The 141082-nt window shown below is 47.3% G+C and overlaps 4 protein-coding genes and 1 pseudogene across 4 annotated transcripts in view; all 5 read right to left on the bottom strand.

The window, feature by feature from the left end:
- Positions 1 to 6533: 6533 nt before the first annotated feature.
- LOC125944494 (uncharacterized) lies at positions 6534 to 18286 on the bottom strand. The gene is made up of 2 exons (XM_049664996.1): positions 18201 to 18286; positions 6534 to 7046 (listed from the first exon to the last, which is right to left on the bottom strand). The coding sequence occupies exons 1-2, from the start codon at positions 18234 to 18236 to the stop codon at positions 6696 to 6698; spliced, it is 387 nt and encodes a 128-aa protein (XP_049520953.1). The 5' UTR covers positions 18237 to 18286; the 3' UTR covers positions 6534 to 6695.
- A 1136-nt stretch (positions 18287 to 19422) lies between these two features.
- LOC125944254 (uncharacterized) lies at positions 19423 to 83455 on the bottom strand. The gene is made up of 9 exons (XM_049664602.1): positions 83342 to 83455; positions 82440 to 82679; positions 67829 to 68179; positions 64027 to 64192; positions 60171 to 60260; positions 50855 to 51093; positions 45136 to 45214; positions 31102 to 31508; positions 19423 to 19587 (listed from the first exon to the last, which is right to left on the bottom strand). Exons 1-9 carry the CDS (start codon positions 83453 to 83455, stop codon positions 19423 to 19425), a joined length of 1851 nt encoding a protein of 616 aa, XP_049520559.1.
- Positions 64511 to 64678, bottom strand: LOC119446896 (U2 spliceosomal RNA; annotated as a pseudogene).
- A 40916-nt stretch (positions 83456 to 124371) lies between the features above and the next one.
- Positions 124372 to 133316, bottom strand: LOC125944493 (uncharacterized). Its single transcript, XM_049664995.1, has 4 exons — positions 133245 to 133316; positions 130133 to 130310; positions 129280 to 129357; positions 124372 to 124564 (listed from the first exon to the last, which is right to left on the bottom strand). Exons 1-4 carry the CDS (start codon positions 133298 to 133300, stop codon positions 124493 to 124495), a joined length of 384 nt encoding a protein of 127 aa, XP_049520952.1. The 5' UTR covers positions 133301 to 133316; the 3' UTR covers positions 124372 to 124492.
- A 7246-nt stretch (positions 133317 to 140562) lies between these two features.
- LOC119444455 (sulfotransferase 2A8) overlaps positions 140563 to 141082 on the bottom strand; it is a 1156-nt gene continuing 636 nt past the window's right edge. Inside the window, exon 1 of the mRNA XM_037708856.2 lies at positions 140563 to 141082. This exon is cut by the window's right edge and continues 636 nt beyond it. Coding sequence (XP_037564784.1) covers positions 140638 to 141082 — 445 coding nt within the window. The 3' untranslated portion in view covers positions 140563 to 140637.

Below are 141082 nucleotides of genomic sequence, written 5' to 3'. Positions count from 1 at the left end.
TTTGTTAGACGGTGGAAAGCGGCCACCGGTGAAAGATAAACATCTATACGTGTCAATATCAAGGAGGCCTGAGGTTTCGTGAGCAATTTGAGCAACGGTTCACTCCGAGAAGCAGTAAGGTCAGGACTTATCATGGAAGCAAGGGAAGGTGAAGCAGATTTGCCCTGTTGAGGAAGAGCTTGCGAGGCGGCAAGAGGAAGCAGAGAGACTGGTTGGGTGTCCATATAACAGGTCACTGCAGAGCCTTGAGGTAGGACGATTGTCTGGTCGTGTTCAAGGCGATGATTAGTACAGAGCTTTCTTTGTACCGCACCAGGCAGGAAGCGAAGGCAATCCCACGGGCAAGACAGCGGCCGTAAGGAGTGATGAACACGTTGTCATTGGTGATGTCCGTAGAAGAGAGTGTTATGATCGGCTCATGGGCGGGAGGCAGCGCAGAATCGGCAGTAGTGAGGAAACGCAGTCGTGGCTCATCGGCACTCCCGCTGCAATGAACGGTCTCGTTCATATGGACTACACGCTGACAGCAGGAGATTAAAGCGGACGCTGGCGCGAGGAACTCCCAACCTAAAATTAGTTCATGAGCGCACGGGTATAAAATATCGAACTTAATGTGATGACGCATACCATCAATGATGACGCGTGCAGTACATTGGGCTGATAGCCGAATGATTGCTCCATTAGCCCCCATCAATTATGATCCAACATAAGGCGTCCTCACTTTCTGCAGACGAGAGCACAGGTCCACACGCATAACATAAATAGTAGCTCCCATGTCAATCAGAGCTCACAAACGCACACCCTCCACAGACACCAATAACATATTCGACGGACGTTCAGGAGGACTTGTAGCACTTGGCGGTGATGCAGTTTTACCTCCAAAAGCTGCACTACTTAGTTTTTAGGTCGCTGGACAGGGAGTTGGGAGACAGGCCGAAGTGGTGAAACTGAACGACGGAGCGGCGTCTCGAGACACGTGTGTTGTGGGTGGTGTTGGAGAAGTCCGCCGGAGACAGAGATCAGTGAGCGAGAGGATTATCGTCATATGGGCGGTAGCCGCGAAGGGGAGGTGGCTCGTCGCGTTCAAGGGCAGTGTAACCACGATGTTGCTTTAGCAGGCGGCGTCGGCAAAACCGGGAGATATGGCCTCGAAAGCCGCAGTAATAGCATATAGGCCTTGAAAAACGCCAGACAGAGTTGTAAGGCGGGTTCGTTGCTCGGACGACTAAAGGGACCAGGTGATCGTGAACAGGCGCAGGTGGTGTGATTGGAGACGGTGCGGCTGGCATTGCAGCAACCTGTGCGTAAGAAGCCGGTTGTGGGCAAGGCGAAGCGTTGGCATGGTGGGCGTTCTGCAGGGAGGCCGATTTCTCTTTAATAATGCCGCGCAGGTCAGCAGAAGCAGGGGGAACGTGAGCACTGCTCCAAGGTGGTGAGCCATGCACTTGCAATTCCTTACGAATTATGACTCGAATGATGGACCTGGGCACAATACTGTTTGCCAGGGGGTTGCCGAAAAAGTCCGGTTGCAAGCGGATTGATTTCAGAGCGTTGAGGTGCTGACAGACGGAGACGACGTCCGACGTCGTCGAAGGGTTTTGAGCAGTGAGTGCGTTCAAAGCAGTAGATCTTATACCCTCAAGAAAGTGTGGCACTACACGCCGTGGTTGCTCAGTGGCTATGGTGTTGGGCTGCTGAGCACGAGGTCGCGCGATCGAATCCCGGCCACGGCGGCCGCATTTCGATGCGGGTGAAATGCGAAAACACCCGTGTACTTGAATTTAGGTGCACGTTAAAGAACCCCAGGTGGTCCAAATTTCGGGAGTCTCCCACTACGGCGTGCCTCAAAATCACATCGTGGTTTTGGCACGTAGAACTCCATAATTAAATTATTAATTAGGGCGTCGCACGCGGTCAGTTTATGGCATGGAACTGTCGACACGGCGGCAAAGCGCGAGGATGTCCTGCATGTACGAGGTATACGACTCGCCATAATACTGGATGCGCTCAGACAGCCTATTTTTCGGAACTTCCGAACGAACCGTGGGTGTGCGAAAAATCCGCCGTAGCTGCTCCGTGAAAGAAGGCCTATCATGGAAGTCTTTCTCGTGATTCAGGAACCATGTCTTGGCTACTTGAGAGACGTAAAATGGTACGTTTTTTAACCTCGATGTCTCGTTCCAGTTTTTGTACTCGCTGAAATGATCAGTGTTGTCGAGCCAGTTTTCAGCGTCCTCACCATGCAATCCAGAGAAGATTTCAGGATCGCGATACCGGTTGTTAGGGCTGGGAGGGGGGGTGCATGGAACTTGAACCGAGCTGGTGGACGCTGTGGGCTGGTCTTGCAACATGGCGGCCTCTAGGCGTAAGCGGCGTCCCGAACGTAGCTCCAGGAGAGATCTTGAAGTGGATTAAGGTGGCCGGGATCTTAAAGCACCTCCACCACTTGAAATATCCCGGTCGAGACGACGCTTTATTTCAAGAAGGAAAGATGGCGCCAACGCAAAACGAACACGAGCCGACGATTGATTATGGTTTTCAACAGATTAGGATGAAGCCCGCATAAGTGCTTACAATATATATATATATATATATATATATATATATATATATATATATATATATATATACGTCTGCTCCCCATAGCACACGTTTGTCTTCAATTTGCACAGAGCCGCCCCGAGTTGTTTATTGCCTGGGAAGGAATCTAAGAGATATCCTCGTCAGAGCTAGAACAACCACGGTTCAAAACATTAAAGCAGGCTGCAAACTTTCTGGTAAACAACGCTGCAAGGTCTTCAAGCACATGACTTCAACCTGCCTTGCTAAGACTACTTCGTCTGATTTTACATTCAAAATTAAGGAACCTCTAAATTGTGACAGTAGCAATGTGGTCTGCATGCTCGATTGTGAACTCTGCAACCAACAGTATATAGGCCAGACTGGAACCGCGTTCACACTCTGTCTAAATATCCACAGAGCTCACACCCGCGCACTACCACATCATCTATTTCCAAAACATATCAGTCTGCCAGAGCGTTCATTTGACAAAATAGATGTCTCTTCTCGAGTCAGGCTTCCGCTCTTCTCGTGAACGTGAACAAATAGAGTCATATTTTATCCACAAATTTAGAACAATCACGCACGGCTTCAATGAACACATGGGAAACCTCTCGTTTTTTAGTCAATAAGTTAAATTAGCTAAATGAGAACTGAATCCCCACATAGGCAAACCGAACACCTTTGTGTTGTTGATAGAATGCCCACTACTCAAGTGCGGGAGCGGACCGACCCACCCACATTTTTATGCCTTGCTTTTTATTTCATGCTTATTTTGCCACGCTATTAATGTTATATTTGCAGTTTATTTCTTCTTCTTTCGTGTTTCTCTGTTTTTTTTTTCCCTTTCTTTGTTTGGCACGACCAGCTCTTTGTGCCTTTCCTTCTTCTTTCTTGCACGTACAGCTCTAAATGGCAGGCGTGCCCGTCAATCATATATGTCAAACACGCTTAACAGCGACCTTGTCAATGACATGTTCACTGCCATTGTTGACAAAATGCGCCGTGCATTGTCGTCGATCATGTAAAAGCGCTTGTAACGAGGACAATATGAAAGACCTGTCTGGTGCCAATGATGACTCACGTGTAAAAGCACACATAATGGGGACTGCATCAAACACCTGTCCACTGCCAATCAAGACAGGAACGCGTCGTGAAGAACCCCGTTACAACAACAAAAAGACTATTATTTTACTAATAGTATTCAGTACTAGTAACATAATATTATTTTTGTTGTTAAACGTGTGAGCCATTCTTTCATAATATTTGCACCGCGTTCAGCGTAAACTCCTGATTGACTTCTTATGATATGACTTCATATATATATACATATATATATATATATATATATACTTGGTTATATATATAACCAAGGCGAGCATAGGGGAAATTGCTTGTCGTTCTTATTTGAATTAGATCATGTCTGGCAAAGCACGCGTAAGGGCGAACGTGTCAATGACATGTCAACTGCCACTGTTGACGGGAATGCGCTGTGCATCGTCGTCGATCATGTAAAAGCGCATGTAACGGGGACCGTATCAGACCTGTCCACTGGCAATGATGACAGGAATGCGTCGTGTGGAAAACCCCGTTACCAACAAGTAATCTCTCTGGCCATCCGCTGTCTCCCTCATGTTATTTTTTGTTGCTTTTTTTCCTCTCTCTCTTGTCTCTCTTTTTTTGGCGTGTTCTTTCTCTGCTGCAGATATAAAAAGACTGCTGCATGTCCAACCTTGAAAAAGGTTGTTCCCCTGACCGAAACTGTTGGGTAAATACACCTCAGATAACCACGAAGTAGCACTTCGCATATATATATATATATATATATATATATATATATATACTGAAAGAAATGCTCTGACGTTGCACAACAACAAAAATTCTGTTATTTTACTAATAGTATTTCATCAGCGTCATCAGCCTATATTTTATGTCCACTGCAGGACGAAGGCCTCTCCTTGCGATCTCCAATTACCCCAGTCTTGCGCTAGAGTATTCGAACTTGCGCCTGCAAATTTCCCAACTTCATCATCCCATGTTGTTTTCCGCCGACCTCGACTGCGCTTCCCTTCTCTTGGTATCCATTCTGTAACCCTAATGGTCCACCGGTTATCCATCCTACGCATTACATGGCCTGCCCAGCTCCATTTCTTCCGCTTAATGTAAACTAGAATATCGGCTATCCCCGTTTGTTCTCTCATCCACACCGCTCTCTTCCTGTCTATTAACGTTAGTCCTAAAATTTTTCGTTTTATCGCTCATTGTGCGGTCCTTAACTTGTTCTGGAGCTTCTTTGTTAACCTCCAAGTTTCTGCCCCATATGTTAGCACCGGTAGAATGCAATGATTGTACACTTTTCTTTTCAACGACAGTGGTAAGCTCCCAGTCAGGCTTTGGCAATGCCTGCAGTAAGCACTCTAACATAATTTTATTCTTCCCTAAATTTCTTTCTCGTGATCAGGGTCCCCTGTGATTTATTCACCTAGATAAACGTACTCCTTTACAGACTCTAGAGGCTGACTGGCGATCCTGATTCCTTGTTCCCTTACCAGGCTATTGAACATTATCTTTGTCTTCTGCATATTCATCTTCAACCAACTTCTTACACTTTTTCGATTAAGGTCCTCAACCCTTTGCTGCAATTCGTCTCCATTGTTGCTGAATAAGACAATGTCATCTGCAAACCGAAGGTTGCTGAGATATTCGCCGTTGATCCTAACTCCTAAGCCTTCCCAGTTTAAGAGCTTGAATACTTCTAAGCATGCAGTGAATAGCATTGGAGAGATTGTGTCTCCTTACCTGACCCCTTTCTTGATAGGTAACTTTCTACTTTTCTTGTGGAGAACCAAGGCAGCTGTGGAATCCCTGTAGATGTTCGCTAAGATATTCACGTATGCCTCCTGTACTCCTTGATTACGCAATGCCTCTATGACTGCTGGTATCTCTACTGATTCAAATGCATTTTCATAATGTATGAAAGCTCTATAGAGAGGTTGATTGTACTCCGCAGATTTCTCGAGTACCTGATTGATGACATGGATATGATCCATCGTAGAATATCCCTTCCTGAAGCCAGCCTGTTCTCTTGATTGGCTGAAGTCAAGTGTTGCCCTGATTCTATTGGAAATTATCTTGGTGAATATTTTTTACAACACTGAAAGCAAGCTAATGGGTCTGTAATTCTTCAATTCTTTAACGTCTCCCTTCTTATGGATTAGTTGAATGTTGGCGTTCTTCCAGCTGTCTGGTACACTTGAAGTTGTGAGGCATGGCGTATAAAGGGCCGCAAGCTTTTCAAGCATGTAATCTCCTCCATCTTTGATTAAATCTACTGTTATTCCTTCTTCTCTAGCAGCTTTTCCCCTGGTCATGTCTTTCAATAGTATTGAGTACTAGTAAAATAGTATTCTTGCTGTTGTTAAACTTGTGAGCATTTCGTTCACAATATTTTCACAGGGTTCAGCGTAAACTCCCAATTGCCTATATATATAGTCATATCATAAGAAGTCTACAAACAGTGACAGCAAGGAGAGCATAAGGGAAATTGCTTGTCGTTCTTATTTGAATTAAACAAATGGACATAACGGTGCATGGAAAAACAACTGGCCGCTGGTGGTAGACCCACGTCTACGCATTGCGCGTGATAGTAAAAGGCAGGAAGCGAATGAGCACTTTGAACACACAACATTCTCGAAAGGAATGTAATGGACAAATTTGCGACATTTGAGGCATCGACTGAAAGGCCAGTGAAGTAAGTAAAAAACGAGAGAAATCTTTAGAATGTTCTACCACTTACCATTAGTGAAAGTCAAAAAGAACGTGTACATTAGAGCAGCCCGTCGATAAATGAGAAGCCATAGAAATGACAAAGAAAGAAGCTTTTGCAGCTGAGACGTTTTCCTTTTCCGAAAGTTTATTTTGCCAGTGAAAATGTGATTTTCCACGAGACCTTACGAATTCTTTGTGGATTTTGGTACTTTATCCATCTTGTATATTTTCGTACACCTCCTGTATGTACCACTTCGCATAATAAAATGCATCGTCACGTGTTATTGCTCGAAACGCTGTAAAATTTGCGCAAACTTGATATGTTCAGGTTTTAATGGTACCACGCAGCAAATGTGTACGCAAGCTCCTCAGGCGTACGTGCATGGCCCGAACGCCTGGTCTGTTCCGTGTCCGCACGCCATGGGTGCCAGTCCTCGCGAGTGAACGAAAATCACCATGCAGGATCTATCGGTCGGTTTTTGCGCGTCCGTATCTTCCGGGCTTGTTCGCGTGCAGCTGAAGGCGCAGTGGGCGACCAGAAACAGCTGAGCGGGCGACAGCTGCAGAGAAGGAAGCACCTGGCGCTGCATGGATGGCAGCCCTTGGAAGGTCGTGTACGCGATGCGCGAACCACGGATGTGGTTCACCTGCTCGTCGTCGTCGAAGAGCGCTTCGTCGATGCGATAGTGTGTCCGTTGTTTGCTCAGTTTATTTGGGGTCTGAAAGAGGAACAAGGAAGACAAGAAACGCCAGAGTTTTAAACATAACCTATATAGCGGGCTAGGAGGTTATAAATAGCTTAGAAATATTGATTGATTGAAAGTCCCTTATCAGACAATGGCGAGGGAGGTACTCTGTGGGAATGAACAGGGCGCTGCCAGACTACAACGTCGTTCACATGGTTATGGTTTCCAGTCGTTTGAGTGATAGTCACTAAGCAAAACGAAAATAAACGAAAGAAGTGTTGCCAGCGGACTGAAACTATGACTCAAGCTATAAAAATCATCTGCACGAGCAACGGGTTTCAGAAAACATCATTTAACGCACACCTCGCGCACACTTAGTAAGTCCAAATTTATTTAATATTTTAAAAATATTTTGATTCAGAATCTTACTTGGGTAACTAGCTCCGAACCTCTTGCAATAATTTCTCTTTGCCGACGATAAGAGTTCCTCCTACACCACAAACTTCATTAGGACTTTGAATGAAGTTATTGTTAGACAATCGCCTTATGCCATTGTCCGAGTGCTCCCCCCACAAATATTTTCACGAGACCACCAGCAATTTGACAATGCCGACGTTGGTGGCTATGTGAAAGAGGACGACTATTGTAAGTATTGTCTTTCCGCCACCTTGGCTTTGCAGCTCGTTGTAGAGAGCTTGTAAATGTATTTTTATTTACACATTTCCCTGTGGCATTGTGGTGGAGGCGCTGAGTGCTACACAACATGGAACTCCGCTGCAGACGTGTCCTGGTAAGTTACACCATGTCAACAGGCAGGGACACTGCGTCAATAACATCAGCACCCCAGCCGATGATCTTGATCCAAGCCGAAGACAATGCCTCTTTCTGTGGCACCGACAGCGTCGACGTCTTGGAAATTACGAGCACGTCGCAACGAACAATAGGTGTAACCCCACAGTGATGCTCACCAATGTTTCTTTCTACCTCAGCAGGACAGCGCGTGTGGTTTGACGCTCACGGCGCGAGTTGGCCAGCTGGGACTTATACATGTAGAAGCTTCGTGACCTATTTCGCAAGCCAATTGGCCACCAGCGCGCCGCTTCGAAAGATCTTTCCTGTCGCGCTCAATCTCCCATGTAGTCGTACGTGTCGTAAATTCTTGACATCCTCGCACTTTACCGCTCAGTCCATACGAACATGACGGAGGCGGATAAAGTAAGCCACGTGCTGAAAGGCATCGGTGATGATGCTTTCGATATGCTGATCTTGAAGGACTACTCAACCGCTTAAGACATTATCAAGGAATGCAGGGATTATGAAGAACTGAACACCGAACAATTCATGCGGCTTCCAATCACTCCCACTGCATCGTCCTACGCGGACATTCAGCCGCCCAATCATCAACCGACCACCGATAGCCATGTCCGCATCGTGCGTCAAGAAATTGAGGCGGCGTTTCCACCTTCTTTCTTCACGTGCCTTCCCGACGATTCCCGAACGACAGTCCCTGTAATTCAAGCCGTCGTTAGAAAAAAGCTGGCTAACGTATGACTCCAGTCTTTTGGCTCCCTTCCGCAGCCTCAGGCCAGTTCTGCTGCGCCTTATAGAAAAGCAGAAACGTTTCGCCGCTGTCGCGATCCGGCCCAGTGGAGAACTCAGGGTGACTAGCCCATCTGTTTTCATTACCACGGCGTTAGACATACTTCTCGTCACTGCCGATACCACCCACCTTCCTCCACGATTGTCGCCGCAACAACAATCATCCCCCAGCAGCATTTCGCTCGTACCAGCTCACCGCTCTGAGATGCTCCTGCATCAACTCGACGCTCCAGTAGTCCGCGTTCCGCGCACGATCCTCGTCCAGGGTCACATCTGCCCCACTGCTATACATCGCCGCACTCCTCTCGACACGCTTCTCAGGAAAACTGAACTCCCGGAGTTCAGTTTTACTGAGAAACGCTCAGTTCCTGAGCTCCCGGAGGTGACACTGCATTGAACCCCCGACCTGCAGATTCTTTTTAGTCTTAACTGACGTAAGAGAACCTACTTGCCGCAGAAGCGGATGGCCTACCCGTCACTGCCCTTAGTGACATCGATGCACAAATTTCTATCGTGATTTCTGATCTCTGTGAACGATTAAACAAAGTGCTAACACCTCCCGGGTCCCTCACTGTGCCTGTCGCTGACGGCGGAACTCCGGCCGCGCTCGGAATGGGCACCTCACGCGTGAATCTCGCTGGCCGCCATACTTCCCTTTCGTTTCATGTTATTCTCCACTTGCCTCATGACGTAATTCTTGGACTTGATTTCCTGTTTGACTACTCCGCTGTAATTTAGTGCTCGGCCGGTGTCGTGGAACTTGCACGCTTAACCAAACGTTCCCGACACAGTCCGGAGTCAGCTCTCTTGTGCAGAGTTCGCTCGTTTGCGCCGCAAGCGGTGACCTGTATTGCCGCTGTACCCTACCTAAGTCTATCGGATGGTCTTCCAGTGTCCTTTTGCCGCACAAACGTTTTTCCCCACACCGTTGTGACTATTATGGCCAACGATACTTGTCTGCATCGCTTGAAATTCGGGCTCGAACCTCAGCTTCTTCAACAAGACATAGCTTTGGTGACTCTCTCGCCATCAGATGAATACAAGATTTCATCACCGTCGTCTGACCCACCTTCGGCAATTTTTTTTCCAGTTACGCGCCCACTTCTCCGTTGGCACAGTGCGATACCACAATGATGATTGCCCCTGACATTCTGCTCCCACGAGTGGACAACCTCCATCATTTGCTCGGCACATACTCCGATATTTTCGACTTTGACATCCGTCCCTTAGGTTAAGCCTCTCTCCTGAACCATCCCCTACACCCTGGTGATGCGCCTTCAATTCACCGGCGACCTTACCACGTGTCACTATTAGAGCGCCAAGTTATTCAACCAGCACTTTACAAGACCTTTTCCCGTCGCAATATGTTACCCGAATGGTAATACAGGGCCAATATCTGGCACCTAAGCATTAAAAAAGACAATGCTGATACAACCATTTTTTTCTGACAACAAAGATAGAGCAGGCAAACCCGCTGCAGCTTGTAGATGTATGGTTTATGCATGGCCTCTTTTAGAATAGACATGTCGGGAAAGATTCAAGCAATGGAGAATTTGTTTGCATGTACGTATAAGATCTCTGAAAGTGTTGTACTCTGGTTAAATTGCGCTACACGTTTATACTACTTAATTTGCGTTTTACAACTTGTCTTGCTTTAAAAGCAGTATGACATTTCTTTGCTTAAAGTACTTATTAAAGATGACTAGTGTTACAGATAGGGTATTAGCAATTTACAAAGGCTGTTACGGCAAGCCTCAAAGTATTACTACGTATCTAGCTGAATGAATTATTTGTTGCTCCAACACACCATGATTATTTTACCCGTTGTTGTACTTATGACATTGAATTCGAGAACTTAAAACAGCACAGCCTACCATACAATATTGCTTTCGTATAACACGGCAACAGGTTTTAAGCAGCAGAGACGACGCGTACAAAAAGAAAGGACCCAATAAGAGTCCCAGTCTTTGTGTCCTTCATTTTCATTCTCGCCGTTGTTAGCGCGGAGTGACTGTCAACATGCCTTCCGAACAAAGTCAAACGTCATTACCATGAAGCGCATTTCGCCGCAGCACAATACGCCAGTTCAGGCGTGGAGTACCGGACTTCAATTGTATTACACGATCACAAGGAATATTTTCGACACAGCTTGCTCTGACGACTATGTTTTGATGTTTTTTAGAGGAAGCATGTGCTACAACCTGTGATGGTTGTCTAATAAATTTCAGTTAGGCAACTGGGCTGGGTACAAACTGTAACTAAGTGTTCAGCGCACTTACATGTCAATAAAATGTGGACATCAGTATGAGCATCAGTGCATTACGTACCCCCACCGCGAAAGTGTACGGAGCATGGCTTCCGAGAAAAAGTTAAATGTCATTGCACTCGATGCTCGGTTTGTGAAATACACCAGATAGCGCCTCGTATAATCGATCTCTATCCCATCTAAATTCCGTTCTAAATGGCGAACTAGCAAAGAAAGTTTAAGTTTCCACGAATCGGCGGCTGAGGAAACTTCTGCAATGAGTAGAACATCAATGGGAGCCTTGCAGTTAGGCAGCAGAGCTGGATATTAACTGTTAATATCGTAAATATCGAATATATTGACACGTGTACTTGTTTATCTTTCACCGGTGACTACTTTTCATCGGCTAACAAATGATAAACGTTATCGCTCGGCGCAGGACGCACCTGCAAGTATCGGAAGTTTATCGAACATTATCGATGCTTCTATCCATTGTCTGTTGACGCCGACGCTAACGTAATCTGATTGTATGAGCGCCGTGATTTGTCTAGTACTTTCGGGAAGACACGCGGGCACCAGGGATTATTCGGGGACATTCTATGACTCTTACATAAAAGCCGAAGCGTTTCGTCGCTGATCAGATTTCGACCATCGCCGACTCTGTTCGCCGCTATCGTTGTGCTTCGAGTGCAACTTGCTTTTGTGGGCACAGGTTCGCCCAATAAAAAGTCCATTTCGTCATTCACAGTTTTGCGACTGTTTTCTTCACCATCACTACTACGTGACAATATCGTAACTCTTTTGTAAAAAAAATTCCCGTGTATTAAGGTTGGAAGGATAATTAGCTTGCACATTGTTAGCATTTTCACTCATTCATTGTGGCGAAAAAAAAAACATACTACTCTTCGTGCCAATAAACTTTACAAATATTCATCATCATGAAATGAAAATACAAATCCTTCGCACAGGTTCGATGGGGTGTTAAGGCCAAGATATAGTCCAGCGTTTTCGGCGCGCCAGGCCGCGGCAGGCGAAGTCGGATACGCTACGCCAGCCACACCAGCCTGTGGAAGAAATTTGCCTCCTCTACAGTTCCGCGCGCACGCCGCGCGAGGCTAGCGCCATCTCTGTGTGTGGGAGCGCAACTTCACGGCCGCGCGATCCTTGACGCATGCGCATTCTCACTTTCTGACAGAAAGTGCCCGCGCCGTCCGAGTTGCGCGCGCTTTTTTTTTTTTTTTTTTTGACGAGAGAAGGCACTTTATTTCAGACAACCAACATACATAGATGCCTAGGGGCCAGTCATGCATAAAATAAAAACATCAGTTCGACAAGAAAGCACATCGTGATTTTTTACATACGCAAGCACAAAAAAATACCTTATGCACAGGCCTCGCTCCGTGTGCTGTTTGACTGCCTTCACGGCATGGCGTTAACTTGACCTGACAGCCAGAAGATCGTGCTCCTAGCGCTAGTGCGTCGGCTACGTCAAAAGCGGTAGCGAAACATGTGCATACATCCTCACTTGCGTTGTCATCGTCCACGGACGTTGAGAAAGCCACAGCCGCGCTTTCACTACGAGCGCCGCAAGCCACCATTTTGCCTTCTGCCCGCTGCTCCTACAGCGCGCAGTGAATTCTGGTCTAGCGGCAGCCACATGAAATAGAACATGTTCTATCTCCGCGCCGGCGGCGCTGAGCGCGCCCGACGCAGCTGAGCAGGCCGGCTACGCCGTGACGCCGAACTGTAGATGGTGCACTTTTCACCGGCGTTGCTTAACCGCGCCGCGCGTGGCCGCGCGCGCGCGTTACGCCGAACTATATCTTGCCCTTTAGTTCTTTACGGTCTCGTCTAATTCAGCCTGCCATTTCCGCCACAAGCTCGCGTGTAACCAGGTTTGAAGGTCGGCAGGAGAGGTTTTTTAATGAATAACCGGAAATTATAGAACAAAAGAAATCCATTGCATGCGTTCTCTCAGCAACAAGTTTATCTTTGCTGAAAGCAAATTCTCGTACAGTGGGATCATTGGACACAGTCGCAACTTTGATCTGTGTGCTTTCCCGTAAGACTCAAATAAGTGTTGTTCCTCATATTCGAACAGAAACGAATATTCGACAATTTCGAACAGTGATTGCTCCAACGAAATACAATTTGAATAGCAATAACCATACGGAGTATTCGAAATTTCTAGTATTCGCACGACCCTACTAATGACTCGAACATTTATGTACCTGTCTTGAAACAAACAGCGTGACGGATATCGTAGCCCACTCTCTTCGCTCGGGATAACGTTGTCGTGTTATTTTGCTTCAAATACATACAGTTTTCTATAATTATTGCAAAGCGCAGAAAAAGCGCTAGCACACGGGGCTTTCCCCGTTTAATTGCTATTGCAAACACCTTTCCAAAAACAAAGAAAACGGGCAATAAAAATACAGTCATGCGTATACAGCTTCGCCTTCATTGGTCAATAATGCAAGCCCCTGCAATTAATTATCGTGATTTGTATAGAGTTGTACAGAGCTTAGAAAGATGCCCAGGCTTTCAGGATCATTATTCAGCAGCTTCAGTACACAGCTACGTCCTTTCAGAAATAAAATGTTTTTCCGGCGTAGTCCACAGGCACTCACAGATAACTTGTTAGTATCTGGTAGGCAGAAATGAGATGACAATTATTTAGGGACGTGTGTGTCGTCGCAACAATGTCAGCAGTACGGCATCACTATTGTCATCACTGCATGATTAATTGTCAATACTTCACAACCGGACATGACTTCAAAATGTCTAAACAAGGTCGTGGCTACAAAGGACGTAGAAAAAAAGCTGGCAGACAAAGCGTCAGCATCCAACTCTTGCTTATAGCCGTGCTTCGAAACTATGAGCACCCGAGTGCTTTGCCTAAGGACACAGTTACATTCGAAGATTTCCCCAAGTCAAAATTTGGTGTGCTGGCCAGCGCAAACATCAGGCGCGCGATCATGTACGCGTTCCGAAATATAACAGGGACGAAGAAAAAAAAGCTGACAGACAAAGCGTCAGCATCCAACTCTTGTTTATAGCCGTGCTTCGAAACTATGCGCACCCGAGTGCTTTGCCTAAGGACACAGTTACATTCGAAGATTTCCCCAAGTCAAAATTTGGTGTGCTGGCCAGCGCAAACATCAGGCGCGCGATCATGTACGCGTTCCGAAATACAACAGGGACGAAGAAAAAAAAGCTGACAGACAAAGCGTCAGCATCCAACTCTTGTTTATAGCCGTGCTTCGAAACTATGCGCACCCGAGTGCTTTGCCTAAGGACACAGTTACATTCGAAGATATCCCCAAGTCAAAATTTGGTGTGCTGGCCAGCGCAAACATCAGGCGCGCGATCATGTACGCGTTCCGAAATACAACAGGGACGAAGAAAAAAAAGCTGACAGACAAAGCGTCAGCATCCAACTCTTGTTTATAGCCGTGCTTCGAAACTATGCGCACCCGAGTGCTTTGCCTAAGGACACAGTTACATTCGAAGATTTCCCCAAGTCAAAATTTGGTGTGCTGGCCAGCGCAAACATCAGGCGCGCGATCATGTACGCGTTCCGAAATACAACAGGGACGAAGAAAAAAAAGCTGACAGACAAAGCGTCAGCATCCAACTCTTGTTTATAGCCGTGCTTCGAAACTATGCGCACCCGAGTGCTTTGCCTAAGGACACAGTTACATTCGAAGATTTCCCCAAGTCAAAATTTGGTGTGCTGGCCAGCGCAAACATCAGGCGCGCGATCATGTACGCGTTCCGAAATACAACAGGGACGAAGAAAAAAAAGCTGACAGACAAAGCGTCAGCATCCAACTCTTGTTTATAGCCGTGCTTCGAAACTATGCGCACCCGAGTGCTTTGCCTAAGGACACAGTTACATTCGAAGATATCCCCAAGTCAAAATTTGGTGTGCTGGCCAGCACAAACATCAGGCGCGCGATCTTGTACGCGTTCCGAAATAGAACCGAGGCTGTCCGTTCCACCGAGCCACGCACGATTGGCCAATGTGAGCCGTGACGAACGCCATGACGTTCATTGTCACATTAGCCGTGACGTCTTGCTGCTGTTAGTCATTCCGTGTCGTCTGCTATCTGACGAACGCAACGGAACGGATGTTGAGTCTGTCCTGTCCGATAGAACGGATTAGAACGGCAACCAGACGGCTTGGATTTGATTAAAACGTAAGGTCTTAGGACAGTTAGCCTTTTTCGTATCCGGTTCAATCCAATTCGGCACTCCCAACAGTTGGCTTTCTCTGCCGCGCCCTTTCGTGTCGCCTGTGCGGCTGCTGCAGTCGCGCAGGGAGGATGACGCGAGGTAGATGAGGCATTTGAAGAGTTGACTCAAGAAGAGTTCCGGCACCATTTTCGTCTGTACAAACGAACAGTGCGTAGCTTGTGCGATGAGTTTGACCCTATCATTGGATGCCAGCGTCGCGGCGGGCCTCGTATGCCTGCTACCTCCACCAGTCCTGCCACTGGTTGACCGTTTTCACAAGGTCGCCAATCGACAAGGGTGAAGCCCGGCCCCAGCTCGCTGAATCTTAAAGCCAGCTCGGGATGCTACTCCATAAAAGCGAGCACCGCCTCCTGCTGGCCCTCGGAAAAGCGCGGTCCCTTAACGGGTGAGCTGGCACGTTTTGTGCCATGGCTCTCCGCACGCGACGGCTCGACTGAACCAACCACTTCAAAAGTCGCGCCGTTTGAATTTCAATAGTGGTGGAGACATGCAATAAAAGCATTGCTTAAAACGGGGTGGCCACCACTAAACGTTTCGCTCACCACCTAGCGCCATTTCGAAACATTAACTGCAATACTTTGTTTCAGTCTTTCTGCATTCCAAGTTGAATCTTTGAAAAGTAACACCAACACATTGTGCTGCTTAGTCATAATAGTCAAATATTTCTCAACATGTTAAAAACGCTTCTAAATATATTTTACGGTTCCCAAGCAGACGTCAAAAGCGTGACGCAGGCTTCCACTTCTCTCATTGGCTGTTTGCTTCCTCTCGTTCTCGCGAACATTGCGGACCGCCTAGTTCGTGACGTAAAGAACGAACTGCCTCCGTTCCACTTTGGAACGCATACAATGTCGCACTTCACTTCACACATATTGTGGCGCCCGCTCCAGGTCCTTCGCCGTGTAACGCCGGATCTTTTAAAGACAGTGGGAATGCTCATCCCAAGAAAGCTACAATGCCAAATTGGGCCGAACCATAGGAGAGGTGCTATGTAAAAGTCATCATCATCATGATCAGCCTATCTTTCTGCCCGCTGCAGGACGAAGGCCTGTACCTGCGATCTCCAGTTACCCCCTTTTTGCGCTATCTGATTCCAATTTCTACCTGCAAGTTTCTTAATTTCATCACCCCACCTAGTTTTCTGCCATCCTCGACTGCGCTTCCCTTCTATTGGCACCCATTCTGTAACTCGGTTATCTACCCTACGCATTACATAGCCTGCCCAGCTGTATTTCTTTCTCTTAATGTAGAAAAAAAACTGTACAATCCGCAGCTAAGTATTACCGCTTCGTGGACTGTTGGTTGATATTGGCGAAAGAACAAATTACGATTACGTTAGACCGAATCAAGTGCATCCTTCCCTGCGTTTGTTCGTATTCTGGCCCTGTGTAAAGTTGTCCTATTGATTATATCGCCAATTAGAACTACTTAGTCCAGAAACACATACAATGAAATTACAAATTGTCGCCCGCGCAAGCTGCACTTCAACAAGAATAACGCTAGAAAAGAGCGCCTTTTAATAATGTGCGCATAATCTAGCTCCGTTATTACGCTCGTCCTTTAGAACGTTATCATCATCACCATGCTTGTTGTCTCCATCTTGTTTGCAACATACTTAAGACACTGATCGCACAACAAAGCCTTGGACAAATGTCCTTAATTCTCTATAAAAAGAACTTCCTCTGTGGCTGAAATTTGCTGTTCAGTTTGTCTTAAAGGAGATTACTGATTTCATTCCGCTGAGAATATTTAGAATATATATATCATAGTAGCTGCACATGACAAGCAATGACGTAACATGAGTTTCACTTACCAAGGCCGTAATGATTGTTTGACACCTTAATGGTCGTCTAATATAGTTCCTGGCTAAATATGAAGTCAAAAATTAGTCACCAATACTTGTTTCATGCAATAGTTGCAATACGTTTTCAATAAGAAATGGTTCATCTGAATATTTATAACCTTTATATAAGCATGTATATACTTCGTTACAAGGCGTAGTATTACCTGACCCGTGCAAATAAATAAATGAGCCTCACTTAACAAAAGCGTTGAGAGCCCAAGCACTTGGCACGGTCGTGGAAGTTTGCTTCTGAACTCACTGCATTAAGGTATTTGAGTTCAGTTGGCATTTTACCATAGTTTTCTCCACAAACGAATTAAACCGAGTGACACGTTGCTCGAGTGTGGCGCAACTCAGAGAGGATACGATGTCCCCAGTTGTGCCACTTAAACAGCTTCTAAACCCGTTCTTGCGCAACTTGCAATACAAAACTCTTGCTGCGCGAATCAAAAGAGAGCATCAGCGCGCGTTGTGATTTGCAAGTGTGCGTTCAGCAAAGGAGTAAATTTTGAAAGCAACTTAAATGGTACATCAAGTGGTGCGTTGTATGAGCAAGCCATCAGCCGGGGAACCCGTGTACGCCGACACACTATGGTGTGAGCAACGCACGGTAGTAGGTATTTCGAATACTTGATTGTCTATCCTGCTTATAGCAAGCTATTATGCAGTACCAAATCCGAGCTTCCAATTCTTCTCTATTTTCGCTCTCTCTTTTTTCGCTCATGTCTTTACTGGCTTACACCGCAAGAGTTTCACACGGTAAAGCTGTGAACACCGTGGTTCGCCTTGTGGTGCGAAATTGCCACCTGGTAAGAGCCTAGCAGCTAAAAAAGCGTGCATTTGTGAATTGGTAGTTTCTACAAAACGTTAAGAACGCAGCTCTTTGCCGTGCTAGTACCCGGACAATCCGGCGACGATATCAGGGAAATGTATAATCAAGCGTACACTATTTCCCGTTTTGATGGCGACCGTTATTACTGGAGTATCTTTGTCATCAATTCGACGTTCGGCGAAAGACGCGCCTACCATGCTGTCACATTTCTTGTTTACGCTTCTTCACAAAGTGCTAGTACCAGACGATCGCAGCCACGAGGACGCCAATTCAAATCATCTCTACCGAAGTTCTGTGAATAAAAAAAAACTGTCGATACATTTGTCGAATTTCGCTGCATGTTGGTTATACCTTTATTTTTGGCTCATGAAGATTAGGCTTTAATGAGGATGAGTTCATGAAACTTACGGAGGAATCCGTGTTATTACTTGTGACTGCAGGCATACTGCGCGACTTCCCGGTGCTTTCAGTCTTGTTTACTGAAGGAGCAGGGCGTGTCTGTTTTAAGAAAGAGAAAGAAGTGTTTGAGTACTCACTGCTACAAAGGGAATAGATCGTCATTCTGCTGGCCTGGTAGACAGGCTTCGTGCAAAAGGCCATGAAGGTGCTATTGATATTCTAACGCTCAAACCACTTGTGGTCACATCTCTAACATAGGCTGGCATTAAAAATGTTGATGCTGCTGCTCACTTAACATTAAGTAGTGCTTGCGCTCATGTACGACAGTGTGCTGCAGAACTCTGAATCCATTCCGCCCCTTTGTGTCCAGTTTACAAGCACTGCGAATCTTCAGAGCAACCTAGTGGAATACTGCTGAGTACAGTAGCTAGTTTGCAGACTGTACAATGAACGCACACCACGACACGTGGCTGAGTGTGTTGCATCATTTTGTGCTGTATGTAAGTTTGGACGGTACGCTACAGTAATTATGAGCCTACCTACTAAGCCGAAACTCCAACCTGGTCAGTTTGTCCTCAAGAATCCAATGCTGCGTCAGGTGATGCCGAGCCTGGCATGCACTCTTCTGCCTCACTTCGTTGAAAGACTTCTCAATACTACACACGAGCATCATTGCTTTTACTGCCTGCATCTGAGTGGCAGGTGGTTAAGCCGCAGAGGATGGTAAGAATCCATCCAGTGCTGAAGCATGACGGCACAACTTAAACCACCAATGCACATTCGTGATGCCAACAAGCAACCCCAGAAAGTTAAACATTTTTCGTGCGGTTTCTTTACTTTCTGAATGATAGCAAGTGACAACAATTAAATATAGGGTTTTCAAGGCCAATCTCCAGTGTTCAGAAACACAAGACGAAGATATTGGTTATGAGAAAAGCTAGGTAATAAATTATGACCACATAACTATTTAGTTGACCTATAAAAAAATTTAAAATTAAATTATGGGGTTTTACGTGCCAATATATACTTTGACATGGGTAAGGGGGCGCACAATGATGAGAGTTAGCCCTTTGATTAGTCATATCAGGGGAATAGAATTGCTATTTATAAAGCAGCTCTATTTGGGCGACAGTGGACCCAAGCAGGAAATATTGTAGCATTTGGATTCGCGCCATGCATACAAAATTATGCCGTGCATTCATCTGAAATTTTCAGCGAGAAATGCGAGGAATCATAGGTCTATGCGCACCTCGTTGCTGGCGTCCTTGCTATAGAAGAGGCAGTAGACGCTCTTGTAGTCCAGATCGTCGTAGTGTTCCCAATACGTTTTCCAGCTCGCTTTTTCGTCTTCGGTTGTCTTGGCCTTAATGTATTCCGCTATATCTTGAGAGATGAGCTACAAAAAAAGAAGCAATAAAGCTCTAACGACGTATCGGATCGCAGAAAATATTTGCACCATTTGCTTGAAAGACAGAAATGTGTTACGTGGAGATGACTGCACCAAAAAGAGGCGCTTGAGCAAACGCTAGATACTCAAACTTATATGTTAGTGGGAAAGTAGCAAACTGTGTGACGTTTTGTTCATTGGGAATTTTTTCCAATAATGTTGGTAGGCAGAGCAATAACATGGTAGGCCTTTCTGTGAAAAAGATTTTGATGTGGCTGTGTGTCGATGGCTGCATCTAAATGCGATAAACAACATAAGCAAAGGTTTCATTCAGTTTGGATTACACTTTCAGATGAAAGCTGCAATTAAGACCAGGTCGTTTTACAAGTATCACAAGTTCGCAACACTGCTGGTGAAAATGTGAAAAGCTGGAAAGCAAAATCCGTTTGCGAAAATAAAACTGCAGCAAATGATGGCTTATGAAGTCATCTGAGTAAGCAGTGTAAATTAACAAATGACTGTCATTGTCTGAAAAGTCCGTTGCCTAGCTGCGAGTGGCTCGGATCTTAGGGTTAGAGCTGCTGGCTACACACGATATGATAGAAATGCTTGTCAGCTTGCCTAACATCAACGAAGCCCACATCTATATAGACAGCCTCGGCACAAGTAAGTCTATTTGCCTCGTTTTGACGAGGACGAGATGAACTGTCCGCCCGGCGTCGACGGAGAGCTACGGCTTGTAATGCTCTCTGCGCAGCAGTCTGCTGAGCCCTATGATGCCTGGTTGTAGCCGCGCACGTAGTTCTACGATTCGCTTCTTCAGCAGTGGTACGTACCTTGCGAGAAGACGCCATAACGTGTAACGAAGAGGTACCCAGAATACGTGGCGCACATCTCACATCGGGATCGCGTAGATTGCGCGCCTTGTCTGAATAGCATCTCGTCGTTTGTGCCTGCGCACATAGCGTTTGCAGGCACCTTAACTAGATGGCGCCACCATACTGGTGGAGGCTGGAATCGCGTTGATTGCGCGCTTCGTCTGAATCGTATCTCGTCGACTGCGCCTGCGCACGCGGCGTTTGCAGGTGCCTTAACTAGATGGCGCCACCATACTGGCGGAGGCTCGGGTCATCTGCGCCCGAGCGCCTGCCTTGGGCGCGTTTATAGGGTATTTTTCTGCAGCATGACAACAAGCCCTTGTGTGACTCAGTGGTAAAGTATCCGACTGCCGCGCAGAGGACTTGGGTTAGATCCCGGCGGAGACCGGGTACTTTTTACAGCGTAAGCTGTTATAGGCTCATTCCAACAGCTCTTTCGGTTTGCGATGATGCCGGCGTCCGGCGAAGGTGTAGCCGCTATCGCTCGAAATGCGAAAAAAGTGTCCGATTCCCGCCGGGATCGAACCCGCGCCCGCTGCGTGGGCGTCAGATACTCTACCACTGAGCAACGCAAGCGCTTGCTATCGGGCGCCGGAAAAATGACCTTTAAAGCAGGCGCACACGATCCGAGCCTCCGCCAGTGCGGTGGCGCCATCAAATTAAGGCGCCTGCGAACCTATCGTTAAGGCACCTGCAAACTTATCGCCGACGACGAGATGCCACTCAGACGAGGCGCGCAATCAAAAACAAAAAACCACAAACACACGATTCCCAGCCTCCGCCAGTCTGGTGGCGCAATCTGGTTATGATGCCTGCAACCATCAATTACTAACGCGGCGTGCCCGACATGTAAGTTGCAGTTGTAAGGCTTGATCGGGCTCAGCAGACGGCTGTGCAGAGGGCATTATAAGCCGCAGCTCGCCGTCGATGCTGAGCGGACAGTTCAGATCGTTCTCGTCAAAACGAGACGAACAGACTGCCGCGAAGACCCTGTTGTGCGTGGTGCCCAAATTGTAGCTACTCTTGAGCCGCTCCACCAGCTTACGCTGTGACTGTGCTGCGTGTGCCTCGCAGGCTTGTGACTTTTTTTCGCATTTCCAGCGATAGCGGTTACGCGGCGGTGGCACCATCGCGAACCGAAACGGCTATTGAAATGAGCACATAACAGATTACGCTGTAAAAACACGCGGATGGGCTCGCCCAACAAGCTAGCGCTCACATGCGCAGTCGGCCTCGCTCACTGGGCTCACTTTGGTACTTCGGTGGCGTGTCTGGCGCATGACGCATGCATCTGGTGCGCCTGTGGTTAGGTAACCCAAGAAAAGTAAATCGCAAAGTATAAGTTGATCTTTACGCAAAACTTTTTAGTTTTAGCGGCAAACAATCAAAATAAAAAATAAAACACTCTCTCTAAACTTAATTTCACATTCTTTTTTTCCGATGCCCGCAGCAGCTAACGGACGGCATCAATACTAGCGTGACGTATTTCCTGTTGCCAGTTTTCGCCGAGTGTCCCCTTCGTTTAATTTCTTTCTGTATTGCTTACTCTGGAAGCTTCGTCGAGTCGCTTATACAAGACGATGCGCTTGACCTGCAGATCCGACTTCGGCGATCACCGACCGTGTTTGCCGCTGTCGCTGTGCTTTGAGTGTAACTTGCTTTCGTGGGCACAAGTTCGCCCAATAAAAAGTTAGTTTCGTCATTCGCAGTTTTGCTGCTGTATTATTCACCACCACTACTACATGACAATATTCACAATTCTACATATGTGAACATTACTGTGCACTGGGTGCAGGCACATGGTCATGACCTCAACGATTACCTTGCGCACCGCAGTGCTTACTCTTAGTCGACACCCGTTACTCATATTTCCCTTCCCTGTGACACCCGCTCTGTTCTCATTGCCCGAACACCTACCCTCCGGCGTGACACGTGTGTTCCATGCCCCTGCGTGCCTGCTCCCTTCCCCCCAATCTTTCCCTGAAGGAAGTCTCTCTCCAGAGACTTAGGGCCTGGCGGCCCTTTCACGCTTGAGGTCAACCATACGACCACATTGCCCAGTGTACGATGTGCTCCGCTCCTGAGTCTGCAGCGGATGTCCGCCATCTACTTTGCACGTGTCCTGGGGCAAAGACAATACGCGAAAGTGTACTTAAAGGTTTGCAATTGAACAGTAATCAAGATGAGGAATACGAACGATGAATCATGGACAACACATTTTATAGGTCGCTATTAGTGTATTTCTATGAACAACATCCTTATATTTATTTTCATAATGAGGTTATGCCACGTGGAAACATCAGAAAATAATAATAGAATGCACTGTCATGGACTCAACACGCGTCGCTTCTGTGCTGTCTTGGTTGAGTAAACGGCATTTGCATTACTTTATCTCATGTATAGGTGATACTGATACAAGGGTGATTAAAGTCATATCGGCAGAATTTACAGCCACGCCAGAAAACAGTTAGCAAAATGCCAGTGATTCAACTAAGTCTCAAAAGACCAATACGTTGTGCAACATCTAATGCCACATGGAAGGCCCAGAGTGGCAAAAGTGAAATGGAAAGAACAATGCAACAGCCCTAGAAACAAACCATGCCTGATTGTGGGACCTCTCAGTCCTGAAAATTCCAGAAATGTATTATGTTCTCTATTAACTGAATAACATTTACATAAATGCGCATAAATACATAAATTTACATAAATTCTCCAGTCATCATCACTGCGGAATTGAGCGCCTTGCATTTTTAGCAAGCCTTTAGGCAATGTTCCAATCAATGTTGTCATTACTTTATTATTCTGTAAAACCATGGGAGATCCGCGTTCAGACCGATAGCAGGAGCTTATATTGTGACTGCTTGAGCTTTCATTTACCCCATAACACTTGAACATTCGGATAGTCTAATATTTGGACATTCTAAAGAAGTGTTACAGTGTCCCTATAGAAATAGCTTTTCAAAAATTAACCTTTAGGCCGGTCATTTTCCTTATTATGCTGTTTTTGTCCGTGAGAAATGTGATCATGCTTTCTCTTTTTCCTTCATTTCTTGACCTGCTAGCCCTTGAGCCTAAAACACAATTATATCACCAACGGAATACCTGCGCCTTCATTATACGGCATTACGTTTTTAAATTTGGTTCTGTTTCACACTAAATAAACATCACCTCATTGTCTCTGCAAAACGTCGTGTGCTTTTTTTGCCTTTCTGTTTACAACGCGGAGTCTTGGCATGTGGTTTATGCTTACTGTATTTAATTTTTTCTGTAAAGGGTTTCTGTCATTCCCTTATGTGCCTTTCCTAACGCATCAGTGAGCCCGAACGTGCGTACTGCAGCAGCACTGCCCTAATGTGAAGCGAAATCCTTACTTTTTTCAGGGCACTATAGACCTCACTGGAGCTGCACACATTGCCATAGCCGTGCTATCGGTGATTGCAGCCCCAACAGAAGGGTTTACTCTTGCTATAAACAGAGCTCATGCGTGAACAAGAAATTTATTTATTTGTTCATTCATTCACTCACCATAATGCAAAAATATTGTGGAAGGGGACAAAACAGAAAAGCCATTACTCAACGACTTCAAGGAATCCTGGTCCCCCTATTAGTCAATGGCGGTGGCTTAGCAACAGTAGAGCTAAAAGTGCTTGATACAAGCATCAAAGGTGACTTAGAAATAACGACGACGTTGAGCGCGCGTTGAACTTGGTACACCTAATACACACTGCTCGATTTTGACATTACGAGTTTTATTAAAAACAACACAATACTAGACCGGGGCGAAGTCTCCTTAAAACGAATGGGAACGAGAAGTAATCCCTAATAAAAGTCGCAGTTTCGCCCGAAAGATGAAGCATCGATTGCGATAGCAAATTAGTAGACAGCTATACGAAGCATTCATAGTAGTTTTATCGGCCATATAAAGTTGTAAATATTAGGTTACTAACCAAATAATCAAGCACGGTGTCATGCGCGCACAGATAAACATGAACACATCTCGCTAGATGACCACGGAAACTAGTGGAAACGCTGGATGAGAAAGCGCGCCAGCGAGCAAATTGACCTTCGCGCTGGCTCTCGCTTCAACGCGAACTAAATGTCGAAAGCGCAGCGCATACGAAGCTACCGGCACTCGGCGAATGCACTTTGCCCATCGCAGATCGCTTTGAAGAGCGCACACTTTCAAGATAGCTCCGTGAGCAGCAGCCGCCGCAGCAGAACGCACCCCCCCTCCTGTCTCCGTCGCCTTCTGCCCGTGCCTCGCTCGTGAACGAAGACAGTGCGCTTTCGTCCGTCTTCCTTTCTCGCGTGCGCGAGTTTAAGCTGCGGCTGCCGGCTCAACCTCGCACGCTTCCTCTCGCACACAGCGCACGGCGCGCGGCGACGATTTTATCGCCGTTGGACTTTATACGGGGCCTCACGGCGACGACGACAGCGATAGTGCGCTTGGAGTGTCCATATAATTGCTATCGCAATAATAATAATAATAATAATAATAATAATAATAATAATAATAATAATAGTAATAATAATAATAATGTTTATTCACCAAAAAAATACAGAGCAACACAAAAAGGCCGGTCTAAGCCTCAATTGGCTTGTAGGACCGTGCCATGAACATGATACAAACGGTAAATAAAAAGATGTTGATGAGACAGAAAGACAAAGAAAAAAATGACCAGAAAAAAATAAGATAATCATTTGGTTATCCTACGTGAAACAGAAGTTGAAGCAGTGAAAATTATGAAGCCAAAGTGTTGTGGAAGTTAGTTTCACAATGACTCCTTCAATAGTTCTTTCAGCATGCTTTTTGAAGTAGCGTTAAAAATTTCATGCGGTAACTTGTTAAACATGTCCGGCACATATGCACAGCGTCTGGCCGCACCATACTTTGTGGATGAACGAGGAACCATATAGCGGACGTGTTTACGAAGTTCCCTTGTGGAGGTATTTTTTTGTTTGAAAGCGGAAGTCCAAACGTGTTTTATGACAACTGTTTCAACGAGCAAAGAATGAAAATTAGGCAGACCAAGTTCACGGAAGATATTTGCAGCTGTTACTGTTTGGGAATTGTAGGCAACATTTATAAGGATATTTTTATAATCCTGTCTACCCTGCATCTCCAACGATCCGAACAGAATCCGAAGACCGTAATACCATATCTCAATACACTATAACCCAATGCATGCACAATCAATTTTTTTACAGAGAGAGGCGCAATACTTTTCATATTAAACATCAGCCAAGCGACTGACCTCAGTTTTGAACAAATGAGTGATAAGTGATGTTGCCATGATAAGTTGCTATCGAAAAATATTCCAAGATATTTAACACAATCTACGTATGGAATAGGAGTACACTTACAAGGAATACAGTTAGACTTATGTAAGTAGAGAGGCAAGTTAATCACAGTAGTCTTGAGTGGAGAGCGAAAACATACCAGTTGTGTTTTTTGGGCATTGACAGCCATTTCATTGTTACTGAACCAAAGCATCGCATTGTACACGTCATTTTGCAACATTTCAGTTGACATTTTGTAAGATAGATGTCTTGCTAGTAACACAGTGTCGTCAGCATACTGGAACACAGAACATTTGGAAATCGCCAAAGGAAAGTCATTAACGAAGATGTTAAACAACAATGGCGATAAAATTGACCCCTGCGGTACACCCGCATTCAGCGACAACTTAGAACTGAAAACGCCCTTATCATCAGTAGCGACCACTTGAAATCGGTTGCTCAAGTAATTTTTCAGAATGTTGTAAAAGGGTCCACGAAATCCCAAAAAATACAGTTTACTTAACAAGATTTGGTGGTTTAGGGTGTCAAACGCTTTCGCTACGTCTAAGAAGAGAGCACACGTGAAAAGATTCTGATTGAATGCCGAGAACAGGTCGTCTGCAAATTCTTCAAGCAGTGCAACAGTACCGCGCCCAGAAACAAAACCAAACTGGCGATCGGTCAGGATAGAAAATTTGTTAAGAAAAGAAGACATAGTGTGGAAAAGAAATTTTTCTAAGACCTGAGCAATAACCGGTAAGATAGAAATTGGCCGATAGTTTTCAATCTTATCTTTCTTCCCTGACTTATGTAGCGGTAAAACAACTGCCGTTTTTAGGCATGCCGGAATTTCATCACCTTCCAAAAACCCATTCAGTATATGAAGAATAATATCTGCCAGAACATTGAAATTCCTTCGAATGGTGTGTAATGATACTCCATCATATCCAGTGGACTTGTTAGGACGGAAACTGAAAAGAATTTCTTCCAGATCACACTTCGAAAATTTCGGAAGAAAAGCTGACTCAGATATGGAATGCGTTAACAACCGAGTGCTTGTGGATAAAAGCCATTACTCAACGACTTTAAGGAATCCTGGTCTAATATAACAACAACAATAATAATAATAATAATAATAATAATAATAATAATAATAATAATAATAATAATAATAATAATAATAATAATAATATGACTGAAGTAGGAGGAATATTACTGCCTCACTGCCTTGTCCACTGTCATGCTTGGTGCGCCGCATGCACACAGTCTGAGTAGGCAAAAAATTATGTGAACTTAAACTAGGGTGGCCGCACACTTTAGAGCAGAAAGGTATTAAAAATCTATCGGTCCGACCTATTTCAAAAGTATTGTGTATAATTTTATTCTTTTTTCAACAAGAACGTTCCTTATGAAACTGTGTGCATATTTTCACATGCATTAGTAAATATTTTTTTCAACCACTTGTTCGTACATTGCATCATCCTGAACTGGGGGAAAGGAGAGAAGGCTTAGCTGAACGCACTTATACGCTCCGGACTCACAAGGGCTCTGGGGCTCCCACACGGAACGAGTACCGAACTCCTCAACAAGTTGGGACTTCACAACACTATAGATGAGCTCATTGAGGCGCATTCGATGTCACAAATTGCATGACTATCCAACACAAAGTCAAAGCGCAAAATTCTAGATGAAGTGGGAATTCTGCCTCGAGGAGGAGACGTCTCTAAATTCAAGCTACCCAAGGAGGTGGAGACACAATTACTTGTCGACCCCATACCTAGAAATATTCATCCTGTCCACAACAAGGGCAGAAGGGACGCCAGGGCCAAATGCATTCTGGGTAAATTGCACCAACAACAGAGCTCAGCTCTTTTTGTCGATGCAATTAGTTATGGATCGGGCAACCACTACGCTATTGCCGTGGTCGATGAGAATGGTAAATTAATAAGCGCGGCGTCACTAAGAACGAGCTCAATTCATGCCGCCGAAGAATCAAGCAAAGCACTTGCAATTACAATGAGAAGCTCCACGATTTTCTCCAATTCCCGTACAGCTATTAGGAACTACTCCGCCGGCTTCGTCTCAATGGAAGCACACAAGTTACTTATACACAGTATTAATACTCATCATTACCAGAACCGGATAGCTCATACTTAGTCTGGTCTCTGGCTCATCAGGGCCACTCGGTCAGCCCCAATGGCTGCAATCCTAACGAGCAAGCTCACGCTGCTGTGCGAGATCTCACATGCTGCGCATCAGATCGGGAACTGCTCCAGGATGACTGCGGCTCCTACAAAGACCCACTTAGCACTTTTCACGAAATCACCTCACACTACAGGGACGGCAGGAGGTTTTTTCCTCCGCCCCCCCCCCCCCCCCCCCCCCCCCATAAGAAGCTCAACAGAGCTCAGGCAGTCACGTTAATAATGCTTCAAAGTAAATCTTATCCTACACCTTTTGTGCTTAACAAAATTGACCAGGAGTTTGCCGCGGAATGTAAAAGTTGTGGACACACTCCGTGTCTATTTGATCATATGTTCTGGGTGTGCCCCAACCAAAGGGCTTCGGACTTCTACAGTGAGGAGGACTGGAGTCGACGAATATCCAGTGAAGTCTTCCAAGGTCAACTCCTGGCCGTCCGGAGAGCTCACGACATCGGGAAAGCCTTTGGCCTACCGGTGCCTACGTGGGCGGAGCCACCGACTTTGCCTGGGGCTTTTGCCCTCGAGCCCTAGTTTCTCTGGACCAAAATAAAGTTCTTGCCATGCCATGCCAACCATTATACGCTCATTGAGGCGCATTGAGGCGCAATGAGGCGCAATGAGGCGCATTGAGGCGCAATGAACGAACGCCTCAATGAGCGCCTCATTGAGGCGCAATGAGGCGCTCATTGAGGCGTTCTGGTTATGTTGGAAGTGAACTAAGATTTGTTAACTTTCGTACTCCAGGCTGTCGTGAAAGTTTTTTTTACTTTCAGAAGAACACTCCAAATAACATCTATGAAAAATACAAGCAAAGCTATGAGCGACAATTTCGCGTCCTACTCCACCATTACGACGTGGTGATCACAATTTTTACGGTGTAAAATTTTAACAGAAGACGCCTCAGGCTCCGAGAAGCGTTCGACCACTTCAGCTCCTGAAATTGTTTTATTGCGATAGCAATTATATGGACACTCCTAAGCAGATTTCTGCCGTCGGCGTCGCTGTCGCCGTGAGGTTCCGTATGACGTCAATGGAGATGAAATCGTCGCCGCGCGCCGAACGCTGTATGTGCGAGTGAAAGGGCGCGAGGGACGTGCGCGTTCACGGGGAGTGAACGCACGGCGGAGAACAAACGCGCGTTCTGCGCCGTGCTCCCTTAAGGGCTGCAGAAGTAGGAGTATCTCTCCTCCTTTACAATCACCATATATGTAGAGCAAAGCGCCGCGCGAATGGCCTTGGGGGGGGGGGGGCAGGGGGAGGGAGGCGACGTTTAGCTGCGGCACCAAGTGCCTATTTATATAAGAGGCTCCGGCAACAGTCACCAACGCCGCACGCATTTTGTGCGAACGCGGGCAAAACGCCGACGGCGTCGACAACAGTTCTGCGTGTTGCCGGTGCTGCTGCATGTCCAAGTTTATACAGCTGATAAAGCTACTATGATTACTCCGTATAGCTCTCTACAAATTTGCTATCGCAATTGATGCTTCGCCTTTCAGGTGAAACTGCGACAACTTTTCTTTTCTTTCTTGTTGTTCACTACTTGCTACCCGGACACGGGTGAAGCTCGGCTAAATTAATTGCTCAGATCTTAGACATGTCCAGGGAAAAATTCGCAATAAAATCATGGGCAGTTGGCAAATGAAGAAGCTGTCGGCTAAACCGAAAGCCAAATATTTGAAACACGATGAAACGCGCCGCCAGGCCCATGGAAGTGTCACAGCTTATTAAGGCGATATCGTCAGGGCCCCGTGTCACAGAAAATCGGGTGTCGGCGTTCGGCGTTCTCTTGAGCGAAAGTTACCACATATATTTAGGTATATGTATATGCCACAGCTTGCACTATTACATGCGATATATGCGCGTTATAATGCCACGCCATTCAATCACTAAAGTTGCTCATACCTTGTCTTACATTCTTGGCAAAGTTATTCCTAGGAATTTTGAGAATCATAGCCCACAAACAAATGTCATGAAACAAAACACCGACAGCACATGCCTTTTATGTTAAATCTTCTCAGGGTGAAATAGTAAAAGTGCGAAACAATAACAGGAACCGGAAACTGATGTAATTTTTTTTTTTTTGCCGCGGCTGTGCACTCCCTTGGGATCGACCCACGTAAGAGCCCGCATTCCTACCAGAAAGCTAGCCTTCGTGCATAGCGTTCGCCGCCATCTTTTCCCGGTAAACATTACGGTTACATAAAGCTGTAGTTTCTGGGAAGAGTGAAAAGCTGTCAGGAATCTTTGAATGCTATCGCGTTCCACTCCTAAAGGCGAATATTGTATTTCTTGACCTTCATTTCTTTGTGTATTTCGAGAGATTCCGCGACCATTCCTTCAACCCTTTGGCCACCGTAGAGGAAAAATGGCTGCATCAGTGTGATTCCTAAATTGCTCACCCTTCCTTGCATTGGCGCCAATCGGCTTATTCGCAACCAAAGGAGGTCAGTGCACAGGAATCGTCCGAGAATTTTATGGGCACAATATGTTTGGATAAACAACGGATGCTACTGATCAACTACCTCCACAGGGTATGTACAGTGCAAGCAAGTTACCAATTAAATTTACTGTGTGAATGAAATGTTTTCAAGAGCAAACAAACTGGGCACTTGCGGAGAGGTCTCTTCTTTTTGCATGGCAATACTCCTGCAGAATGGAGTGCAGGAGAATGGTTCGTTCGAGCAAACTAGGGTTTAAATATCGACCACCCACCTCACCAACCTGATTGGGCTCTGTAGCTATGTTTTTTTTGTTCGCGAAGCTCAAACACAACTTTTCCAGCACCCTAGTACTTTAGCCACTGAGACAATCAAAGTGCTACGACACACTTTTTATTACACAATTATTATGAACACAAAGCCTACAAAGCATCAACTAACTACCAGACAACACATACATCTTGTCGAAACCATCTTTGCACGGTGTAATTAAGCGTTCGCGAGCAAAGGAACTCGCACAGCACACAAAAATAAAAAAAGAAACGGGATATCAAGCCACGCTCGGCCCGCCACTGAAATAACCCTTGCCTCACCCGCCAAGTCGCAGTAAGTAGCCAGGCATTAAGCTTTGTAATGGAACACAAACGCTCCCTGTCAGTGCAAATAACATACTGAACGTAATTTGAATCCCAATCTTCGCGTCAATCTCATCACAACACTTACCTGTCCCAGGACTGCGTAATTGTACGCGGCCAGGCCATCGTCGTAGTAGTAGGGTGGCGCGAATAAGTGCGGCACAGTCCCGTTAACCATCTTGTCAACCGTCTCAGCCAGTAGCTCCAGGTGCGCCTGGAAAACGGGTGGAAGCACGTGCCACGCGCGCAATCGCCGCAGCCAATCGGCGACGAAGCCGGCCTGGGGTATGGTGTCAACGCCAGCAAAGAGGCGCGGAGCCTGGCTGGAGTGGGCGTTCGTCGACTCGGGGAACGTCATGCTCGCCACCTCGCTGCCGTCGGCGCTGATGAGCCGCAAGCCGACCGGGCCACGGGTGATGGCTGCCGCGGTCTGTTGCAAGCGGGCCATCATCCGCGTGATGTCCAGGATACGCGCTAAGGGCATGGCGCTGGGGCCTGCGACGTAGACGTGCACACGTTCACAAACCCCAGGCGGTCGAAATTAATCGGGAGTTCCTGAGTAAGCCATGCTTCATAATCAGAAGGTGATTATGGCACGTAAGACGCCACAATTTAGTTAACAATGGCTAGACACCCAGAAATGATGCCACGCAGCACACAGCGTTTACTCGCACCTAGAGTGCTTATTTGCAGTATACGTGATGTAAATGTGTGTGGAGTTATATCTCTCAAAGAAAAATAACGAAGACAAGCGAGAAATGACGTAGGTAAAAGTATTCTGCAAGTCGTATCGGTTGACATTGAAAAGGCTTGGCGATAAAAAAGAAAAGGTGGAAAGGCGGTCCCAAAGAAAAATGATCATTTACTAAGGCATGACACTAAGAACAAGCAGCCCAACAGGTTTTTTAAACAAACGCGTGACAGGCCGACTGCAGAAGGGGTCATAATCAGGGGCCAAATTCATGCAGATTTTCGCGCGGAAGTCCTGTTTCCCACTCACCAGACACGATCATTTATGATATGTCTCATATCAGGGTTGGTTGACATTGCACTTACGAACTGTTCTACCGTACGGGCCCAGATTCATTCGCCCAGTACTAGGCCAAGTAAGTACTAGGCCCCGATTTGTTCGGCGAGGAAACCAGGGGCCGAATTCACGAAGATTTCTGTTCGGGAGTGACTTACGCCATCGGTGAGCCCGCTTCACTAATGATATGTACAGCATAAGCGTTGAGTGAAATGTTTCCTTGCGAACAATGCAAACGTAAGGCGCTTCGTGTGAATACTGCGCAGGGACAGTATTCACAAAGCTTTCTATTCGGAAGTGTTTTTTTGCCACCAAGAAAAAAAATGCCGTGGTGGAACGCGGTTAAACCAAGTTTGCCGAGCGGTTTTGCAAGCATACCTGCAGGGTTTTTCTTGCTTTGGGAAAGGACACAGACGCTGCTCGGCGCCGTCAGCAACTACCGCATCTACAACTGCACCACCAGACAACGCACAGATGCTGCTCAGCGCTGCATCAGCAGCGAGCGAATTGAGCTTCATCCTCCGTCTCGCTTCAACGTGAACTAATCGTCGAAAGCACAGAGCATACGAAGCTACCAGCACTCGGCGAACTTTGCCCACATCGCAGATCGCTTTCAAAATATGGGTGCCCACGTGGCGTGCGCAGCAGCCGCCGGTAGTGGCAGGCTAAGTCCCAGTTTGACCTTGGCTGAGCTTGACGGTCAGATTTATGGAACTAGGCGTTTTCTTGGTTTGAACCTGGAGTAGTAGAGCTATTGCTCTAATAACACATCCAGTGCCGGGATTGACTGACTTTTTTCTGATGAATAATTCTAGCGCAACACATTTCTTTAGGTTAATACTGGCCCAGTTTCTCTTAGCGAGAAGAAAATCTAGGATGTGATGACGCAAAAGACCAGCATGCTTAATTTCTGTAGCTGAACAATTTATCCGTTGGGCAGTATTTTTCTGCCAATGACTTTATAAACTTCCGAAGGGTAATGAGGTCGTAACGAAGTGCCCATGACAGGTTGACGGTGCTCGCTTCCTTTAGAAGATTCTCCAGATATAATGCTCTATTCCCCGTTGCAGCTGCGGATAATCCAGTGAGATAATGGTCCAATTACTGCGCATATAATAGAGCACGTAAACAGAGCCCGTCTGATTTCGTTTACTCTAGTAATGGTTCACCACTAGCGAATCTTGAACATGAGTAATTAGGTGTTACCTTAACGTTTGACCTCAGAGGGACACATACGTTGCCAACATTATTGCAGCTGCACTATGTAAGCTGTTTCATATAAAAACATGTTTCATGATGGTGCCCGCGTCATCAAAGCTACCAGCATCCCCTACGTTCGTAAGACCAATGTTAGAATATGACAACACGGTTTAGTAGCCTCATTCGTTAACTAGTATAACAAAATCGCAATCGGTACAGCACAATGTCATAAGCTTTGTGTATAGCAAGTATAAACGCACCGACTCTCTTATAGCGTGACCACTATAAAATGAATTTGTTTAAGTATGTCGGATTTGCGCAGTCGTGCCGGACTCGACATAAGCATAAATAGACACACAAAAAATTATTTCATTCAAAATATACTCGTTTAGGCAATAATTTTTTCCACTTAACAAACGCGAAAGGAATCGATCAAATCCAAGTTTCACGAACGCCGAAACATTGTCCGCATTCGCCCCAAAGTTAGGAACTACACCTAGACTTTAGTACCATCGCCATTACCACACACGCTCTCTCATTTTAGCGCTAGTTCAGTTTGATTAGATCCTTGCACTTATAGACATGTATTCACTTCTCCTAACACTTGCTGTTGGTGAGCGGTCAATGTGCACCCGTTTTAGTGTTGAAATAGTTTCATTATGTTACTGCACGTCAATTCACTCTTCTACTAATATCAATTGTTTATTTCATTCTCATTTTTTTATTCCCATTTTTGTAGATTATTGTAATACTGCGCCTAGTTGTGCTTCGGTTTCTTAAGTATTATTTATTCATGTTTTGCCATTGCGATTGATTAATATGGCGTTGATTCTCTTTACTTGACAAACTTCCTAGGACCTCATTTCTTATTATATAACTGATTGTGATACTTCCTCGCTGGCTGTGCTTCGTTTCTTGTGCACAGCGCGCATGTTTTCGAAATGTTTTTTTTTATAGTTGATTCAAAACTTCTTTCTATAATCTTTTTTTAAATATTTTATGGTGCGCGCGCATGCGCATGATAGTACAATATCAAACTTGATTAACGATGTTGATGTTGTTAGCATGAAAAACTGCTTAGAGCGCATTTATTGCTTTAATCCTATCCCGGCGAACACGCTTCCTTTTTCTCGTGGATGTGTTCATGTGCTTGTGCAGTGCGCATGTATTCAAAATGTCGATTCCTTTTTCTTTATAGCACAATCATTCCTTTTATTAATTAATTATGGGGTTTTACGTGCCAAAACCAGTTCTGATTATGAGGAACGCCGTAGTGGGGGACTCCATAAATTTGGACCACCTTTGGTTCTTTAACGTGCACCTAAATCTAAGTACACGGGTGTTTTCGCATTTCGCCCCCATCAAAATGCGGCCGCCGGGGCCGCGATACGATACCGCGACCTCGTGCTCAGCAGCCCAACACCATAGCCACTGAGCAACCACGGCGGGTAATCATTCCTTTTTTCAATCATTTGTAGTGCCCGCCTGCTATGCTCCCAAGTGATAGTGGCAACATAGCAAATAATCAAATAAAGAAATGCTTCACTTAACGCAGAGCACCAAGGTCATTCGACCACAATCATATGAAGCCAACAGGCAATGATACCAAGGAGAGCATAGGATAAATTGCTTGTTTTATTTGAATTGTAGAAATTATAAAGTGAAGGTAAATGAAAGCGGATGAAGAAATCTCTGACTGACGGTTGGAGTCGAATCCGTGAGCGCATTAGGCGTGCGATGCACTTATCAATTGAACTACCGCAGCATGGTTCTCGCATCTACTTTCTTAGTTGTGAACATTTTATGATACATATAAACATATATATAAAGCTATCATAACAAATGTTTACGTTATTCATGTGTCAAAGTAGCCATTCACCTGTTGCATAACTTTTCTTTCTTTTTTCCACAGAATGAAGTGCTAGAAGACGTCCGTACTCTAGACACCCGTCGTGCCTACGGCAATTGTTGCAAAACATCCTGCTCCATTCCCGCCAAGAAAACTGACAAGAGCGAACGACAATCAGCAAATCGCTAACTGCGGCCGAACAGGCCAAAAATAATCTAGGTTCTGCTAAAAGATAATGTTATGGCGACGTATACATTCGGCGTAAACTACAAGGTAATTAATCTCGTTCGTGCAAGCTCGTATGCGTTGGCACGCCGACACAAGCTTGCACCAAGATAGGACTTTAACGGCATCTTCGGCTGGCTGTTTCGGAGCGCTCTAGACCGCTCTCGCGAGCGGCGTTCTCTTCGGCTGGTTGAAAGAGGGTGCGCGCCTTGCGTTCGGCTGGTTCTTTTCGATCGCTATACTCCTATTTTCTTCTTTACAACCACAATCTCTCTATCTGTCTTCGCGCTCTCTGAGGCGCTCTGAGCTGCTGCTGTAAATGCTCTTTTTTTTTAAGAAAGCTTGCCCTTAGGTATAATACAATGCATATCAAAAATACACGAACAAACTTGACTCGTGCAAAAAATCTAGAAGTGAACGATGATATTGTCCATGAATCCAACGTTCTAGGTCGGTTAGGCGGCCAGGCCGAAGCCCTGGTGCCCGTAGGTGGGGGAGGCGGCTTAGGTGAAGTCCTGGGTACGTCCATAATAGGTGTGTCACTGTCACATTATGAGAGAGAGAGAGAGAGAGAAGTCATAGGGGAAAGGCAGGGAGGTTAACCAGGCTGAGCCCGGTAGGCTACCCTGCACATTATGAATTGTAGTGTCACAAAATGGGCACGATGTATCATAGGGATCGTGGTACTGTTGTGCTCAGAGAATACGAAGCGACTGCGCGTCCGCCGGTTGCGATTTATTGAACCAGCTGGTCAAAGATGGCACTAGGGCGAGCCTTCGCCTCACGCGTTCTCTCCTCTTCGTCTTCAGTTTTCATCACACTCCCGCGGCCGCTTTGCACGTGTGCGCCTCCAGGAGGTAAAGCCGCTGTATAGGACGTCGCACTTGCTGGCAGTTCGATAGTAGTATCAGGAAGGACCACGCAATACCGTCTCTTCCTTGAAACGCCTTAACGACGCGGCCCATCTTCCATGCCATAGGCGGAGTGTTTATGTCCTCGACGACTACAACATCGTCGGGCTTTAAGTTCGATGATGGTACAGGCTTGCTGTGGTGAGCAGCTACCAGGAAAAAAAGGTATTCCTTCTTCAACTGCTTCCAAAGCCTGCGAAGCAGCTGTTCCCGATGCCGAGCTCGTCGTCGAAGGTCAGGCACATCAGCATTAGGAGCAGGGTTTTCTTGTTCTCTTGGCAAAGTTACGAGACGCTTGCCGACTAAGAAGTGTGAGGGCGTCAGAACTTCTGTGGATGTGACGTCATCCTCCAAGTAGGTGAGCCGACGGCAGTTAACTGCCGCCTCAACTTCAGCAAGCATGGTGAGTAGCTCACTGTAGCTCAAGGTGCTCCGTCCCAGGCAATGCTTCAGTGCATCCTTAATTGTGCGGATTACACGCACCTACAAGCCTCCGCGCCACGGCTCACATTCAGCAATAAAGCGCCATTGGATTCGGTGAGAGCTGGCATAGTCTTGAACGTTGTCTTCGAAAAGGGAGCACAAATGCTTGGCGCTGCAGCGAAATGTTCTCGCGTTGTCAGAGTGCACGACAGCAGGAATTCCACGCCGTGCTGCAAAGCGTCCGAAGGCTAGCAAAACTGCTTGCGCTGTCATATCTGTGGTCATCTCCAGGTGTACTGTCCTCGTCGCAGCACAAGAAAAAACATCGATGTTCACTTTTGCAGTGGATGGTAATTCAGCACGACAATAGAGTGGCCCGCAGAAGTCAATTCCCACCACTTCAAACGGTGTTGCTTCACTAATTCTTTCCCTTGGCAAGGGAGCTACAGGGGCAGCTTCGGGAAGTAGGCATCGTCGGTGGCATGCTAAGGACGCTTTCAGAACGCGTTTCACTGTGCGACGCCCCTTTGAGGATCCAAAAGCGTTCCCAAAGGTCCAAGAGGGTGAGTTGAACTCCTCCATGTAGGAGTGTTACGTGTGTTGCATCAACCAAGAGGTCGGGGAACCGGTGATCTGCAGGAAGCAAGATCGGATGCTTCAATTCCTCTCGGTCGTTAAGCTGCTGCAGTCGGCCTCCTACACGAAGTAGCCTGTCACGGCCGAGAAACAGCTTTAACGTCAGCACACTGGAGCTGTTGGCAACTCGTCCTTCCTCCAAGGCCGTGACTTCGATTGCGAATGCGGAGTGTTGGACAAGCCTCCACCAATACATCTACGCCTGGTGCAACTCTGACGCCATAAGTGGTCCGGTACAAGATGGCGTGTTCTGCGAAGCGTTCCGAAGAAACCGCATGATCCAAGCCGTTACTCGGAGTATTCGGGAAAGGCGTCCAAAGCTTGCAACCTCAATCAGTGGCTCGTGTGAGGGCGAAGGGGGTGCCACAACTGCGGTGGGGCAAGCGGATATCTCTTCACTGGTCTCGCTAGAAAGGGCCTCCTGTGAAGGAGCAGAACAAATATTCGCAGGACATTGCAAATGCGACTGTGACAACCACGTAGGACCAGTCAACCAGCAAAACATGCGCGTCAATAACTGGGCTGCTACTCCACACGTGAGCAAATCTGCTGGGTTGTCGGTGCCTGCGCAGTGCCTCCAAGGATACACCGAAGTCCAGCGTTGGCTTTCGAGAACACGGTTTCTCACGAAAGTCTCCCATCATTTTGCGTAGCAGCAATCCAGTGTAGGGCTATCGATGAGTCGCTCCAACAGACGCCCTGACAGCTGGATGTTTCTGGAATTCCTCGGAGGTAGTTCCAAAGCCTGGCAGCCAACAGGCACGCAAGCAGCTCTAGGCGTGGCCGCGAGGTAGTATTCAGCGGTGCGACCCTGCACTTGCTCATGAGCAGCTGAACCTTAAATGTTCCTCCTCACATCCCGTAGCGCTTGCAGACGGCTACACCGTACGCCAGTGGGCTTGCATCGCAGAACACGTGAAGTTGAAACGGTAGAATGTGTCGCGGAGTGTGACAGATGACGCAGGGTGGAATTCGCTGCGAGGAGAGCGTCGGTAATTCGCATGTCCAGCCTTCCCACTGTTTCTCGACGTCTTCTGGTAATGGCTCGTTCCACACTGAGTTCCTACGCCAAAGCTGCTCGAACAATAACTTCGCTCGAATGATGAAAGGAGCCATGAGACCTAACGGATCATAAATTCTTGCGAAGGGCTGTAGAATGATGCGTTTCGTGACTGAGTGCGCAGCGACAAACTCGGAAACGGCTTTGGTGGTAAGCATGATATCGTCAGCGTCGCGGTCCCACACTAAGCCAAGCAACTTTGTTGTTGCTTTGGCTTCTCCAATGTTGTCGAGGGAAGTGTTGTCCTTGAGGAATTGACGGCAATGAACGCTGGAGTTGGAGCACCACTTTCTCAACTCCATACTTGCATCTGCTAAGACGGCCAATGCAGCACGGTAGATTTCGAGGACATCTTCTTCAGTGGAAGCTCCTATGACAAGGTCGTCAACGTAGAATGATGTCTTGAGGCGTGTAGCTATTATTGGCTGAGTCTTTTTCCACATTTCGAAGTGATGCTGCAAAGTAGCAGATAGAAGGAAAGGGCTAGACGACGCTCCGAAGGGCACACGAGGCATTCGCCATTAGACAATGGAAGGTATTTTCCCTTCGTCGCCGTGCAGTCGGTCGACCCATAGAAAGCGGAGAGCGTCGCGGTCTTCAGCTGAAATTTAAATTTGAAGGAAAGCCTTCCGGATGTCCGCTGTCAGGGTAATTGGGTTCATCCTGAACTGTACAAGCAGTTACAAGAGCTCAGCACCAAGTTTCACCCCTTTGTCCAAGATATTGTTGAGCGATGACTCGCTACGTTCATGGGAAGAGGCGTCCAACACTACGCGTATATTCGTAGTGATAGCTTCCCGCCGGATGACTGCATGGTGCGGAAGGTAGTAAACCGTCGCTTCCGGTTCTCGAGAGGTGTTTACACGTGCGGCGTGACCTTCTTTGAAGTACTCACTGATGGTGGGGTCATACTCCGGGAGTAGCTCCTGTTTCCTTCGAAGCGGTGAAGCTGGCGTCTGAGCCGGTTTTCGGCGACACTTCGATTGGTGCTAGTCAGTCTTCCCTGGTGCCTTATCATGAGAGGAACCACGTAACGTCCAGCTTCCTTGTACACGTACTGTGTGAACTGAGTCACTGCCGTTTGGACACAAACTCCGGCGGTATACTGAGGGTCGGTGATCACTATTGCTTCGAGTCGCCACATCTCCGTCGGGTCAGCAATGTCATGTGCGGCTTGCCCATTCCGCTCACACGCAAGAAATAGGGCAGATGCGCTGGAGTTTCAATTAGGGATGGCATTGGCGGGCCTTACTGGGTAGACGCCTTGCACCAGCCAACCGAAGACCGTCTCAACCGCGCATAGATCGCTGCTTAGACGTTCTATTCTTCCGGTCACTATGCGCCAATAGTAATCTGATCCTATAAGGACACTGATTGTCGGTATCGGCCGATCGCCCAGTCTATTCTCATCTGCGACAAACATCTTGCGTTCATGTAACTGTGCGAGGAGATCTTGTCCGATGGCTGGAGTCTTCACGGTGCAGACTTCCGGTACCTCAAACGCATCGATGGTGACGCTGCGTGAGTCGAACCGACTATGAAGTTCGAGCTTGACGCTTCGACAGCTGTAAGGGCGGGAACACTTATAACTGCCAAACGTCCAGAGAGAGAGGTCTTCTGTCCCGACGGAAGGCAGGTCGAGCCTTTTGGACAGGTCGCGTCGAATAAAGGTTCTCTGGCTGCCGGTGTCAAGCAGTATTCGAACTAACACGCAATTGTGTTTTCCGGACGCCCAAACCCGTTTGCATCAAGACAGGTGCAGACGTATCATTACTAGCTGGAGCACTTGTCACTGGCGGCTTGACACTTTTCGTTGGATCATGGTGGACAAGTGGATCACTGCTCTCCGGCGACGGGTAGTTGCGATCTTGGTTCCATATGGCGCAAAGTACGGAAAGGTGACGTTTAGAGCATAACTTGCACTTGAGACACGCGGCGTTGCGGTACATTCGTGCTACATGGCCCTCTCTGCCGCATTTGAAACATCAGTTCTTTCCAGCAAGCCGGCGTCTGATCTTGTGGGCTGACAATGTGGCATGGCAGTCCTTTATGGTGTGGTCACGGTGATCGCACAGTAAACAGCAGGGATGGTTGTTCGATGCAGATCCTGCGGGCAATGCTAATGCTGACGGTACTGGCGGTGGTAGACAAGGTTGACATCGCCCGTGTCCCGCAGAGGTATCTTTCGGTAGACACCTTGAACGGGAGGCCTGGCTCTCTTCTCTGCTCTCGACTTGCACCTGCAGGAACTTCATGACCTTCCGCACCTCCTCTTGCCGCGACCTCGGAATAGCCCCGTCATCGGGCTAGGTCTCCTTCCTGCGTTTACGGTAGAGAATCGCGATATCTTCGGGAAGCGATCGCATAAGGACGCGATGAAGGATAACCGCGTATTCTGACGCTGGAACCCCGAGGCTGTCGAGGCAGCTTGTACGAAAGTGCACCTCTTTGTAGAGATCCCGCAGCTGCGATACTTGAGACGAGCGATCAATGGGCGCGTTGGCAAGTAAACAGCCGATGTGGTCGTCAACGAGGGCGGTATGACGGCCGAATCTCTCTCGGAGCATTTTCACTGCTACAGCGCAGTTCGCTTCCGCCAGACGCACACCTTCGATTGCACGCTTCGCTGTTCCGGTTAAGTAGGATCTTAAGTACAAAAATTTCTCGATGTCGGACAGCTCGCGGTTGTTATGGATCGTGGCCTCGAAATGTTCCCAGAAGCCCTGCCACTCGCGAAGTTCAGCGGAGAAAACGGGTACCTGTAGTTTCGGTAGGCCAACTCCGTGCAACGGCGCTCGGGAACTTGCTGGAGTGGAGACGCTTGGGTGGCGGTTTCGCTCAGAACGCCCTGTGGGGTGCTGTCTCCGGCTCTTGCAGCAGATTTCGGAATGAAGCGCACCCGGCTCATGGTGTTGCGGATCTTGTCGTGGTACTCCAGAGCTACGGTGGCTTCCACTTCATACTCGTCACCGTCGTCCATGAGGTCGGCAATCGTCTCGTTGAGTGCTGCTAGTGCCGAGTCCTTGTCCTGCAGGTGATCCAAAATAACTTGCAGGTCGGCTGGCGAAGGATGCTCGGCTTGTAGCGCTTCAGTAGCGGACGAGATGAGCCTTGTAGCAGCGGCTCGAAGTACGCCTCTGCTGCCTCGCAGTCAATACATCGTCGGTGCAGGACGCCAGTCGTCTCCCGGGTTTCACAGCACCATAAATGTAAGGAAAGAAGCAACTGCGCGTCCGCCGGTTGCGATTTATTGAACCAACTGGTCAAAGATGGCACTAGCGCGAGCCTTCGCCTCACGCGTTCTCTCCTCTTCGTCGTCTTCAGTTTTCATCAGTCACAGACGGGGTGAGCGCGACCCCGACGAGCAGCCTCCGTAACGTAACCTCCTCTCGGCGGGTTAACCCACCAGGAAGGTCTGACCCACACGGAGGTATAAGAGCTCGTATGGTACGTCGGAGGTTTTCTTTTTCCCGGAGCAGTTGTCCGCAGGCGTCTTCACGAAAATGTGGAAGTGGGTACGTTATGTTCTCAGGGTGGGTTGCCAAATCTGATCCAAATAGACCCGGCAGGTCTGCTCGAAGCACCCACTGGACGTGTATCACTAAATTCGTAGTGGCAGCGATATGGTGAATGCTATCCGAGAGAAGAGAGGACCGAGATACCCTACGTATGTCGCGGATGGCTTGAGTCGAGTTCGTGCGAATGATGAGCTAAGAATATCGAGCAGCTTGAACAAAAGGGAGCAACGCGGCCAAGCCTTCCCGTATGGCGGCAAGCTCGGCAAGATAAGCCGGCGGTGCAGGATCGGTAACATACGGGCACGTTTAGCCTGTCTGATGGTATCAATGGGCCCACGAGAGCTGTGTGAATCGTGGTACCATTAACACTGGCGTCAGTGTATGCTACGAGAGTCGCATCGTCTTGATTATCATCGGTGCGACGAAGTCGGGAAACTTGAGCGTTTGCCTGGCGAGGAACCGGGCTATGCAGACGACCAAGAAGCTTATTGACACTTAATTGTACCTTGCTCCACGGAGCTAGATCGGGTGTCGTAGAAGCTGGATTGTCTATTTCATGTCCCATGTACCGTGCAAGTGCAGCAGCCGAGCATAGCTTCGATGGCTTAAGGGAGAGCGCGCATGGATCTTGGTGCAGCCGTTCGTGAAGAGTGTTGAGTTGGGATTCGGCCTGTAAGCTTGGCAGCGGAGTTAGACGTGGCAGTCCCGTTATGGCCCGCATTGCTTCCTGATTAATGACCTCAAGGCGAGCCCATTCTGTTTTCGTGAAGTGTTGAAACTGGGCTCTGTAGATGAGTCATGGTTGCAGTAGGGAACGGAAAGGAAGGCGAGCCATGTTGGTGCGCGATCCGCCAGATTTCTACGCAACCCGATGTATCAACTGTATCGTTTCTGCGGTTTGTTGCTTTGCTTTCTAGTCCCATGGCCCCGCAGATACGGAGGCATCCATTTCAAGGCCGAGTACACGGATAGTTGAAGCCTCGTGCAGTGGCTGCTGATCCAGATTTAACAGAAGAGGCCGGAGTACCAGTAGACGGCGCCCATACTTGTTCGCTCCTGACATGTACGTTGTCTTGTCCTTGGAATTTTCAAGCCCTATCTGAGCACACCAGTTGGGTATTACGTTCAGGGCCTCTTGAAGCGCTTGTTCTCGGTGGCAGATCTCAGGATGAACTGACCAAACGGTGATTTCATCGGCATATATTATGTATTGTGCGTTACGTATCGGCGCTAGCTTCCAAGCTAGAAGAAGGAGGGCGATGTTGAAAAGGACTGGTGTGAGCAAAGATCCCTGTGGGACACCCCGATGTGCGACAAACTTACCTGCTGCATGCCCAGCCAGGATAATGGAGAAGGAGGTGCGACCGTGCAGGAAGGCTTGGACGAATGAGCAGACACGGCTAGGGAACTGAAGCCAATGGAGAATTCGAACAATTGCTTCGTGACTCACATGGTCATACGCTTTGCGGATGTCCATTGCCAGAATAGTGCGAATTCTTCGGGAGCGGCCTCCGATGAGAACCATAGAAGAAAGGTACTCAAGGCTATCCTCGGTGCCCAGATGAGGACGGAACACAATTTTGCCAGTATCCCAATTTGGCTCGAGCCACCATGCAATACGTGTTGCGAGCATACGCTCCATTAGTAAATAATCTCGACGACTGCTCCGACGACAGGGCTTGGAGCGCTCAGAGCGCTTGCGGATGAAGGAGAGCGATAAAAAAATGTGGGAAGCTTGCACTAGTGGTGCAAGGTTCGAGCAAACAGCGGAGCTGGTGATCGACCTAGATTCTTCCAGGTTTTACTAGGCTTGGCAAAGTTTTGCTAGGAAATGCTAAGTGCTGCTAGGCAGGGTATTCCGAATCGGCTCGCCGCCGGTGCACAGATTACCGCTTGCCCGCGCGACGCGCTCCATGATGAGCGGCTTCTCCTTCGGGTGTCCAGATCCTTCGTTGTCGTCCCATGTCAAGGGTACATGTACTCGCCACAGAGTTATAACGAGAGTTCTGCCGCCGTCGCGGTGGCTCCGAGCTTTATCTCCCCGGTGACGTTATGGCCAATCTCCGCCTCCACACTTGCCGGGGCGTGGCTAGTCAAAACCTGCCGAGCCGCCGCCAGATGCGCCAGCTGCTGTCACGGACACCGCACGCATTCTTCGGGAACGCGGGAAACACGGACGGCGTCAGCAGCAGCTCTGCGCGTTGCATCGTTGGTGCTGCTACAATTCCTTTCTCTCTCTCTTTCTCTCTCGCTTATTTTCCATTTCTTTCTCCCGAGCATAGCGCGCGCCGCGCGCATGCTCTCCTTCCCTCTCCTTACCGTCCCATGTGAAGGCAACATGTGCACGGCACGCAGAGGAGGCGAAGCACACGCCACTCCGCGAGGTGGTTGCAAGGCAACGCGCGGTGACGTCATCGCCAGGCGCAGTCTTTTGTTCGCACTACGCGGCCTAACCAAGAGCTTAAACAGTTCCGCTGTTAAAAGAAGCAGCCGAACGCAAGGCGCGCACCCTCTTTCAGCCAGCCGAAGAAAACGCCACTAGCGAAAGTGGTCTAGAGCGCTCCGAAACGGCCAGCCGAAGATACCATGAGAGCGTTTCTGCCAACGTCTTCACAAACTTAAAGTGGTCTAGAGCGCTCTGAAACAGCCCTCTAGACCACTTTCTCTAGCGGCGTTGTCTCATGACGTCTCGTTGTTCATGGCGTCTCATGAATACATGGGAATTCTCCCAGCAGTGCCGGGAGCTTCAGATAGGCCAAACATCGGACGTTCACAGTAGTGCCATGGTTTTGTATCTGCGATTTCCTCCTCTCCTCCTCTGAAAGAGAGTCACATGTTCGGTTCGCGCGCTTGTCCTCTACCTGCTAGTTGGGGAACGTCGTATCTGCCCGACTCTGTTTCGGGGGATGGAGGTGACCATTCGAAGATACCATAAGTGGCTTCCAAGAGGAGCTCCAACCCAAATGAGCTGGCACGCTGTGACAGCACTGTGTTGGCTTTGCAAGTTTTCAACAGAATATAAATACATTTTCGTATCCGCCTAACATCTAACCACTTCGTCCTAACTTTACATCAGACAGTGAGTGGTCATAAACAGGCCGACACGTTCACGAAAAAAAGAATATCGCAAAATACGGATGACAATCAGCCATTCCAAGTGATACAGAACCTAGACCCGGATATTACAGTAAATTACCGCATGAAACACATGCGCTAAAACTCGCAGATGCTTTATTTTTTGCAGTGCAATAAGTGGAATGTAATGTAGCTTACCTTTGATAAGGCCAATTGCCTCTCCACGAATTGTTTCTGTAAACCCCAGATGCCATTTGCAAACTTCTTCCGGTGTGCTCTGGGACAAAAGGAAAGAAATCCACGCTTGGTTAAATTAGTGTGCAGAGTTCTCACGGTTAAGCTTTAGACCTTCTATAAGAAAACCTATCGGCACTAGTGCTATTACTTTTATGTTCCGGCATTAGTTTCCCGTGAAGACACTAAACTCTCTGACTATCGATCAGGCTAATCACGCACTCTGCCATGGCTCAAAATGTGTCCTACGGCGAAGCATGATAATGCCACAGGATAAACCTTCGATTCGTGAGAATAACGCGAGTTTTGCCAGAAAACTACTATTCCGATCTGCGTAAGTGGCGCCTGCTTACTGACGACGCTTTCAGTGTGTTCCACAGGTGATCCTCGTGCTTGTCGGGCGTATTCTAACGCACCAGGTGATCTCCAGCTAATTCTGATGCTGGGCGTCTAATTCGGGGAAGCGGCTAGCGAATGGAAAATCACACTTGCGAAACGAAAACATTTCTCAATTGTGACCCAGAGGTGAAGCGGCGATGCCTTGGTCTCTCTTCCACTAACGTTTTCGTACGACTTTGCGCTACTACACCCTGCTCGCTTGTTAAAGTCACCGCTTATCTTAAGAACAAATTTTACCTCACGAGAATCTGAATACATGAGACCAGAAATTCTTTTCCTCACCATCTGCCGCACAGAGTTTGCTTAGGTTGCTGGACTTAAAGAAAAAAAAAGTAAGAATATACTCACCGTGACAAGCACATCTTTTATTTGCACCATGAAGCTTATTTTTTTAATATTTGTTTGAAATGAAGAAAACTGGAACATCATTTTCACAACAATGCTACGCAGCGATCCACAATGAGATCGCGCTTCTGTACGCTGCGCCTAGTTAAATATCTAAAGAGCGGTAAATTTATGTAATATATAACACGTTCTCGAATATATCACCAATTTATTTATTTATTTATTATTTATTTATTTATTTATTTATTTACTTATTTATTTATTTATTTATTTATTTATTTATTTATTTATTTATTTATTTATTTATTTATTTACTTCAAAATACCTTACAGGCCCCATGAGGAGCACTGAGTAAGGGGGGCATCACTGCAAGACAGTTTTACACGTGAGTTCCAAAACTCGAGGACCACAAAAATGAGCAGAGGACCACAATGTGAGCAATGCTTTTGCGAAACAGTCGCAAACACGGCAATCGTTTTAGGTAAGCTGTAAACTCACACAAATAATTTTTCCCGCTTCGAATGGTATACCAGGCACGGTTTGCAGAATTGTGATATCTGCTTTCCCTCCGCAGTCACGAATTTGTAATAGCTCTGCTTCATTGTTTTTATGTTAGCGATTTGCGGCAATTTCTCCATAGGCATGAGGCACTAACTAAAAATTCTACTTGCTTCAGTCCGAATGGGCATCTTACTGCATGAATTTTTATTTTGCTGTGAAAAAATTAGACAAGCCTTCGTTTATGCCAGGTATCATACACCATGCATATGTTGTGACCATGCAAAAATACACTTGAATTGCAGGAGGCATGCAAAAACTCAGCATCATAAAAGAGCTTTATAATTTACTTTAAGAAATGGTGGATTATAATTCACAGATCCATCTCTTACACGTTTCAATAAATTTGAAGGCGTCATGATGTCTGAATTTCTTGATAGGTTCAAAACGTCAGCCAGATTATTTATGCACCATCCATTTGGTTTTTTTTATGTCCGCAGTCTTTAATAATTAGATGCTAGCCGAAACAAAACTAGCTTTATTTACAAGAGTTATTTGCTACTGTTGTAATTAGCACTTGGTAATGTGGCATGCCCCACGTTATCTACATCGCAATCGCTGCTAGCAGTTTTATTTTCTTACCTATTATCATTAAGCCAATAATGGTGCTGTAAAGGTGGATCCAATGGATCACATCCATTTGATCACAACCAGGCGACGATGGATCACATGCATGTCATGAATCAGGTAGTCGAGAAATTTGCGGAGTACAATAAACCTCTCTATATGGCTTTCATAGGTTATGAAAAGGCATTTGATTCAGTAGACATACCAGCAGTCATAGGCATTGCGTAATCAAGGAGTACCGGAGGCACACGTGATATCTACAAAGATTCCACAGCTGCATTGGTTCTCCACAAGAAAAGTAGCAAGTTACCTATCAAGAAAGGGGTCAGGAAAGGAGACACAATCTCCCCAATACTGTTCACTGCATGCTCACAAGAAGTATTTAAGCTCTTAGACTGGGAAGGCTTAGGAGTGAGGATCAACGGCGAAGATCTCAGCAACCTTCGGTTTGCAGGTGACATTGTCCTATTCAGTAACAATGGAGACGAATTACATCAAATGATTGAGAACCTTAACTGAGAAAGTGAAAGAGCGGGGTTGAAGAATAATATGCAGAAGGCAAAGATAATGTTCAATAGCCTGGCAAGGAAACAAGAATTCACGATCAAAAGTCAGCCTCTAGAGCCTGTAAATGAGTGCGTTTATCTAGCTAGAATACTGACAGGCGACGCTGATCACGAGAAAGAAATTTACAGACGAATAAAATTGGGTTGGAGCGCCTACGGCAGGCATTGCCAGATCATGACTGGGAGCTTACCACTGTCGTTGAAAAGAAAAGTGTACAATCATTGCATTCTACCGGTGCTAACATATGGGGCAGAAATTTGGACGTTACCAAAGAAGCTCGAGATCAAGCTAAGGACCACAGAAAGAAAGATGGAAGAAAAAATACTAGGCCTAGCGTTAAGAGACAGGAAGAGAGCGGTGTGGATCAGTGAGCAAACGGGAATAGCCGATATTCTAATTGCCATTAAGAGAGAAAATGTAATGCCATGTAAGGCCGTGTAATGCGTAGGATGGATAACCGTTGGATCATTAGAGTTACAGCATGGGTGCCAAGAGGAGGGAAGCGCAGGCAAGGATGGCAGAAAACTAGGTCTAGCTGTGGTGATGCAGTTAGGAAATTTGCAGGCGCAAGTTGGAATCAGCTAGCGCAAGACATGGGTAATTGGAGATCGCAGGGAGAGGCTTTCGTCCTGCAGTGGCCAATGATGATGGTGATCATTTCCTTGGTTTCGTTGTTTGTTGGCTTCTTGTGATATGGTAAATAAAAATCGGGCCCCTCGGTTCCCTTTCGTCTCGTTCATTACATAACGTGGGGGTCGAATCTGGCAACACTGATGCTTTCAGGTAGCATACGTGCATTTATTGACCAGTTGCCTTCACCCCCCCCAAAAAAAAGACCACGTACTCGCGACGCCTGCGGCTGAAAGGGTGTCCCACATCCGCCGTTAAGGTTTGTGAGTGGTGGCGCTCGCTAATACTCCCAGGGTTAGTTCTAGTAGTAAAAACATAAATACCCGAGAAAGTGGATGGGAAAACGGCACCGCAGTAGCTCATTTTATAAGAGCATCGCACTCGTAATGAAAAGGCGTAGGGTCGTTCGCCATCTGCGGCCAAGGTGTTCTTTCATCCATTTTCTATTCCAATAATTTATAATTTCTTTAATTCACTTAGTAAGTACAAGTAATTTCGCCTATGTTATCCTTGCTTTCGTTGTTCGTTGGCTTCCTGTGATATATATAGATCGGTTCGATTCCCACCACCGGCGGGCACCTACTGTTTCAAATGGGCACAAGCGTACCCCGGCCTGGCGTTCGGCTTCTTTAAGGGGTGACACGCTTGGGAAAGCAGCCTGCGCCCTGAATTCTCGTCGAAACCCTCGTGAGCACAAACAAAAGGAGGCTTGCGCCGCTCCTATGGGCTCAATTTCCTTTTCTTTTTCTTCTTGCTCGAGTTTTACGTGCCAAAACCAGTTCTGATTATGAGGCGCGCCGTAGCAGAGGGCTCCGGAATAATTTTGACCACCTGGGGTTCTTTAACGTGCACTACAACGCAAGCACAAGGGCGTTTTTGAATTTCGCATCCATCGAAATGCGGCCGCCGCGGCCGGGATTCGATCCCGCGATCTCGCGCTCAGCAGCGCAACGCCTTCGCTGACTGAGCCACCCCGGCAGGTGGGGGACAATTTCCCATGTGACGCCAGAAATGCACCTATTGAGGTGGGACGTCTTCGGGTTGGGTACATACAGCCTTTTCCAAGCGTTCAGTTCGCTTAATGACCGAGCACCAGGCCGGGAGTGCGCTCGTACTTATTTTACTGGTAGGTACCTGGCAGCAGCACTTGCCTTCCACAGCCGTGGCAGATTCTCTTAAACAAGGCAGTCTCTGGCTGTACAAGAGGCGCGCAGAGACCACGCCTCTCATATGAAATCTCTATTTGGCCACCTTTCTAATGTGAACCCCAGAATAACCCATGCACCAAGCCAGGGAATATTTACGTTATCTACGCTAAATAAACCGGCGAGTTTCCGGCGTCATCGGGGTTTGAGCTCAGTACCTTCCTGATACGAGGCGGATGCTCCACCGCTAGGCCACCGCTGCTTTGGAACACACACACACATGTGCGTGCGTGGGCGCGCGCGCGCGTGTGTGGGCTGTGAAGAGTACGCACCTGGCTAATAAGCCCTTGAATGCTACATGATGACATCAAGGATGCCAGATTCACGGTTAATCACGGCTTATTCGCCACATGCCTACTCTTATGTTCCCGTTTTAGGCGACGCCTCCGGCAAAAAAAGCTTGTTCCACAGGCTCCCACGAAGGCCTCAGTGGCGCGGTCTAACACATCTAGGGCTTCATTTATTGCACATAAATAATTAAGATAGTGGCCTTATTGATAGCCTAGCCGTAGCACAATGGGTTGGGCAGCGCACGTGTAATGCGGAGGTTGTGGCCAGATCCCACCTGCGGCAACTTATATTTTCGACCGCATTCATTTTCCCTTTTCCTCAATATTTTCTACCTCTCAATTTAAATCACAGCGGATTTCCCCTAGGGATTTCTTGGCTTTATGTCGTCGTGAATAAAATGACTCGAGCCCCTCAGTTTCCTTCTTTCTCGTGTACTATATCGCGAAGCGCGTCTCACCTTTCTCAGTTACGGTTTTATACCTTGTGATTTCTTGATCCGTTATACTTGTCTAATTCAACAGCATCTAGCCCTGGATTAGAATGTTTATGCTCCTGGTGACTGGACCCAGTTGGCTCAGCTAACACTTAATCTAACCATGCGTGTAATTACACTGCAAGATTTGTCGCATCATCGAAAGTTGTTTCAACTAAGACATTTCCCTCTGAATACGTCATCGAAGGCTAAGCCTGCTATGTCAGTTATGACAGGCAGTTTCAGCTTGTCCGTAAAGTTATCACTTTTGGCGAAATACCGGGCTACCGGAGAGGTACACAACAATCGCAACGCCGGTGCCCACATCATCTGACGCAGGGTTTAACAAGAGGTGACAGAAGGCTTAAACTCCAGTGTCCTATCCTATTCTACTTAACTGCTGGAAGAAAATGCTTGTAGCGACGTAATCGTTAACCTTCAAATTTTTTACGATTTTCCTTCCGTGCAAAAAAAAATGTTTAAACGAATGGCTGTCGAACAAAGCGTCGCGAAATGTCGCTACCACCTTTACTACTGCCGTTCGGGGCTGCGGTATCCCGGTAATCCGTAAACGCTCAGAGTTGTACGGACAAGCCAAGACCCTCTATAGCTATCGTGTCTTTGGAGTGCAATCCTTTTTCTCACTTACCAACCCTGGCTTCTGTCCTCCGGTGTCCAGGGCTTTCTTGAAGGCTGCATGACACTGAATCTTGTGGCCCATGAGGCTACGGAGGAGGTGCCAGGCGACGACCTTGAGCGAGGACATGCGTCTGTCCTCGCCACGCAGAGCCGCAGCGGCTACACTGACAACAGCCTCGGTTGTCCGCACTCCATCACTCAAGTCGTAGTCAGTACGTCCATAGTGGCGAATTGAGGCCAGCCAGAAATCTGGAAGAACCACCACAGTGTCATCTCCGCTGCGGGAGCACCTCATGCGAAGTCTACCCAGACTAGCCCCATAACCTGTGAGTATCGCCCTCGCCCCCCTCTCTCTCTCCGGTCTCTAGCCTACAGTGGACTGGCTCATTCTCCCCAATTCCCGGAACGAGCAGCGCTACCTAGTGGACTACATCCTGAATTACCCGGAAAATTTCAGTGGAACTATGGACTGAGGGTTTTCCTAGGTGCGATGATTGGAACAACTACCGTAAGAAGTTATGCAAAAAGCTCTCGACGCAACAGCCGGCGATGAAAAGACGACGATGTTGACTGTCCAGACGCTCACACAGACAAAACAGAGCAGGAGAAAGAAAGACGAAGAGCGGGAAGCTCGTCGAGTGCCATGGAACGAGGAACACACGTCGATGAGGGTCATGGAACAACGTTGACACGGTGGGTGCCAGCAGGCCCACATTGTGACAAGGACCCACCACTCTGCGCGTTATCCGTAAGTTCAACGGGCAACATCGCCAGCCGCGCCATAGCCAACGCTGAACCATCATCACCTCGTTGCTCGCGGTTCTACATCGACAGCAAAATCCGAGCGCCACTCATAGTGATGATGTCGCAAACAACTCTTGCCGTGTTCTGCGCCCTTCAAAACGCTCAGCCTATGATATGCTTTAAGCTTACTAATCTTCGCGAACACTCGCTCTATGCTTATGTTCTGTGCCCCTTCGCGGCTTCTTACAAAGTCAGTCTCTTACATTACCTTATGTTTATTTAGTCATACCTGTTTCCTCAGTGTGTGTCTGCTGTTCACCTCGTTCTATATAATTCTCGGTTGACTGTATGACGCTATATGGTCATCCAAGTCCGTTCCCTGCGTGCCGCACGCAAACAATATTGATTGATTGGTTCATTATTTCATCATTTAATCAGCTGTAGCAAGCCACATCCCGGCTATCACAGGAGGTTGTTTCGCTACGCGTGCATAAAGAAGCTGCATGCGACTACAAATTCACTTCGTTACAACCCCTTAAAAAACCATTTGCTGGGAAAAGGCTGTTTTTAATTGAAAATGCGCCGAATTTACACTATGCACAAATGCAAGAGGCACTCATGCGCAGAACGCTCTGTCAGCGTGTTCTGTGTTTTGTGGAAGTTGGAGACACATAAATCATTCTTCAGGACAAAACGTCACTTGAAGAAGCTCAAGAAGTGTTGTTTTCGGAACAAGGCCCGTAAAAGTGCTCACAGTTCTTTATCGAGTTTTATCCCGCTAAACTGCCTCAACTTCAAAAGCTCTTCGCAGGACCGACACGACGCAGGGCTAACGTTTTTAAGCGCAAGCGCTACATACATTTAGACCAATGATCTTAATAATTCAGCTCTTTACTTCATCGAAAAAATATATACTATTTACCACGCATTACATTTCCTCACTGCCAAACTTTTCCCCCCTCGATCATGCTTTCGTCTGCATCGACGTAACTGAAACCTAGTCTTAATAGAATGTGAGTTATTACCTAACGATTATTCGCATAAAGACGTCAATGCTTAAATTTACTGTCTAGTTCTAGAATAAAGCGTAAAGGAACACTACAGGCAAATGCTTAGTCAAGTTAAGATGATAGATCAATGCCTGAGATCGTCAAAGACGTCAATAGTATCAAGAACAGAGCTTTAGTAACCGAGAAATTGAGGTAAATGCAAGACACGATTTGACACTCCACCGGGATATTCAAGTACTGGCCGGATGACGTAGCGACTCCTCAATATAATTCTGTCACTAGTACTCAATCACTTACAAAAACATCACAACATTACATAATAAGGCGGAAGAAAATGCTACTTGTCTACTCGTATTCGATATTGAGAAAAAAAAATAACTGTTTGATGTTCCCTTGACAACGACGCCGGAGGTCAAAAGGTTTTGTTCTCACGTGACTCTGCGACGCCCGCGCTTTCGCTTTTGTGTAGCGCTGGTTTTGCTGGCTCACGAAACTCGCACAAACTGAAAGTAGCACAGAACAACGTGCATGGCGATGTGCGTCGAGGATCGTGCTTATGATTCGGTGCACGCTTTCCCTTCCTCTATCGAACAGTCGGCTCCGTCTTGATTCGGTATCTTGGCGCGATATTGCGCTTTGCACAATAGACTTCAGACTCTGCCCAGGCGGCGCTGCGGAAAAACCCGCCACCAGCGCCCCCATCGCAGCCTTGGCGCAAACTGAGTAGTGCAGAGAGAGCTTTCCGCAAGCGAAACTGCATAGGCCACAATGGAGCCCCGTCTTTCGGTTTTGTTGAGGCACGGTTTCCTAAAAATCAAGGACCTGGAAAGCTTCTTTCTTCCATGCACGCTTCGGAAAGGGGGGAGAGCGAAGTACATGTACAATGTAAAAGAAGTTTCAGGTGTTATTTCGGCGCGCTGCAACTGGCAAGTACAGCGAGCATCGTACAACGTCGAGTTCGAAGGCAAGCACTCCGATGTCCGTTCTCTAGCGCCTAAATGTGTTAAATTTGGATACGTTTATAAGTTCAAAGCGATGAAGTACATATATGATTAAGTCAGTTAACTATGTAGCTTACGGTCAGTGGGACAAAGCTCGCTTTATCAGGGGCGAATGGCCCTGGCGACCTTCGCCTTTTTAGTTGCGTTCTCGCTTCAGCTCTCGCTTCCTGGGTGTTCGAGCATGTTATCGCGCATCTTCGAATGTTTTCTTCACGGTTGTCTTCCGTTTGTATTTACTGCAAATGGAGATACGTGCGTGTCCGCTTTCGCGGGGTACAACCGAAGGCAAACCAAACCTAAAGGTTGTCACGAACGATATTTTGGAATTTATTCGTTTGAACACGTGTTAGCATTCGCTAGTTGTTGCACGCGCTAAACTGATGGCTATCTGGTTTCAAATCTCTCAAACGGTGACCGCTTCTTATTCGATTGTTTATCGCTCACTGCGGCGCGATTACATCTGTTCCCGGGCAGGCGCGTATATGCACAAACGATGCTGCCGTTTTTGCGTTTCCTTTTTTGGAGACCACAAAAGCTCTATCGCACCTTGTTGGCGATAAGACGAAGGCTTCTCACTTGTTTCGGTTTTCGGACGTGCACACAGCTATTTTTCAGTGCGCTTAGCTTCTTATTCATGAATAAACATTGTGTATTTTACAACACAAACGATTTTCTCGTCACTTTACGGTCACTCTAAAAAAAAAATTACGACCATTTTTTTCGAAATTGGTTCTTGCGAAGAATTTAAATCAGCAATTAAAGAAATCGACCCTGGGGGATCGCACTTGGCAAAAAAAAATCGACCCTCAAAGGGTTAAACATTTTATCGTAATGTTTAATGTCGTAATTATTTATAGAGAATAAATTCTTCCAAAGCCTTTTTCGGGCAGCAAAAAGAAAACGTTTTCCAAGGCAGCAAACAGCCTGCGAACATAACGAAAGTAAGCTTCCTACAGTGCCTGCGCGAAGCATCTTTCTGTCTCTCGGGAGCTACAGCACCGCTCAGTACGCTTGAATTTTTAGCAGACGATTAAAACAACACACGCGCACAAATGAATGTAAATAAACGCGACATTTTTTTCTACACACGTGCGTTACTTCGCAATTACTCATCCAGTGCTCCTACAGCAACTTTATTGCTCGCATTAAAAAAAAAAACGCAGCCGAGAGGGCTCAGTGCATTGCGAAACGTGCTTCTTGTATCGGAAAAGCCGGAACTAGAAATGAGCTCGCGATCACACAATGCCTTAGAACACGATTTTGAATTCATAAAGGAACCAAAATGTTTGGTTAAACTGACCTGCCAAATCTCTCGGTTCCACTTGCTGAGTCAAGCGGAGGCGGACGTGTGTAAACAGGTAGAAATAGCGATGGCACATACGCAGGATGGTTCACAACTTTGTTTATTCTGTTGCCAACGAAGTGGCGGCTGCAGATTCTTCAGTTTTCGCTTAGTTGCCATAGTCCCCCATCAGGGCTACGCAACACAAATACAGCAGATCAGCATTATCACACATTCTCATGTGAGCGGCTGTGTTGTGGAGAATGCGAGTAATTCGCTTACCCAACACGCGAACGGCCCGTATCCAGCGCTCTCGCCTTTCCCCTTCATACCGCCGCGATGGAAATAGGTAAAACTGAACATTGTTATTCAGTCCTTCACGTTCATGGCAACACAACAGTAACGTCGATTGCGGCGTTTCATCGTAGCGCGCGGAGCTGTCGCGGTTGTCGTCGTGCTCGCCATCGTCAACAAGAACTTTATGGCAGTTCGGCGGCGCATCCGACTAGCGGAGAAATTCATAGCTCTCATTCTGGGTGTTAAATGCGCAAAACATTCGCAATATGAACCAGAATTAAGTTAAAGCCTTGTTTCGCACTCGCTAGCTGCTTAGGCAACTTAGCAAGGGAGCCGGACTTTGCACTACTCAATTATTACCTCTTCGCACCGGCAGGTGGCGCTACGCGTCTTGCAAAACTCCAGAGTCTGACGTCTATAGTGCTCGAGAGCTGGTATGATGGCGCTGCTGCGCTAGAATAACATGCGCCGCGAGTAGTGGCCGTGCGCGTAAACACGTCGCGACTTGTTTCAGGCGCTCTCGCCACCTTCTGCCGCGTGCAACGCCGGCCTACGGGAGCAATGGCCGTGCGAAACCTGCAGTACGTTTTATTTGGCGGATTTCGCATAATTGAAAGCGTGGAACAGTATTTGAAACGAAGCAGTTCGCTCCGTAGCAATCATCTTTAATTGCTGCAGCAATCATGTTTACGGTGTTAGAGAAGAATTATGAGTGCAGCGGACCCCTCCGACGTTGTTGGTAGATGTGTCGCGCAAATGAAAAGCGTCGACTACGACGTGCGGCTTCAGCTAATCAAAACGATCGTTATTTCGCTTGCTCTCACTCATTCTTTCGTTTTTTATTACCCAGTTGTCTTCACACCCAAGGTACATTGTGGGAGCGAGCTGCACATGTAAGGCTCGATGCCGAGGATGGTGTAAACAAGTGCAGTCCGGGCTGTGTTTAGTTTGGTTCTTCACAGGCTGCCAAAGGTCCGCTTCGGGACTAAAACAGGCAAAGTTCATGACCGCGATGAACAAATTTGTAGTGATATCAAAACACTAGAAACACTATAAAAAAAGGAACAGCGTCTTTGTTTACCTTGCCCGTCGCATGACCCGGATCCATGCGTTTCCGTCGCCTCTTCTCGTAAAACTTCCCAGGAAATTCTTAAAATTTTATCTTTGGGAGCTTACCGGTCGTGTTTCTGTAGCTGTTGTGGCAGACGTACACGCAACAGCACACAGTTTGACCGCGATTCTGCGTCGTTCTTTCGAGGTGCAATGCTTTCGCCCGTACACACCCGCTCTCTGTCGCGACAGACTAGTAGCGCGCCGTGACACGGGTGGCGCAACTTGTTCTGTCAAAACTGCAGCACTCTTGCCCCATTAAACCATGAAGCCGGCTGTCAGCCATGGTTTCTCTCACCGATGGCAATAAAGGGCGGTGATGGCGTCTGTGACGTCATGACTCCCCCACTCCGGGCCGCGCAATTTCAATTCCGCTTAAAGGGACACTAAAGAGAAACAGGAAGTTCAGCTGGAATAAAAGAGGCACCTTATGGAATGCATGCAGTCTTTGTTGGGTGCAAAAATATGAGTTGTTAGCGGAGAAATTCGTAAACAAAAACCAAATATCTCTTCCTCAATTCCTCTCACCCCAGGTTCGGCGCTGAAGCAGTGTCGTCACGGATTTCATTGCTCACAGCGAACCAGAGGGCGCCATGATACGTCACCGCTTGCGTAAACGGCCGAGACGCTCGCTCCATCATAGGCTGCATGGCCGCTGGGTTTGCGTTCGCTGCGACTTTTGCTAAGGTGTTCTGTAGCCGCGATGGAAACCGTTGCTCACGCTGAACCTTGCAAGGAAGAGCTCGCGAGGGAAGCAGGACTCCATGTGAGCGACTTCAGTGAAACGGAGCACGAAATGATCCTCCGTGCTCGCGCGGTAGGTGTTTCCGCGTACGCTGGCGGTGAGCAGCCGGCCGCACCGATGGAAGCAAAGCCTCGTTTTCGTCGACGGAAGCCGAGGCGGCCGGTCTGCCAGTCGACGATGTTCCCGACAGAACAAGCGTAGAAAGTTGCGCGCGTACTCGGTATGGTTATTTCGTCTCTTTTTTTAATGACATTCAACACTCACTGAGCGGCCAGTTTGCTGCGGCAGGGGCATCAGTAGGGGATTTGATGAAGGCGACATTGATGTGACAGCTGCTCGAGAAAGGACTGGCCTCTGGGGCATGCCAAGGTACTTTTAGAGGGCAGGATTATATACATAATCCGAGGGCAAGAAATGCAGAGAGCACACCATCGGTTTCTCTGGCTCTTTTGCCGTTTTATAATCGGCAGAGCACTGAGCCATTGCCAACGCCGGGGCTCATCACGCGGCGCCACATAAAAGGACACAGTCGGGTCAACACTGCCGCTGCCCCTGAGCAAGCGCCTTGCGGAGTTGACACAACCCGCAACACTACACACACGAGGCATTTTCTGGCTGTTTCCCGCGAAGTCAACGTTTTTCGAGCCACGCAACACGCAACCAAACACTGCAACACTGTAGAGCGGAACAGGCGCCCGCGATGATGCATGGAGCAAAAACTAAACTACGAATCTATCTCGACCGCATGTAGCGCCACGCCATTTTTTTCTTGTTACTTATTTAATTTTGCGCTAAACTTGTACGTCCTCGCTTGAAACAGCTTAAAAAGTTGGCAAATGCTGTTTATGTTGGTTTAAGGTGTATTTCATTTTGCGTTTTATTAACAGCCATAAATCACTCTCGACCAATCACGGCCGGGCTGCGTTTGTGATCTCCCACGTCACGAACGTGTAGTGCGGGAAATTCGAAGGGGCGTCAGCACCTATCCTTCAGCTTTTCGCTATTTTCTATATCTTATTGAACCTCTGTTCGCAGTAAGAATGGTATGTCTGTGATCGTGATAGGATAATCTACCATTAAAGCTGAACTTCCGGCTTCTCTTTAGTGTCCCTTTAAGGCCATGCCACATTCAGTGTTTTCCCGGCGTTTTCTGGCGTGTCGTCACCCGGAGCCGCTCAGCGAGGCGGTAAGCCGAAATGTCGGGCTGAAGACGCACCAGAAATCTCACCTCCGCCGCCGGAAGCGGCTCGATTAGCGCTGACCAATCAGCGCGTGGCCGCGGCCACGCTGCTGGCAACTTTTGCAAGCGACTTCCACAGCAAATATTTCGCGTGCGCGCCACCATGGGGCGCCGTCTGAGAAAGCAGTCGCCGTACCTTCGAAAAGAAAGCAGTCGCCGTACCGTCTGAGAAAGCAGCCGCTCGTACCTTCGAGTGCCCTGCCGTGCAAGTGTGTGCCGCACAACTATAAACAAGGCATAATACCTTAACCAGGAAAATTACTCGTAGTTGACTTGAATGACATTGCACACTGCTTCTGGTTAAATCTGTCTGGTCACATTGTGCGACGTTGGACTGGCGCTGTTTGCGTGGGTCTCATGTGGCTGGGTGACCTGTCCGGCGCAGGAAACGCCGGTAAAAAATAGTCGCAGTTTCACCCGAAAGCGAAGCATCAATTGCGATAGCAAATTAGTAGAGAGCTTTACGGAATGAGGATAGTAGTTTTATCAGCTCTATAAACTTGGACATGCAGCAGCACCAGCAACGCGCAGAACTGTTGTCGATGCCGTCGGCGTTTTACCCGCGTTCGCACCGAACGCGTGCGGCGTTTGTGACTGTTGCCGGTGCCTGTTGCCGTTGGTGCCGTTGGTGACTGTTGCCGGTGACGGAGGTTTTCAACGAGATCAGAACGGGACACTCGTCGAGCAGCGTCGGAAGTCTTTACCACCTGCTCGCCTCGCAACGTTTTTATATAAATGCGCATTTGGTGCCGCAGCTAAACGTCCTCTCCCCTCCCTCCCTCCCGTCCCCCCACTGGCATTTCGTGGGACGGAAGAAGTCGCGTGTGCTCACCGCCGTCCGTTCGCTCCCGCGTCCTTCGCGCGCTTTCACTCGCACCTACAGCATACGGCACGCGGCTACCATTTCATCGCCGTTGGACTTTATGCGGAACCTCACGGCGACGGAGACAACGACGACGACGGCAAAAATCCGCTTGGAGTATCCTTATAATTGCATTCGCAATAAAACACTGAATGCGGGGCGGGCTTTAAACCGTTGGCCACAGCGTTTTCCGTCCTGTAAACTGCTGCCGCCAACAGTCGGCAGACAAAATGGGTGTCGTGTCGGCCTAGTGTGAATGAGCCTTAAACGCCCCGTATTTCAATATTACTTCTTCAGCCCACCAGCTTCCGACAGTTATGCCGCCTCCTGTGTAAGGACTGCGTAATGACTGTAAAAAAATTGCATGCCCGAACGTGAAAAGAACGGTCGTGCTATCGGCACGGTGCCAAACTGGCTAGTGACTGAAGGACTCGGGAAACATTAAGCGTGCAGATAAAATCGACGTCATTGAAATCTTGACATTATAGCTAAAAGAAATGGTTCAAAGAAAGTCGTAATATTGAAATACTGGGGCCGAATTCGCAATGCTTTTCACTCGTCAGTGTTCTTTGGCACTCGTTGGCCGCCTTTGCTAAAATTATGTCCAGCGTCAGGATTGGCTGAAATTCTCGTATGCAAATATTTATAGCGTATGATATTTTCGTGAATACAGGCCCTGGAAATTCTCGCAGCAGTACGTTCATTCTATCCCGCTCTTTTCCTTTCTTCTTCTTTCTGGGGTTTAACGTGCCAAAACCAGTTCTGATTATGAGGCACGCCGTAGTGGAGGGCTCCGGATTATCTTTTATCACCTGGGGTTCTTTGACGTGCACTACAACGCAAGCACACGGGCGTTATTAAATTTCGCCTCCATCGAAATGCGGCCGCCGCGGCCGGGATTCGATCCCGCGACCTCGTGTTCAGCAGCGCAACGCCTTAGCTGACTGAGCCACCACGGCGGGTCACTCTTTTCCTTTGTGCCATTCAATGTCATGTGCTCAACAAATGAAATAAAGGAAATGAAAATGTACCAACCTGGAGACACTCCAATCTTTTCACCGGCGACATGAAGGGGAAAGTGTTCTTTTTCATGCTTCGTTTTGCTTAATACTGCCTGATAAGCCCCTGCAACTGAAATCATAATACGTTTTTGAGAATAGTTACATATGTGAAATTCACTTTTCGACACACTTATAAGTCGCGAAATAACGATAGCTATCGATAAAAGAATGGTCGCGAAAAAAGGGCATTGCGGTAGCCTTGTCTCGCACCAATGCTTTCAGAGGTAGAGATAACACCAACAAGGAGAGGAAGAACTGGGAGAATGCGCTTGTAAAACTCTCCAGGTGATATCAAGGTAAGCTAAGTGTACAGCGTTTCGTAGCATACTGCGTCTGTTTCCAGTTTCTGTTAAAGTCCACTAAGTGAGAAAGGTTGTCTGCGTCTAATAATAACATTCCGTGAATTTATTGTCTAGTATAGGCTACATTGCACGGTTGGCGTGGCGTGACAAACAGCGCTTTTGTCTGTGTAAATTTTTCGTGCTGATACTCGCTCTTAGAATATAATTTGTGCAATTGTCTTTCGGCTTTCTTATTCTATTTTTTATGATTTAATAAACGTATTTCTCTCTCTTATTCAGGTGTTGTTACTACTGCGCGTAGACGTTGTGAGTTTCCTTATTAAATTGTCTCGTTTAGCACAGCTCGTATGCAGGGCATTACCTGTCTCGGTAATGACCCGATACAGTTTAGTTAACCAAAACGTCCCAAATTTCCTATTTGATGCAGTCAGCCCGCTACCTCACAACGTCTATTTATACATGGGAAACAACAAAAAACCCGCAATAGCATTTTTGACATGCTGGAACGAAGTTTTAGTTGTGGACAGCTCTGAAAATAAAATTAATAATTAATACTACGATAATTATTTCGAACACAAGAACCATTTAGTTCTTCTGGTACAATGGTACTCTCCATGGCCAGAAATAAAGCTGACCAAGTTGTTCTAATGTTCCTTCATGTGGAATGGTCTTTGTGTTTGCTATGCTTAAAAGGTTATGCTTGTTTTGTTTTGAAGAGAAGTTACTCGTGCCATAGGTGAAGTAACTGTGCGCTGAAAGCACACATTTAACAATTTAGGCACAGAAGGGAATGAACGTTTCCGCCTTAATTGTTGCTAGGCTATAATAGGTCGTTCACACATTGCTACAGCGTGGAAGTGGTGTCTTTCATATTTGATCATTTTTTGCTTCACACTGTATGGTGTCTGTCTACACCATAACAAAGCCGTCGCCACACGGCCTTTCGATGTGGTTTGTCGGCCTACAAAGCGATTGCGGCATTCCAGGTAACTTCGTTTGTACCAACAACCTCAGAATACTGAGCTGCTTCGCTGCCTCCATCACTGCCATCTTTATATGTAGGAACTTATAGACAGCCCCTAATACTGACACTAGTTCTTCCCCAGCGTCTGTGTAAAGAAAGGTCGACTGAGGATTCTGCGCATGTATAAAAGAAACTGTATCCACTGAAAGGCCAATTACGGTATTCTGAGCGAGATTGTCCGGGGCTACAGAATGCCTCCCAATACGCATCCTCCTCAATATTCTTGTACATTCTATCGCTTATTTCTTTCCATAATTTTCAATATAAATGCGAAAGCGATTACGTAAAATACTAATCCCGGCTACAAAGTAAGATGCATGTGAACTGTAAGGAGGTGGTTTAACCATATTTTTACAGTCATCTTCGGTAAAAATTTGCGCTAATTTGATATAGACCGTTATGCCCATTCACAGGCAACGAAAAAAATAAACCATAATTTGCGTGTCGAACACCGTGAGTTGATATGAAAATCCCGGATGCTGCACCAGCATGCCGCCCTGCCACGCGATGTGACATCTTGATCTCTAAATAAAAATTTAATTCTGGAGTTTTACGTGCCAAACCACGACTTCATTATGAGGCGCGTCATAGTGGGAGAATCTGGATTAATTTCGACCACGTCGGGTTCCTTTCACGTGCATCCAATGCACGTTACACGGCCATTTTCGCACTGCAGCCTCCATCGAAGTGCGGCTCATGCACAAGAAATGCGGACATTTGCTGAGCTTCACCGCAATACACCAGCGTAACTCAATGGGCCGCATTTTGAAAAATTATATTCTAGAAGACCAGTCGATTTTCAACAACAAACCTTCGTTAGCATCGTCGAGAGGGTACTTCTCCGTAATAACATTTACGCCACTTATTTGGTATTTAGTGTTGTGTTATAGCAGTGTTTGGCTCCTGACCAACACACTGCTATAACGGCGAACAGAGGTGCCGACTAAGTGCCGTTAATGTGTATTCTATTAGAAGGAAGCTTCTCGATATTGCCGATTGGAACTTGTTGAAACTCGGCGTATGTATCGAAAAGCATTTTTTTAACCGCTGCCCATTGAGTTGCGCTGATGATTGCGGCGAACTTTAATCATTGCCGAAAGTACCATGACAAATTCTTGGGCATGGCCTTGGCAGGGATTTCTTCCCAGGATCACATGATTAGCACCGCAGCGTCATAACCACAAAGCTACCACAATGGGTCCAGCTTCATCTCACTGTTTAGGTCAAGCAAATCGGCTTGAGCACAACAAATATAAATAGTTGGTCAATGACATCACATACCTGGAGTGCTGCCTTCAGCAACTTGTCGGCGTAGTCAAAATAAAAATCGGCTTTTCACCTTCGTAACGTATCAGTCGACAATTCATTCTATCATTAGTTCATTTTATTTAAAGTGCTCATGAAGAGCAAAGAGGTGTAAGTAAAGAGGCGCAAAGAGGTGCACTGAACAATGCTTAAAATGAAGCACAACTTTCTGCAAAAACTCAAATAAGGCATAAGAAATCAGATAAAGTATAAACATGACGTAAAAAAGGTAGCTATATCAACACGCAAAACATTCTTCTGAGTTACGACGTGTGTTATGGGGCTCAAGTTGGGTGAATGGCGGACTTAAAAAAAACGGAAGGGTCAATCGAATGTCAACGCTAAAAAATACAAGGTTGACCTGCATGGTGATGCAAGTGCTTCCATCGAAAAATGTTCAGCATATATCTCTGTTTTATTTATTTCTGTCGGTTTTTCATACTCATTATTCACTCCTTTTGTAGCTCATTGGCATCGTGTTTCACGGGCAATTACGTCGGAATTGTCTCCTTTAGCATGGACACTTGGCTGACCCTTTTTTTCTGGAAGTAGTTGCAAGATAGTTTGATCCAGAAACGGCCAAATCCGAGTGAAGGCAGCAAATGTTACCTTGTCTTCAAAAGCATGAATATTCTACTCGCACGGAAACAGCGAGGGACGTGCGGGACCATCCAGATACTCTGCATGCGTGTGTAAGTATGCGCATACTAAAATATCGCAAGCGCTATAATCCCCGAATGTTTACAGCTAATTATACTCCTTTTTTATTATATCCTTAGTTGCTGACTATTACTAATGCTCCCGGCAGGAAGAAGTATGATTTGCTACTATTCTCTTCGCCATGTACCATCTAGAAGTCACCTAACGGACAGTTCTTTTTTTTTCTGGAGGAGGTTACAAGATAGCTACATCCCAGATACATCAAACCCCTGTGAAGTCAACAAAGGAGGCCTTGTCTTCAAACTTCGAGGGTTCCGTAAGCCTGTTCGTGGCACGAAAAACGCAAGTGCGGTTATTAAGTTTCGAGATGAGACCTGGCCATTATATTTGTGAATACAAACACATATTCGCGATATTTTTGGTGTACCGCAAGTGAGGCAATGCCTTACCGTTTGAACTGGCATAGCAGGTGAATCCGATTTAAAAAGCGACTATATATTTACCCGAGCTGCATTCCGGTCTCCCGAGGTTATACTTACTTTCCTTGTCTCGTGCTATCAGTTCGGCCACCAGCGCATCAAGATCAGTATCGTTAGCCGTCAATCCATAAACTTCCAAACAGCCCTTGTAGTAAGGCGTCCAGTTCTCCGCGGTAACCTTCTCCCATGGTACAAACAGCTCCGAGGCCGAACCACTGATATCCATCTGCACATAAACAGAGATAGCGAAAGCAAGTGAAAAGAAGCACATGCAGACTATTCGAACGTTTGCTTTTCATCTTCTGGCGAGATGACAACTCCTGCCTCTGCAGGAGAGGTGCGCTTCCCTTAGTTTTGCACGTTCGCCTGAATCATCGCCAGCGGATAGCAAAAATGTACACTCAGCTGGCAAAATTGGCCGTCGTTTTTACAGCGTAGTGACAAGACGGCTGCATGTAGTAAGGCTCGGCGATCGTCGCCCTGCTGCTATTACAGCGAAGCTGTATATGGCTCGTTTCCAGCAGATCGTCGTCCGTAGACCAAAAAAACGTGGGCCGATCCCGAAGATTGTGCGAAACCGGGCCGACCAGCGGCGGAGGTGAACCAGGCTTCAAGCACTCCGCCAACTTACAAAAATAAGTTTAATAATGCAAACCATATCAGATATTAAGCTGGTAAGAAGAGATACTACATTTTGACTCGCGTCGGCCATGTCTACGTTCGCACCGTACACGTGCACGCCATCCCGCGTATTCAAACTGGTGCCTACCAATCTGAGCATCTTAGGTCTCCTGACGTACATGTTCTACGTAGTTTTTTCAGTTCTGCTCTGACTGGGAAATCGGTAGGCCGCGTGTTGTACAGTGTGAAGACGAACAGCGTGCCCGCCAAGAACGACGGCGTGAACAGAAAAGGGAATGGGCGCGGTGGCGGCTAAAGGAGACCACCTACGATGAGCGGGCCGCGGACGCCAAGCGTAAGCGTAATACCAGCCAGGACCACGAGGCGAAAAGAACTGCGAACCGTCAATGTGGCCCTGATCCCGCAAACTTCAAACTTTTCATTGGAGCAACTCTCAATCACCACATACACAGCTTCGCTAGTCATCCACCTTCACAGAGTGGCATGGCACTGAATGTTTTACTCAACCAAGCCTCAACGTCCAAGTTTTTGCACTCATGGATATCCGCTCGGACGGCATACTCAATATACCATATTGCTTGAAATTCTAAACACACTCTAGCTTCATTTCACGGCAACGGCTTTGAACCTGAGGTAAGTCACCTGAAGAATGCCCATTCGCCCTCGAATTTTGCGTCAATCCTCTACGATTATTTTGCATTGTAATATAATGCACCAGACTCGTGTTTGCAAAATAAATGTGTCACCTGCGAACAAGTATCACAGCTTCGCCTGAAGGGCGAGGCATCGAGAGCAATTGCAAGGTTCAGCGTCGTGCTTGAAATCCTCGAACATTGTTGCAACAATACTTGGGTAAGACATGCTTTCATGTTTTCGGCAACGCAGCGCGCAAAGCAGCTCGTGCTAGGCGGAACTAGAGTGTATTCCAACCTTCTAAATGCGTAATCATTTCTATGCTTACCCGACAAGGAAAACCATCCGTCCTTTCGGTCCAGTAAGACGATCGCTTTCAAGATAGCGCCCGCAGCCGCGAGCGAATTCACCTTCGTGCTGCCTCTCGCTTCAATGGGAACTAAGCGGCGAGAACACAGAGCACAGGATGCTGTAAGCACTCGCCGCACTGCACCCCCATCGCAGATCGTTTTCAGATAGAGACCCGCGTGTCTCTTCAACGTGAACGTAGCGGCTAGAACACAGCGCACGGAGCTGTAAGTAGTCGGCGCTCTCATCTCGGAGGCCACCGGCATATTTCTCAGCAGCGCCACTAAATGGCGCAGCTTGTCCGCAAGGAAGCGCGAAAGAGGAGCCCGGTTGCGGCATGACGCGTTTCTGGCCGTTCGCAGGCACCGGCATGCCATGCATTTCGGAGGCCACGTGCAGGCTTCGCGGCGGCGCTGATAGATAACGCCGAACGTTCTTACCGAAGCGCGAACGAGGAGTTGCGCTGCTGTGCACGCCTCATACGTAACATGTTTCGACGGTGGTAATAAGTTATGTCGCTATATTGAATCGAGATTCGATGTTAAACGCGGCAGCGTCGGTAGATATCCTGAGATGCACGGCTTCTACCGATGTTATACTTATTTACTTCCAATTTTCGTTATTTAAATCCCGCCTAGGAGATTTTACATGACGGTGGGGTGCGTACAGTTGGAGATGAGTTCTTCGACAATGTGTTTTAAATAAGCAGTGTTCGAATGAAGAATGAAACAAAGGATGAAGACGGATTGGCAATAGTACGGGCTGGAGGTGGTTACAAGGCCTTGTCATGATTGGTTAAGTTGGAGCGGTGGAAGGCTGATATAATGTTGGGAGTCCGGCGAGACCCGTGAAAAGGTGTATGCTATAATAAAGTGCGAAGTGCAAGGCGAAGTGCAAGGTTAGCAAGGTTAGTTTGTGATTTAAGTGGTATACTGAAGCTGAAGATAAATTGAGAGAAGATAAATTGTGCAGCGCGGATTTGGACTGATTCTAGCTTCATATTATGGTTAGTTTGATGAGGCTCACAGATAGCACATGCGTACTCGACTACAGGCCTAATGAAGTCGCAGTAAAATTGATGTTTTACAGGAGCGGGAGCTAGTCGAAGATAACGGCGGAGGTAACCAAGCACGTTGCGCCGAGTCTGGCTTCTGACACGACAGTTCTGGAATACAGTGCCGCTGATATCGGCGAAAAGCTTTCGTCTAGGTGAATATCTATATCTTCATGGTGTAGATTATTCGCCTAATAGAAAGTTAGGAAGGTAATTCACGATGCGAAATGCAGAAACGCCCGTGTGCTTGCGTTGTATAGTGCACGTTAAAGAACCTCAGGTGGTCAAAATTAATCCGGAGCCCTCCACTACGGCGTGCCTCATAATCAAAACTGGTTTTGGCACGTAAAACCCCAGAAAGAAGAACAATTCACGATGCACCGCACGTCATTCGGTCCCTGTGTGCGCGGTATGTGTCGCAGCACTCATCGTGAGGTGTTCCCCGCTACTTGAGCTGTAGTTTTCCCTAACTGAAGAAGTAGCTTAGCGCAATAAAAACACAGACACAAGAAAGGGAGACAAAGACAAGCGCTACTGACAGGTGTTTAATGGGATTTTGTATATCCTCTTGTCACGCATGCGCATACCGATCAGTAACAACGGGCACGTGTACATCAAAGGCAGTTCGATTTTCTGAGACAATCATTCCGGGCAGGAGCGGCAACGCTTCTTCTAGACGTGCTCTGGAGGCCTTTTTTATCAAGAAGAACAGAGATCGGTCTATTAGTGAGCCGTCTATCTCATTACTTCATTCTGAATTCGACTTCTGGCGCAACCGCCTTTGATGTACACGTGCGCGTTCGTATTGTTTGGTATCCACATGCGTGACAAGAGGATATATATGTAGAATCCTTCCCTTACATTAAACAGTTGTGACTAGCGCTGGTCTTTGACTCTCTGTTTGTGTTTTTATTGTGCTAAGTTACTTGTTCCGTTGTGAAAAACCAACTCGCCCAACAATTAATTCTTTTAGAACACACTTCCCGTAAGTTATGCATAATACTTCCGGTTAAATTAACAGAACCAGTACCTTCCACAAAGTGGCTCTTCTAAGCGCATAATTTCAGAGTTGGAGTTTAGCGCCTCTTTTGCCCTCACCTAGTGTGTGGCACTTGAATAGGTCATTCTGCATTATCATTACCATGAGGGCGTCAAGCAAATGAATGATGTGATGTACTCCCTCACCAGCACGGTAAAAGGTCGGGCAGGGTCGGCAACGAGGTTAAAGGCACGGTCCATTGCGAGTAGAGAGTGGACGCCGTAAGCGAACGATATCTGCGTCATCGTGTACATGAGGTCCCCGTTCGGGTCAGTCTTCAAGGAGCTAAGGTCCAGGCCGAACTGCGCCATGAACTGCCGCACACTGTCAACGCCGTCGTCCTTCTGTGACACGTAGTTCAGGCAGGCCCGATGGAGCTCCTCGTTCGTAGGGTAAGGCTGCTGAAATGCACCTGGCGTCGTATGGAGCAGGCCACCCCCTCTGGTACTCATAACGGTACTGGACGATGTGCGATCGTCGCTGGTGTCGTTTGCGTCCTGCCAGGCAAGAAAATTATGATTTGTAAGGGCACCCGGTTTTGAAACGAGGTGGCGACAAATCATCACCTAGCCAGCATGAGCTAATCAGGTTTCGCTATATCTATTACAGTTTAGGATATTGATTATCTCGACTTTGTCTCGTAAAGTATCCTATACCTGTAACGACCTTAACCCCATCTCTTCCTTGTTGTTTTCAACCAATACTTGAAACGCCACTTTTTTATCTCGACAGCTGATCAGTCAACGCTCCCATTAGCTTTGCATCATATCGCTTGTGATAGGTGGTCGTTCCTTACGGTTTTTGATGGGTTAATAGCTTGGCATTCCATTAGAATGTGCTCAGCCGTCTCCAGATATTCTTCTGCAGCAGACACAAGCCCCGTCCTGTTGCGAATATTTTCTGCAATGTGTTTTTGTCCACAAGCAGCCGGCTCGGCCTTATAACCAAGAAATTTTCTTTTGTGTAATTGTACAAATTATGTTGCAAATTACTGTGCAAGTTCAAAAGAAGGGGTTGCAGGTCGTGTGTTCCGTCAGCGCCACCTATAAAAAATTTGGCCTTCGAGCTTTAAGTAGTGACCTTACATATATGGGCCGATAACCAATGGATCAAGTGAGGCGCAAAGCGAGAAGCCGCGCCTACTGTGGATACCTGGATGCCGTTACGCGGTGTGTGGAATGGAGGTGATGGTGCGTAGGTGGGACACGCGTTAGGATTAGATCGAAGTTTCTATATATTTGTTCACAGTACCCTTAAAGGGCCTCAGTTGAGGATATTACATAAGGGGGAACAGTAGAAAGATAAATGTCATTACAAAGTAGTAGTCGTAAGAAACAATAGGATGCAGTACAGAACAAAAGTATGCTAAGAGAGCTTAGCTATAAGAAACAAAGTGTAAAAAAGTAACAATGACAAATTCAAGTAACGCAGAGAGCTCAATCGTATCGTGAAAATATGCACACTTACATAGATTACGCCATTAACACAAGTTATAAATAGTAACTCACAACAAACAAAACAATAATAAAAAGGCAACTAATTAACAGTGCATGTCATCAAATTTTACAGGGTCAGGTTCAGTGGCAATACCAGAGGTCAAACTGTTTCATTCAATGATGGTCCGGGGTATAAAAAAGCATGCATAATGTAACTTGTGACACGGTATGCGCTTGATTATGCGCACACGTCCCACTTTCCTACCAATTAGCATCATGAAATCGCGAAGTATCCCGCCCTCAGGACACTATTTCAGTCCCTTAACACGCGCTGCTCATGTCAGCTCTTTTCTTCTTTCATCGCTGCCGCTGAGTACACTGTACGTTCTGGCTAGAAATTTCTAGTGGACAGAGATTTCTAATACTCTCATTGGCTTGTATAAACAAAATCTACTATTACAGCGAATCTGTTTATAGCTAGGATTCTGGGATTTCTTCGTGGCGTAACGTCGACAGAAAACTGTCGCCGTCAATGACTTATACCCCCAAATAAAATGGCTCATAATCCCGTAAGGCAGAGGCAGTACGTAGTTTCTATGGAATCACGCATACAACATACAGAACAGCATACGTTTCAATAAATACCAAGCTCAAAACAAGCATCCGGACCACATACGAGGGTGATTTAGAAACTAATGCCTCCAAGCCCACTACTTTGCCAATAGTACTGCAAACATTTTGAACTCTTTATTATTAATGCACTGGTATTTAAGCTATAGCATATCACTTGCCACACCTTCCTATCTCTCTTCGTTCCCGAGTAATCGGGTGCCGTCTGGTTGAAACAACGGACTGTAATTGAATTTGTGACGGCGGAAGGTTGTGCGCACCTCCGCACAGTGCTGACGTTATCACAGGCATCCCGCAAACTGCAGTCAGACGACGATAAATGTTGATGGGCGCACAACCTTCCGCAAACAGAAATTATATTACAGCCCGATGTTTCAACCGGACATCACCACTGGATGCCATGGATTCCTCGATTACTCTGGAACGAGAAGAGATAGGAAGGTGAGGCAAGTGGCATTCTGTAGCTTAAACATCATCACTTAATGATAAAGACTTCAAAATGTTTGCAGTACTATTGGAAAAGTAGTGGGCTTGGAGGCATTACTTTCTGAATCACCCTCGTAATTGATGATAAGGTGCTTCTGCACCTACATGCAATGCGAAGCACGTAGCGCTCCCCGCATACGTTTCCTAGTAAACATTACTGATGCGTAAGCTGCCGTGGCGATGGCAGCTTGCGACGTGTGGAGTGACGGCCCTTTCATATATAAAAAAACAGCCTATGAACTTATTTCAATGTTGCACCACCGCTATGGGTGGCGGCGTGCGTCAAAATTAACATTACTACTATTGCTACCATTACTCTAAAATAGCATTACTACCATTACTCAAGCCATAAAGCATGTCATACCCCCTTCAGCAGTTGTAGTGGTCATTTTAAACTGGCCTCGCTGCACATTCACTTTCGCAGGACCGGGATGGCGGGTCAAATTTTATTCCTCATCACATCACTTCTAACATTTCTTTGATTTTCATACAATGTGAAACCCGGTTCCACCCACCGTGATTGCTTAGTGGATTTGGCATCACGAAGCTAAGCACGAGGTCACGGGATCAAGTCCCGGACACGGCGGCCACATTTTGATGAGGGCGAAATGCAAAAACGCCCGTGTGCTGTGCATTGGGTGCACGTTAAAGAGCCCCAGGTAGTCGTAATTATAACGGAGTCCCTCACTAAGGCGTGCCTCGTTATCACATAATGGTTTTGGCATGTAAACGCCATGATATAATTTTTAAATAACCGGTTCTTAAGTAGCATCGGCCATACCATGCTGAATACGCCGGTTCTCGTCCGTCTTAGGAGCATGGTACACATTGAACATAACGTACTGTACTGAAGGCGAATGACCGCGCTTCTATGTCTGAGAAAAGAAGACGACGATTAGTGGTGGTTGTTGTTGACGTTCTAGCTCGCGCTCGCCAGTAACCAGACCTGCCTTTCGAATAGCCTTCTGAAACGCCACGTCCAGGCCTGCTTGAAGACCAACACCCCCATTTTAAGTGGTGGAGGTGCGGGGTACTGTTCATCCTGGAAATTCGCAGCCGGATGCTACCATCAGCTTTCACAATGACTGCAATTTCACAATAACTGCAATGACTGCTGATCACACCGTTTTGCTACCACACATAAAGCAATTCATCCGCGAGGAAGTTGCACGTCAACTTTCCTTTGTCGCCCACACACCTGAGCCCGCGCCGTCATCTTTAGATCCACCTCTTCGTCACGTCATTGAGACGCAAGTTGCCCAGGCACTACCAGCTGCCCCTCCAGCGTTGCCTGTCACTACGCCACTAACTTACGCTGCTGTTCTTGCCAGACCACAGGCCCCATCTCTTTCTGGCACCTACCAGGCCACCGGGTCCTTCTACACGTCGCGCCACCCTCACGCACGGTGCCCCATCCTTCCTCGCCCTCCGGACCATCTATTGTGAACCCGTGGCGTACCATTGATAACCGGTCCATATGCTTCGCGTGTGGTCTTGCGGGCCATATAGCCCGCCACTGTCACCGTCGCAGCTTCCGCTCTCAAAATGGTGTGGCTTCACCAACCTATCAAGGTGCTCAGCATTCACCACGAGTTCCTTCTCCTGTCACCGACCAGTTTTCTACACGCCGCCCGTATGACTCACGCCGGTCATCTTCTCCCCGTCGCCGATCCATCTCCCCGATGCTTCGCCGACCTAGCCCCGCACGAGAGGAAAACTAACAGCCGCAGTTCCCGAGGCAAGAACTGCGCCGTCATCGAACTCTCCAAGACCTCATTTTTACCCGCCTAACGAAATTGATTTATTGGTAGAAGGTATCGCCGTACGTGCACTTGTCGACACAGGAGCTGTTGTTTCTGTAATTAGCGAAAAATTGTGCCGCGATCTGAGAAAAGTGACCACCCCGCTTACCGATGTTTCTCTGCGTACGGCGACCTCGCATCACGTCAAGTCTACCGCTCAGTGCACAGCCCGTGTAATTATTCAAAATTTTATGTACGCCGTTAAGTTTGTCGTCCTGCCCCGATCATCCTACGACGTAATCCTAGGATGGGATTGTCTGTCTACTCATCAAGCCCTCGTGGACTGCGCTCGTGCCGAGCTCACATTGTCGACGCCGTGCCCTGACCTCGACGACCACACTCCCCCTAAAGTGTTTGCCGCGGCTGACGTCCACATCGCCCCTTTGTCCGTCGTTCCGGCGCCTGTGTTTTCGCCTGCCGCCACCAACTCACCTGTTTTGTTTTCGCCATCTGCAGCTCCTGCTCGGCAGGGGCGAACGGGAGAGGGCGTCTGCATCCGAATGTTTCCGACCAGAGCGATACATGACGCGGATGTCGTATTCCTGAAGGCGCAATGCCCATCGAGCGAGGCGACCACTTGTATCTTTCAGTGAGGACAACCAGCACAGGGCGTGGTGGTCGGTCACTACTTTAAATCGGCGCCCGTACACGTAAGGACGAAATTTCTCTATGGCCCAAATTATGGTAAGACATTCTTTTTCAGTGACAGAATAGTTTCCTTCTGCTTTGTTGAGAGTTCGGCTTGTATAGGCAAACGACGTACTCTTGAAACCATCTTTCCATTGGGCAAGGATAGCGCCTAACCCGACACCGCTGGCGTCCGTGTGGACCTGAGTGGGTGCAGAGGGGTCGAAGTGTCGCAGTATAGGAGGCGACGTAAGGAGACGGCGCAATTCGTTGAAAGCGTTGTCGCAAGCAGGACACCATGCCGATAGGTTATTACTGCCAGCGAGAAGCTTGGTGAAAGGGTAGATGATCATAGCGAAATTGCGGATAAAGCGTCGGAAATTAGAACATCGGCCGATAGAGCTTCAGAGATCTTTCATGGTACTTGGTTTGGGAAACGCTGAAACGGCTGTAAGTTTGGCAGGGTTGGGGAGAATACCGTCCGTTGAAACAACATGACCTAGAATCGTAAGCTTTCGAGCAGCGAAGTGGCATTTCTTCAAGTTCAGGTGCAGTACGTATAACGCTTTCCTATACTTCATAAAATAATTTCTTCCAAACGGTGTCATTTATCTACACACATTAAACTTCGTATGCACATTGGCGCCAATGTCACCCGTAATTACTTACTAAACTTGCTTTAGGTGACAATTAAAATTCTCCCAGAATGGCAAGCTGAATTCTGCTGCAATCGTAAAACACACCTATAATGCTCGGGACTGCTTGCATAAGCAATTTACTGCAAAGGCCATAACTCACGTACACACTTCCAACATTTTGTACACATTACTGATGACCTTCACCTTATGATTATCAAATTTAAACCAAGTGTCTCGTTTAGTTTCACGAGAAGATCAAGGCAGCTACGTACTCCATGTAACGCATAAAGAACAGGCAATAAACAAGAGCTCCGTAGCCATTTGCAGAGCTTATAATTACTCCAGAGGCGGCAAAGTTTTGCAACTCATTTTGTTTAAAATGGCCCCATTCTCACCAAATTTAACTTCGTTGTGACATTGAGTTGTTTCGGGACACTGGGAAACATAGCTGAAAATGGCGTATACCCTTTCAACAGCATGTAAAAATTATATATATTTTTTCAAAGACTGCGAATACCTGAGGCTCTTAAAACCTTGTTCACGTAGTTAGAATAAAAAAAATATTATCCCTTCAGAATATCAACATTGTGGCACGTTATTTCAGTTCTTTCAGGACATTGGGAAAACATCCTGCGCAGTTGATACAATGCTATTTTCAAACTTTGTACCACGTCATTAAGTAATTTCGACGGCAAGGTCTTCTCTGGTGACATCACAAAGGTTCGGATTACATGTGATCTGGGTATCTATTTGGCGTCTTGGTCAAATAACGGCAGTTTTGCGCCTCCAAAGCGCCGTAGCGAGTGTCAAAAGTTACCAAGGTGTAGATCTCAACGATGCAAGATGCGATAATTAGTCGCAAAGTAGGTAAAACCAACGGTGGGCCCATTTTAAGCAGCAATATAGTAAAACCTTAACGTCGTTGCATCATCTTTGTGAAGGGCCCACCCTGCCCCTTCGTAAATAAAAAAGGCGTGTCAAAGTCGACGCGAAAGAGGATAACGTCAGCCTACATAAGCGTTAAAAAAATGCACAGTTTCGCCCTAAGGGCGAAGCAATCAATGCGATAGCAACACAGCAATGTCATACGAAGTAAGGTGAGCGGCTTTGGTAGCAATATGAATTGTAGTAAACATGAGCTGATTAAGTAAGCAGGTGTGCTGCGGCGTAAGTACACCGACATGAAGAGAGACTCGATGACCACGAGAAGGCGCGTGTGAAACGGTGGTGTTGATGAGAAGCGCTTCCCGTGGGCAGCGCGTGCGAAGGGACACACCTGTAGCGCTGCACTGCCGATCCGGGCAGCATTGCATGTGTAGCGTGCGTTGGAAAATGTGGCCCGACTATTACTAACTGCATGAACAAGCGTGGTGTGAGCGCGCACAAACAAACACGAATAGATCACACTGAATGATTGCAGACAACGACTGTCAAAACGCTGGCAGCAAGCATACGCCGCAGCGGGCGAAGGTACGTGCGGTCTATCGCTTCAACGGAAACTGAACGGCGAATGCACGGCGCATAAAGGTCAGAGCCGTGTGGAGATAAGAGATGGTGCGGACGAGCGACGAGCGCGGTTGTTGGCAGAGTAGAAGTGCGCCCCCCCCCCCCCCGCTCCCTCCGGCGCTGGCTTCCTGCTTCCTTGCTTGCGCGTGGGAGATGAGTGCGTTCGCTCTCCGTGATAGCGCGCGTCCCCGCACGCTTCCGCTCGGGCATACGGCGCGCGGCGAAGATTTTATCTATAGGGAACCTCACGGCGACGACGACGGCGACGGCGACGCCGACGGCAGAAATCCGGTTGAAGTGACCATATAACTGCTATCGCACTAAAAGCAAATTGGAAACTAGACATGAATAAAACAAATAGCGGGGCCTAAAAATCTATGGTATGACAATGAAACAGAAAAGTGGTCGCAGTTTCACCTGAAAGGCGAAGCATCAATTGCGATAGCAAACTTGTAGAGAGCTATACGGAGTATGAGTGAGTGAGTAAACTTTTATTGTTCGTAAGGGGTGACACCGGAGCTCCGGTACCGCTCGTAGGCGTCCATACGGAGTGATGATATTAGCTTTATCAGCTGTATAAACTTGGACATGCAGCAGCATCGGCAACACGCCGAACTGTTGTCGACGCCATCGGCGTTTTGCCCGCGTTCGCTCAAAATGCGTGCGGCGTTGGTGACTGTTGCCGGAGCCTCTGATATAAATAGGCACTTGGTGCCGCAGCTAAACGTCGCCTCCCTTCCCTCCCCCTCCCCCACGGCTTCTCGCGCGTCGAAAGAAGGCGCGTTTGCTCTACATATATGGTGATTGTAAACGAGAAAAGAGACGCCTACTTCTGCAGCCCTTAAGCGAGCACGGCGCAGAACGCGCGTTTGTTCTCCGCCGTGCGTTCACTCCCCGTGAAAGACGCGCCCCTCGCGCCCTTTCACTCGCACATACAGCGTTCGGCGCGCGGCGACGATTTCTTCTCCAAATGACGTCATACGGAACCTCACGGCGACGGCGACGGCGACGGCTACGGCGACGCCGACGCCGACGGCAGAAATCTGCTTTTGAGTGTCCATATAATTGCTATCGCAATAATAAAATAATGCAAATAATGCCAAATATCGTAAAAGTATGTAGCATTACATCATCTTTATGGCCACCAGTTTCAGTACATGTAATAACATATTGACACGTATACATGTTTATCTTTCACCGGTGGCCGCTTTCCACCGGCTAACAAATGTTAAACGTTATCGCTCGGCGCAGGACGCGCCTGTATCGGAAGTTTCTAGAACGTTATCGATGCTTTTTCCATTGCCTGTTTTCACCGACGCTTATGTTATCTGATTGGATGACCGACGCGAATTGTCTAGAACTTTCTGGAAGACACGCGGGCATCAGGGATTAATCTGGAACCTTCAATGACTCAGGTATATAAGCCGACGCGCTTCGCCGCTGATCAGATTTTCGACGATCGCCGACTGTGTTCGCCGCTATCGTTGTGCTTTGAGTGTAGCTTGCTTTTGTGGGCACAGGTTCGCCCAATAAACAACCAGTTTCGTCATACACAGTTTTGCGACTGTTTTCTCTACCGTCACTACTACGTGACATCTGGTGGAGGTGCTAGTGCGTTCATGCAGCGAACGCCCCCGCAAAGCCGCGATCCAAGCCCGAAACCGGAGGACGAGACCAACGTCCCCAAGGATCAGCGAGCTAGCGGTAGGCAGCAAGGACTTGTGCCGGAGTTCGGACTTCTTCCCGAAAAGACCACTGCAATCAAGGCCAAGTCAACGACCAAAATGGCAGCACCAGCGTCCCCCATCCTGCTGCAGCAACCTCGGGAGCCACCGACTTTTCGTGGATGATCCGCTGAAGACCCTGAAACCTGGCTGGAGACATACGAGAGGACCGCGACGTTCAACAAATGGAGCGACGACGACAAGCTGCGCCATGTTTATTTTTCATTGGATGATGCTGCTCGGACCTGGTTTGAGAACAGAGAGACCACCCTGGTGACGTGGGACCTATTTCGTGAGAACTTCGTGAGGACTTTCACGAATGTCGTGCGAAAATAAAGGGCAGAGGTTCTCTTAGAAACCAGAGTGCAATTGCCGAACGAGAACATCGCAATCTTCACGGAGGAGATGACTCGCCTCTTCCGCCACGCCGACCCCGACATGTCTGAAGAAAAGAAAGTTCGGTTCTTGATGCGGGGTGTCAAAGACCAACTATTCGCCGGATTGATGCGCAACCCGCCCAAGACTGTCGCCGAATTTCTTTCCGAGGCTACAACGATCGAGAAGACGCTTGAAATGCGTGTCAGGCAATACAACCGCCGTGCCCTGACCAACTACGCCGACGCTCAAGCGCTAGGCGCCGACGACCTGCGCGAGACCATCAGAGCGGTCGTTCGCGAGGAGCTGCATAAGCTCTTTCCCAGGTCGCAGCCTCACGTGGCATCTATCGCCGACGTCGTCAAAGACAAAGTTCAGCGCTCACTTGGAGTTCCCGATATGCATCCACAATCGCCGCAACCCCAGCCGGAAGCGCTGACCTACGCCGCCGTCGCCCGTCGTCAAGGCCCCCCTCCGCTCTCGCGCCAGGGCCCCGTAACGCCACAGTTCCGTCGTCCACCGCCGCCGCCGCCAGCACGCCCACCCGTCGCCCAGCACAGCTACCAGAGGAAGACGGATATTTGGCGCGCCCCCGACCACCGCCCGCTCTGCTATCACTGCGGGGAAGCCGGCCATGTCTACCGCCGATGCCCATACCGCGAGATGGGCCTACGAGGGTTCCCCGTCAACGCGCCGCGTCCCGATCGAGGTGAACGACCGCGCGACATCGCCGACTACCTCGCCGGAGCCCAGTGGCAACCATGACGATCCTCACGCTCGCCGTCACCAGGCCGCTACATCTCGCCGCATCGCCGTCAGTACAACGGTCCCACCCGGGGCCGATCTCCCAGCCCATACCCGGGAAACTAAAAGCAGCAACCGATGGAGGTGCGGTTGCTGTACGACGCAATGCCGAAGATCCTCCGCCGCCGACGACGACGACGATTCGCGAATCATCACGACGAGATATCAGTACGCCGCCTAGCAACAGCCTTGACAACAGATCGCCGCCGAACGAAGGCCTTCCGACGCGACGTAGCAGCAGCAGAGCAAGCCGACGCAGCCGTGATCCGACGCCACGACTTAACCGCAACGCCAGACGCCGGTCTACCGATCTATACGTGCTCATCGATGGTCATAACGTCACTGCTCTCGTCGACACTGGCGCCGACTATTCAGTTTTCAGTGGCGCGTTCGCCGCCAAGTTAAAGAAGGTGAAGATGGCCTGGCAAGGACCCGATATACGGACAGCGGGAGGTCACCTAATAACGCCGGCTGGAATCTGCACAGCGCGAGTCACGGTAAACAACCGCACTTACCCGGCGAGCTTCGTAATCCTGCAGCACTGCTCCAGGGACGTCATCCTAGGCATGGACTTTCTACACCAACATGGTGCAGTCATCGACTTAAGGTCCAAGTCGATAACGCTTTCAACACACAAAGCGATACCGCCGGATGCAAGCATCAGTTACCATGCCTTGAATGTGCTTGAAGAACAAGTCACCGTTCCGCCTCGCTCAAGCGTAATGATTTCCGTCGGTGCCGAAGTATCTGCAGATAAGGAGGGCGTCATCGAGGGCGATCATCACTTAATGCTCGACCGTGAAATTTGCGTCGCTAGAGGCATAGGTGAACTACGCGAAGAGAAAGCAAGAGTGATGCTCACGAACTTCAGCCACAAATATAAGCACATTAACAAAGGCACCACGGTCGCCTACATCGACGAAATAGTACAAGCCAGCAGTGCTTTCGCCTTCACGGATTCTAGTGCACCTTCAACGACGACTGTAGTACCTGAACCAACTTTCGACGTCAATCAGAACCTTCCCAATCATAAGAAAGAACAGCTAAAAGCTCTGCTCCTGCAATACAAGGACTGCTTCTCGTCGTCGTCTAAAGTTCGACAAACCCCTGTCGCCAAGCACCGCATTATAACCAACGAATATGTCCGCCCACTCCGTCAGAGCCCGTACCGAGTTTCGGCGCGTGAACGCGAGGCCATAAGGCAACAAGTCGACGAAATGCTACGCGACGACATCATCGAGCCGTCCAAGAGTCCGTGGGCGTCCCCCGTGGTGTTAGTAAAGAAGAAGGATGGAACCCTACGTTTCTGCGTCGATTATCGTCGCCTCAACAAGATCACGAAGAAGGACGTATACCCCCTCCCACGGATTGACGACGCCTTGGATCGACTCTACAACGCAAAGTATTTTTCGTCGATGGACCTCAAAACCGGCTACTGGCAAATCGAAGTCGACGAGAGGGACCGGGAGAAGACTGCCTTTATAACACCAGACGGACTGTTCGAGTTCAAGGTCATGCCGTTTGGTCTTTGCTCGGCACCTGCGACTTTCCAACGCGTCATGGATACAGTACTGGCAGGCTTGAAGTGGCAGACTTGCCTCGTCTATTTGGACGACGTCGTTGTGTTTGCCTCAAGCTTCGAAGAACACCTGCGGCGCCTTGAAACAGTTCTTCAAGCAATGAAAACCTCCGGACTCACGTTAAAGCCCGATAAGTGCCGCTTCGCATATGAGGAGCTCTTGTTTTTGGGCCACGTCATCAACAAGTCTGGAGTGCGCCCCGACCCTCAGAAAACTGCGGCCATCTCCAACTTTCCTCCGCCCGCTGACAAGAAGGCAGTGCGTAGATTTCTTGGACTGTGCGCCTATTACAGGCGCTTCGTCAAGAATTTTTCACGGATCGCTGAGCCACTGACGTATCTCACGAAGGCCGACGTCGAGTTCAAGTGGGAGACGCCGCAAGTCGAAGCATTCGAAGAACTGAAGCGACGCCTGCAATCGCCGCCAATACTTGCGCATTTCGACGAAAACGCAGATACCGAAGTCCACACCGACGCAAGCAGCGTAGGACTCGGCGCCGTGCTTGTGCAGAGGACTGACGGAGTAAAAAGGGTTGCAAGTTACGCTAGCCGGTCGCTATCGAAGGCGGAAGCAAATTATTCCACAACAGAAAAGGAGTGCCTCACCATCATCTGGGCTACATCAAAGTTTCGCCCCTACCTCTATGGCAGGCCCTTTAAAGTTGTGAGCGACCACCACGCCTTGTGTTGGCTAGCTAACTTGAAGGATCCTTCAGGCCGCCTCGCACGCTGGAGCCTGAGACTTCAAGCATTCGACATCACCGTCGTTTACAAGTCCCGGCGAAATCACTCTGACGCCGATTGTTTGTCTCGCGCCCCCGTCGAACCGCCGCCACAAGACGACCAGGATGACAACACTTTCTTGGGACCCATCAGTGCCGACGAATTCGCCGAAAAACAACGAGCCGACCCGGAACTAAGGAGCCTTGTAGACTACCTGGAAGGCAAGACCGTCATTGTGCCGAAGGTGTTCAGGCGAGGATTGGCGTCGTTTTTCTTGCAAAACGACATTCTCCTAAAGAAGAACTTCTCGCCTCTCCGAGCCAACTACCTCCTCGTGGTACCCTCAGCATTGCGTCCAGAGGTTCTGCAAGCTCTTCATGACGACCCAACGGCTGGACATCTCGGTTTTTCACGCACTCTCGCAAGGTACAAGAAAAATACTACTGGCCTCGCCTCTCTGCCGACGTCGCCCATTACGTAAGGACATGCCGAGACTGTCAGCGACGCAAAACACCGCCGACAAGGCCAGCCGGACTTCTACAGCCAATCGAGCCACCTCGCCGTCCGTTCCAGCAGATCGGGGATGGACTTACTGGGGCCTTTTCCGACGTCGACGTCCGGGAATAAATGGATCGTCGTCGCTACGGACTACCTCACCCGCTACGCCGAAAAAAGCCTTTCCCAAAGGCAGTGCCGCCGAGGTAGCCCGATTCTTCATTGAGAACATCCTCCTGCGTCACGGTGCCCCAGAAGTCCTCATCACCGACAGAGGCACGGCCTTTACGGCAGAACTAACTCAAGCCATCCTGAGGTACAGCCAGACAAGCCATCGCCGCACCACCGCCTACCACCCGCAGACGGATGGCCTCACCGAGCGCCTAAATAAGACCATCGCCGACATGCTGGCAATGTACCTCGACGTCGAACACAAGACGTGGGATGCCATCCTTCCGTACGTGACCTTCACATACAACACGGCCGTGCAAGAAACGACGCACATGGCGCCGTTCAACCTGGTCTACGGAAGGAACCCGGCAACGACGCTTGACGCCATGCTACCAGACGTCGCTGACGAAGAAAATCTCGACGTTGCCACTTATTTGCAGCGTGCCGAAGAAGGTCGACAGCTCGCCCGCCTGCGCATCAAGAACCAGCAGAGGACCGACAGCCGACACTACAATCTACGACGACGCTACGTCAAGTACCAGCCCGGCGACCGTGTTTGGGTCTGGACTCCGATACGCCGACGAGGACTTAGCGAGAAACTGTTGCGTCGCTATTTCGGACCATATACGATAATCCGACGTATTGGCGCACTGGACTATGAGGTCGTGCCTGACGGCATTTCGCAATCACAGCGGCGCCGGGCACGACCTGAAGTCATCCATGTGGTGCGTCTTAAACCTTTCTACGCCCGCTGACGACGTTAGGTACTTTGTTGCTTTGTTATTTTTTACGCATGGTGTTGTTTTCGCTTTCGTGTTTGTAGCATCGGGACGATGCTTTTTAAGGGGAGGGTATTGACACGTATACATGTTTATCTTTCACCGGTGGCCGCTTTCCACCGGCTAACAAATGTTAAACGTTATCGCTCGGCGCAGGACGCGCCTGTATCGGAAGTTTCTAGAACGTTATCGATGCTTCTTTCCATTGCCTGTTTTCACCGACGCTTATGTTATCTGATTGGATGACCGACGCGAATTGTCTAAAACTTTCTGGAAGACACGCGGACATCAGGTATGAATCTGGAACCTTCGATGACTCAGGTATAAAAGCCGACGCGCTTCGCCGCTGATCAGATTTTCGACGATCGCCGACTGTGTTCGCCGCTATCGTTGTGCTTTGAGTGTAGCTTGCTTTTGTGGGCACAGGTTCGCCCAATAAACAACCAGTTTCGTCATACAGAGTTTTGCGACTGTTTTCTCTACCGTCACTACTACGTGACATCTACCATGTACGTCGACTTTATCTTCTTTTGCGTCGACTTTGGTTGACACGCATTATTTTACGAAGGCTGCAACTAACCTTCGCAGTTAATCATTTGATGCACGTCACCCAATAACATCGCTGCCACTCATTACAAATACAGAATTGCTGCACCATCTGAATCTCGGAAGGTAGCGGGAAAATAATGTATACGTGTTTCATATAGCGCTTTTACAAAGGCAAAAAATAGAGTTTACCAATTTTTGTTTAACCCCCAATTTACCCACACACTACAAAACATTCCGCCTCATTGTCCATAGCAAGGCGTACATTACGTGTGAATAAAAACTCCGTGGATTATTTAGTTTCAAAGGACACCATCAAAACCAGCACATAACGTTTTTGAGAGCTTCTAGTCGCACTGAAGGATTCGCTGTAAAAGGTATTTGTCGTAAGCTTGGCCTGCACATCCGAGAAGGCAAGAAGCACTTTAAAGCTTACCATTGGAATCGGTTGCTCCATCGATGGAAGCTGGGTGCCGTCGCAAACGAAGGCGTTGGTTTCCCAGCAAGGATCCACCTGCTTCGTGATCATGTGGACCAGCCAACGCCGCTGCATCATACACTCGGGCGTGTGGCACGTGCCCACCCAGCGGAACACCGGTGGCTCCACCTCGTCTTCGGCTGGTCCGGCCTCCTTCCTGGGGTCGTACAACGGGGCATCCGTTGTGTAGTCTTCCGTCTGCACGCCGTCGCGAGCCAGCTTTGCCGTCAGGTCTTTCCGGGAAAGCTACATGCTGTACATGGGCAGTTTCGCACCAGCTACCGATTTATCAGCAGGCCTACCAGCTTTCTTCCGAAGCTTTTTTTTTTGTGATCTTGTGATAAAGCTTCAGAAGGTACTAATTTCTGCGCCTTCCACAAAAGCGACAGCGTAATTCGCAGGTTTAAAAAATTTTCCAACTCTTTCTACTACTGTCGTGAAATCTAGTACATTTTCGACAGACAACTGCTAAAACGCGAATAAATTTTACAGCACACAGGCAATATTTGTCACTCTTGTTTTGAATTTTTTTATTTCTGGGGGTTTTACGTGGCAAAACCAAAATATGATTATGAGGCATGCCGTAGCAGGGGAGTCTGTATTAATTTTGAACCCCGGGGGTTCTGTAACGTGCGTCCAATTCACGGTATACATGACCGTTCTTGCATTTGGCCCCCATCGAAATGTGGCCGCCGAAACCGGAACTTCATTCCACACCATCGGGCATCACAGCCCGACGCCAATGCCACTACGCTACCACGGCGGGCTCTTTTGTTTTCGTATTAGTACATTTGCACATCAGCATAGTCGAAAACACGCCGAGCACTTGACACTTCAGGTATACAAGATGTCTGACTCACGTCAGAAATTCGTTTGACGATTGTACCGAGGCGTCTTTTTAAAGGGGTACCGAACTCTTCCTCGAGCTTGGCCAAAAAACGCAGTCCGCGGATAGCATACGCTGCTGCGAACATCTCAACCAAATGTTGCAGTCGTGCGCTGCCCGTGGAGCTTGCAAGCGGAGCGCGAAGTTACCTTTTTCTCAAACGCTCTCTATTCAATAGAAGCCTTCTCCTCACTCTCTCGGGGCGCTATATCTTGTCATATAAGATATTCCCCAAACACGGCTGCTATTGGCCAATAGCTGACATCAATCAAGAAGCGTGTTTGGATCAGTGCGCTTCTTGGCACTGTTACTGTGTATAATTATTGCCGCTGTTTATTACACAGGCTGAACTAAGCGAAAATCTGCTTTCGAATGACGGTAAGAATCACGTACTTCCGGAAGAAGCCCACTATTGCCTGCTCACATTCGACTGCGGACACCCACGTAGGAACTAAACATTGGGCAGACGGCTTATTTGTGTAGTAGTCATCGAGTGTCACTAATTTCGACTGGTTTTGAGCATTCAACTAGCCTCGAATCATGCGAAACTTGAGGTCGGACCAGGCTTTCCACCACGCGCTCACTCCGGCCCGGTCCTGGCTGAACACCTTGGCAGGCTTCGCTTCGCGCTGAGCTATCGACAGCGCTTCAATATGCGCAAGTTGGATGGGGTTACTATTCGTCGGTCAAGCTGGCGCAGGACGAAAGTGTTTCGTACCACGTAGCACGGCCACACAGGAGCACATCAGCGCGCGCGCGAATTCAAGCCCTCAAGCCCTGTCGTGTGCAAAGCAAACGCTAAGCATACGCACTACATTTGCATGTAGATGAGGTCTGATATACCCCAACTATCATGCACCCAGATATATTAAATATGCAAATTCCACGCAGCTGGACAGAACCAAGGTAATGCTGGGGCGCTATAACGTAAAATGATTCCAAACTCCTGACGTCAAATTTACGTAACCACCGACGCAAGCATCAGGCGGTGACCCGCACCGTTGTCTGAACAACCCAATCAAACACTCTCCTCGTTTATAGGAGGTCACCTTTGTTCGCTTTCAAAAAAAATAAATAACAGTGTCTACACTCAGCGGTTTTTCTTATCTAACTGGCTGACAAGAGGCGAGGAGCATGCTCTAGTGGAGAGGGTTTCGATGGGGCCGAGCCAGCACAGTGAAAATAGATAACCGCATGAAGATAGTGGTGCCGGCTTCTCCGTTTTGGCCGCTTCGCCTTACTTAGCTTGCGGTGGCTGGTCGAAAATCGCGGCGACGGAAGGATAAGAATGCCGCTAAAACAGATGCTCAGCAAGGAAGAGTCGGCAGAGCGATGTCGTATGCATGCCGAAAGGGCTCGATAACGTTTTACTGCCACGCAAAAAGGTTTATCGTGCGCAAAAAAAATACATGCTCACCGGCTGGTGCGAGTAGCGAGGGCCCGAGCGATCGGCGGGCAGCCATCCTCTATTCCTTTCGGAACGGGGCAATCTGTGGCTATTCAGAAGAATTTTCAGTTTTTTTCGGCATATTAATGCATTTTTTAGGGGCGAAGCTCCTTATAGCGGCACCCGTTCCGTCCCTGTCGTCGTAGTAGTAGTGTGTAACCAGTAGTGTGTAACCAGTCTGAGAAAAATGAGAAAAAAAAATTCCGAAGTTTTGTCGGTAGCGCGGAATCGAACCAGGGACCCCTCGCTTCCGAGCGCGCGGCGTTAGCCCACTACGCCACGAAGCGGACATGGACACACGCACCACGATGGCAATAAATACCCAACATTAACGAAAGGCCGCGTTTCTAACGCGTTTGTGCTAGCGCGTTACGGCCCGTGTAAGAAGCTGGTGTAAGACGCTGTGGCCTCTCCGCCTTACCTTCAACGCGTTTCGAACGCGCTGCCCAAGGCGGTGGCAAGTCAAGTTCAAGTCGAGGAGCGTTTATGAATACGGGGGGTATACTCTCTCAGCAGTCATGTGATGGCGTCGGCAAACGCGGTGCACGTTCCGGCATGTGTAAATGGCTGCGTAAAACGCTGTGGCCGCTCCCCCTTACTAGAGAGTACTGCACGTTTCTAACGCGTTTGTGCTAGCGTCCCCTTAAGCGGGAGATCCGATGATTCCCTCTCCGGAGCTTCGCCCACTGATCATCATTCACCCCGTGGATATGCTGTGATTTTTTTTTCGGGTACATGTCACTTTGACGTGGTGAGTTTTCGAGGATTTGTGAGGTCGCGTGACAGACAGGTGAACTGGGCGTAGCCAGAAAACATTGGACCAATAGCAGAGGGCTAATGGTGAAAAGTCGTCGAATAAGGAATGATTATGTTTCTTTTGTGTCGTTTAATCATGCATAATCAGTGTGTACACGTTATATCAGATGGGGAGCTATCGCGGTTTTCGTGACGTCGCGTGACAGACAGGCGAAGTTGGGAGTGGCCTGAAAATGTTTTGACCAATCGTGGAGGCTGATTGCAGAAATTGGAATTAAAACAGTTTGGAATCATTTTACGTTATAGCGCCCCTGTTTGCCGTCGCTTGAAGATACTCAAATTTTTTTTCATTCCGCCTAATGACATAATTAGCTCTAATTAATTTATCAACATCGAAACATTATAATTAGATCAAAAGTGTCAACGAGAAAAATCTAGGGCAACATGAAAAACTCCTGATACAGCTTTCTGTAGCTCAATGCGTGCTACATAAAAGTGTTTTTCCGAGCGTGAAAGCAGCCCGCGAATACACGCAAAGTGGTGCGCGGACAGTCACGCGGTAATTTGCGTGTATTCGCGGGCTTGTTTCACGCTCGAAAAAACACTTTTATGTACCACGTATTGAGCTACAGAAAGCTGTATCGGGAGTTATTCATGTTGCTCTGGAATTAACTCATTGACACTCTTGATCGAATTGTAATATTGGAGAAGATGATTGAATAATTAAGCCTAATTTTGTAATTAGGTGGCATGCAATAAATAATCTGAGTATCTCCAAGCGACGGCAAACAACTTTAACTTGGTTCTGTCTAGCTACGTGCCATTGTCATATGTTTAAATCTTGGTGCAGGATAGCGGGGACACCCTGTATGGCGTAGATACCGCGATCGGAGTCGGGTGCCGCGGCGACTCCGCTCGCTGACGTAGTGCTCCGCGTTAACGCAGCCAGCTGTGGAAGAAGACATTGACGCTCAAGCCAATGCTGATGATGATAGTTTTTGCGTACACGGACGCCACCGAAATCGGTGCCTTATAACAAGCTTCGCTTGACAAACGGGAGCACCACGAATGGGACCATATGGGGCCTTTGATTGCCGATAACTGTGCTTCTGCTGAACCCATTGAACCCCGTTTTGCAGCAAAGTATTTCTGAAAAAGCGTATTTTAATCTCTAGACTTTGATAAAAAGTGGTTCAGGGTTTTAATAGTTATGGTTTTCCATGCTCACTGTACGCAGTGTGTTTTTTCGAACTACGCGCCACGCCAAGAATTTTGGTGGTCATTGTCTAGTGTTACGGCTTCGCGAATGGCATATTGTAGAACTAACCATGACCGCTTGTATCCGGGCCGGCGACAGCTTCTTTTAAAAGACTTCATTCGCCAGGATAAACAATCTGCTGACTTCTACTGGGCCGCGAGTTTGTTGCCATGCCTTATGACTTATTCTATACTAGTCTTATAATCCACCGCTCGCGGCCGGATGATCCCGTTGATAACTAAAACCCCTGTATATAAAACGTAGCGCCAACCACTTCCCTCCTCCTCCGTTCCACTGTCGCGCTCGGCGCGGCCAGCGCGATCGAGGCGCGATATCGACAGGGCCGCCGCCTACGTCGGGCCTGCCGTGGCAGACGACAGATAACGCGCTACCAGAGGAAATCCGCGGAAAACTTCGATCGCGCCCTGCGGATAAGCTTTTGAGGCGCGAATTTGCTTCGTCAGTCAGGGGCTGGCCTTAATAATGCCGTTTTGGAATTAGCAACGCGATAATGGGAGACGGCGCATATACCAAGTGTGCAGCAAACGTTTGCGCTCGCCGGATGGTAAACAAAAAAAAAGTATTTTGCCCTCGCCTTGTCGGTTGCCGCAACTTAAGGCGCATCAGCATGCCAACACAACGAAGTTCTTGTCCCTAACACGTTTGATCCGTTTGTGCGTACAGCACTTTCGTCGCACAGGCCCGAGAATGGCGGTCGGGGCGCGCTGGAAAGAAAAAAAAATATACAAAAGTGCAACGCTTGCTTCTACGTGACACGGATTGGCCAATGGGGGAGCGGAGGAGGCTGGGGCGACGGGAGGCGGCAAGGAGGAAACGCCGGGGTGAGCGCCGTTGCGGCAAGATCTAAGAATGGCGCTACTTTTTATATATAGGGGCTTTATTGATAACGCGAGCGGACCGCCGCTCTGACCACTGCCAAAGCGCGATAAGTGCGAAAATGCATTATTACCGGAAAGGCATCGCTACAAAATACCGGCCCTGATTTATCAAGCAAGAATCTGCCGCTACTTTTATGACACGTTAAATTCAGTGTACATGGGCCATATGCATTTCGATTGTGTGAGCTCGACTCCATTAGCATCTGCATAAAAGGTATCGGCGTTTGAAGATGCTTTTCCCTCCCGCATGCTCATCGATGTGACGTAAAATCAAGTTCCCTATCTAGCAATGACAATTTAGTATCAAAGTAACCAATAACGGCAACTGAACACCCATCATGCAAGATTGCCACTACGCTGCCCAGAAGCGCCACTGACGGCTAGCTCGCCTATATATTTCCTCTTTTCTTTACATACGGGGTGTTTCATTTTATCGTCAGAATAATTTTTTTAATCAACTGGCACATGTATCGGACTTCTACGTCTTGAGTTAGATTACTGCCGGAGAGAGGCATTAGTTGTACAAAAGGAAAGTGAATATTGAAATAAAAAACAATGTTTGCTTATTAACTTTACGCCCATCCCTTACGAAAATGAATTTAGAGTTCCTTTAGAACTCCTAATGAGTTCCTATGAAGTCAAAAGGAACTCTATAGGAACTCGCGCTCTATAGAGTCGTCTGCATAGAATCTCTATACGAAGTCTAAAGCAACCTGTCTATAGAAACATGTCATTTCACACACAATAAAAGTGCAATAGAGGGTGTATTGACGTTATATGCACTGAATTCTATAAAGTATTCTTTAAAGAACGTCTTTAGAACTTCTAACGTGACCTCTCTATAGAATGGCTCTCCATTGGCTTTCTATAAATGCTCTATAGAGGGTGTATTGATATCTTTTGTAGTAAATTCTATAGAGGAACGTTTATAGAGTGTTTTTAGCACTTTTAATGCGGCCTGTCTATAGACTGGCTCTCAATTAGCCCTCTACAAATGTTCTATAGAGGGTGTATTGATATCTTACGTACTCAATTCTATAGAATAACGTTTATAGAAAGTTTTTTGCACTTATAATGTGACCTGTCTATAGACAGGCTCTCCATTCGCTCTCGATAAACGTTCTATAGAGGGTGTGTCGATATCATATGTACTAAATTCTATAGAAGAATGCTTATAGAACGTTTTTAACACTTCTAATGCTGCCTGTCTATAGACTGGCTCTCCATTCGCCCTCTGTAAAAGTTCTATAGAGGTTGCATTTACATCGTATGTACTAAATTCTATAGAAGAATGTTTATAGAAAATTTCTAGCAGTTCTAATGTGGTCTGTCTATAGAGCGGCTCTCTATTCGCGCTATTTAAGCATTCTTCAGGGTGTTTCACTTACCTTGTGCCAAACATAAAAAAATATGCAAATGCAACGTAGCTGGAGAGAACCAAGGTAATGTTTGCCGTCGCCCTCAGATGCTCAAATTATTTTTACATTCCGCCTAATTCGATAATCAGTCTTAATTAATTATTGAACTTCTCAAGTATTATAATTAGATAAAAATTATCAATGAGAAAATTGCAGCGCAACATGAAATACTCGCGACACATATTTCTGTTGCTCAATACACGCTGCATAAACGTCTTTAGAACTTCTAACGTGACCTCTCTATAGAATGGCTCTCCATTGGCTTTCTATAAATGCTCTATAGAGGGTGTATTGATATCTTATGTAGTAAATTCTATAGAGGAACGTTTATAGAGCGTTTTTAGCACTTTTAATGCGGCCTGTCTATAGACTGGCTATAGTGTTGTTACGAGTGTGAAAGAATCCCGCGAATACACGCAAAGTGCCTCGAACGGCCAGTCGCGCGGCAATATTTCAGAAGTTGATTAATTATTTAAGACTAATTATCTAATTAGGGGGAATGCAAAAAATTATGTGAGTATCTCCAAGCGACGGCTAACAACATTACCTTGGTTTGGATAGTTCGGTCCAGCAACGTGGCATTTGCATATTTTTATAAAGTTTGGCTCAAGTTACGTGAAACACCGTGTATGGAGGGTGTATTGACATCATATGTATTAAATTATATAGAAGAATGTTATGGAATGTTTGTAGCACTTCTATTGTGGCTGCCTATAGACTGGCCCTCCATTCCCACTCTATAAGCGTTCTATTAATTGTGTGTGTATTCACATATGCACTGAATTCTATAGAGGAACGTTTATAGGACGCTTAAAGAAGCTACCGTGCGGCCTTTCTATAGAATGGCTCTATATTTGCACTCTATAAAGGTTTGAATAGAAGGAGTCGAATGCTGCTGAATGATATCTCAAAGTGTCTTTTTAACTCGAAAAGACAGCAGTGCAACACATGCAAATTTTTGGACTTGCAATAAATGATATGAAAAAAAAATTATATACGCTAGTTCAGAGCGAATTGGACAATAGTTCTCAGCAGAGAACGTACTGAGGTATTGACACATAATAGTAAGATTCACGTACTGTAACACGTTTACATATTTTGCTTTTTAGCTCGATGTACAGAGCTGTTGCTAAGCTCTTGTAAAATTACCACTCGCGCCAATTTCCAAGGAATAAAAAGCCTGATTATTTCAAACCCGTTTCATGGGTTTTTACTATCAAGCAAGAGCATCTTTATAATCACTGAAGAAGGCGAACAAAACAAAAAGCGAAATTACACAAAGTAACGTCAAGGAAGCGCATTGTGGTTTCTATCGCCGATGCAGGTGAATCACAAAGATGACCAAGGAACACTAAACAAAACTACGCGTAAGCAGCCGCGTCTATCTGCTGGAACGCAGTGACTGCAGCACTTGGCAGCAAACACACAGAACGCCGCCGCACATTTTGGCCTACGTCACTAAAATGCGACGCATGCACGCTGCAGAGACATGCGGTTTTTTCGAGGAATCTTCGTAGGTCGCACGATACACAGGGAAGGCACGAACGACAGGAGTGCAATCCGCGCACGATAAACACACCGACACGAAAGCAAGATACGGACGACATGGGTATAACCTGCGCCACACGAGCAAAATTAAGAACCATCGCATATTTGTTGCTTTGCGACGGACAATTACAAAGTACACGGAAACATCGCACACTGCCATGTGTACCTCCGAGATTGTGTCAGAAATTTCTGGGCTACATTCAATGTTGAAGACAGCAGGAAGCTACTTAAAACGAAGTTACGGCCCAAGTAACGCAGCTAACGGCTGCGGGAAATGTCATTTAGGCGCTTTAAGGCAGGTGATCGGAGTTCAAATCGTTCAAATCACGCCCCAGCCACGGATTTCTCAGGATCACATAAGCGGATCTTGAAGGCCATGCTTTGTTGGCTACTTGCGGCATAAGTGATTCAAAAGCAAGAATTGGTCATGGAATTTCTTCCTGCGCTAAATTGTAGTGTACAATATAGACTGGTCGATGGTTCCTTTTGTCTCGCAAAATATATATATATACGTAATTGGGCACAAAATGGCACAAAAACGTGCTGTAGTGGTTATTATTGCTGGCATCATGGAGGCCATAACAGCCTCACAAGTATACAGACGGCGCTGGCGGCGCCGGTCCCACGATCCAATCAGGGATTATGATCTTTAATGAACACACGAGTAACTTCGTGGTGTCAATTCAACAGCAAGTAATACCCATAGTGAAGCAATATAAGTACCTCGGCGTACACATAAACGAAGGAAAGAATTACTCAAGCAACCACCAAGATAATCTGAAAATAAAGGGGAAGCGGAATGCAGCATTAATGAAACACAGAGCACTGTGGGGCCACAATAAGTATGAGGTGGTGCGTGGAATCTGGAAAGGAGTAATGGTGCCAGCGCTAACATTCGCAAATGCCATTATATGCTTTAAATCGGATATATTGGCGGGTTTGGAAGTTAACCAAAGATCAGTAGGCCGGTTGGCTTTGGGAGCACACGGTAATACGACAAATGAGGCAGTGCATGGAGACATGGGTTGGGCCTCTTTTGAAGTCAGAGAAGCACAAACCAAAATTAGTTTTGAAGAAAGGCTCAGGAACATGGATGAAAATAAATGGGCGGCTAAAGTGCACAAGTATCTCTACATGAAAAGCGTGGACACAGAATGGAGGAAGAGGTCAAGGAAGTTGGCAACCAAGTACAGGATAATCGAAACTGTAAATAGACAACCAGGGGTCATCAGAAAGAAAGTGAGAGAAATAGAGACCGTGAATTGGATGCAAAGAATGGAAACGAAAAGGACAATGGAGATTTACAAGAATGAGAAGAAAGAAATTAGAAGGGAAAATCTGTACGATAACACAAAGGGCAGTGCCTTGCTATTTGAGGCTCGAGCCGGTTGCCTAAGGACGAAAACATATCGGAACAAATATTCGGAATTAGATGAAACATGTGTATGCTGCAGTAAAGATCCAGAGACCACTCAGCACATCCTAATGGAATGCGACGGGATCCACCCAGCGAGAACCGTAGGTAACGTGCAACTCCCAGAAGCGCTTGGGTTTAAAGTGGAAGGAAACATAAACAGATCAGCCGTAGAGATCAGCAAGAGACGATTAGAGTACTGGTGGAAAAAAAGTAGGGAAAAGATGGATGCGACCTGATCTCTTAAAATCATAGGCAGCGGTACAAGGTAAATTTTTGAAAAAGAAAAATAATGATAGGTATACAAAAATGCAAGATAAAGAACATGTATGGTATACCTGATTAAATCAAGCAGGCTAGGTGACTATTTGTCGCCGCCCCGTTTCAAAGGGGATGCCAATAGATCATCATCATCATCATCACCACGCGGCCGGTAAAATAAGTCGTGTTGTTATTCCTCCGTCTTGAATGTGCCGGTCGGTAGTGCACGCTGCTTCGATGTGTTTGTTTGATCGTGTGTTTTTAGGTTTGCCGTAATGAAATGTGGTGTAGTTCGTGTGCATGAAAGTGCCGGAAGGTAGCCTGCGTCTCGCTGCAAACTCGCCGTATGCGTGGCGCGCCAGGCAAATGTGGACCAACGATTTTCATGCCGTGGAGTGTGTTCCCTTTGTCTTGGGTGGTCGTGAAAAGTTTTGTGGACGTCGCGATGAAATAATGCGTATTATTAGCGTGCCTCAGCTCGTCCATTACGCAACGGCATGTATGCTGGATCAACATCGTCGACGCAGCACTGGCAACTCGGAGAGCTCTTTTCGATCTCATCGTACTGTTCGAAAGGTAAGCAATCGTAGTTGCTAACTACACGTGTGTTGTGCGTGCTTATCGTGTGCATAGAGTGCCTTGCGGACGTAGGAAATAGAACACCCACGGCAACAGTGAAATCTGTGCCGATGCTTGCGGCGCACTGGTTGTCAGAATTTAGTTACGCAAATTTGTTGCCACAATGCGGAATTGATAATTCTGATAAGCGTTTTCTTCCGCTGAGATAGATTACGTTCGGAAATCATCTTGTGCACCTGTGCGTGAGCTCCCGTTTTTCTGCTGCAGTTGCATAGTAACGATCCACCTGCCTCTTCACCGATTCTTTCAATGACGTTTCCTTGCTTATAAATGCTTCGACGTTGTGGGTAATCTCTGCTTACGAGGTTTTAGGCTTACGAGCAGCAGGAAAAAAAATGTAAGTCAATCACAGCTTGCTACTTACTAGTATAGCTTTCTTTTCATGACAAGCTGTGCTGACATAACTTTCACATAAATAAACATGGTAGGGGAAAGTTGCTTAATCTAAGTAATAAAAAAAACGACTCTCTAAAAAAAATTTTAAAATACATTGTAACGTGCAGTTGCGACGTGCCCAAAAATTTACTTTGATGAAGAGGACCATATTATCAAGCCATTCAATAATTTCAACCTTTTGCTCTCTTGCCATTATGTACTAGTGCAGACATTGTTTTCGTGACTATTTTAGGTGCTCCTTGCATGTGTTTACGATATGACAGCTTTATTGCTCCACTGCTATTAGCTAACACAACTCATTTTGTAGTGGCGAGACCTTGGCCCGCAACAGTGTCCACTAAAAGGAGGAGCCCCCAGAAATGCAGACCCCATACGAGTGCCTGCAGCAGCATGGCTGGATGCTCATGTCAGGTATGTATGAAATGTACATGTTCCAAAAAAGTTGGATCTTGGTATCATTCATGGTTCAGTTTAGCGACACATTAGTTTATGCAGTTTACTAAAGAGGATAAATATTTATGCAACTGTATTCAACTTACTTACATGTGTGCGTAAAGATTATGCACACATTATCATGTTCTGTATAAAACTAGACCTAACATGTCCTGATGTTTAGTATTTTTTCCTGCATAAATTGTTTGGCTGCAACATAAATTTTATTTTTGCACAGTATGTTTATCGCTTTTTAGTTTGGTTTTATTGTCTTAAAACTGTTTCCTATGCTGTTGCATTTATTTCCATATTTTTCCTGTTTGTGCTGCAAGCTCATGCAGTTACCTGTGCATGTAAGAATTTGTAGTGTAGTTTGCCACATATGTCACAAGTCTAAGCACGTAGTGTGCACACCATTGTTTATCATTAATATCTTCCCAGTTATTTCTGTCCTGTTCCCAGAAAAACTGTGTCTGGCAAATGCACATTTGATTAGCTTGAATTTGCTGAAAATAAATATGAAGGTCAGTATTCGCTCTGCTAAGTTACTTCAGTAATAAATAGGCAGACTGATTTCGATCCCTTGTCATCTAGAAAGGATATCTTTTTTTCGTGCATTATTAATGAAAGCTCGCTCACACATGTCTTCTTATTTATGTGGTATGCCTCACTGATTTCTCTAGTTAATTTTTCAGTGTGGGTGAACACAGATGAACAATCTTAATCCTACATTATGCCCTATTGTGACAATGCATGGCCAAGTAGGACAAGCATACTGGTCTTTTGAGTGAAATATGGTCATCTCTTAGGCACATGTTTAGGCACCGGCCAGTTTGCCCTATGAAAGTTTGACCACATGTGAAAGGAGTACAGTACACTACCTGTGACACGTTATGGACAAATTTGGTGGTATTTCTCACCGACGCAAGCCTCCCTTGCCTGCTTGCCTTTCTCAATTCGCTTGCGGGCTGCCATGAATATCCTGCCTGCTTTATTTTTCGCTAGAAATACATGTGCATAGCAGTGTACAAGTGAACTAAGAAAGGCACCCTGGCCAGGGAGACTTGCTTTATTAAAGATACCATTAAATTTGTCTTGTCTGTCAGGGGTAGTGTTGTGTATTTCTGTGATCATATGCATATTTGGTCAAATGTACATGGCGCAGACTGGCCGGTGCCTCAACATGCGCCTAGGAGAGAAAATTATACGGACCAGGGGTTGAGCGATAAAGCCAATTGTTTCCTCTGCCTGTGAAAGCAATGCCAAATTGAGGACGGCAGTCCAAACTTGGCATTGCAAACTTTTCATTGCAAACAACCCTAAAAAAGTCTGATTGGTCCCCATGCAACAGATAGTTAAATGCATTGTTATCATGATTGCTCAAAATCTCAACTCCACGTGAGAAATTGAATACTGCCATATTACGCATAGCACATACAAACTATGGCGACCGGCAGATGTAATATTGTTTCACCCGCTGAACAATAGAAGCCAGTAGATCATTCTCTTTTTCTTCCAAAAATTTGTTTGCTATGCGTAGCGCGATGTCTATATAGGAGCCTTAGTTCATGGGTGTTCCTGCTTGCTTACATATGTTAAACTTAAAATGTGTTGTCATTACAAGATGACGTTAATGTGCGACTGGGCTGCTGTCTTTTGGAAACACTTTATTTTTGTCACTAGCAATGGCATTCTAGTGTCGGTGCATTGGCCTAGTTCTAGTGTCACAAAATCTTGGGAAAGTGAAAATATTCTCAAAAGTGATTGCCTGAGAACTGTCCCTCTTCACGGAGATACTTCTGCTACTTTCTTGTTATAATTTTTTTTCTGAAATACTTAAATGAAACAGTGTAGTGCTACAACTATATACATATAAATATTTATACCACATTTGTAGATATATATATTTGTGACATGTTTGTGCCTGCCTATACATTATGGCTAAATGTTCATTACACCTTTTTAAAATGATTTTCAATTGTATTTTGCAGGCTTCACCATGGCAGAGTACCAGGCGGAACCAACGAGGTTAAAAGCTAGCCTTTCCTCGCTGCTTTCCAGGAAGTGAAGTAGTGGGCGATCATGTAAGAATGAACTTGCAACATGTGAGCAGTAGCCAAAGCTTCATACAGGTCATGCTGGTGGTAAAAACTGGAATGCTGAGACAAACCACATTATTTATTTATTTCAGTATTAAATAATTTACATTTATTTGTTTATACCTCACTAAAGCCTTACATGCCTCCAGGAAGGAATTAGGTAAAATGGGAAAGCATTATTAAATCAAAGTAAACACGTCATTCAAAAAAGCATCATTCGCATAGCACAAGCATGATGTCACATTTTTTATTCAAGTGATGTTTCATACAAATCCACAAAAATTCCAAGAAATGAAGCTATTAAGTTAACAACTCTTACTAAAAAAAACAGTGATATCACCGTTCTGTTAGTTGCACCTAATCCATAACTAAAGTTGGCAAAATTGACATATCATATACTGCTCTAAAATACAATCATTAATTTGTGAGTAGGACATGCAAAATGCTTATAAACATTGGAACATTTCACGCAAGCTGTAAATTCATATATCAAATTCCTTGACTTAAGACATAGCTGATCCAGTCTGCAGAACTGTGATATGTGTTTTTATTGCAGAGTTGGGGATTATTAAACTTCATGCTTTTAGTTTTCTTTAAACCTGCCTATTTTTAATAATTTTTACTTTAGGCTCTGAATTGAAATTCTCCCAACAACCGGTAGACCTTAACTTTCTCAAATGCTACAAATTTAATTCAAAATAGCCTTGTGGTTGTCTCAAAACCATTTAGGAATTTCACACATATTTAAGGAGGGACATCGGAGTTAGTCCTTAGCTAAAGCTCCAGGCCAATTCCGATTTGCAGAATTGTGCTTGCTAGTTTTTTTGTGAGTTATAGTTCTAAACATAAGTTTTTTTTTTTAATTGTGCAATTTTCAACCATTCTTAATAAAAATTGGTCTAAATGTAAACAACACCAATTAAAAATGTTTTAAATAACAAACATCAAGTTTAGTCCTGTGGTTGCCAAGAAAAACGATTTCACTATTCACATGCATAGGAGCTCCTGAGCTAAATCGTTTTCTTAGGTATTGGTGTGCGTCAGTCATGTTTGTATTTCCCAGCATAATTTTCAAATATTGAGCCTGATCTCAAAATTTGCCTGCATTCAAGCTTATTAAGCTTTGTACAATATATGATGCACTTCTCCAGGAGTACCACTGTTTGCTGCATTTTTACAAGGACTGCCAGTGTTCTTTTTACACTTCAAAATAGGCCAGAATGCTGTGTTTTATAAGTTTAGTGTGGTTTTGTGGAGCTGACGCAAAACATTGCAGTGCACATATATCTGTGCACATTGATATGAATATACTTTCAGGGTTTAGTATCCAACCGTTTAATGTGCATTGCTGGAACAGCAGGTCCTTCTGCAGTTTAATGTGAAGCTTTCTTGTCTTAGACAAGCCTGCTTTTCTCAGATGTCAACTCCAGTCGAGTGTGCCACAAATGTTTTTCTGTTTCGTATGTTAGCACCACCAGCTTGATCCGTGAAGCGCATTGGCAGCTACAGTTTGTGTGTTGCAAGTTCTAGGCTGAAGCATGTATGCTGACTGTTCTAAAGTGTGTATGTAGTATGTATGATGCATGTATCTAGTCTGAAGTGCAATAAACGTTTAAAACAGGTCACTTTGTGGTTGTAGTGCCAATTATTTTTGCCACTGCATTTACTGTAATCGTTAATGCCTACAGTACAGTTCTCTAGAACCTCGGCAAAGTACAAGCACATTACAAACATCGACATAGGTTTTATAGAGATTTGTCTTTTGGGTCTGTAAAGCAACTGCAGAGAAATGTTCTAAAGAAATTTGTCTTTACAATCTTGAAAGGAACTCAATAGAAATGTTCTATAGAAATTTGTCTTTAGGATCTTTAAAAGAACTCTGTAGAAACGTTCTGTAGAAATTTGTCTTTACAATCTTGAAAGGAACTCAATAGAAATGTTCTATAGAAATTTGTCTTTAGGATCTTAAAAGGAACTCCATAGAGATGTTTTATAGAAATTCGTCTTTACAATCTTAAAAGGAACTCCATAGAAATGTTCTATAGAAATTTGTCTTTAGGATCTTAAAAGGAACTCCGTAGAGATGTTCTATAGAAATTTGTCTTTAGGATCTTAAAAGGAACTCCGTAGGAATGTTCTATAGAATTGTGTCTTCAGAGTTCCTATAAGAATGCGGTGGCCAAATAACTGTTGGAACTCTATAGAAAAATTCTATAAGCAGTCAAAATAAACACAATAGAATTCTATCGAACAAGTTCAAAAGACTCTCTAAAAAAACACATTAAAAATTTTTGTAAGGGCATATCGCAATTTACGAATTGTAGCCCGTGACATTTTAATTCAAATCCGCTAGGAACAACTTCTAAGGATGAAACGAGTTTCGAGGTATGCGTTCCCAAAGATTGCGACGAAATGCATTGGTATTCCAGGAACTTTCGAGCTTTAATCAATAAAAAGGTGTTTTGTTAAAAAAGCAAGTGGCACAATAGTAATTTTTAATTGAAGTTTGCGGTTTTCTACAAACTGGTGCTAGTTCAACATTTGTTTTAAGCGGATCTGCCTCATGAAATCTCTGGCTTCAATTCGTGTATTGCAAAATGAGCACTATAAAGTACCTAGTGTACAAGTTCATTGGTAATTATATTGTTAGTAACCTCAGCGGGTAGTGCCGGTAACGAGTTATGATGTCAACATGTTGCAAAACCTAATCCGGTCACTAACTGCCGCCGCCAACAGTGGCACGATGGCTCTTTTTTATTGGGTTTTCTTCAATTTCATAGATCGAGCTTAAACAATTTCACAAGAATACTCTTGTACACTTAGCAAATCAGTATTGCCTCTGGTACAACGGCGCAAATGCTAGTCGCATATGCGTACGCAGTGTCCGGGCGGAAACGGGAAGCCCCTCTCTCAACATTCGCGCATTGTATCTCACCTCTGCCGTTAGCGCCGCCCTGGCAGTTGTATTCCAGTGCACTTCTCCCTCCATTTCGTCCAAAGGGTTCTAAAATAAAATAAAACCGAATAATAAAGAATGAAACAACTTGGTGTGGTCTGACACTCAAAATCATCATCAGCCTAAATTTTCTTTTCACACAACGACGCTCATGTAAGGTAGTGGGTAACACATCAACAGAGGGTTGCCTGTACAAGAAACAGGACAAATACGGGATAACCCCACAAGAACAGAAGACACAGCGCGGACTACAAAATGTATGGCATCCTGTGTGGCCATATACTGCGGTTGCCGCAATAAAGCTTCCGCTGCTAGTCAGTGCTGTGACGTCAACTCTCATTCCTTCGTGGCGTTGCTTCTTCGATATGTTAATGCATAGGCTACACAAATCAATCAATGACACTTATTTAATTCAATGTATGAAGAAATGCAAGACATATTTCTGTAGATGCACAAGACTATTTCGAAAAGCTTCGAGGTTGAAAATGCATCAAAAGTAATTTTTACACTGACGTGCTGCTTTTAGCGATGGTTTTCAAGCAACACAGTTTATTCGCCGCGTATTGCTTGTCTAAGTATATCGCGATACACCTAAAAGTTGTCTCGTTTCTTCCTTGATAAAAAAGAAAACATTGAAGAAGCAGCGTCCTCTTTATGTAACATTGTTTTTTTTGAAGATTTAGTTATTGATGTGCATCGATCATGAGTCCAATTTAAACGGAGTTTCTCTGCACAAAATAGCGGCTACGTCGATGATATTAGGTGTTTCGGCGAGTCATAAGCAATGAATCACATGAACGGTGCCATGGATGGGCATTCGCCAAACTGTAGTTTTATTACTTACTCTTAACTGTGTTCTTACTGCTTCAGATGAAGTGGGTACTCTGCGGTGCTTGCATTAAGTTTGCGCCATGTGCTGATAAAGTTGCAAACTGCCATGGTATTGGCACAGCTCGCGGCGTGTGGGCGATTGGATCAGAAAATGAGTACTAAAAGCACAGAAGTACGGTGAGTTGTTGTGTACTGCAAGTAAGCCTACTCCGGTAAAACATTATTACGACTATAGAGCATTCACTAAAGATTTCCCGACTTGGCTTGTAATTCGTGAGTTCGAAGGAGCAAGATTGCCCTCGCCGGTGCCTGCACACCTCAAAGCCCGCTTATGCGCTTGCGTAGCAGTCTTTTATAGCTAAGATTCGTGCCTTACACAGCCTGGGTAAGGTTTCTCTTGTACGTTAAAACATGCAATACAACCTTAGGCAATGGTTCATAAATTATATTGGCCAAAATACAGATGAATGTTTTCTGTATAAGGTAACGAAGCGTCACATGTGATGGGCCTAGTCGCATTTTCCGTAATCAGACGCTAGGGATGCCGAGAAGCATACGCATACACGGGGGCTTAGCCAGATCCGTGCGGTTGCCTCCATGTATTTGATGGTTTCTTTCTACATGCTTCTCCGCCTTAACATTGATGTAATACGCGAGCTGTATAGGAGACATGTTATACTCCTACACAGCAGCACTAGAGGCAGGAGCACAACCACGCCAACACAACCAACAGCAAATGCAACCGCAACTATATTGTCACGGCTCACTGGAGACAAGAGCAAAGAGCGGTATTTAATTGAGGCAATGAGGACAAAGCGCTCAGTTCAAAACTTCGTCTTCTCTAGCACCTCGCTTGCAAGCTCGAGATCGTCGTCTTTGTCGTCAGCGTGGTTGGGCACAGATAGCGTCGCGGCATTTGCCCCCTCCATAAGGAGCATCGACCCGATGCTCGGCGGGTAGCACCCGGTGATCAGCAAACCAGAGAGTACCCATGTCATTCAGAAACATAAGGTCTCATGCGCACCACGTGCACAGTCTCAGGCAGGTTCATACGGCGCCTCGAGCAGGATGGGCTGTCAGGAACAACTTCATAGTTGACGTCGCTAAGGCGTCGTAGAACCTTATATGGTCCGAAGTATCGGCGTAGAAGTTTCTCCGCGAGGCCCCGGCGGCGTACTGGAGTCCAAACCCAGACTCTTTGGCCGGGATGGTAGACGACGCATCGATGGTGTTGATTGTAACGTCGAGCATCTCGTTCTTGCTGGCCAGTTATGCGAACGCGCGCGAGCTGTCGTGCTTCTTCGGCGCGCGCTGTAAAATCTGCGGCGTCAGTCTCAGAATCGCTGGAATCATGAGGCAGCATAGCATGCAGCATTGTAGTCACTTCTCGACCGTGGAGGAGACTGAATGGTGTCATTTTTGTTGTTTCTTGCCGAGCCGTGTTATAAGCGAACGTGACGTAGGGTAATATTTGGTCCCAGTTCTTGTGGTCCACATCGACATACATGCACAGCATGTCTGCGAGAGTCTTGTTGAGGCGCTCCGTAAGTCCATTGCTTTGCGGGTGATAGGCTGGCGTCCTTCTATGTGCCGTGCCACTGAGCGTTAGTACAGTTCGCAAAAGTTCAGCCGTGAACGTGGCTCCCCTGTCGGTTACGATGACCGCTGGAGCACCGTGCCTCAGGACGACGTTTTCAATGAAGAACTGTGCGGTCTCGGCTGCTGTGCTGCTCGGAAGTGCCTTGGTTTCTGCATATCGCGTAAGGTAGTCTCTCGCAACTATGATCCACTTATTTCCGGTGGCAGATATTGGGAATGGGCCCAAAAGGTCCATCCCAATTTGTGCAAACGGCGTTTCCGGCACTGGAACAGGATGTAATAGTCCGGCAGGTTTCGCAGGTGGTACTTTTCGTCGCTGGCAGTCAAGGCACGTTCGAACGTAGTGCTTCACCTGTGCTGCAAGCCGTGGCCAGTAGTACTTCTCTTTGATCCGCGCTAATGTTCTTGTGTACCCGAGGTGGCCTGAGGTAGCTTCATCGTGACAGGCCTGCAATATTTCATTGCGGAGAGTTTTAGGGACGACTAGTAGATATATGTTCCCTGTTGAAGAGAAGTTCTTTCTAAAAAGAACACTGTTGCTTATGCAGAATGATGACAGCTCGCTTGAGAACAATCCAGGCTTGTTTGTGGTGCGGCCTTCTAAGAAATCAATTACAGAAGCGAGCTCCTGGTCCTCTTGTTGTTGTTGAGAGATGGTGGCCGCATCAACAACTCCTAAAAAGCCTATGCATTCTTCATCATCTCCGCCTGACGACTCGATCGGCGATCTGGAAAGGCAGTCAGCATCTAAGTGCTGCCGTCCCGATTTATAGACCACTGTCATGTCGTACTCTTGAAGCCGTAGGGCACAGCGTGCCAAACGTGCAGATGGATCTTTCATGTTGGTCAACCAACAGAGAGAATGGTGGTCACTTATGACTTGAAATAGGCGGCCGTATATGTACGGGCGGAACTTGGTAACTGCCCATACTACAGCCAAGCATTCCTTCTCTGTGGTGGAGTAGTTCGATTCGGCACGTGACAGTGTTCTACTCGCGTAAGCGATGACTCGCTCAGCGCCGTCTTGCCGCTGAACAAGGACGGCGCCTAGACCCACGTTGCTGGCGTCGGTGTGGATCATTGTGGGCGCATCCATGTCAAAGTGGGCAAGAACAGGTGGAGTTTGTAGACGGTGCTGCAACTCGTTAAATGCCGCCTCCTGCTTCTCGCCCCACACAAACGCGACATCATCTCTGGTTAGGCAAGTCAGCGGTGAGGCGATGCGTGCAAAACCCGCAATAAATCGCCGGCAATATGCGTATAGGCCCAGGAAGCGTCTGACTGCCTTCTTGTCCGTAGGCCTTGAAAACTTTGCGACAGCTGCGATTTTCTCAGGATCAGGTCTGACACCTGTGTGGCTTACAACGTGGCCCAAAAACTGCAGTTCTTCATAGCCAAAGTGACACTTTTCAGGTTTTAAAGTAAGCCCAGCGGACCGTATGGCTTGAAGAACTAACCGTAGCCGTCTGAGATGTTCATCAAGTGTGGCAGAATAAACAATCACATCGTCTAGGTACACTAAGCAAGTCTTCCACTTAAGGTCAGAGAGAACAGTATCCATTAGCCTTTGGAACGTGGCTGGGGCGGAGCACAAACCAAAAGGGAGAACTTTGAATTCATAGAGCCCATCAGGTGTCACAAAAGCAGTCTTTTCGCGATCCCGTTCATCGACCTCTATTTGCCAGTAGCCACTCTTTAAGTCCATTGACGAGAAGTACCGAGCATGCCGTAGCCTGTCGAGGGAATCGTCGATGCGTGGTAAGGGATACACGTCTTTTTTCGCAATCCGATTGAGCTTGCGATAATCGATACAAAACCGCAGGCTACCATCCTTCTTCTTAAGGAGTACCACGGGTGACGCCCAAGGACTTTTTGACGGCTGGATGACATCATCTTCTAGCATTTTCTTGACTTGCTGCTGTATTGCTTCACGCTCTTTCTCAGCCACGCGATACGGATGCTGCCGAATGGGTATTGCTGTTTCCTCCGTAATAATGCGGTGTTTCGTCAGTGGTGTTTGACGCACTCGGGACGTTGTAGAGAAGCAGTCCTTAAAATGGTCAAGCAGTTCCCTGAGACTTTGTTTCTGTTGCGGCGCCAAACCTGGGTCAACGTCGACGACGGGTGCATGTGGCATCGTATCGGTGGTTGATTCCTCTTTGACAGCAAAGCAGTATTGAACGTGGTCAATTTCGCCAAAGTATGCCACAGCGGTGCCTTTACTGATGTGCCGGCGTTCATTAGTAAAATTTGTCAGTAGTACCTCTGTGCGACCACCGATTAGGCTGACGATACCCCGGGCGATAGCAACACCTTGATGGAACAGAAGTGCAATTCATTGTTCGGCTACACCGTCCTTGTTCAACTGTTCTTCGAAACTGACGGAGACAAGACTGGATGATAGTGGTGGTATGCAGACGTCGTCGTCGGCGACACGTAACGATGTACGTTGGCGCTCGTCGTCGTGGCTCGTGTCTATACTGTTCGATAAGGTTATCTCGCCATCCCGTATGTTAACCACGGCGCCGTACTCCCGCAAGAACTCCATTCCAAGGATGAGTGATCTGCAGCACTCTTTTAAAATCATAAAAGAGGCGACAAAAGCTGTATTTCCTATCTGGAGTCGTGCAGTACACTTTCCTGTAGGTGTCATTATCTGGCCCCCGGCATTTCGAATATGAGGGCCCGTCCATTGCGTTTTGACTTTCTTAAGCCGGTCTGCCAACTGCTCACTCATTATCGAAAAGTCTGCGCCAGTATCAACCAAAGCAGTCACGTCGTGTCCATCAATCGTTAAGAGTAGGTCGACACTCAGAAATTCGTCGGTGTTCCGTTTCTCCAGGTTGCTCTGCTCCTTGCTCAGTAATGGGGGATTTTCAGCGGTTCGACGACTTGCAACCTTCCCCCCGGAGGTCGCTGATTTCAGTTTCCCCGCCGTGGGCTTGGAGAGCGGCCTCTTACCATGTCGGCGAAACTGCGACGGTCCGGCGAAGAATAGCGTAACGGAGACGGCGAGCGCGACCGGAGATTAGCTGAGCTGCCTTGTTCCCGAGTGATACTGTCGTCGAAGCGTGGATTTCTCTCTGGAAACTGTCGCGGAGTAGCAGGTGACATTTCCTGGATGCCACCCGGGCGATGAGGGCAAAAGCGATAAATGTGCCCTGGTTCGCCACAGAGAAAACACAATGGTCAGCGATCAGCAGTGCGCCATACGTCGGCCCTGCGAAGCTGGGGTCGCCTGAAATGCTCTCTCTGTATCCAGGCAGCAGTAGGTGGCCGCTGGTGGTACTGCTGTACTGGCACGGTAGAAAGAGGGCGACGGACAGCGTCTGCGTAGCTATATGCACGTGGCTCGTAGCGTGGCTCGAAGCGTGGCTCGTAGCGTGGCTCGTAGCGTGGCTCGAAGCGTGGCTCGAAGCGCGGCTCGGGACACGGTTCAGGGAGTGGCTCAGGAGATGCAAATGCTTGCCGGTTTTCTTGGCGGACAACTTGAGCGACCGAAGCAACAGTAAACTCCTTTGGTGTCGCAGTTTGCTTCGCAATCTCCTCGCGCACAATGTCTCTGATCAGCTGACGCAGCGAGGTCTCGTCGGTCACTGCCAGAACTGCGGCTCCTGCAGGTTCATCGTTAGTTAGGCGTTCGTTTTGCCGGCTACGCTGCTGGAGCGCCCGCTCAATTGCTGTGGCTTCCTTAATAAATTCTTCCACTGTTGTAGGCGGGTTTCGCACGAGACCAGTGAATAGCTGTTCTTTGACGCCGCGCATGAGATGGCTCAGCTTCTTCGAATCAGGCATGTTGGGATCCGCGCGGCGAAACAAACGAGACATGTGCTCGGCAAACATGGAGACACTTTCGTTGGGTTTCTGAATGCGCAACTCGAGAAGGCGTTGTGCATTATCTCGGCGATCAGTGCTTCCGAAGGTATCAATTAGCCGACGGCAAAATTCGTCCCACGTTGTCAAATGTGCCTCGCGGTTTTGAAACCACGTCCTTGCGCTACCGTCAAGAGCGAAGTACACATTGGAAAGCTTCTGGTCCGGACGCCACTGATTGACCCTAGCCACGCGTTCGTACTGGTCCAGCCAGTCTTCGGCGTCTTTATACGTGTCACCGCGGAAGCTTTTGGGGACTAGATTGTTCTGAACAGTCACCTGTGTTGTACTTGCAAGCGCCATTTCCTGAGTCGGTGCGGTCGCTGACAAACTTCCTTGCAAGAGACCGAATTCCGGGCACAGACCTTGCAGGCGGCGGCTTGCGCGGTGCACCGGTGTCTCGACGCGTGGATGATGTCTTGAAGGGCTGGATGCAGGGCTACTCGCCGGAGTCGTCCCAATCATTAGGCGAGGATGCGATACCCAGCACCTCCACCAGTGTCACGGCTCACTGGAGACAAGAGCGAAGAGCGGTATTTAATTGAGGCAATGAGGACAAAGCGCTCAGTTCAAAACTTCGTCTTCTCTAGCACCTCGCTTGCAAGCTCGAGGTCGTCGTCTTTGTCGTCAGCGTGGTTGGGCACAGATAGCGTCGCGGCAATATAGATCATTCGCCTGAGGATACGTAACCACGAAATCAAGCCATCTCATAGAAGGCGCTGCGTACGGATTATCACGGCAGTGCGGTTAAAATGATCTGTAATAAAAGGAATGAACAGTATGCGCGAAGTGCATTTGTAGTGACAATTTTTCCCCCTTTTTTTGTTTGGCTGTCACCGGAACTTGAGCGGCGGCAATTCTCAGCAACATAGTGGAGCCGTCGCACTTACTTTTGGTTGATGCGTTTATGGTAGCACGCATTGCGGTGTGCGTACCGTGTTACGAAGGGCGAAGTACTCCGTAACCAGGAACACCGCGAACAAGAGCATCAGCACCCCGGTGACTACGATCCTGAACTTGAGCTCCCAGATAAGTCCGTGTCCTTCGTCCAGGTGTCCCATCTCGCCATCTCTCGTTCCGCTCGCTCTCAAAGAAGCAGAGCTCTGGCCACTGGCCACGCTGGTGACCGAAGCGGGTTGTCTGGCGCTCCCGATGACCCGAGCGGCGACATCACTGCAAGTGGCGACAGTGGGACGCGGTACAGTACGGGGCAGTAGGGTGCACTGCGACAGTTATGCATTTGTGTCCTGTCCTTATGTTCGTTTTTTCCGAACTGCTTCAGCGACGGAACGCCTCTTATCAAGCAACGTCGATTACATAACATAATGCCTACCCTCCCTGACACCGAACGTATATGACACTCAAGTACGTCGTTTACGCTTCTAGCGTTGACTGATGAGAGCTTTGTACATGAAGCATACGAGCAGAAAGCATAGAAGTTGCTTATCTAATTGGAAAAATAGGCGGGCCTGGGATCAACGGCCGTTCACCCCAGTCACTTTTTGTAATAGACAATGTTCGCTCTCTTCTGCATTCTTTGCAGCGCAGTATTGACTTTCATCCGATTCATATGCGAGTACATACTTTAGTAGCATTTGAAATAATATTTTATTTATTACAGCCGACACCAACAGAACTATCCGGAAGCGAGCATTCCTAATGCTGCACACCGTACGCTAGAAGTCACGCGATTGTTTCCTCTCAATCGACGCTCAACCAAATGACATGACGTGCGCATCAAATTAAGAAGACAATCAAGGCATCCACGCCCCACCACGTCACGCGTGCGGATGCCACAAGGGGCAATATGTTTTTTCCAAAAAGTGATATCATTAGATCAGATTCAAAAGAGTGCCACTATAGCCAATGAAAGAGATTCGCTTTAAAAGCGCCTAGTGCAACTACATAGCCGCGCAAAATTGGCGCTCCATTCATGAAAACATTGTGGATAAACAATCCAGATTGACTGCGAGTGTCTTTCTGTTTATTTATTCTAGTAATTTTGTAGTCTAGTTTAGGTGTCACCACCATTATCTTCAATTTTGGATTGTCTTTACATGACACTCCAGCGTTGCTATTCCGGAGAGGCGCGGGGCTGTGCGTGAAACTCACCTCAAACGTGTATCACTTATTTACCGCTTATGGGCACCATTCACTGTTCAGATGGCGCTACGACATTTCATGTTTCGCCCAGGTATTGCCGACGCCGGCCGCTAGAGAGGCGATGAAAATTATACGCCATTCCGAACGACAACGGCTTCCTTGGCCGGTATTTTGTAGCGATGCCTTTAATGTAATAATGCCTTTTCGCGCTTATCGCGCTTTGTCAGTGGTCGGAGCGACGGTCCGCTCGCATTATCAACGGGATCAGCCTGCCGTGAGCGGTGGATGATAAAACTAGAGTAGAATAAGTCATAATGCCTTGCTACAAAATCGCGGCCCTTATCGTCGCTTGTTTGAGGGGTATGCCCTGCGCTTTGACGATACCAAGCTCACAATTGTTCCCGCTGCTCATATCGATTGCGAACGCGTGCTATCATATGCAGAGCATGCGCACTTTGATATTTTCACTACTCGGACAGTCTTCTTTCGTGATAAGCGATCGAAAGTATCACGGCGAATATATACAGCGTCTCTCCAGTTTTGCTGGTTTTGACTCTGGCCGTCCCGAAGCTTCACTTGTAGTGGCGCATAGATCGCGCGCAAACTGCAATGTACGGTGCCAATTGTAGCGTTCATGCATGCTATGCCGGGCGACGCTTTTCCTGTCCGAGAGCGGAGAAGCCCTTCCCTGCTTCCTTTTCGATGAGCCGTGAAAGTGATAATACGGTGACCCACGCCATGAGCCCAGGGACGTAGCCAAAGCAAGGTTCGCTCTAATAGGCTACATCAAGTATTTCTTGTTTTTTTCTCCTGTAAGGGTTTGCGCTCACGCACGGCTGATCATCCTTCCAAGGTTCCTGATAGTGACGCGTTCTAGGCTTTGCAACAACACGCGCCGAAGCTTCCGTTATCTCATAGTAGAGAGTTTTAGATTAGGGGGACGCAAGCATTGGGGCCCAAGCGCTAGGGGGCCATTACGCTTGCAGCCCTATAGTCTAAGACTCTCTATTAACTGCCTGTCAAACTGCCGCCTACGCCGCATTTCCGGCCACCAGAAAATATGCTGCCTCTCGCTTATTCGTGCTACTGTAGAAACAAAGCACTATATTGAAACAAACCTAGCACTTAGTAGTATATTTTTTCATATCTATACACGGGTCATTAGACAGAGAGAGCTGATCGTAGTTAATGAAAGATGTGAGTTACGCTGCAAGAGCTAGGCTTAGAAAGTACTTCTCAAGATGGCATTGGTCTGTCCGCAAAGGATCGTTAGAAATTAAAGCCACGCACGCCACACTGAGGTATGATTTAGTAGGACACTCACGGAGCAGCAATCACTCGGATGTGTTCGCGTTCGTCGACCTTGTTCATTGCAGCAGTCTGTGCGACAACCGAAACAATGCTTGCAGAGGCTTTGGAATCGACTGTGGTTATGGAATCGTACCCAAGACGTTGGTACATTCCCACTACGCGAGCTTGGTCAAACAGATGGAGGTAGAACTAAAAGCAAAAAGAAAAAGAAAGAAAAGTAGTCTTGATAACCTAGAAATAAAGACTTATTCAAATACAGGAATACGAGGTTTACGTGTCCAAAACCACGACTTGATTATGAGGCACGCCGTTGTGGAAGAATTTTGGCCACCAGGGATCTATCACGTGCCCACAATGCACGGTACATTGAAATGCGGCCGCCATGGCCAGGGTTTGATCCTGTGACTTCGTGCTTAGCAGAGCAACACTGTAGGTGTTAAACCAACAGGGCGGGTAAAGGAATACGAAGCTCACGTCGCTCGTTGCACAGCTCTTAGTCTACAGTAGCAAGCAGAATAACACTTTGAAGAAGGAAAAACAAATAAAACATATATATCAAGGCCAGAATAACCATGTTTACTTGAATAGCTATGAAATTAAACTTGCAATCTTAATGAGAACTTTAATGCATCAAATAATAATGGCTAGCAAGTTAAGGCTGAAACATTTCTGTGTCAAGCCGGAAATCATACATGGCAATAAACAGTCCTATGGCTGATGCGCTTAACTAAGGCGCTAAGCAAAATTAATGCAATGAGAGAGTCTAAAATGTAAAAACGGAGCTTCGAAAAGCCCACGACTTAAGCTTTGTTGTAAGCATTACAGAGAAAACTGATTCTATTGAGACTTGGCGAATAAAGAAATGAAACCAGGAATACGGCAGTCTCAACGTTATAAACTTGACTTCGTACTGACATTTGGGGCTGCATTGCTAGTTCTCTACAAAAGTGTAGAGGCTTCAATAAAATTGACAGTCACTTTGCATTCGCCGAGAGGGTAAAGGCAAAAGCCTGCGCGCTCAGGAGACATTCATTAAATTACTTCATATTGTTATTCGAATGTGTTGCTACTTCTTATTACTTGTTTTTTCCGACCAAAGGCCGTGGGTTCGTGTGCCTTAATTGATGCTACCTTTATTAACTGTGCCTTAATTACCCTCTGCCTAATTAACACCAAGGTCGTGGGTTCTACTCCCCCGAAAGGTCGAGGGTGCGTCTCCCACTAAAGATTGTGGGTTCGAGTGCCTTCATTAACTGTACATGAAATAATTGTGCCTTAACAACTTCGCCTTATCGCCAAAGGTGGTAGGTTTAGGTTCGACTCCCATGTAAGCTCGAGGGTTCAACTCCCACCAAAGCTCGTGGGTTCGAGTGCCTGAAATGACTCAATCTTAATTAACACGATGGCCACGGTGACCCGCGCACCATCGAAAGTGTTGCTTGCGCGTTACTTGCTTTGCCCGCGCACCATCATAATTGTTGCGTGAGCGTTGCTTGCTTACTCATAGAAGACAATGACGACTGGCGACCCGCACACCATCATATTTTTTTGCGTGAGCGGTTTGCATTAGGACACGATGACAGGTCGTGGTAGTAAGTAAATTACTACACCGGAATCGTCATCGTGATCGATGTCACGTCGACCACATTGTCTTCGTGCAAGGACGTTGAAGGTCGACTGAAGGCTTTCGCCTTAATAACGATTGTACTAAGCCCGCTCGCGCACTATGGAAGGGCTCTCTCACTGATACTCAGCGACACACTTACGTTGGTTAGGTCTTTGTTGGCCTCTGTAGGTCACTGACAAAAATGTGAAGCCACTGTTCAACAGGCGCAATGAGCTCACTGTCCACCAGGACTGCAGCATGCACAGCACAAGAGGCGTCGTCCGAAACCAGCTGCCAGGCCTGCTACTATAGGATGGTCACGAAGAACACCCGGGCATCGTAAACACGGAGGAACTGGCACGTGTGGCGGCCGTCTGTTGATGCTGACCTTTCACTCCTCCTGTGAAATTGCCCAACTTGTCAGGAGTAACGCATGCCCCTTGCAAGGCCCCGCTCCATCCGTCGTCATGGATCCTTGGCAACGTGTCTACATGGACTTCCCTGGATCGTTTCTGCAGACCATGATTTAAGCATGAAATGCTTTTAGCTCCCGTTGTCGGCTACGTTGAAGTGATCTTGAGCCAAAAGCCAGAGCTGTTATCCGGGCACTCAAACGAGATCATCCTGGCACTCAAACGAGAACACATGGGCATAGTTGCGAGAACAAAACGAGATCATCCGGGCAACCAGTCAAAATTTAAGAAAATGTGGTCTCTGGCCCCCAACCCTTTCTACATGATCGCATTACATGCGATCATGCATACAAACATGATCCGATCATGATCATGGTCATGGTCACGATCATGATCCCAAACAAGTTAAAAAAATATCGCTTTGAATGAGAATGAGAAATGAGAATTCCTATGTTTGTTTACAATATCACTGAAGCTATAAATTTTAGTAAGCTGCAGTTTTATTTCTCATTTCCAGTAAGGACGTTCACAAGGCAGATAGAGGGCACCATACGCTTGATTGTCATCTTTTGGCACTGAGATGGGGTTGCCTATGCTCTCTTGAACGCCAGCGGTCCGTGAGTCGTGAGCGGTCCGCGACAAGAAGAAAAAGTAGCGACAGACGCTGAGCGCGCTTTGCCATTGCAAGAGAAGCAGTTGAAGGCGGTGGCACCGCAGGCAGCAAAATACGCCATATGGTAGCCATTTCATGCTTACATCTACTCTCGATTGCGGGACGGCCCGTGTTTTTCAAGCGAAGCTTGTATTGACCCTTTTCGCGGAGCAGTTTGGTTTAGAGAAACGAGATGGCGCTCACGGCGGCGCGCCATACCTCTCCTCAGCGACTGCGCACGAATACAAAACCATTACCGCTTCTACCTTGCTTTTGTGCGATCAGCTGTCGGAAGTGCAACTGAGTTTTCGCTAACACGCTGTGCTCCAATGATGCTAGATTGAATCATGTGGATTGAAGACGTGTGAAGTAGTTGGCTGCAAAATTAGTGACTGGCATGTTAAGGAATAAATGAATCTGTGTGACCAAGTTCGCGGACCGCTGCTGCAACTGTCCGAACGTGTTACCGGCACTTCGTGATGTACTGCTTTGCTACGAGGATACAGAAATTTGCTCATCCGCCAGCCTTGTATCGCTAACCTTCAAGAAAGGGCTTCATCCCCAGAACGTCGGCAAGAGTGAGTACCACTCGTTAAACAATGACAAAGGGAGTAGCGCCGCTTCCTGTCATAGTAAGTTTCGCGCACGTCCACATCTTTCTCAAATAATGGCAGGAAAACTTACGCCCACTCTATCGCCGACGTATCAAGAATAAGTGAATGGGCGCACAATTGAATATATGCGCACTGTATACGCAAATAAATGACCGAATACACCTATGGCACACGAACGGTCGAAGCTGAATGTTCCGTGACGGTCCACAAGAGTAAGCGAGTTACTAGCTGTAATATACATTTGCTACAAGGTACCCAATGTACAAAACAGCTACGTTTCAAGCCTTGTGCGCAGCAAGAAGAACAAATCTATAGGAACTGAGAACAAACGCGAGCGATTAGGCAGAAAATAATCAGATAGTGGCCGCACCGAGGAACTTCACTTTGTCAGAAACTGACAAGCCACTGCTTCAAAATATTTGCCGAATAAAGAACAAAGAGCAAAACACACTAATCCTGACTGAATTCATAATCGGAAAGCTTGGATAGCTTGGAATACATATTTAGCCCCGCTTTTAGAACAAGCACTATATACGCTGCTTGCGCCGTTTGGACATAGCTTAATCAGCTCCGAAATCGCTTTTGCATGTTCTCTGAAGCTGTGATGAAAGCTTCGAGTCGTCCACCTAGTCACCGTCTACGATATCTCCGAAAACAGAGGGGTTTTCTAAGCCGCGCCGGCGTCATACACTTCCATTGTAAACATGGAGGCAACGGAGGCAGTTGAGGCAAGCAATGGGGACGCGTCACCACGTGATCAAACATGGCAGCGATTTTTCTTTCTTTTTTCATTTCTTGCCGGCGGCTCTGTCTGTTGTCCCGCGTCCCACACCCCCAAAGCGCATGCGCGTCCCCTCCCCTCTTCTCCTCTCCTACGCTCCCCCCTTTCTCTCCTCTAGGAATCCTGTACAGAGCGGCGCCCGCGTCCCACAACCCCACATCGCATGCGCGTCCCCTCCCCCTCTGCTTGCTCTCCTACGCTCCCCCCTTTCTCTCCTCTAGAAATACTCTACGGAGGAGCGCCCGCGTGCCACAACCCCATAGCGCATGCGCGTTCCTTCCCCCTCTCTCTCCTCTCCTACGCTCCCCCCTTTTTCTCTCCTCTAGGAATCCGGAGCGGCGCGCTCGACAGGTGGTGCGATAGCTGCATAATCCGCTGGGGGCGCCACGGTAGTTCCGCTGTATGAAAATGACAGCGCGCGCGCCTCATTCTCTCTCCTGTGCAGCGCCGCGATGAGCGCTCGGGCCGCTGCCGCGAAACCATCTCCCGCTCAAGCTGCATACTCCGCTGGGGGCGCCACGGTAGTTCCGCGGTATGAAAATGAGGGAGCGCGCGCGCCTCATTCTCTCTCCTGTGCAGCGCCGCGATGAGCGCTCGGGCCGCCGCCGCGAAACCATTTCCCGCTCAAGCTAACCATCTCCTCGCTGCTTCCCATCCACACATGGTTTCCTTTAGCGGGAGATGGAGTAATTTTTTTTGTATTTGTGGACGCTTACGCCAAGTGGTGGCGTGGAGCAGAGGTAGAACACCAGGCTTCTAATCTGAAGGTCGTAAGCTCGAATCCTCCTTCAGTCCACTGCATTTTCAGGAATGGAGTGGCGCCTGACACCGGCAAAAGAAATCTAAAATTGCCGAGAGCTAGTGGTGCTATACTAGTCCAGGTGCAACCAAATTAGGAAGGCCCACTAAGCTTCAACAATGTCACTCCCCCACTAGAACAGGAATTGGCCTCCCTGGTGCTGTATTCGGCCACAACCTCCCTCATGACTCCTACAATTAACCCATGGTCCTCAGTCCCCAGCGGCTGCAGAGCACGTAACCAAGGCGGTGGTCAGACCTGCGACGCTGCAAAGGGTGCTAAGAATCTCTGGGTCCGGACAGGCCACCACTGGAAACTCAACCTGGCAACGTTCAACACGCGAACGCTCTCGAGGGATGGTAGGTTAGCAGGGCTGTTTGAGGAATTATGAAGCATTGCTTGGGATATTGTTACGCGAAGGACCGAGTCAATTAGACAACAGCGGTTGCAGCGCTGACCGGTTGGATTCACAGCGCTAGCCCAGTTCATTCTTCCTCCTCATTTTCTCGAGTGATGGCACCCGCGCGCATCGTTCAAAGAACCAAATACAACGCGCGTAGCAATATTATTGGCCTTAGTGAGGTTAGAAGACCTGGTGAGGCTTATACAGTGCTGACTAACGGCCACATGCTCTGCTACAGAGGTATTCCAGATAAAAGATAATCCGGAGTAGGATTCCTAGTCCATAAGGACACAGTGGGCGACATTGACGAATTCTACAGCATAATGAAAGGGTAGCAGTCGTCATAATAAGCTGAATAGGACGTATAGAATGAAGGTAGTAGAAGGCCTACGTGCCAACCTCCAGTCACGATGACGAAGAAATAGAACAGTTCTATGAAGATGTTGAATTAGCGATGAGAAAGGTGCAAACTCAGTATACTGGCATCTAAGGAGGTTCATCGAAGGCCAGCACAGATTGAACGGCACATATCCAGGGCTCCATGCCGGCGTCAGAGTGTCTCATTAAAGTAGATACCCAGTCTCGTATTTACAGTGCCCGTGTCGGCGTGAAAGGTGTTAGTGGAAGTGGCGCACTTATGTACAGATTGCTACTTCCTCAGTGAGCCAAGTTGGCCTGACGGTTTGTTTCGAACCCTGTTCCTCCGTACAGATGCGGATTACCCAGTGACCCAGATAGCCGGGAATATGGTTGAGAAATAGATACATAGAAAGTTGGCTTCCGGAAAGTACATTAATTATCCTAACATTGCTCATGCATTCAAATCCGGTATTTGAAGAAGTACATTGAGGCACAAGATGTCTGTCAGCGTCGACGACACGCAAATCGCCTTGAAAACAGGGCGAGCTATGGCTTCAGCAACTCCTATAGCCTGCCGAACAATCTTGCCCTGACCATCTTTGATTTTGGTGAAGAAAATGTGCTAGTCTGGTGAGAGAAAATTTGCTTGTAGTACTGGTGATTGCGGGGACCACAAATTAGGCACAGGAAGGCTTCGTATGGTAAATCTAGTAAGCATGTACACGTTCGGTGCGAGCAGTCTGCCTTGTACATTTATTCATGGCAGTCGTAGAGGCCAGCGAGCTCAGATGGCTCGATTACGTGTATTCTTGCTTGATGGGGCTTTAATACTTAGGTGGGCATACCTAGCCACTTGTATGAAAGATGGTCGAAAGGAAAGTGCCTGTTGCTATAATGATGGTACTTTTAGACTGAAAAGACAGTGCACTTGCTTTACAGAAGCTCGAATTCAGATTTTTGTGCGCCATCGCTGTACCACATTTTTATGTTGAAAGAATCTGCGTTGACGGTAGGTTTTCTGTAGAAGTTCTAAATAGGAGAAGAAATTTTAAAATTGTTGGTGCCGGAATCTCGTGGAAAACTGAACCACAGTGCTTTCTGAAAGCAATAACATGACAGAAGACTCTTCTGAAGATGACAGAATTCCGCAATACCATTACTTTGCTGATTCAGAGACAGAACACGCAGTCGAGTGTGGTAGAGTAGAATGTTCTGCTAGGTGGTTTCACTATAACTGTACCCATCAGACGTGTCCACAACAACACTTTACTGGCAAGAACAGCAAGCCCAGAAAGCAAACAATTGGCTTCGTCGCGACTTCAAACGAGCATTTGTAAAGTGGTAGACTATTGTGTGAGGAACAACATGTTCTATCAGGTTTGCCTGGCTACAATATCTACCCAAGCGTAGTATTTACATCCCACCAGTTGCAAATATGTTGACTCGTGTACATGTTAATCTTTCACCGGCTAACAAATGTTAAACGTTATCGCTAGGCAAAGGACGCGCCTGCATGTATCGGAAGTTTCTCGAACGTTATCGATGCTTCTATCCGGTGTCTGTTGTCACCGGCGCCTGTGTAATCTGATTGTATGAGCGACGCGAATGGTCTAGTACTTTTTGGAAGACACGCGGGCGCCAGGAATTAATCTGGAACCTTCAATGATTCATGTCTAAAAGCCGACGCGTTTCGCCACTGATCAGATTTCGACGATCGCCGATTGTTTTCGCCGCTATCGTTGTTTTTCGAGTGCAACTTGCTTTTGTGGGCACAGGTTCGCCCAATAAAAAGTCAATTTCGTCATTCACAGTTCTGCGACTCTTTTCTTCACCGTCACTACTACGTGACATCTGGTGGAGGTACTGTGCGTTTTGCACCGAACGCCCCCGCAAAGCCGCGATCCAAGCCCGAAACCTGGAGGACGACACCAATGTCACCAAGGACCAGCGAACTAGTCGTATGCAGCAAGGACTTCTGCCAGAGTACAGACTTCTTCCCGAGAAGACCACAGCGATCAAGGCCAAGTCAAAGGCCCCAATGGCAGCCCCAACGTCCTCCATCCTGCTGCAACAAACTCGGTAGCCACCGACGTTCCGTGGATCACCGGCTGCAGACCCTGAAACCTGGCTGGAGACATACGAGAAGACCGCGACGTTCAACAAACGGAGCGACGACAAGGTGCGCTATGTCTATTTTTCGTTGGATGACGCTGCTCGTACCTGGTTTGAGAACAGAGAGACCTATTTCGTGAGAACTTCATGTGGACCTTCACGAGTGTCGTGCGCAAGGAAAAGGCCGATGTTCTCCTAGAAGCCCAGGTACAACTGCCCAACGAGAACGTCATGATTTTCACGGAGGAGATGACTCGCCTGTTCAAGCACGCCGACCCCAACATGCCAGAAGAGAAAAAAGTTCGATTCTTGATGAGGGGTGTCAAGCCAGAGCTCTTCGCCGAATTGATACGCAACCCACCCAAGACTGTTGATGAATTTGTCTCCGAGGCCACAACCATTGAGAAGACGCTCGAAATGCGGACAAGTAATATAACTGCCGAAAACTGGCCGCGAACAACATCGACGTTCAAGCACTTGGCAGCGACATGTGCGAGACCATCAGAGTGGTCGTTCGCGAGGAACTGCAGAAGCTCTTTCACAGGTCGCAGCCTCAAGTGGTATCTATCGCCGACATCATCAAAGAAGTTCAGCGCTCTCCTGGAGTTCCCGATGTGCAGCCGCAATCGTCGCAACCCCAGCCGAAAGCAATGACATATGCCGCCGTCGCCCGCCGTCAAATCCCCCCTCCGCGCCCACACCAGGGCCCCGTAATGGCGCAGTTCCGTCGCACACCGCCACCACTGCCAGCACGCCCACCCGTCGCCCAGCGCAGCTACCCGAGAGAGACGGACACTTGGCGCGCCCCCGACAACCACCCGCTCTGCTATCACTGTGGGGAAGCCGGCCATGTCTACCGCCGATGCCCATACCGCGAGATGGGCCTACGAGGGTTCGCCGTCAACGCACCATGTCCCTGGCTTGGCGAGTGACCACGTGACTTCGCCGACTACCTCGCCGGAGCTCAGTGGCAACCACGACGACCCTCAGGCTCGCCGTCACCAGGACGCTACCTGTCGCCACAGCGCCGACCATACACTGACCCAGCCCGGGGCCAGTCCGTGAGCCCCTATCCTGGAAACTAAAAGCAGCAATCGATGGAGGTGTGGTTGCTGTACGACGCAATACCGAAGATCCTCTGCCGCCGACGACGACGATTCGCGCATCATCACTACGAGGTATCAGCACACCGCCTGGCAAGAGCCTCGACGACAACACTTCAACGCCGAAAGAAGAACTGCCGACGCGACGTAGCAGCAGCGGAACAAGCCGACGCAGCCGTGACCGACGCCCCGACTTAACCACAACGCTAGACGTCGGTCTACCAACCTAGACGTGCTAATCAATGGTCATAACGTCACCGCTCTTGTCGACACTGGAGCCGACTATTCCGTCTTTAGTGGCCCGTTCACTGCCAAGTTGAAGAAAGTGAAGACGGCCTGGCAAGGACCCGATATCCGGATAGCGGGAGGCCACCTAATAACGCCGGCTGGAATCTGCACAGCGCGAGTCACGGTTAACAATCGCACTTACCCGGCGAGCTTCGTAATCATGCAGCACTGCTCCAGGGGCGTCATCCTAGGCATGGAAATTCTGAACCAACATGGTGCAGTCATCGACTTAAGCTCCAAGTCGATAACGCTTTCAACGTACAAAGCGATGCCGCCGGATACAAACCTAAGTTACTATGCCTTGAATGTGCTTGAAGAACAAGTCACCGTTCCACCTCGCTCAAGAGTAATGATATCCCTCGGTACCGAAGTGCCTGCAGACATGGAGCGCGTCGTCGAGGGCGAGCGTCACTTACTGCTCGACCATGAGATTTGCATCGCTATAGGTATAGCTGAGCTACGTGAAGGGAAAGCAAGATGCTCAAAAACTTCAGCCACGAATACAAGCCCATTAACAAAGGCACTACGGTCGCCTACATTGATGAAATAGTTCAAGCCAGCATTGCTTTGGCCTTCACGGAATCTAGAGAGCCTGAAACGACGACTGTAGTACCTGAACCAGCTTTTACGTCGGTAAATGAGAACCTTCCCAAGCATAAGAAAGAACAGCTAAAAGCCTCGCTACTCCAACACAAGGATTGCTTCTCGTCGTAATCAAAAATTCGACAAACCCTTTATCGCCAAGTACCGCATTTCAACCGATGAATCTGTCCGTCCACTCCGTCAAAGCCCGTACCGAGTCTCGGCGCGCGAACGCAAGGCAATAAGACAACAAGTCGACGAAATGCTACGGGACGACATCATCCAGCCGTCCAAGAGTCCGTGGGCATCCCCCGTGGTGTTACTCAAGAAGGATGGAACCCTACGTTTCCGCGTCGATTATCGTCGCCTCAACAAAATCACGAAAAAGGACGTATCCCTTCGCCCACGGATAGACGACGCCTTGGATCGACTCTACAACGCAAAGTATTTTTCGTCAATGGACCTCTAAACCGGCTACTGGCAAATCGAAGTCGGCGAGAGGGACCGGGAGAGGACTGCCTTTATAACACCAGTCGGACTGTTCGAGGTCAAGGTCATGCCGTGTGGTCTTTGCTCGACACCTGCGACTTTCCAACGCGTCATGGATACAGTACTAGCAGGCTTGAAGTAGTAGACTTGCCTCGTCTACTTGGACGACATCGTTGTGTTTGCCTCAAGCTTCGAAGAACGCCTCCAGCGCCTTGAAACAGTTCTTCAAGGAGTCAAAACCTCCGGACTCACGTTGAAACCAGAAAAGTGCCGCTTCGCATACGAGGAGTTCTTGTTTTGCGCCACCTCATCAACAAGTCTGGAATGTGCCCTGACCCACAGAAAACTTCGGGCATCACTGACTTTATTCCATCCGCCGACAAGAAGGCAGTGCGTAGTTTTCTTGGACTGTGCGCCTAATACAGGCGCTTCGTCAAGGGGTTTGCACGGATCTCCGAGCCACTGACATACCTCTCGAAGGCCGACGTCGAGTTCCAGTGGGACACGCCGCAAGTCGAAGCATTTGAACTGAAGCGACGCCTGCAAACGCCGTCAATACTTGCACATTTCGACGAAAACGCCGAGACCGAAGTCCACACCGACGCAAGCAGCGTAGGACTCGGCGCCGTGCTTGTGCAGAGGACTGACAGACTAGAAAGGGTTGTAAGTTTCGCTAGCCGATCGCTTTCGAAGGCTGAAGCAAATTATTCCACAACAGAAAAGGAGGGCTTCGCCATCATCTGGGCTACATCAAAGTTTCGCCCCTAACTCTGTGGCAGGCCCTTCAAATTTGTGAGCGACCACTACTCCTTGTGTTGGCTAGCTGACTTAAAAGATCCATCAGGTCGCCTCGCAAGATGGAGTCTGAGACTTCCAGCATTCGACATCACTGTCGTTTACAAGTCCGGCGGTAAGGACTCTGACGCCGGCTGCTTGTCTTGCGCCCCCGTCGAACCCCCGCCACAGGGCGACAAGGATCACGATACTTTCGTGGGACCCATCAGTGCGGACGAATTCGCCGAACAACAACGAGCCGACCCGGAACTATAGGAGCATTGTAGAGTACCTGGCAGGCAAGACCGTCGTTGTGCCGAAGGTGTTCAGGCGAGGATTTACGTCGTTTTTCTTCGAAAAGGACATTCTCCTAAAGAGGAACTTCTCGCCACTGCGAGCCAACTACCTCCTCGTGGTACCCTCAGCATTGAGTCCAGAGGTTCTGCAAGCTCTCCATGACGACCCAACGGCTGCACACCTCGGTTTTTCCCACACGCTCGTGAGGATACAAGAAAAATACTACTGGCCTCACCTCACTGCCGATGTCGCCCATTACGTAAAGACATGCCGAGACTGTCAGCGATGCAAAACACCGCCGACAAGGCCAGCCGGACTTCTACAGCCGATCGAACCACCTCGCCGATCGTTCGAGCAGATCGGGATGGACTTACTGGGGCTTTTCCCGACGTCGAAATCCGGGAGTAAATGGATCGTCGTAGCTACAGACTACCTCACCCGCTACGAGACACAAAAGCCTTGCCCGAAGGCAGTGCCGCCGAGGTAGCCAGATTCTTCATTAAGAACATCCTCCTGCGTCATGATGCCCCAGAAGTCCTCATAACCGACAGAGGTACGGCCTTTACGGCAGAACTAACTCAAGACATCCTGCGATGCAGCCAGACAAGCCATCCAAGGACAACGGCCTACCACCCGCAGACGAATGGCATCACCGAGCGCCTAAATAAGACCATCGTCGACATTCTGGCAACACGTGGGATGCCTACCTTCCGTAGGTGACCTTCGCATACAACACAGCCGTGCAAGAAACGACGCACATGACGCCATTCAACCTGGTCTACGGAAGGAACCCGGCAACGACGCTTCACGCCATGCTACCGGACGTCACCGACGACGAAAATCTCGACGTTGCCGCCTATTTGCAGCCTGCCGAAGAAGGTCGACAGCTCACCCGCCTGCGCATCAAGAATCAGCAGAGGACCGACAGCCGGCACTACAGTCTTCGACGACGCTACGTCGAGTAGCAGCCAGCGACCATGTTTGGGTCTGGACTCCGATACGCCGACAAGGACTTAGCAAGAAACTGTTACGTCGCTATTTCGGACCCTATAAAATCATCCGACGATTTGGCGCAAAGGACTGCCAGATGGCATTTCCCAATCACAGCGGCGCCGTACACGATCTGAAGTCATCCTTGTGGTGCATCTTAAGCCTTTCTACGCCCGCTGACGAACTTAGGTACGTTGTTGTTTTGTGATTGTTTTTTTTCTCTTTATTACGCATGCTTTTGTTTTCGCCTCGTGTTTGTTTGTATCATCGGGGCTATGCTCTTTAAGGGGAGGGTATTGATACGTGTACATGTTTATATGTTTATAAAACTGAACCACAGTGCTTTCTGAAAGCAATAAAAAGGCAGAAGACTCTTCTGAATATGACAGAGTTCCGCAATACCATTACTTTGCTGATTCACCTTCGATGATTCGTGTATAAAAGCTGACGCGTTTCGCCCGTGATCAGAATTCGACGATCGCCGACTGTGTTCGCCGCTATCGTTGTGCTTCGAGTGCAACTTGCTTTTGTGGGCACAGGTTCCCCAATAAAAAGTCCGTTTCGTCATTCACAGTTTTACGACTGTTTTCTTCAGCGTCACCACTACGTGACAGTATGCGCTGGAAAATTCGAAGACTTTTTAAAGACAGATGAATTAGTAAAATATTTTAACGCTGATTTTACCTTATGAAAGAGTAATAAGAACATATCCAGAATTCCTTGAAAGTTTTATTTTGTCACACATTTACCTTGAAATTTTCCGGCGCAGCTACAAAACTTTCACCGAGCTCGCGTAAATTTAGCTACCTGTATTTTGCCTTATCGCATTGCAGTGATAATTTACGTGCTAATATCAAACTGTCATCCACCCTGCTTATTATACGTCACGCGATTTCAAATTACAACTGGCCCAGTTACTGCTTTCCACCGAGAGTGCCAAGTTGAAGAAACTTATTTCAATGGATGTAAGCGTTCGTGACATCAATGACAAAATTACACCATGTAAAATCGCAGCAACCGGAAATATACCAACCCGTCGTCTGTGCTCATATGATGAAAGCTAAATTCTTTGGTGGACCAACGATTACACGAAAATCAGCAAAATAACGCCAGGAGCGTGATGCCTAGATGTTCAACGCAGAACCACCTCCTAAATGTCAAACAGGCCATAGCCAAAGCTCGATGCATCCCGAGGCATGCAGGAAAGCTGAAAAGGCATAAAATAAAGTGTGTCTTCAATCAATAGTTCACCGACATCCTAATATATTTGGAAAAAGGTGATGAAGCTTAAGGAAGGATATTCCTCTTACATAATTTTCTCATTTGCAAGCCCAGACACCCAAAGAACACTAGAACAAGCGATATAAATTGTGAGCACTTTTACATTGTCTCTAGCTCTGCAAAATATTCAAATACATTCATAACATACAAAAACTCTGCAGAGAAACAGGGGCGGGATTGGCAAATATATATATTTGAAATATTGTGCCTATGCAGTGGTTCTGCAGCCTTGGATAATTCTGTGCGCATGTCGCCGCTCTGCTCTTTATGGTGAAAGCAACCATCAGATATGGCGTGAAGAGCCACTCCGCTATGGATGCTGCCTGATTGAGGCGTCTAAGAAAGCAAACGTAACTGTAGTCTTCGTGATTCTTCATTTTGTGTCTCAGTATTTTAATAGCGACAAAGTAAAATAAATGATTGCACGTACAAGCAGCTCCACTTAACGAAATACACTTTTTGGGAAACGATAATCGGACAAGGGATCACACAAGCAATTATCAGGTTCCAAAAGGTGTAGCCCCTTGGAGTACAGAAAAAGGTGGCAGGTTTTGTCTTGAAGAAGGGTAGTAAGCCTGCATTCCCTCCACGTCAACATGTCTCGTCCCACTGTAAACACCATCTCCAAGAGGCATTCGAGGCATTCTTTATTTCCCAGCATTATATGCTTTCATATTTATTGTTAACCAGCTCAAAAAATCGAGGTTTGCCGTTTCAGCTTTTTATGAGTTCGATAAAGGACTGTGAGGCGACTGACTCTTCGCCGGAATACTACCTCAATCGAGATCTTGTATCGTGTTCACGCGACTCGTCGCGACGCCTGTTGGCGGAACGACGTGTGAAGAAGGGCCTGGAATAAGCCCGGAGAGGAGCATGTGGTTTTTAAATATCAGAGGTGGTTTAGAGGCGTTTAAAGAGAGGAAGAACACGCTAGATAGATGTCGAATATTGCTTGAGGGGCAAGCACCATGAGCTGCAAAATTTTCAGAGTTCCAGTTTGGTGCCTCGCCGCCACTTTGGACCGGTATTCACGGCCTCTACAATTCTTCTAACATGCCTGCTGCAGGTCCTTAGTAGCGCATCAAGCGCCTATCACTGTGTCCGGGCTCGCGGACAACCCATATGCGGATGTTTCTTTTGACATCCACAATGTCCGGCGAGCACGGCGCCTTCCGTCGCGTTCGCCGCCACATTTTTAGCTGGGCTCTCTGTTCAGCGCCAGAGCGAGGATGATTTTATTCGGAAGCCCTAGTACAGACTTCAGCTGTAACCATAAAACTCAAGTTGTCCTATACAGTCGCAATAGGTGCAGTTCTATCGAAGTCGTGCACTTTTAATTTCACTGGTCACTGGATGTGGAAAAGCAATGCATCGCATCCAAGCATGAAGAAATAATGCTTATTTTCCTGAAAAAGTCCTTTTTAGAGTCTCATTCCGCTATCGGGAAACTACCCTCCAAAAACTAGCTTTTCGTTGAAGTCAAGCCAATTTAGGCATATATATAGATGTAGGAGCTGCTAAAATAAACTTTGGGAACTTAGCGTCGCGCGGCTTCGTAGGGCCTAGTGGATTGCCCAGCAAGGTCATGGTAAATTTTGACATGAGGCTTTCAACGTGCACTAAATGCGTGGCCCACGCGCGTTGTCGCATTGCGCCCCCATCCGCAAGCGGCCGGGATCGAACGCCCGACATCGTGCTCAGTAGAGCCGCACAGGCTCGCAGGATCGCATGCACAGGGTACGTAAAAGATGTTGCAGCATAAATTGGTGTTGCATCTTGTCAGGCAGGTACTCAATAATTATCTAGTTGTAAGAAATTCTTTGAAGCGATGCGCGGCCGTCAGTAGGCCTGCAAAATCAGAATGCCGTCGCACTTAGTAATTGTTCTTCGACGTACAGCGAAATGGGCTCAACGGTGGATGGTGGAACTCCCGGCTGATCTAACTGCTGCTACCTAGGTGTTTTTTTAAAATTCAGCAAAACAATTAAACTTGTTTTGCTGAATTTTTGGAACTTACATTTATATAAGTGAAACCATAAATTGCGCGGTCGTCCTGGCAGTGTTGTGGAGGAGTGCAAGCTGTCATTCAACTGATGCGCGGCCTTTTACATGAAGGTTCATTCTGTGTACAGACATTGAAAGATTGGCATGAAATGTATGCAAACTCAATTTAGTACAAATGCTGCGTAGAGAACGCAATAATTCTCAGTGAAGCCCACATCTTAAGCCAGCCATGGAGGGTCATCTGTGTTGGGCAACAGACTTCTGGCGGAATGGTCTGTTCGAACAGTTGGCTTTGGTGCTCGGCGACTGGAAATGTTGTAGACGGCGGGAACTCCCACTAGGTTTGCGCGTGCCCCTGGACGCCGTTCGTGCCGGTAGGTGTTTTGTTCTTGACATGATGGTAGGCAAGCTGCGATTTTGGCAGAGCGCACATAGAAAAACGGGCAAAACTTTCGGTATTGATTTAGTGAACAAAAGGCAATGCATCAAAAACAATGACGGGCAGGAATACAGAACAGTCGAGCAGAAAAAAAGGCGAGGACAAAAAGAACTGAACATCAGTTCATAGCATGAGGCGAATGTAAACAAGCGTCAAGCTTTCAGAAGCAAGTGTTTCACAAGAAAAAAAGCATGGCTTAACTGAACCGTAGCTGCTCCTATGGCGTTGCGAGACGTTGATGGCCGAACTGCACGAGATGATCCGGCAACCAAAAGCCAGAGCATCTCATAGGGCCTATCTTTTTCTGCAGTTTCACTAGTGGGATGAATGTAAATGCGGATTTAGGAACAACATCAGTAGCATTTCTGTACAATGCGTACGCATCATTTTTAGCTGATTCCCGATGGCTTGATCGCATTATCATTGGGGGTCTTTGTAGCATAGCAACACCACAAAATATCATAAGCGCGGGCACGCCACAGCAGGAGGAACGTCGTTAGGTGAATCTGGAGTAACGCCTATCAAGCCTTAGCTAACGCTATTACCGGCAAGCGAATAATCTGATTTGGGCGATTGACCTCGACATGACCGTCACGACAGGCGCCTTGAGCTGTGGTACATCCGTGACGCTAGCGGCAGCCTGTTTGTATGACGAGCTACGAAATCGCTTTTAGTATTTGTCTGAGATTCAGGCCGCAATCATACAGTATTACATTGAGCTATCCTGCTAGTTCGTTTTGCGTGCCAGTTTGAATGCAGGCTTTTTTAAATGAGAAGCGTTTCTTGCCGGCGGCTCTGTCCGTCCCTCCCACGTCCCACACCCCCACAGCACAAGCGCGTCCCCTCCCCCTCTCTCACCTCTCTTACACTCCCCCCGTTCTCTCCTCTAGGAATCCTCTACGGAGCCACACCCGTGTGCCACAACCCCACCGCGCATGCGCGTCCCCTCCCCCTCTCTCTCCTCTCCTACACTCTCCCCCCTTTCTCTCCTCTAGGAATCCGGAGCGGCGCGCACGACAGGTGGTGCGACAGCTGCATATTCCGCTGGGGGCGCCACGGTAGTTCCGCGGTATGAAAATGACGGAGCGCGCGCGCCTCATTCTCTCTCCTGTGCAGCGCCGCGATGAGAGCTCGGGACTTTGCCGCGAAACCATCTCCCGCTCAAGCTAACCATCTTCCCGCTGCTTCGCATCCACACATGGTTCCCTTTAGTGGGAGATGGAGTAATTTTTTTTTCTTTTCTTGTATGTACTACAATTGGAGTAGCACGTGATGCCTGCCGCTAGAAGAGCCTCTCCAGTTATCACAAAATTTAGTCTTAACTCCTAATAGACTAACGGTTATCTGCTGTGCCCATTACATGAGATGCCAAACTCTTGTCTTATTATTCTCAACTAGAATACTAGCTGCACGCGTTCGGACTTAATCACTTCTATCGTGGTCGTACTCTTAACGCGATGGCCATTATTTTTCATTACATTATTCGCTTTGAGGTCGTCAGGTTACTTTCAATATTAGTTCCTACTCTAGCGGTATAATTCCGTGTCTGTCAACATAACACGCACGTTGCCTCGGCGTCAAAACACAGTGCAAGTTAAGACTGGGCGTGGTCATTCATGGCATTCCAGGCAAGGCCTCTTTACGATTACAACGCATTCCACGTCATCACGGCAATGGAGAACTGACGGTAAAAAGACAGCGGGAATGTCTAACGACATTGCACTAAACCATACATGAGAATGAAACACCTGATACAAGTACATGATCAGGGTATCCTTCGTCCGATAGACATTCCTTGTGACAACAAGATGCTGCTTCCGCATCATTCATCACAATTCTAAGCTGGTGAAACGAGCAATCGCTAATCTGTGTTTTTACAACGCTTTCCGCAAATCATGCCCCCATAAAATGTCTAGAAGCTTTGACATATAAAAAGAACGTCTATCGAACGCAGGATACCCTGACCATGTACTTGTATAAGTAGCAGAAAGTGCGTTAACGAAGTGAAAAAAACAGAACGACACGCACATGAGCAGTAGTGACAACATAAAAAAGGTTGTTGTGCCGTATTTGCATAACGTATCGCACGCTCTAAGGAAGCTTGGACGAAAGGTTAAAGTAGATGTAGTATTTTCTACTCGGCAGAAATTGCTCAGCTTATGCAGTGCCACGGATCCGTTTGCCAAGAAATGCACAGGTTGTAAAAAGAATCATCAGCCCCCTCTTGTCTTGCTCTGTTTTGTATAGAAATTTAGATAAAGTTACGCGAGGAGTTGTTGAAGCCACTCTGCTAGCGAGGGCCTTTTGATAGCTGCATTAGCTCCCCTTAAGTTGCTCTGACTACAAACGAATTTGCGTTCCTGGACGCGGCCGGTTTTCATGTGCGGTGATTGGGCCTTTTTTGTGTGCGGGCCTACAAATACCGTTGTTTCTGCAAATAAACACTCAGTTGAAAGTTAGCGCTCATCGTGTTCTCTCGTTCTTGTCCGTGTCTTCTAGTGCTACGACCCCCTCTGATGTATCTTACCAACTAGCCCAAAAAGCCATACTTTAAGGTGCTGGAACGTTCCGCATAACTGTCAGCAGCAATTAAAATATTTAAATACTACGACTTTACACGCGAAAATCACGATCTCATTGCGAGGCATACCGTAGTAGGGGATGGCGTATAATTCTGACGACTTGGAGTTCTTTAGCGTGCAATCAATTCACTGTTTGCAATCGTTTCTGTATTCCGATCCATGGGAATGGTGTTTATCTACCGTGCTATCTATAGCTATCTCGCCATTAGCAGCGTCAACCCGCAATCTCGTGCTAGGGCTCAGCAGCGTTGCACCGTAGCCACTGAGATACCGCGGTGCGTATTTCAGCGGCAACCTCGTCACTAGCAGTCTCCTCAAGCAACGCCTTCACCCATTATAAGCCATTAGGGCTCCTTGGCGTCTCACGTGTCAGTGAGTTAAAAGTTGACGGATATCTCAGCGAATATTTTCTTTCTTTTTTTTCTTCTTTTTTCCGAATGATCACACTTCACACCACTTCAGGCGCCCAATTGCGGTGGGCGGACTACTCACCGCGCGTAAACAACAAAAGAAAAAGAAACGACCAAAGGACATCAGCACGTGAACACTTTTGCCATCTTCTGCTGAGGCTGGTCGTCTGCAGCCGTAACGTATCATACATCAGTACGGAACAGTGAAGCGACCTCTAAAATGCGAATAGCTTCACTCCCTTTATACATTTTCTGCCCTATCGACCATACGCTAACCGAACTTGTTTGTGAAATATGTTTTTGACAAGACGCAGGCCTGATTGTTTGGGCTGCATGACAATGAAGTTACAATGGTTAATAAGTGGACGAAGTGCTGCCATCACAACAGCGTGATTTCTTTCTGTTCCTAAGCGTGCCATTAGAATGATTGTAGTAAACTAGAAAACGTATAAATAGTAGAAAATGAATATTCGCTTCACCACGGCCTCGATGAAGCTCCAAAGGAGAGATAGTCACAGGTTAACATGAGAAACAATCCCATTTTAGTTGCAGAATAGCATGTAGCAGCATTGAACTGAAATTCTCACACTGTCGTCATCCCATAGAAATGAAGAGCACCGCTCTTATATTCGCTCAGTCACTGCTGTTGCCATGAGAGTGCAGCGTACGGTCGCAATGGTCGCGTCCCACGTGCGCAGGCTCTGCCAATCAGCTGCCGTTCATAAAGACCTTACCTAATTCTGAACTGGAACCAGCACACAAAACGACACATACAGAAGCAAATGTTAAAAAAGAAAGTGTAAAACGGGTGCGACAAAATACAATAATTTTTCTCTTCCTTTCCTAAGCGTTTGTGCATCGTGTCTATATGTCCCCTTATTTTATGCATCTGAAGTTCGATATGAAGATACTGATCTCTCGAACATAGCCTTCATATTTGTGTTTATGAGACTATACCTAAATGAACACTCAAGACGGCTTTAGAGGGGCTTCTTTGGATTATTCCTGCTTCGCAGTACACAGTGTGTACCAAATATCATGCACCTATACTCAAATGTTTGCAAATGCTACGTAGCTGGACAAAACCAACGTAATGTTGTTTGCCGTCGCTTGGAGATACTGAGTTTACATTTTGCATACTGCCTAAGCTCATATTAAGTTTTAATTAGCTAACCAACTTTTCAAATATTATAATTAGATCAAAACTGTCAATGTGAAAAGTGTGGAGCAACATGGGAAACTCCCGATAAAGCTTTCTGTTGCCCCATACGGGCTACATAAAACTGTTTTTCCGAGCGTGAAAGAAGCACGCGCATACACGCAAAATTGCCGCACGACTGGCCGCTCAAGGCACTTTGCATGCATTCGCGCGCTTCTTTCACGCTCGGAAAAACACTTTTATGTAGTGTGTTTGTAACATTACCTTGGTTCTGCCCAGCTACGTGGTATTTGCATATTTTTAAATCTTTGTGCATGATAGTTGGCACACCTTGCTTAGCGGTAGCCATGAACTCCTATGAAGATAAACACAAGACGTTGGGAGTATTGGTGTAATTCGAGAACGCCAGCCAAATGGGACAGACCTCGTTCCGCTTGCACAGAACCACGACACATTGTCAAAGACGTCACTCGTTTATCACTACGAAGGTTGAGCTCTGGCACTGTTAAAGGTGCTAGGGCAGCATGGACGCACCTTTTCTCTGTTGACTTGCGGCCCCTTGTAGCGGAAGTCGGTTATCGGTTCGAGCGGCGCCAGAGTCGCGGTCTCCCTCTTCCGCAAGAATGCAACAGTGCCACAAGCAAAAAATTATTTTCTGCTGCACTAAAATAAGGTGCAACAATTGCTGTGATATGAGGCAAGCACAAAATTTACAAGCACTTCGACATGTATAATCTGATTACGGTGAAAGTAATCGAAATAGACAGCAATATGACGGCAATAATGCGTTATGGCTATAACATGGAAGTATAAATTTAAAGCTTCGCGGTCAACTCCAATGACGTACAACCGGTAAATTATCAGTCTAAAAGCAATGCACTTCAGGAAGTGCATTGAAGAATGTTTCCTGTCATAAAAGTCTCATATTCCTCATGTAATACCCCTTAAGTGAGGCACTTGGGTAAAAATAAATAGTTTAACTAATAAATAAATAATAATTAAAGAAGTAATTATTTATTTAAAGGCGTGCTAGCCACAGCTCGAGCGGGATTGAGCGTCTCTGCCACGTTTAAAACACCATACTTAAAGGTTCTCCACCTCCTTCACGGATAAAGCTTTCAGGCTAGTTAGGCAGGCATCCCTCAACAGAGTATGCACAGTCTACTTCTGTTCAAATAGAGTGAGAGAATTCTAGGGAGCTAGCAGAACACTCTCAAGAAGAGCTATATGTCAGACACAGATTTTCTCCTAGACGTTTCACGCAGTTACTGTGATCTTGAAGTGCGCTATAATAGAGCCAAGTTTCTTGTCGACGCTCTTTCAATATGTTAGTTAGCTTCGCCTGACTTAGGCAAATAATGAGAACCCCGCTGCCTCTAAAACTTACGAAGATCACTCCCAAGGCGAAGCCGACTGCCAGTACCGCTAGCAGGCCGACCGCAATGGACAGGACGAGTACGCTGCGACCCTCGGTGCTGCCCTTCTCGCCGTAGTGCACTGCATCCGACGTGCAGGGTTCTCGGACCGATGCAGCTGGGCTGTTGAGGTCGAGTACGTAGACCGGCCTGTGGGGTGCAAGCGCCGAGCCAACAGTAAAGAGTACAGTGTAAGCATGCGTGGTGACGGTGCGTGGTGCAAACAAAATGATGACAAGCGTACACGGACCTTCCAGTTCACTTTTTATTGCGATAGCAATTATATGGACACTTCAAGAGGATTTCTGCCGTCGGCTTCACCGTCGCCACCGTGAGGTTCCGCGTAAAGTCCGAGGGCGATAAAATCGTCGCCGCGCGCCGTATGCGTGAACACGGCGGAGAGCAAGCGCGACTTCCTCCGTCGCTGTATGGGAGGGAGGGAGGAGGGTGACGCTGTGCTGCGGCACTAAATGCGTATCGTGCAACCGGGCGCAAGGGGAACGGGCGACGCAATTTCCCACGCGAAAGGAGGAAAGCGGGAAGGCAGCGCGGGAGCGAGGCGGGCGGCGACTTCTACTCTTCTCAAGCCCGACTCTCATAGAACGAATTTCCGGCGTCCAAGCGGCGAACTTCGGCCGACGGCGGCCGCTCGTCGGCCGGCGTCAAAAATCAGGACGTGCGCCACCGACTTGGAGAGGATAGATATTTTCGCCCGCCGCCGGAAGCGTTCAGCGCGCGGCGACAAGCCCGATCCAATCAGAAGACAGCACTTCCGGCCGTTGCATCATGGGATTGAGTTTACGTAAAACGTGGCGGTGGTCCCGGTCGCCCGCTTCGAACTGAATTTTGCGTTGTTTTTGTAGAATTCACTTCGTTCGTAGCAAATGACTGCGCAAACGGCTTTTGCTTAGTCTCATGCCGCTTCGACGAGAGAGTGTTATGGCTAATCTTGAGGAATTTTGGAGATCGCTTCTCGTTTCGAACGCGCCTAAGCCTATCGAGAGAAATTTTCTTTGAGATGCGAGTGCCACCTGTCGGTAAAGTTGGGAGATAGGCGCGACGACGGCATATGGCCTCTGAGATGGGAAGATTTCGGAGGCTTTGTAGACAGCTTGTACTGCTGTCTGTTTCGCTGCAGATCGGCGGACATGGGAAGTAAAAATACAACGCGCTCCTGGCTTCCATTGCGCTGCCTCTCGCACTTTGCGGACGCACACACACATAGAATTACTTAGGTGCCCTATGTATGCGAAATTCAAAGCTTAATGGTATAGCGTCCCGCACGTAAACGACGCTATCACGCTATACTGGAACTCTCTTTCTGCAAAGTTTGTTTGCGGAACGGTAACGCTATTTCCCTTAACCCCGCTATTACGCTTATGTTAAACTAAAACTGTCACTACAAACAAAAACTGTCACTAAAATGACACTACCCACTGTATCCGCATGGGCACAATGTTGGCAGAGCCAAGCTGTTTCTGCGCTTTCTGGCGGTTGCGAATAGCCAAGCGTAAAATGTGGAAGAAATAACTCAAGAAAATTTAAAAAGACACTAAGTTATGTCGTTATTAAGTGTCGCAACATGCTAAACCTTACTGTGGGTTACATTTAAAAAACAGTGATCTCCTGCTTCACGCCTGGCCACATTGATAGCTTCTCGGCGGCGTTCGCCACTGGATCTTCGCATGAGGGGCGATGAGGCCAAAACACGGCGTCGCGTCTCGCTACATTTTTTGACGCGCGAACATCGTCGGGGAAGTTCGCTCCATGAGGGGCGGGCTTAAGTGCGTACTTTGCGCCGGTGCGGGCTGTCGCGCACACCGTATCTTTAAAGCGATCTCCAGACGGCTCTGACCTTTGTATGCGCTGTGCTTTCGCCACTCAGTTTCCGTTGAAGCGATAGATCGCACGAACCTTCGCTCGCTGCGGCACCGCACTTGTTCACGCCAGCGTTTTGACAGTAGTTGTCTGGGCTCATTGAGTGTGATCTATGCATGTTTGCTTGTGCGCGCTGACACCACGCTTGTTCATTCAGTTAGTAAGCGAATGTGTACAAGTTTATGCAGCCGATAAAACTACTATCCCTACTCCGTGTAGCTCTCTACTAATTTGCTATCCGAATTGATGCTTCGCCTTTCGGGCGAAACTGCGACATTTTTTCTGTCGACGATGGCCTCTTCGATGCAACTTTTGAAAACTCTCCTGATTGACGTTCTTGTCTTTTGATAAAATTCAAACCAATAGACCTTGTCGAATATTCGTGCTGCCCGAGCTGAAAGTAGCGGCAGCGCCGTCGTGTCTTCTCAGCGTCTCGTTTTTTCTGCTTGCCGACACGCAACTAATGCACCCGGACGACAACTTCCTAAAGGGGACATTGAAATGTGGAGATTTCCGTTCTTTCTTGACCAAAGTGGTTGATGTGAATGAAATGCCCCTGACAATCATGGCCAATAACGTAGAAATTTAAAGACGGACGGGACATTTCGTGGCTTTATGTGCTACTAAGTGACGCTGGCTTTCATTGGCTTTCAGTGACCCAGTGGCAAAAAATATTTAATTTAGGGGTATTACCTACCAAATGTATGACATAATTATGAGGCACACAGTAGTGAAAGACTCCAGATTGATTTTTATCACCTAGGAATCTTTACAGAAACCCTGTGGCAGGTGTAACATTCAAACCGAATATGCACCCTTGCTGCGTAACCATACACAATGATAAGCACACGACTATAAGCGCCCAATACAACAGCTCTCTACTACTCAAGCTATACATTTTCGAGTGTACCTTCGAATCTCACAAATTCTGCGTCACTGAACCTTATTCACAGAGATAATAAAGAGCCTACGAACTTTAATCCATGACAGAACGCACTGATGCCAACACCTCCTCAGTCTCAGTCAGGAAGGTGATATATATTTGGGGTGATACTTTATGGCCATTGGCTGTAAACTTCGGTCTCAAAGTGTCAAATTTACAACCGTCATTTCGCGACACTTATCTTCCCAGCGGCTGCTCCCAGTGTATGTGGAGCCTTCTGCACTCAGATTCAGATCTTTAGGTAAAAAAGGGCTGGAACTGACCCGTCATCGCTGGCCCGTCGTTGGACTTTACGACGCCAGAAGCGAAGCAACGGCATCGCTGAGTCGTTTATGTTGTTTTTGCCTTCTAATTATGGCAGGTACCCACAAGGGCGGATTGGCCAAGGCTTGCGGTAGAATCTGCCACAAAATGATGATCTTCTCGCTAACTGAATGGTTTCTGATGAAGCCGAAAGATTAAAGAAATATATCGTCCAAGTAAAAAAACAATAAAAAAAATAGGTGAGATGTTTTTCTTCCTGGAACAATAGGCACAGCCGTTCCTTTTGGTGATAACGATGATGAGCCTCAAACATGAGTAGAGTAGTTGGAAAAAAAAGTTGGAAAACTAAATATAGAATTGAAACGAAAAGGTGCCAGACAAAAAAAAAAGAAAACTTGGCGAGTTCAAATACATTAATGACGTATCAGCGCAACAAACAGACACAGGCGGAAGAGAAGTTCGTCGACTGCTTCGCTCCATACCGAATTATCATCTTTGCCTATGCCTCCGCCCTGTTGTCAGACTAAACACACCAGGGAGGAGCTTTGCGCCGATCCTCCCTCTCTTGCATGCGTAATCATGCGAACGACAATTAAAATTAGGAGTCGGATATCTCGGAACACAGACATGCTAGAAGAATTATTCCAACTGATACTGTGTAGAAACACGACTGCCTCTAACTTTTCTATACAAACATACCCATTTTGCGAGTCAACAAAAAAGTTAATTATTCAATTTTAGCTGATTGGGCTGCTGACAGCGATAATTATCATCTCACTTTGCGTCCCCCTGGCCACATAACTTATTTGCACAGGTGCCCTCCGCGTGCCTCCCAGTGCCTAATTTTAAGAAAAGCTTAATGCTTAATTTTGAACACCCAGTATGACTTTGGTGTGGTGAAGCTCGAGTATGCGAGTTCTGCATGGGACACTGCCCTGGCACTCTCGTTAATACTATTTAATGTGTTCTAAGTCGGATCGCACGTTTTATTTCTTCTAACTATTCTAGAAACTGTCATCTATGAAAATTACCGGTAATCTTCTCTCCTTAGGCTGGAAGCAGTCAGGTTTAGTTCTATTTGTCAAAATTCACTGTAATGCATAAAAATAGTATCACTTCTTTTCTAAGCCTTGTCGTATAGTTGACACGATCATGAATGTAAAGTAAATTGTGCCCCCACATTTCTTGTGCTAAATAAATTTCTTACTCATTCCGAGCATGGTAAATGACTCCAACTGTTTATCCACGTCCTTTACATGTGGTTGCAACTGATGCCTCTCGTTTCATATCTGCCGTCGAAGAACGTATCTTTTATATAAACACACCCGTTTTTTTCTTCATCTCTTAGGATTGTACAGACACTGTGTCTCAATAAATGGTGAATTCTCGTGACTCTGCAACCGTCATGGCTCTATAATATTTGCCGACTACACGGCGTAGTGTAGTCCGGTGGTTGTAAAGTTACGAAGCGTGCAGTATGTTTGTGTTTAGGGTGTCTACGAAACCGCGCATTAAGTAAAACCGGGTGCGTTAATGCATTGTCATCGGGGATGAATCGAATGATCCTTGGTAAGTATTTTTTGTTGCTTAAGCCAATTTACTTTTGTTGTCTAAGAGGGGCCTTTCTACCGCCGTTGAATATTGCATCCTAAACTCGGGGTCCCATCCTTAGCGTGAAAAGTGCGACATGAATGCTTGAGCGAGTGAACGCCCCCAATCCAAGAAAACTCTCTTTCCATTTGTTTCAACAAATTTTATTTTCCTTATGATATAACACACGAAGTAGACATCGGCGGCGTAGTGTCGTTTATATAAAGCACTATTTTCCGCCAGAGGGCTACATATAGAATGTCGTACTAAGTCGTGAGTGTGCTAGCACAGAGTGCTGTCAAAATTTTATGAGTTTACTTTCTTGAATAGACAGTTTTGTGCTTCATTAGTTCATTGTTCTCGCGATCATGAAATGAGCTAATAGGTGTTGGCGGGCATACTTGCTTGTGATGGCGCTGCATTATATAACACATAGAATGGGAGAGTTTTAATTGTTTTGAAACGAGAGTGTAAGTTCTCTGCTGCGTGCAACGCAATGTTATTTGGATCACAAGTTCCCAGGAGCCTCTTTTACAGATCGGCAAAGTTTTCTTATGATGTTCAGAAAGTGTTTCAACTCCTCTATAAAAACAATAGCAAGTTTACTCCTTTCCGAGATAAGCATTTTTGCTCCGGACTTTCCTGCCACGACTGCAGTGAACCAGCAAAGTATGGGCAAGTACCCCAAAGTGCAGCCTGTGTGGCTATTGCGACGAGTTTATTCGTTGTCTGGAAGAAAAAATGTAAAAAGTGAATTGACGGTAAAAAGTGAATAACCTTGATTATTCCTTTTTTACGTGTGCTCTTTGGGCAACGTTCAGAGTGTCTTTTTACAAGTAATTTGTTTGCAAGCCTAAAATCACAGCAAATGATATATTTGAACTTTTGCATCGCATACGACCAGGCTCCAGCGTTCTGCTTCCTTTTCTCTTTATAATCGCACTTTGCACATGTTTTCAAGGCCTAGCAGTCATTGGGCTTGATCCGCACACCGTCAAACATGTGCAATACAATAACGGATCCCGTGCCGCCTAATGAAGAAACTAGATGAAATGCCGGGCGTGTGAGAAAAGAGGTAAAACTGACGCTGCAAATTCCTATGCTTCGCGGAGTCAGCAAACCGTCTCATATTCTTGAAAACTGTGTAAGGTAGGAAGCTAGATACATGGCTGAAGTTCTCAGTAAGCATAATGCGCACCCGACCAGTTCTTTATTATAAAGGACCGCCTGTGTCCCATAACTTTCCGAGTACTTGCACAGTTATCAAAATACTGCGAAGCTGTCGGTATTGGTGTGTTGAGGACGTTCAAGTGACGTGTGCAATACCGCTGAAATTACGTCGCAAGATGACCCAGCATCCTAGCAACTAAGGCTGAACATCGCGTCGTAACAGTTAGTGTAAAATGCCTATAAACACTCTGGTATCGAAGACCTACATGAGACAATGTATCCGTCAAAAACGCAGGTCAAACACATCATTTTCTCACGCAGTGGGGGATCATGGTTTTCTGGATTTGTTATGCGAAAGCGTCAAATAACCCATTAAGCGAAAAAACCAGCGTCTGTCGTCAGTAGCAGCGAAACGGATCCTAAACTAGCTTTGCCATTGGTTGCGACGCCACGTCACGAGCCGCATCTCGATGGAGCAGAGCGGGCGAAAGGAAACACCTGTTACGGCGGTTGCGTCACAGGTGCTGGGTGTGGAGACAGGACATCGCCGCGTCGTTGGCAAGTGGCGTTAGATCCGCTCGCAGGCTGCTTGCTGGCTCGGGCAGTGCATACCGCTATGGTATAAATTACTCGCTGCGCAAAACTCGAAGGACCGCTAAGCGCCCTTCAATTGGACCTTTTGTTTTCGCATTGACAACTCATAAGTGCATATGTGTCCTCCGACTTCACTCTCCCAATCTTCGGCGAGCATTTCTTTGTCTCTGTTTCCAATCGAAAATTTTTATTTTTAATATATTTTCCGACAATAATGTTCAGCGGCTTTTTTCAGTGGATAATTAATCGTGTAAACCTTTCTTTTTTACCGATCTTTCACAGTGAATACCTCTTTCCCTGACATTGTTGACGCTGACATGAGCCAGCTGTGTGACACTAAATTCATCTCTTCCATACTGTAGTTGCTGCAAATCCACAGAACAACAAAGCTTTCGAGTAATAGTCTGGCAAGGGCACAATCTCTCACGGCGATGTGACTATGTAGGGATTAAAAAAATGAACTTTCCTGAAAAAGATGGTTTAGTGACTTCAGCAGGCGTGAGTGTCAATGGTGGAGGTCATAAGATAAACAAAATACTTAACTAAATATAAAACAAACAATACGTTCATAACCTGCCGGTCAAGCTAGCCTTCCGCACAAACTCCCACAGAGAGTTGAAGGTTCGCTGAACTTCGGCCTGTGGGGAAGGCGTGGTCCATGCGTCTGGTGAGGTAATGCCTCGTCACTTTTGTTTGTACTAACGCGAGACCGGGACAGTTCCACAATAGGTGCCTGACTGCCGGACGAGTTCCACCGATGTTGCACGGGCTGTGCATGACTGGCGATGACACCACGTTTGGCTCTGTCTCTCCCTTCTGGGGCGCGATCGGAGATCTTTGTTCCTTTCGCGTTCTGTTCAGTTGCTGCAACGTCACGAAGTTGCAGTCTGCAAAATTTGTGACAACGGGAGGGAGAGATCAGGCAATCGGCAAGCAGTTCGTTGTCGGCAAGCGGAGTTCGTCGCTTTTGGTGACGTCGTCGGCTAGGAGCACAACGCTACGAGAGATGTGAAGTTCTAGCGGTTCTCCGCTCGCTACGACACCGGCTTCGCATGGCACGTCTGGTGGATTGAATGCGATGCAAACGGCCGCTGCGACTACGGAATGGTTCACCGCTTGCCGATTGCCGGCTCACTCTCTCCCTTTCTCAGAAAATTTTGCATACTGCCACTTTGTGACGTCGCAGCAACTGAACAGAACGTGTTTCGAACAAGGATCGTTCGCCAGCGATGCCTTGGACGATCAGCTTAGCCTGATTGACAGGGCATACAGGGCGGCGACGGCGAGCGGGGCCCTGGACTGAGCCTCCCCACGGCAAGACCAAGAGCCTCCGATCTTCGAATACTCACCGTGAATCTTGTTTCCATCCATCCCCAACGAAGTCCCTGGGCAAAGGGTGGGCATTGCGTGGAACCTACGCCTTCCACGCTGGTTTTGTTTGCAGTTTCAGTCACTCGCGATCCTCTTCCAGGTCCACGCGCACGCAAGCGAGAGGGCCTGCGTGCAGGGGGGGGGGTGAGCACTAAACTAACACCTCGCTCGCTGCACCATGGGCAGCACTGTTGCCGATGCTGCCCGAGTGCCTTGAGAGCCAGTCCACTCGCACGCCTTTGCCGTAATCTCGACGAAGGGATGCGCATTCAACCTCAAGATCATGCGCCCATGTGCCCACTGACAGGTTTCGTGACTCGAACCTGCACGTTGTCCCAAGGAGCGACAGCAGGAAGCACTTCCACCTGCTCCGATAGATGGCCTCCGTGTTGCTCTACAAGCCGCTGTCGAGAGCATGTGTAGTGGCGGCTGCGGTCGTGTCCCTCTTTGCGATCAATGATGATGTCCCTGAGTGTATGAAGTCCCGGGTAGCGATGCAAGTCCTGCGCTCATGCGTGACGGGAAGATCCGTGAGCTCTCGAAGATGCTTCTTTTGCATCCTTTCGAGCTTGTTGTGCTTTGCGATTTGGTGAAATCAAAGCATTTCGCACGGTAACAAGCTCTTGAAGTAAGCACTACCGACGTCAAAGTGGAAGCCGTATGGGTGTCAGCTCTTGCATGGTTCTGCGATATGCGTTTAGCTGGGTGCAGGAGTTTCTTCCGCGTAGGCACCAGTTATTAGAGCCATGTATTCGCCCCTCCGTCCTCGTGAATTTTAATGCCGATCATCTTGACGTAGCGCTCCGAAGCTCTTTTAAATTTCTAGCAAGCAATGCACAGCTCGCTTTGCTTTTTTTGCGCCATGCCACTGGGGAGGATGTACTTTGTTTCCTTCACAGACGGCTGCATGCGCATTTCTTTCATAAATGCGCATGCAGCCGTTCCTCTTTCTGTTGTCATGTTCCTCTTTCTGTTGTATTCAAAGGGCCACCCGATTCCGTCCACAATTTCAGATCGTCGGCATACATGGTGAATCGGATGCCGTTCTCGCATGACTCGATCGAGCAGCGTATGGATAACATTGTGCCCTGAGGAACCCCTACGTTGTTCGTTAATGTCCGCGCATATGTGTTGCCGCTACGGACTTCGAGTGTTCGATGTTCCAGCAAGGGTTTAATTAGGGGGAGTACATTTGATGTAGTAACACAAATACAATGAGATTTGTAGCACAATGCGGGTACCGAGTAGCACAATGCGGGTACCGAGCTGCAATGAGTAACACTGAACAAAATGGCCAGACAGGTACAACGTGGTGTTCAGTGAATATAATTGCCACTTCGGCCACGACACTGGGCACCGCGCGAAAGCTCCAACAACATGGACCTACCCCACCCCCATACTCCCTCAGTGTCAACCCCTATGCGTACCCCTCTGCGCTTTTCGTTTCTTCGCGACAGTAGGCGATAGGGAGGGTTATCATGAAAAAAAAACGTAAACATTTCTTCAACGGCACTGTCACCGATAGCCCTGACCTGTCCACGCTCCGTGCATCAGAGCGCAAGTAGGCTCGAAGTTGTGAGCTGTTTGCCATCAGCCGCGTAATATTTAATGGGATATTGTAACGCGAAGCCACAATAACGAAGGAGACGCATAGACACACGTCATACATACAGGGTGTTTCAGCGAAGACTTTCAAAATTTATTTAAGGTTGCCTGTGGCAGATAGCCCAATTCTAGTCAGTGAGCTGGTCTGCTCGAAGAGGCGGACATTACTTGCACAAAAATTTTAAATGCATAATCGACTAGTCAACAGAAATTCACTAATTAGGTTTTTAACTAATTACCTGATGGCCCACATTGCAATTTACAAATTGTAGACGTGGTGTTCGCAAGGTGGATCATCTTGGAAATAATTCTCAGGAGGACACCACTTTCGAGATATTAATTCCCGAACTTTGCGGGGAAATGCATTGGCGTTCCAGTTAATTTTGTGCTTCTTTGGATAAAGCGACGTTTTGTTAAGAAACTAACTGGAACGCCAATGCATTTCTCCGCAAAGTTCAGGAATTAATATCTCGAAGCTGGTGTCGTCCCGAGAATTCGTTCCAAGTGGATCCGCCTGGCGAACTCCACGGCTACAATTTATAAATTGCAATATGGGCCATCAGGTAATTAGTTAAAAACTTAATTAGTGAATTTTTGGTTATTATTCGATTATTCATGTCAATTTCTTGTGCAAGTAATGTCCGCCTCTTCGGGTATACCAGACCATGAACTGGAATTGGGCTATCTGCCACAGGCAACCTTTAAGAATTTTTTAACGTGTTCGCTGAAACACCCTGTATATGCCCATATGTTAGCACCAACTAACCTAACATCAAATCTTCCCGTCGTTAATGTTTGCTTTCACTGACCCTTCTCGTCTAAAACTTGACTTTAAAAAATCGGCGTGGTTTTTTGGGGTTCTTTTTTTAACACCGAAAACCGTGAAGTTTATTATACATTATCGCCATTGCACTCGGCGGCATTGTGAGCAACGCACCAGCATCAGCCACGGAGCATCAGTACATGTATGTTATTCCATTCATTCCTCAAGTGGAAACTAAACTTTATTCCTCGCCGGACAAGCATGCGACAAGCACGTATTCCAGTATGCGGCGTATAACGCTATCCCTGCGCAAGCAGTAGGGCTTCGCGACGGATATCTGCCCAGAGTTCCATCACTCCGGATCCCTTCGTCTTTTCTACAATGGTGTCCTCAAAGCGCCGCAGCTGATCACGGTTGAAATATTCTTTCCAGGCTCCGACTTTGGCCTTCCGGACAAAGTTGAAGCGCGTCTCGTCTCCCACGAGGGCTGCGTTGAACGACAGATTGAGTTCCTTCATCCGGGCGTCCACTTCGGCCCTACCACTTTTAGTTAGGTCAAGGTCCATCGCTGCCTTCATGTTCTCCGGCTTGGCCCTCTCCAATACAAGCTCCAGCCTCTTACGTCCCTTTTCGCTGTCATCCTGAAGCAAACGGACGTAGCGCTCGCCGAAGAAGCTCGCCATCCGCAGAACTGTAGCAGCCGTGTCCCTCTTTAGTTCTTCGTAGGTAAGGAAAAGAACGTTC

This window comes from Dermacentor silvarum, chromosome 3 (assembly GCF_013339745.2).
Source record: "Dermacentor silvarum isolate Dsil-2018 chromosome 3, BIME_Dsil_1.4, whole genome shotgun sequence".
Classification (NCBI taxonomy): domain Eukaryota; kingdom Metazoa; phylum Arthropoda; class Arachnida; order Ixodida; family Ixodidae; genus Dermacentor; species Dermacentor silvarum.
Note: the sequence above shows the minus strand (reverse complement) of the source record. Positions and strands in the feature narration are given on the sequence as shown.

Bases quoted from the DNA above. Each gene is read 5' to 3' on its own strand.
- LOC125944494 (XM_049664996.1), bottom strand. From the start codon at position 18,236: ATGCCTGCAGTCACAAGTAATAACACGGATTCCTCC. The intron at 7,047-18,200 runs GTAAGTTTCATG...TTCCTCTTTCAG, and splicing joins GTAATAACACGGATTCCTCC to ACCCCAAATAAACTGAGCAA.
- LOC125944254 (XM_049664602.1), bottom strand. From the start codon at position 83,455: ATGTTCGCAGCAGCGTATGCTATCCGCGGACTGCGTTTTTTGGCCAAG. The intron at 51,094-60,170 runs GTTGGTACATTT...TGGTTCTTCCAG, and splicing joins AAAGATTGGAGTGTCTCCAG to ATTTCTGGCTGGCCTCAATT. The intron at 45,215-50,854 runs GTAAGTGAGAAA...CTTTTGTCCCAG, and splicing joins GAGGACAGAAGCCAGGGTTG to AGCACACCGGAAGAAGTTTG.
- LOC125944493 (XM_049664995.1), bottom strand. From the start codon at position 133,300: ATGCCGTTGCTTCGCTTCTGGCGTCGTAAAGTCCAACGACGGGCCAGC. The intron at 130,311-133,244 runs GTCAGTTCCAGC...TGCACCCCACAG, and splicing joins CGACGGGCCAGCGATGACGG to GCCGGTCTACGTACTCGACC. The intron at 124,565-129,279 runs GTGCGTCCATGC...CCAAAATCGCAG, and splicing joins CGCAAGTCAACAGAGAAAAG to CTTGCCTACCATCATGTCAA.